Below are 124,908 nucleotides of genomic sequence, written 5' to 3' on the forward strand. Positions count from 1 at the left end.
TCCCATACGGCCCCCACGCTAACAGCCTGCAGGAAAAAGTGTGAGTCACGCTGGGGGCGGGGCCGCAGGAGGCCAATTCCGGGGGAGCAATTAACACGACAATTCCAGCGGGCCTGTTCCCCGGGGGCTGGGCCCACAAACAAAGTCCACAGCCTCTCCTCCCAGCCCAGGCGTCTCCTGGCCCCAGGAGCAGGAGGAGGAGGAGCTAAACAGGAGAAGGGGGAGGCGAGGGATTCTAGTTTCTAGTCGCTTCAGCCCTAAATTCTCCCTGAGACTGCCAGAGAAGATGCTAATGAAAGACCAATTGTGTGGCCTAAGTGTTTTCTTCGGACTTCTGCCCGGGAGAACTGGTTAGGAAGCGCAGAAGCAAGGTCACACCAGTCCCATCCTATGGCAACACCTTTTGCTCGGTACTGACCCCTCCTGGGGTGATGGGGCAGCTCGTGGAGGCTCCCCGGCTGCCGGCGGGAGAAGTAAGATTGACCTGGACGCACTACTGGGCTCTTAACCCCAACATCCGTTGGAGGATAGTCTTCCCTAAAGCTCAGGCCACAGACTCAGAGGCTCAAATTTTGGCAATTCCCTTCCCTCCAAGGGGCCCCAAAGCCGTTCATCCAGGACTTCTCTTTTGCCTGAGTCTCCCTAACATTTTGTCCTGGGGAAATGAAGGGGGGCATTGAGGGCCCTTAAGGGAATGAACTGAGCATAGGTGTTAGGAGTGTTACCCTAGCAGAGTAAAGGGTGGGTCTGGGGGCAAGGCTAAGGTCAGCCAGGGATCCTTAAAGGTTATTTACTAATGCCCTCGTAGGTGCTGACTCTAGCCTGGGGCTTTAGGAAATACCCCATGGAAAGATCTGCAGGAGGGCAAGTGCAGTAAACAGAGACAAGAGGGTCAGGCCCCCGGAAGGGCTGCATGGGGTAGCGGGAGTAGAAGGAGAGAGCACACTATCCCCACTTCCCCCTCCACACCCTTCTTTCCGGGGAGAATTGATTTTTGCTGACAAAGTAAATGCCATAGCCTTCTGGTAAAACAAGACTCTAAGCAGAAGGACAAGTGTGGGACATAGAAAAGAGAATGAATGTTGATCTGAGTACAGTGAGAGATGGGTTCAGGGCCTTGGCTGAGAAGGACGTCGGCATCCATCTGCTCAGAGCCCGGCTTGGGCTCTGCAGAGCTGTGATCTCACACAAGATGCTTTGTCTCTTCTGCCTTGGTTTCTTCACCTGTAGAGAGAAGGCAACACCTCTCCCATGAAATTTCAAAGTTTTTTTTTTTTTAAAGATTTTATTTATTTATTTGACAGACAGAGATTACAAGTGGACAGAGAGGCAGACAGAGAGATGGGGGGAAGCAGGCTCCCCGCTGAGCAGAGAGCCCAACTCGGGGCTCGATCTCAGGATCCCAGGATCATGACCCGAGCCGAAGGCAGAGGCTTTAACCCACTGAGCCACCCAGGTGCCCCCAAAGTTTTTGTTTTTAATGATTAAATGATTTCAATTGCTGAGTGTCTAGTGGTTCAGGAAATACAAGCTCAAAAAAAAAAAAAAAAGTAATAGACAACTGAATGCTGTAAAAATAACTGCATTGATTGTTATGTCAGCCAACATTGTGTTCAACAGTCTGCATAATCTCATTTAATCTTCTCAGCAGCCCCATGAGGTAAGTATATTATGATCTCTGGTTTCCTGTTGAGCAAACTGAAGCATAGAGAGCTTAAACTACCCGCCCAGAGTCACACAGCAAATAAGTGGTAGAGCCAGGACTCAAACCTGATTCCAAAATCATGGACCTTGGCAATCACATGGATGACTTCACAGCACACCCAGGTCAGGGCGTAGGGAAAAATATCTTGGCCTGAGCTACAGAGTTGCCAGATTTGATAATCACTGAAGCCATAGTTATAGATGGAATCATCCAGAAGAAGTGAATACAGTTGAGGAAAGAAGGAAATACCAACATTTACAGTGCAGAAGAAGAGAAGCCCTGAGCAGACTGAACAGGAACAGCCAGAGAGGTAGGAGGGGGTGAAATCAAGGGAGGAGGGCAGGCTTCCAGAAGGGGATGTCAGCAGGAGCACACTGAGTAGCCAGCTGTGGCTTGAGATGAGCCCAATGATGAGTCCTTCAATGGCAAGCGCAGGGGAGGGGCAGAGGCCAGGTGGAAGGGACAGTTAGAAACAGACCTCAGATGAGCCCTGGAAGGAGAAAGGGAGGGTGATGGTTACAGGTGGGTGCAGAGGAGAGGGGGCGTGGCCTCTGGATTTCTGAGGAATGCCTTGTGGAGAAAGCCTTCCTCCAGCAGCAGGAAAGGACATTTATTCTGAGTGCGAATGCAGGACTGTGAGAGGTTTTATGTTCAAGAGCCCCTCTTGGGGTGCCTGGGTGGCTCAGTGGGTTAAAGCCTCTGCCTTCGGCTCGGGTTGTGATCTCGGGGTCCTGGGATCGAGCCCCGAATCGGGCTCTCTGCTCAGCAGGGAGCCTGCTTCCTCCTCTCTCTCTGCCTGCCTCTCTGCCTACTTGTGATCTCTGTCTGTCAAATAAATAAATTAAAAAAAAAAAAAAAAAAAGAGCCCCTCTTTCCTCTGTGACATTGGAAGTCAGCTGCAAAGGGCATGCGGTGGGAGCTGGGTAGGCAGTTGGAGGGCAATGGTGAAGACCAGAAACCAGTACTGTGAGGAAGGGGGCAGAGTGTCAGGCTAGCCAGGCTAGATAATAGGACTGCCAAGCCAGGGTAAGCTCCAGCGGAGGTGAGAAACTGTGCATTAGGAATGGCCAGTGGTCTCATTTTGGGGGTGCTTTCCCAACAGCTTCAAGAGCCCCTGACAGGGTCACCCACCATCCCAGTTTCCCCAGGGTGGTTCCGGTTTTAGCGCTTCAAGTCTGGGATCCCAGGAGTTCTGTTAGAAAGAAGAGGGGTGGCCATGGAGCTCAAGGCCTACAATGTCCATCAGAGACGCAACAGAGGGCAAGTGGGGTACGAAGGCTATGATAAAAACGATCCGACTTTCGTTTTTCACCTCCTCAAATTATCACTCTCTCTTTTCTGCCTGAGATACATTATGTATGTACTCATGACCTCTAACCAAGATTAGAGTCGGTCGTATCTTCATAAAAATCCTCTATCCAAGCATAGACCCCCTGACCCACAGAACACAATTTGTACTCTCCTATTCCCAGTCCTTGAAATACAACACTTCCCCCCCAACCCGCCCACCTTCTAACAGGTAGCCAGACCCCCCCATCCATCAGACCCCGGCCCAAACCTAATCACTTAGTCTATAACCACATAATATTAGTCCCCCGAAGAACCTTTAAGTCCATCCAGCCCAGGATCATGTGTCTTCAGGGATTTCCCTGTGTAGACATCATTCCTGGAGAGTGGGTCCAATTTTACCCTTCTCGGGGGTCCTCTTAGCCCCCAGCTCGATGACTGATACACACAACAGATGCTCACTAAGTACTTATCGACTGACAGATTAATCAATAAATGCTCACAGACTGCGGAGTGAGCGTAACCCACCCTGCTTTTGAATCTGCAGACAAGCTCTCAGGAGAGACAGCCATGGAAGGTGGGGAGGAGAGGCTGGCTGGGAACCAGCGAGGCACTGCTGGGCCACCCTGGGTTGCTGGTGGTGGGGAATGAACCATGACAAAGCTGAAAGCCCCAGAGATTATCACCCCTGAACGGACATGTTAAATGACAAATTATAACCCTTGACTGGCTTCTGTCATACGCTTTGATATCATCTCTGCTAAAGGGACTGTGCCTTCTGCTACCCCCATCCCCGGCCGTTTTTATCCCAGCCCTTAAAGTCCGGATCTGTGGTGGGACGGAAATGAACAGGGATTCTTGGTACGGCCCACAGAGACCTTTCTCCCGAAGCTGCCCTTTGGGGCCCTGGGAGGGGTGGGAACACCGGCCAGGTCCTTTGCATTCTTGATGGCCCGCAATGCAGCAGGAGGAGGTCTGGATTTCCCCTGATCCCTTTGGATTTCCAAAGAGCCTAGAAAGATCGTAAGGATTCTGGATCCACTCTAAGCTTCGCAGTTAGGTCTCTTTTTAGTGATCAGCGGTCCTGGCCAGGCTTGTTGGTTCTGAGAGTTCATCGACCAGTGAGCAAACATTTACTGAGGGCCTGCTCATTGGGAGACAACAGAACGAGCACGGAGGAGAACCCCCGTGAGGAGTTCACAGAGCGGTGGAGGTCTCAACACTGCAACCGTTAGTGAATGATAGGACAGTCATGGTCTGTGCTGCTCAGACTGCCCTGGTCTTCCTCCCGCCAAAGGCTTCCAAATTCTCTTCAAAGTCTTGACAGCTCCAGCTACTGGGATAGATGCCACCGGGCAGCAGAGGAAGAGGGGGTCTTTCCTGGTTTTGAGGATGTAAGGTGAGGGACAGAGGGGCAAGGCCTTAGGGGGCCTTAAGAGGCAGCCAGCTTAAGACTAGGAAAGGAACATAAACAGATAAACATATAGGGAAGCACCAGGCAGGGATAGACAGACAGGTGGGGGTTAAGTCTCCAGCTGACCAGATCCCCCTTCCCTCACCCCTCAGGCCACAGGCTCTAGCCTGGAATTTTCCTCCAAGTGGTTATGATGAGGTTCAAGGATACACGACCCCCAAAATATGGCATCTTGATATCTTGAATATTTTAGGCTGAGGGCACTGGAGAATAAAGCAGAAGCCGGAAGGTCACTCCAAACCCCCCACCCTCTTTCCTGAAACAAATCATGAAACCCTCCTGTGAGAGGCGCCCTTCCTGTACCCAGAGAAAAGGAGCATCCTTATCTCTAAAGACAAAGGGACACCAAGAAGAACCCTACAAAGAGGCCTTCCTAAATCCCCCCCAGGTTGTGGCAATCACCTCATATTCCTTCACTTCACTCCTTTGTCTTACTCCTCCAGGACTATCCCCTCTAAGTCAAACCTAGCATAAAAGACTAGGGTTTCTTCAGGCCTTCATTTCCTTGTGAGGGCTCCTACGTCACAAAAAACTCAGAAGAAATACGTCGGTGTGCTTTTCTCCTGTTAACCTGTCTTTGTTGGTTTAATTTTCAGACATGGCTAGGGACCCTAAGAGGGCTGAGGAAAACATTTTTTAACCCCCTAAGGTTACTTGAGTCAATGCTTCCCCCTCCACCCCCCACCCCTGCTTCCACAGGCCTCCACCCTCACCGTCCAAGGAGCCCCAGGAATAGACATGGTACTTTTCAGTGTGGCCTGGAGTCATTCAGGAGGAGGACCTTGAGGGATGGCGAGGAGCGAGAGTGGCCCAGGTATGGAGAAGGATAGGAAAGATGGCTCTAGACAGACATGAGCAGGGATGGTGGCCGGACAGGCTGCAGGGTGGGTCCGGAAGGATGATGTGGAGGTTGGGGGCCTGCTGGGCAGAGTGCAGGAGGGAACCCTCCCTCGGTGGGGGGGGGGGCTCTGGGGAAGGGAGCTAGGTGGAGGCGGGGGTCCTGGCAGGCCGGCCTGGCCTCTGAGCACTGCAGGAGGCCGGCAGCTGTCCGACTGGCTGCACACTCCCTCCCTCCCTAGTAATCTCTTTCCACTTTATAAAGCAGATCTGGGGCTGCACACTCCGCTTACACTGTGACTCGCCAGCAGCCCATCCTGTAGCTGGCTTTATTTCATTTTCTGATTTTGTCCACATCTCCTCCAACCATTCTATCCTTTCGACTTGTTAGAAACCCTCAGCTTTTCTTACTTCCCATTTTAAAAAATGTCTGAAAGCTCGCTCACCACTGTGATTCTGGCTCTGGGGAGGACTGGCAGCTCAAGTCCCCCAAATCTCTACTTTTCAGAATTTGTATTAGACACCCCAGCCGGCAACTTTTGAATTTCAAACCAGACAAAGGCAAGGTTCTGGATGTTCTCATGGCAACCCTGCTTTTACAGCCCAGAAGGAGCCTTCTGGATCGCCAACTGGATGGGTGGGGGGAGGTTTTCACGGGGCAATGTTTGCATCAAAGGCCTGTTTGCTGGCCACCTCAGGGATCTGCTGGGGCCTGAGACAGCCTGCCTCCCCCTCCTTGCCCCACCCAACCTCTTACTCTGCCAACCTTGCTCCTTCCTGCTGCACCAAGGTAGGAGCCGCCCTCCCCGACTCAGTCCTCTGTGACTCAGTGGAAGCCAGTGGCCACTTCCCCCCCACCCCACCCACACTCACATTCCAATGGCCAGCTCACTGGCTTCCTGGCACTCACCCCACACCCACCAGGCCTCTGCCTAGAGTAAATAGTCATCTCTCTATGGGATGACTTACCAGGGTGAGGGCCAGCTCCCTATTGGAAGGTGTCACGTGTATCCAAGCCTCCGAGTGCATGCCTGTCTTTCCACAGCTAATAACTGACCTCTGCGAATCTTCCTTTTGACCCCTGACTGACCTGGGACATTTTGTTTAAGGGAATTAGAAACCTATGCCTCCCTGTTGTTCCTAGCATAGTGCTAGCTCAAAACATTTGAATTTTGAAAAGTTTTTTTAAAAGAAGGGATTAATGCAGAGTAATTTAGGGTGCCCCCCAGGCCTCCCCAGCACCTAAAAGAGCCAGCTCCCTCCCTAAGGGCTCACTGGGGCCAGGTTAAAGGTGGAGTTGGTGATCCCAGGGCCGAAGCCCCAGGTCTTCCACTCCAACGTCTCAAGTGCATTGTGCGACCCAGCTAGGCCTCCGTGCCTCACCTGTACACTGGGTGTGATCATTCTGTAGCCTCATTAGTTCCAGGATGTACAGGTTTTACCTTTAATAGCTAGGAAACTGGGATATGGTGGGATGTCTTCCAATTGGTGCAGAAGTAGGGGACTGTGTTAGTGTTTGCTGCAATGTCCCTCCCTACGAGAGCCTGCCTCCCATCTGTGGAGCTCAGGGGTGGCCATGTGACAGGCTGTGGCCAGTGCAGTGTGTAGGGAAGTGACAGGTATCATATCCTGGCAGAGGCTTTTAAAGGCAGCCAGCAAAGTTCCAGATAGAGGCTGTTCCATGGGCCTGGAGCCCATGGTAAAGACAATGAGGGGTCTATGGGCATTTAAGGGGAGAGGAAAGTAAACTTTTCTTTGTTGGCCATGGAACTTTGGGTTCTGTTTTGACAGCACAGTCTCCCGTATCCTGACTGGTATTGCCTCTTCCAGTTAATTGATAGGTTTTTTTTTTCTTTCTTTCTTAGTAGTGTGTAATGGTGCAACTCACAATCAATGGGGTCAGCGATTCAGAGAAACACGGTGGCGCCTGTCACAGACCAGGTGAGCTCATCCCTTAGCACAGTGCCTTGTGGGCAGTAAGTGTTTGAGTCACCTTTGCCACTGTTGTATTTCTAGCTCTCTGCTCATTGCCAGTGTTCATTATAAGTTTGGAGTCATGATCTGATGACACAGAAAGTCGACAGCCCCCTCAGACCCCTTATGGAGTGAGAAAGGGTGTAAACAAGTTAAAGCAAATTAAAATGTGGCTTTGGCACTCACTATGGTTGGTTCTTTGGAGGTGTAGTTGTTTCAGATGGCCTTCCTGAAAGCCCGCCATTAAAAAAGCCGCTTATTTAGGTAGGTAATAACTAAGAATGCTGATTTTTTTTTTTTCTTTCTTTCTTTCTTTATTTTTTTTTTTTAAGATTTTATTTATTTATGTATTTGACAGACAGAGATCACAAGTAGTCGGAGAGGCAGGCAGAGAGAGAGGAGGAAGCCGGCTCCCTGCCGAGCAGAGAGCCCAATGCAGGGCTCGGGTTCCAGGACTCAGGAACCATGTCCCAAGCCGAAGGCAGAGGCTTTAACCCACTGAGCCACCCTCAGGCACCTCTGATTTTTTTTTTCTTGTTAATCAACAGTTTGTCACCTGGTATAGGAGAAGGTGGGAGAAACTACGAAATCGAGGGATGGTAAATTTTTGGTGCCACAAAATAAAGAAACTCCACACTCTTTAAAATGGGGCAAAATGTAAAGTCTTCCATTTCTGCAGAGTTTGGTATGGGACACAGATCCAGTCTGAAGAGATCAGACTTCTAGCTAATTCTTTACCTTCTGTATTGTACTCCTATGTTTTGGAATAGCTCTCTCCAGGACCTGTAGACCTGAAGGCCATGAGAAAGTTCGCATGTGGGACTGAGCCAAAGCACAACTGTGAGGACAGCCAGGCTGACCTCTGCCCTTTCATGGGCACGGCCTACCCCTTGGACATCTGCTCCCCTGAAGCCACTGGTACCCACCCACCTCCTCCTTCACTTCTCCCTCTCAGGAATGACAAAAGTCATTTATCCTCAAGTGTTAGTGATGTATGCATTACTTCCTCAGGACATTTGTAATCTTAAAAGGGAATCTGGAAAAAGAAAAAGGAAATGACAGGACAGTTTGCAGAGTTGTGTTAGGAATCTATTAACTGCAAGAAACAGAAACTCGGGCTGATGTGGGTTTGAAAGAAAAGGCTTATTAATAGGAAACTGAGATTCACATGAAACTTGGTTGCAGATAGTACAGTATGGTTGTGGCCTCAAGGAAACAGAAAAGTTCTCAGTAGCTACCCTCTTCAACTCCCTCTTACTCTCCAGGGTTCCCTGGGCTCTCATCTCTCCTGCCTGTGCCCACCTCAGCCTTTTCTCTCGGCAGACCACTTCCTTCACTCACTTATCAGCACACGACCCCATCGTTACTGCCCTAAAATGGTGGCCCCAGAACCTCACGACCATGTGGCTTTCTAGGTCAAGCCTCAACACCAACTAACTAAAGTCTTTCTGACCTAATTCCTAATACCTGAGAGGGAGGACCTTGCTTCCTCCACCCAATAGGCAATTCCATGGGAATCAGTTGACCACATAGGGCTCAGTCATCATGGTGCTGTCACTATTGGAACAGTCAGTTTCTCTAAAAGACAGCATGGCTGATGCGTCATATAGAATTTGGTTCAGCTGCATGTGGCAGAATACCCAAAATAAGAGCAGCCTGAGAAATAGAAATATAGAAATATATATATATATATTTCTATATGTAGAAATTTCTATATGTAGAAATATATATATATAGAAATATAGAAATTTCTCATCCAAGAGTTGAGCAGTCTAGGACTGGTATTGTGTGAACTCTTTTTTAATATAATTTTTTAGAGAGAGAAAAAGAGAGAAAGAGCATGAGCAAGGGGAGGGGCAGAGGGAAAGGGAGAAAAAGAATCTCAAGCAGACTCTCTGTTGAGCACAGAGCCTGATGCAGGGCTCAATTTCTCAACCCCAAGATCATGACCTGAGCTGAAATCAAGAGTTGGACACTCAACTGACTGAGCCACCCAGGCATGCCTAGTGTGGCCTCTTGATCATTATCTTGTTATGCAACTTCTATCGTCAAATTTACCTCATGGTCCAAAATGGCTGCTGAAGCACCAGTCATCACAGCACATTGTGTTGCAGGCTGGAAAGAAGAAAAGAAAGACTAAAGCTCTCTCGAACTTCCTGCTGAGTCAGCTGCCTATAAGCAGCCTTATCAGGAGTCTCACAGAACACTCCTGCTTGCATCATTTCCAAAATCTAGTCACATAGTCATACCAAGATGCAAAAAAGTTTAGAAAATGGAAGCGGTTTTTTTTTTTTAGGAAGACACATTGCCACCCAGAATATAACCCAAGCTCTGCCACCAAAAAAAGAAACAAGGAGAGATATTAAGGAACACTCAGAATCTCAGCCATAGTTGGGAAGGAAATGTAGGACAACTTTAGTATGTGTTTAAGTTTTCTTTTTCTCTAAGAAAGCTGTGCCACTTTGGCCAGTTGAAAAAATAAGTAAAAGAACCACTTTGGAAAACAAAACAAAACAAAAAAACAAGAAAAACTCTGAAAAAGAAAGATCAGTGTTTAAGCCAGAAGTAGTTTCTGGAGGTAGAATTTCAGGCATCAGAGAGATAAAGGGTGGTGTTTTAGAAGTGGGAGTAGAGACCTTGCCAGAGAACCTTGCCATTCCACGTGGACATATGGAAGTCTTATCCAGTTTGTGTGAGAGTTTTGTAGCCATGGATGGCAGGCAATAATCAAAGAAGTTAATATATACCATATTTCACTGATTCTAGGATGACCCCCCATATTTATACTTCTGAAATCAGAGAGGATGTGTCTTATAATTAGTGGTGGTCTCAAGAACATTTTTTTTTTCATAGTGATACATAAAATAATGCTGCACTTTACAACTGTGGTATCTGAGATTTAATAAAACATAATAATATGTTTCATCTTGGGGCACCTGGGTGGTTCAGTGGGTTAAAGCCTCTGCCTTCAGCTCAATTCATGATCCCAGGGTCCTGGGATCGAGCCCCGTATCAGGTTCTCTGCTCAGCAGGGAGCCCGCTTCCTCCTCTCTCTCTGCCTGCCTCTCTTCTTACTTGTGATCTCTGTCTGTCAAATAAATAAACAAAATCTTAATAATAATAATAATAATATGTTTCATCCTAACCCTCCTTGATACCTATTTGTTTCCCTTCCAGGGAAGTTACAGTAGAAACTTGAGGCCTGACATGGACAGTGATCTCTCTGGCCATTGTATTCCTGGGTCTTCATTAGAAATCCTCAGCTCGGGGCACCTGGGTGGCTCAGTGGGTTAAGCCTCTACCTTCAGCTCAGGTCATGATCCCAGGGGCCTGGGATCGAGTCCCGCATTGGGCTCTCTGCTCAGCAGGGAGCCTGCTTCTCCTCATCTCTCTCTCTGTCTGTCTCTCTGCCTATTTGTGATCTCTCTCTCTGTCAAATAAATAAATAAAATCTTTAAAAAAAAAAAAAAAGAAATCCTCAGCTCTCTCAGTTATATTTCTGGGAATCTAGTCTCCTTTCAAACCAGTAAGGATCCTACCTGTATCAGTAAAGAATTTGTTTGGCTGCAAATAAGAAGAAAATCCAAACAGTGACTTACACTAACTTGCTTAACCCTAGGGCTGGTGCAGCTGCTCAAATATGTTATCAGATACCCAGGTGTCTTTTGCCATTTTGCTCTACCATCCTCAGCCCATGACTTTAGTCCTCATGGTCACAGTATGACTGCTGCAATTTCTGGCCTCACACCCTGATCCAGGCAGGAAGAAGGAAGAAGGGTAAAGGGCTCATCCGTCCTTTTGCTTTTGTCTTTTTTTTTTTTTTTTTTTTAAGTCAGGAAAACAAGCTTTTCCAGAAATCTCACTTGGCTGACTTTGCCTACATCTCATAGGTCACTGTGGTGTCCCATGCTGAGCTAGAAAGGTGATGAAAAAGACAAAATTGTGGATGAAGATGAGAAGCCACAGTATCTGCTTTGCTGAAGGAACAGAACAGTGCAGTTCTGTGAGCGCACTGTGCGAATGTGTTTAGCAGGGCTGGTGGTGGGACTCAGGAGGGAGAGGGGATACATTTCCCACTTAGAGAGATTTGTTTCTCCTGAGAATGTGACAGAAGCCGGTCGGTACACACTGAGACAAAGTCTAGGTTTCTTCACACTTGTTTCCAAATATCTAGCCAATACGAGAAACAGGAATGATCTCATGGACTCTGGTCATGTGTTACTACTACCTCTCAAATAAGAGGGAAATAAAATGCTTCAGGTCAGGGTGATGAACCTCTGAGTCACAGAGTAGAGACTCTGTTCTTCCCAGAGAGACTGAAATGACTCCAGAAAGACAGTAGGTAACAAGGAAACAGGATTGCTAGATAGGAAGCCAGAAGATGGAGAGAGACTCCTTAACCACACACTCGTGTCTCGAGGGCAGCCTCTAGCTGTGGGCAAGGCCCAGCCGGGTTCTCATAGCTAGGGGAAGGGCACGTGGGGCTGGATCAGAGGAGGGAGCCTGGGGGTGGGGGTTGTCACATTAACGAGGGGGTCACCCTCTATCTTCTTATCAGTCTGATGGTCTGGCTTTTTCAAACAGCTTTTCATCCTAGGCTTGCCAAACTGATGTGTCAATGTAATTCCTCTTGGAAATGGCAGAAAAGTTATACACTCTCCCAGAATTTACTGGTAGCTACAGTAGTAGATTGCAGAAATGGCCCCAATCGTTCGTCACTCCCTTTATAAACACGGCTTTGCCGGACGACTTTTCAGCCCCTCCCACCAATAGCAACAGGCTGTACTTCTCTTGGATTCAGGCTGCCCTAGTGACTTGCTTTGCCCAGTACAGCGCAGTGGGTACTGTTCATACAGTTCCCAGCTAGGCCTCAGGTGAATGAGCCCACTTCTCTCTCGGGACGTCATGTGACTGGGCCGGGCTAGCCTGCCACGTAATGCAGAGGGGCCACGTTATGCAGAGGACCTGCCCCAGCGGGGGGCCACTCTAGACCAGCCGGCCCCTAGGTGATCGGGCAGCTGACAGCAGAGAGTGAGTGAGCCGGCCTAAGTGTGCCAAACCTGCAGAATCACGAGCTAAATAATGGTTGTTGTTTTAGGCCACTGCGTTTTGGATGGTTAAACAGAAAGAGCTAACTGATACACTTACTACGTGCCAGCCACTGGCTATGTACTTTATGTAATTGTCCTATTTCTTTTAACTGTATTAGTACTTATCAGTGTGTAAAATGTTTTGGAGGAGGAGAAATAGTTCCCAGCCCATCCCTCAGTTTGCTTCTGCCTATTCTTTCATTCTGATTGAATTTCTGTACAGTTATTTGCTCCACAGAGCTTTCAGGCTCTGACAAAAGCACTGGAATGTTCTGTGATAACCTCCTCTCACTCCCCAGTCTCCTGTCACTTAAAGGTGTGTGTGGTTAGGGAAGTGGCACTCCAGTTGGAACCCATCCAACTTCTCATTCTACGAGGGAGCTTTCTTGCTGTGTTTAAGTACACGTAAGTTCCTAGAGGTGGGGGACCAAGAGATGACCCTTTCATGCACTTACCAGACAGTCCAGAGCACCAAGGGAAGAATGAAAGATACTCGACACTTTCGATGCAGAAAGAAGTGGCATAGAAGAAAGGCGGTAGTGGAAAGCCTTTGGGAGATGACAGTCACCAAAGCAAGTGACCATGATAAGTGCCAAGCCAGGGCAGCCCAATGCCCAAGAGCAGGACGTGGCCTCAGGCTGGAGGTGCTCCTGCTGGGACAGCCTCCCCCCAAGCCCCCCGCCCCCCACCCCTCGTGGATATCCTCACTCCAGATCTCACTGTGGGATGCAAAGCACAGTTTGCTGCAGCCCCTTGGGGTAACAGACACTTATTTAAAGTCAAGGTGTCTGCCAAAAGATAATAGCTTTAAATGTAAAATTACAAATCATTATGGGTAATGTGATGCAAATTGCAAGAGAAGCATTGGCAGTATTTTACTTTGATTTCATTTTTGCTTTTCTTCCATCGCCAGCCCTGTCTAAAGTCGCTGCTAGGTATGCCTTGCTCACGCACCATTTACCCTTCGGCCCTGGCACCGATACTGTCCACTCCGGGAGGACGTGAGTGGAGGCCAAGGAAGCTGTGAAGGAGCCCTCCTACTCACACCAACTGGGGTGAAACCCAGCCTTCACTTTTTCAATGTTGGTTCCTTCATTTACTCTATGTGCCTTGCCTGGATGTGTTCAATTCCTGTTGGGACTTGGAAGGCAATTTTAATGGTTATTCCAAAAGGCATCCTTCATCAAATGCTAAACGAAGGCTTTTAAATAACCAATGGACTGTATTTGTTTCCTTTACTGTCTCTAGGCCTCTGCTGATGGAAGAAAGACTCGTAAGTCCCTGGGTCCTTAAAAGGTTCAAACTTCAGTTCTGTGTTCCTTCTTCCTAAGGGCCAGGGGAGATTGAAAAGTGGTCATTTCTCAAAGGCTTCCCTTTACCGCCATGGGGAGCTTGATGTTGCTGCATTTAAGATCGGTCTCTAAGCAGCAAAACTAGAGGAGAAAGGAATAAGCAGCAAAACCCCCCAAAACTAAAGTGTTAAAACTCTCTTTGAAATGTTCTACATCGAAGTTCTTTTAAGGAACGAGGCTCAAGTTGGCTGACCACTCATTTATTCAGAGAAGCCGTAGGAATGTAACCCCAGATGAAGTCAACATCTCCGAGGGGCGGCAGCTGAGAGAAAACTTGACAAAGGTTTCTGGAGTTTTCAGGTTGAGAGCTGTCTCCTTGAGGGGCTGTATGGGTCTCACTTCATCTTCCTTTCTCTCAGCTCCCCTGCAGCCACCTGCTTCAGAGGAGCTCAATGCACCTAATAACAAGGAAACCCAGAGGCTGAAAAGAGAGGTGATTTCCCAGAATCTCAGGTACCGAGAGGGGAGAGGGTGGGGACTTCCAGGACATGAGCTCACGCGAGCTCGTCAAGTGTGGTTGTCCTGTGCCTCACAGCTATGTCCATGTCCCAGTGATAGGGAAGGAAACTAGTTTCACTGGGAAACCCTGCAGAGGTTTTCACTGTGTTTTCATGGTAGGGGTTGAGCTTCCATATACTGGAAACATGGGCTTGACGCAGGTCAGTCTGTGGCTGGGTTGACTTATTCTAATGAAAGTGATTGAGTCAATTCCTAATCTTGGGAACTGCATTAAGTCAACAGCCCCAGGAGTCTCGCTTGGCTGTTTGTCACCTATGCATTTGAGGTCATCTGTGGACGAGGTCTGTCAGCCCAAGGCATCTCCTTCCTGAGACCTTTGGCTTCGGAAGTACACCTCAGACTGGTGTGAAACTTATCATTTCAAAAGAAGCTCCGACACTTGTCCGGATGGTCCTTAGCCCATCATGTTGGCCAACACCTAGAAACAAGGTGTCCTCAGCCATTAATACTGTTCACAGCACACCTGCATCAGAACAGCTCCTTCCCCAGCTTCTTGGCTCAGAGCACTGACCCAAGAAAATAATAATAGCAAAATTATCTAGTAGTTCTTTAAGGCCCCGTGACAAATTATCTCAAAACTTCGCTGCTTCAAACAGCAATAACACTTATTATCTCACACAGTTCCTGTGGATCAGAAATTCTGGAGTAACTTAGCTTAATAGTTGTGGTTCAGGGTCTCCCATGAGGTTTTAGTCAAGATACTAGCTAGCTGGGGCTGCCATCATCTGAAGGCTTGACAGGGGTCACAGGGGCACTTCCAACATGGCTCCCTTACCTGGCTGGCAACTTGATGCTGGCTATTGGTTGGAGATCTCAGCTCCTAAATTATGTGAAGGTATTACTTTTATTAAATATAAATATTTACTAATTATTAACACAATTAAATAAACAATTATTTAAGTGAAATACCAAGTAAATAAACATTCACTAGGAGGGATCTAAAACCAAATTTCCCTACTCCTGTCATTTCGTCAGCACTCCTTTATGGGGCCACCATGTCTGTCTCCCTCCACTGAACTGCATGCTTGGCAGGGTCAGGAGCCTTGAGTTCCTGGGGTTTCCCGTGCCTTGCAATCCCCTGGCCCTACCCAGCCCTCTTTCCCCCATTGCCTGGGGGTTTTCTCAACATGACACACACAGGCAGATCAAAATTAAGAGAATTCGGTAGAATAACATTCAAGCTGTGGGACATCCCACAATGGGGATGGACTGACTCTGAAGAGAATCTCCACACATGTCCAGTGAGAGTAAGCAGAAACATGGATCCCACTTGACAAATAAGTCCCCATATGGACTGATAACATCAAGGGTGTGGAGAGTGGCAGTCAGTGGGAATGAAGGAACAGAAACAGAGACCCCAGTGATTTCTTTTCTTTTCTTTTTTTAAAGATTTTATTTATTTATTTGACAGAGAGTGAGAGAGATCACAAGTAGGCAGAGAGAGAGGGGGAAGCAGGCTCCCTGCCGAGGAGAGAGCCCAATGCGGGGCTCCATCTTGGGACCTGGAATCATGACCTGAGCTGAAGGCAGAGGCTCAACCCACTGAGCCACCCAGGTGCCCCCAGTGATTTCTTTTCTAAGCCAAGTCAGGGGCTTCACTCTTCCTGGAGTCGCAGGCAGAGTGGCCATGTCTGAAAGTGGCTGGCCGCCCTTCGATGTGGTCCTGAGGGCTGACCTGTGGCTTGTCACAGCAGAGAAATCAATCCCTGGCAGAGCTGTGGGGATGAATGAAACAATGAAACAAATGAAACAAATGAAACAAATGAAACAAATCCTTCTCCTTTAAAAGGAAAATGTGTTCTCTTCCACCCAGAATACCCACTGTGGGTTCATCCCTGCATGGGTGTTGGCAGGAAGGGGAAGAGGAACAAACAGAGGAAGGAGGGGGCATTTCCTCTCACAGGCTGGATTGCTGAAGCAGCTGCTTTAAGATTCCTCTTCTCGGGGGGTCTCCCAGGCAGTAGCTTGTCCAGAAACTACTTTCTCACATCACTCTCCCACTTGAGAATGTATTTCATCTCTCTTGTTTCTCATATCCCTTTTCCCTGCTTTGGCCATGCTGCTTGCCCAGGAAAGAAACCCGTTTCACATTAAACTAGAAAAGGAAATTATGAACATAGAATCACCATGAGGCCTGGCAATACCACTCATAATTATATACCCCCAAAGAATTGAAAACAGGTATTTAAACGAATACTTTTTTTTTTTTTAAAGATTTTATTTATTTATTTGTCAGAGAGAGAGCAAGCGAGAGAGCGAGCACAGGCAGACAGAGTGGAAGGCAGAGTCAGAGGAAGAAGCAGGCTCCCTGCGGAGCAAGGAGCCCGATGTGGGACTCGATCCCAGGACGCTGGGATCATGACCTGAGCCGAAGGCAGCTGCTTAACCAACTGAGCCACCCAGGTGTCCCTAAACGAATACTTATAAATGCATGTTCACAGCACCATTATTCATACTAGCCAAAATGTAGAAACAACTCAAATGTCCATAAGAATGAAAAAACAAAATCTGATAGGTATATTCATCTGGGGGAATATTATTCAGCCCTAAAAAGGAATGAAACACTTAAACATTCTAAAACGTGGATAAACCTTGAAAACATCATGCTGGGGCACCTGGGTGACTCAGTTGGTTAAGCCTCTGCCTTTGGCTCAGGTCATGTTCCTGGGGTCCTGGGATCAAGCCCTGCATTGGGCTCCATGTTCAGCAGGGAGCCTACTTTTCCCTTTCCCTCTACCTCCCCATGCTTGTGCTCTTTTTCTCTTTCTGTCAAATAATTAAAGAAAAAGAAAAAGAAAGAAAGAAAGAAAGAAAGAAAGAAAGAAAGAAAGAAAGAAAGGAAGGAAGGAAGGAAGGAAGAAAGGAAGGAAGGAAAAGAAACCCATCATGTTAAGTGAAAGAACCCAGACACAAAAAGGTCATCTATTATATGATTCCATTTATATGAAACTTCCAGAATAAGTAAAGCTATAGAGACAGAAAGCAAACTAGTAGATGCCAGGGGTTGAGAGGAAGGGAAGAATAGGAAGTGACTGCTTGATGGGCATGGTGTTTCCTTTTGGGGTGATAGTGATGAAAATGTCTTGGGACAGGACAGAAGCAATAGTACACAAAATTGTGGCTGTACTCGGTGCTGCTGAACCACACACTTTAAAATGGTTGATGGTTCCTTTTAAGTTATATGAAACTTATCTTTAAAAAAATAGTAAAGCCAATGCTTAGAAAATAAAATCTAATAACAATTTGGGGAGGAAAAGAAAAAAAAAGAAATGTTGAAAAGTCCAGGATGAGAAGTCCGGGAGGGACCCTCTTGGCTTCAGCCACAACTGGTACCTGGGACTGGGTGATGCCGTCAAGGTTTGGTCTCCATCTCTTAGCTCCATGAGCATCTTGGCAGCCCTTACCTGGTGGGAGGAGAGGGCGGAAGGATGCCCACTGAGCAAGAGGTAAGACTTCTTCCTACTTGGTCATGTGTCTGTCCTTGGACCAATCACCCTGATGAGAGTGTGGAGACCATTGACTGGTCTGGCTCCAGTCCAGGATGGGGTAGCAGGAGAAGGTGTCATGTCAGCACCACCAAATCTCAGGGGCTGAGGGGGTTACTGAGAATGGGGAAAGGGTGATTCCCTAAAGGAAGGGGTGCTGGGTAGCAAAAGCGATCCTTCACAAATCCTTCACTGGGTCCCCTTGCCATCTTCCCTGGGAGACGTCCCCATTTCCCCATTTACCATGTGCCAAGGCCCAGCTCCTTCCCCAAAAACATCTCTGCCCAAGGTGGGGGGGTGGCTAAGATCCTTCTTATGTTAATCATTTTATCTCTGGTAAAAACATACCAGAGTGCTTAGAAAATAGTAGGGGGAAAATATACAAAAATGATATCCAGGCTATCTATCATTGAGTGGTGGGATTATAGTTGATTTTCTGCTCCCTTTTTTACACCTTTTGTCTGAATTTCTTTTTATAGAGCATGTTCTACTTTTATATTCAGAAAGCAGCTTTTTTTTTTTTTTCTTAAACAAGAAGACTTCGTACTGTGGCATATTTCTTTTTCTTTTTTTTTTCTTCAAAATTTAGCCAAGGATGAAGAGAATTGAGACCCTGAATCCATCTTCTCTTTTTTCTTTAATTTTAGAACTTTTACCAAGTAAGCCCCCTCACACATTACAAGAAATGTGAATAAAAGAATTCCTTAGTGGGTTTACAGATTTTACCCATAAGATACTACCGTGCACATTTATTTAAAATAAAGCGGGCTGAAGGTGCCCTCCCCACCCCCAGCCGAGTTGGTTCTGAGGGCTGAGATCAGTCCCTCCATACATAGCCTGGGGCTGGGGGGTGCTGCCCGCCCTCAGCGGCTACCCCTACAAACTCCTTCTTCTTATAAAAGCTGACCCACGCAGCCCAGCTACTGTGTGTTGGCAGCTCCATGCTGCCACGTCGAAGTTTCTGAAGCCCCTCACGGGAACGTCCAGAGATTCTGAGTGACCTTGGCTTTGTGCAAAGCCAGGGGAACTTTCTGCTCTGCAGATTGGCTTGTGGGAGAGCTCTGAGCAGGGTAAAAATGACCCGCACCTCCTGCTTTCCTCTTCCTGCTGGGTCCCTCCCGACTCCTCCACCACTTCCCCTGGGTCCTCTCTGGCCAGCTCAGCTTTTGTGTTTGGGCCAGGCCGGGGCGGGGGGGGGGGGGGGGGGGGGGCGCGGCATTTGGCTCAGCTCATTGTTTGTCAAGAGTCCAACATTACCAGGGGTCTCGCCTGGTTTCAAGTATTTCCCGGTGCCTTTCCTTGCTCCGTAGTCAAGTTTCTAGCCAGGATTTCTTGGCTCTGGGAAAGATTGAGTGCCTGTCTGAGCCTTCTAGGCCTGGGTTTCATTTACAGCTGCCTGGCTCTGACTGGGTGACAGTCCCAGCCCTCCCTGGTCAGCCCATCCTCTTCTGCCAGCAGAGGAGGCCCTTTGTGTCGTGGAACTAGCGCTTGGAAGGGAAGAGTCTCCTAGTTTCCGTCCCCAGCGCTGTGTCCTGGGTTTCCTGCAGCCCCAAGCAAAGGCTCAGGGGGAGCACTGTTCTTCCAAGAGCCAGCAAGCAATTTCTGCCTGCCTGCTAAGACAAGAATGCCAACCCCAAACGGCCCCAGTTCCAGTCAGACTGAGACCTGTTCAGCACCTGGTGCTTTCCTGCTAGAAATTTCCAGCTGTTCTGATCTCTCACACAGGGCTTGGCAAGGCTGCAAGGGTCTGGAAGCAAATAGATTCAGGAAGCCTGTAGAACATCAGGCCTGGGCTGGTGGGCACCTCTCCCTTTCCCTGTTTGGGGATGCCCTCATGGAGTTCCCAGGCACTTCCTGCCTTTGGATTCAGCCAGAGCACCTGATGGGGCTGCCGGGCCCTTGGAGTCTAAGTCCCGGGGAAGAGAGAACAGCTTATCATTGTGACACTGTGCCCCAGACAAGGTATCCAAGGGTGGCCAGCCCAGTGCAGAGAAAGGGTGTGAGCCAAGGCTGCAGGTTCCAGGAGCCACCTGGGAGCCTGTTCAGGACATGGACACAGAAACGAAGAAATCAGGGGAGCCTCCCTACCGTGTGTCCTCATGCCCATCAGCAATGCCCTGCTACTTTAGGGGTTGGGGAGGCTGTGAATGTTAGAATAATGTATCCTTAACCAAGACTTCCTCTTTTCCTCTTCTTGCAGAGTATAATGTACTTCCTGAGCTCTTGGTTGCTTTTCTTTGGGATACTATGATCAAAGGTTTGCATAGACACGTCAGTTTTTGTGGCCTATGGGCAGTGATTGTCAGGAGTGTGCAGTTTTAATTATTCGAGGAGGAAAAAGCCATTGTTGGTGAGGGTTTCCTCTTTACACGTCTTACACTCCAGTAAGTATGTAGGAGATAAAATAGGTAGCTGGAAGGGTGCCCTGCCTGTGTTCCATCCTGCCAGCAGGGCGGATATTTCGAGCTCCCTTTCCCCCAGGGTTGCTAAACCCCACCAGCTGCCTTCTGCCTCAGAAGAGAGGAGCTGCAGGAAATGCATGTACTGCGGGTGTTCAGGAAAGCGTTGTTGGGCTCTTCCGTTGAACCCAGGGAATTCCCTGGATGGTGGGCGGAGCCGGAATGGTGGGTGGGCGGACCTGACTTCCCATCTGCTCGGGGGCAGGTGGGGACAGGTCACGATGCATTGGGTTTGGCCTGTCCTCCAGCTAATCTGGGAGGACTTTCCCGCCCTTCACTGATTGGGTCCTCTCACCGGCCCCCTGAGAGGTGAGTGAGAACTAGCCTCAACCACAGACAGGACACGGAGGCTCAGATCCCGTGACTGCCCAAGGTCTCTCAGCGTCAAAGCCCTGGGGTGGGGGTGGGGGGACGACAAGTCAAGTGTCCTGACTCCTGGGCCGAGGTGTGAGGGGGAGAGGGGCGACTTGGCCCTCTGGGTTCCACAGTCGGCCCTGACCGCCGGGTCGCTTGGGGCGGGGAGCAGGACCAGTCCGAGCTGGGACCTGGGAGGGAAGCGCCCAGCGCCTGTAGGTTGGGGAGCCCGGCGCGGGGCGTGAGCCGGGCCGCTCTGGGCGCAGGCGGGCAGCCGTTCGCCTCCGGGTGCCCCAGCTCCAGCCTGGCCCGCGCGGCGCCGCCAGGGCCCCGAGGCTCCCCGCGGAGGCTCTGGCCGCAGCCATTGGCCACCGGGAGCCGGGGCTGGGCGGGGGAGCGGGCCGGGCGTCGGGTTACTAGCCCTGCAGGCTGCGGCTGCGGGGGAGGGGGAGGGGCGGCCGTGTGGCAGCTGGCCGGTGGGGGCAGGGTGGGGACCCCAGGCAGAAGGAACCCCCCCCCAACCACTGCCTGACGACGGCCCCCACTCTGGGCCTTAAAGGGAACCATTACCTCATTTGTATCCAACTCAATCAACAAACATTTGAGAAGCACCCACTTCATGTCAGGCGCTGTGCTGGACTTGAGTGGTGCAAAGAGGCACATCTGGGGTTCCTGTCCAAACTTGCAACTCATTGAGGGAATAAGAAATCCACATTGAAGAACGCCGAAGACACCTGCAAGTGGGTGATAAGGCCTGAGAATCACGAGCAACCAAAGTTATGGGGGTTCCAGGAAAAGCAAGTCTGTTATTCCCAACTCCTGCTCCCCAGGGTAATCTGGGAAGCTTCCACAGAGTGGCCGGGTGCGGGTGCCCTGACACCTTCCTTGTTGGCCTCCAACAGCAGGGAGAGCAGACCCATCATGCTTTCTGCCCACTCATCCCAGCCTGAAGCCCTACCCCACTGCTGAACATCCCCCACGCAACCCCCCTCCCCTCCTTGCCCTCCCAAACTATACCCCGGCCTCTACTCTAAACCTCCAAGAGGAGGACCCTCACTTCCTTCTTCCTAGAGCCTGTCTGTCCCCTGAGGACCCAGCTCTTCCCATAGCTCTCTCCACTGGAGGTTCTTTTCTCCCTCAGGCCATGCGAAAGTGGTCCACACTGACCATGAAAACTTGGAATCTGTTTCTTCCCCCTTCAGAAACCCAGCTCTTTTGGAATACATACTACCTACCTCTTCTCCTAGTTAGTGTCACCTTATCATCCTCCTGGTCACTTTGCCTGTTCCCTGGTGAACTGGGCACCAGGCTCTTCTCCTACCCTGTCATCATTCTTGGTGACCTCAGCAAGGTGCTAATGATCCCAACGCTTTGACCGCTAATTCCCTTAACTGCCTTAGCCCTAGTGATGTATTTTCTCCTGCCCTGCCTTAGCTTCCTGGTTATACCTTGGACCTTGGAACCATGACTATCAACACCACCCCAAGATCTCAGATTCAAAGACACGCCCCCCCACCGGCCAGCCCTCCAATACACCCCATCCAGTCTTTCTTTAAAAAAAAAAAAAAGTACTGGGGTGCTTGGGTGGCTCAGTGGGTTAAAGCCTCTGCCTTTGGCTCAGGTCATGATCCCAGAGTCATAGGATCGAGCTCTGCATCAGGCTCTCCGCTCGGCAGGGAGCCTGCTTCCCCCTCTCTCTGCCTGTCTCTCTGCCTACTTGTGTTTTCTCTCTGTCAAATAAATAAATTAAATATTTTTTAAAATAAATAAATAAATAAACATTTAAAAAATGTGATCATTTGTTATTTTAGAGAGAGAAAGAGAGTGGGGGGAGGGGCAGAGCAAGAGAGAGAGGGAGAGAATCCACAAGCAGACTCCTCACAAAACACAGAGCCTGCCCTGGGGCTCAATCTCACAACCCCAAGATCATGAGCTGAGCTGAAATCAGGAGTTGGACCCACCTAGGCACCGCCCCCTCCAGTCTCTCCATTTCACCTGAGATCTCCAACCCATCCTGCTCCTGTTCCTGCACTCTGTGTCTCCCCTCTGGTCTTCCCTTCTTATCCGCCTGAGATTTCATGATCCAGCACACAAAATCTCCCTTGCAAACATTCTTAACTTCCTTCCACTGGTCTCTCTCCATCATATTCACCTGGCGAAAACCCAGCTGTGCTTAAATCAAACTGTTTACTTCACACCTGCAACCGAGCAGTTGCGCACCGCTGGAAGAAAATTCCCCAGCTGCTCTAGATGGACTCACTTCAAATTTACAGCCGTAAATTTCAAATAGGCATTTGAACTGCTTGACAATCCTACTACAGTTTCTTAGAAAATTTCTTTTCCCTCTCCACAGTGCAACAACTTCACACTTTCTCCTCTCTCTGCATATTTTCAAAACCCTTCCTCTTTCACTCTCCGTGTGACCTTAGGTATCCTTCATAGAGAAAATAGGTACAATCAGACCAACTGTGTGATCTTGCTGCCACCAAAGCCACCAGAATGTCTGCAGCTCTGCATTCTCTGCACCCGTCTGGTGCCAGCCCCTGCATCTGGGCCCTGGGCCCCTTCCCCTTTCACAGCATATGGATGCCCTCTGGTTCATGCATTGTTGACTTCTTCCTTTCTGCTAGATCCTTCCCATCAAAGTAAAACAGGAGTGAGTTATTTATTTATTTATTTAAATTTTTAAAAAAGATTTTATTTATTTATTTGACACACAGAGAGAGAGAGAAAGAGAGAGCACAAGCCGGGGGAGCTGTGGAGGGAGAGGGAGAAGCAGACTCCCTGCAGAGCAGAGAGCCCAACATGGGGCTCATTCCCAGGACTCCAGGATCATGACTTGAGCCAAAGGCAACCACTTAACAGACTGAGCCACCTAGGCACCCCAATAAAACAGGATTTAATTCCCCAAATTTAAAAACATATTAGCCTTTGCCTCATGTCTCCTGCCAGCTACTCCATTTTGCAGCTTCTCTGCAGAGCAAATGTTCCTGAGAGAGTTGTCTCTAGACTGACAGTCCTCTCTCTCACCTCCCATTCTCACCTCCACCCACCCCAACGGGGCTTTTATCCTTCCATTCTGTTGTAATAGCTCTTACTAAAAAGGCCAGTGACCCACATCTTGACTAAACTACTGGCCAGCTCATGGTCCTTGTCTCCTCTGGTCTCCCAGTGGCGCTGAACATGTTTAAACATGCTGTGGTGGACTGATTATTGGTCCTAGTTCTTGTCACTCTGCCCTGTGACCATATTTATCTCTGTATGATATTGCAGTCCGTCCTGCTAGAGGCAGAGTATACATTCTTGCCCCTTGACTTTGGGCGTGGTGGCATAACCTGTTTCAGCCAATGGATTACAGGAGGAAGTAACATGGCGCCAGTTCTAAGCCTTGGCCAAAGGAGGCATCCTGTGTTTCTACTTGCGTACTTTTGCCAATGTTATCCCCATGGGAAATAACGTACCCTAACCACCCTGCTGGTACAAGGATGATAAGGGACACGTACATAGAACAGACTCGGACCCAAATGAAGCTTAAAGCTGCCCAGCCAAGGTCAACCACATCTCACTGACCTCCAGATGACCCACAGATGTGTGAGTAAAAGAAATATTTACTGTTATACACCTCTGAGATTTTTGTCATTGTTTGTTACCCAGCAATAGCAGACCAATACATCCTCCACCTTGAAATACTTCCTTTACTCAGTTTCCTTATAATCCAATCTTGTGGTTTTTTTCCCCCAACTTCACAGGTTGTTCTTCTCAGTTCTCTCTGCTGGTTTCCTTCTACCAGATCCTTAAATGTTGACATGGCTTCTGTGTCAGCCCTTTCCCTTCTGTCTTTACTCTTTCCCTAAATGAAATTATCCAAGGCATAGCTTTGAATTCCATCTACACGGTTCTTCTCAAATTTAAGTCTGAGGACAAGACATCCCTGAATTCCAGACCCAAACCTGCCTCCACAGGTCCAGCTGATGTCTGATAGGTCTTGGCATGGCCACAATAGAACTATGGATTCACCTCTTCCCCCAAAATGGGCATCCCTTCCCCCCATCCAATTAGCCTAAAAAGGGAGGCATCATCCTTAACTCCTCTCTTCTGTCATAGGTCAGATCATCAATAAGTCCTATGGACTATACCTCCAGAATTGCTCCAGAAATCAGTACTGCATCTCACTATCTCTATAGCCACCACCCTGGTTTTATCTCTTCTTGCCACGACTTCCCCAACAGCATCTCAACTCCTCAGCTCTTAGTCTGTGCTCTGCAAAGCAGCCAGGGTGATTTTTCTAAAGAGTGAATGAAATCTGTTCACTCTCAGCTAAGGGGCTCCAAACACTTCCCACTGCAACCAAAATAAAACTCACACTCCTTACCTGGTCCCATAAGGACTGATGATCTAGCCCCTGCCTATGTCCCCAGAGCCCCTCAAATCTCCTTGTTCCCATTGTCCCAGCCATAGTGGTCTCCATGGTGTCTCCAGATCACTACCAGTGCATCCCCGCCTCAGGGCTTTTGCACTCACTATTCCTCCTGCTTGGAGCCCTCTTCCCCATATCTTCACCGGGCTGCCTCCTTCCCATCCATACGGTCACCTCCACAAAGAGACCCTCCCTGTCTAACTAAAGCAGCACTATCAGCCCCACTCCACCCCCAATACCCCTACTCTAGCACATTCGTTAGCTTCTTTATAGTCCTTATCAACAAGTGAAATTGTTTGGCTTTGTGTCTATTCTGTTCCCTTCCCTTTAAACATAAAATCCTCATGGCCCATATTTGTCTTGATCTCTGATGTAGTCCCCAGGCCCAGAACATGCCTTGCATGTAATGGGTTCTCAGTAAACGCCTGTTGACTGACCTGCTGATGCCAGAACTGGATGGAGCAGGGATGTGACCAGCTAGACGGTGAAGAGGGGGATGGGGTCAGTATCCCAGGAAGAGAGCGGCAGGGCTATACAGGGAGGCTGCAGAATTCAAGACCTGTCCAAGGGACCATGAGGGGCCAGGCTGGCTTGGGAGGAGGAGGGGAATGCCCGTGGGGAGCTGGGGAAGAAAAGTCTGCATGGTGAGAGAGCTTGAACAGAGTCCTCCAAGTCCCTTGAATTAGTGGGTGCTGCTAAGGATTACGAGACAAGGGCATGATAAATTCAAAGCAACAGTTTTCTGATGATGAATATGGTTGAAGAGTATGCATTTCTGAGTGTCCTTAACTAAGTGCTGTCCTGTGGGAGCAGGATTTTAGAAGACAAAGACATCTAGAAGAATCTGGGAGCCCAGGGGAGCCAGAGATCTTTTCCCTCGGATTTCAGATGCAAGAAAAACCCATTACCCAACCTTTTAGGGACCAGTATTGAGTTCCCAGTTTTGGAAGGTCTCCCTCAGTAATTAAGGGTTTGCTGAGTGCACACAGCAGGCACTCATACACGTGTTAACGAGCTGGTGCCCTATGCCTTGGACTCCCTTACACCCTCCCCCCCCAATACACACACACACACACACACACACACGACTAAATTGCTTCTTTTTCACACAGTGACTGCACACAGCTTTACCAGACCCCCACCCCATGGATACACCCGGACCCAGCTACTTGCCTTCCCAGCCCCCTCCACCCAATTCCATTGTCAGAGCTGAACAAAAGGCCCAAGGCATCCTGGGTTAAAGGATTTTAACTCTGCCAATCCCAGGAGGCTCCAACAAGAAGCAGCTTCCTGCAGGAGAAAAGTGACTGAGAAATCTCCCCAGGGGACAGGGGATTTTTTTTTTTTTTTCAGGTCTCAAAAACAGAACCCAGCCGCCAATCAAGACACTCCCCCACCAGAGCCTCACCCCAGCTCCCACCCCAGGGATTAGGAGCTTTATCTGCCTGAGACCTCCCATCAGTCAAAAAGCTCTTTGGGTCGTTTCGCCCATGCCTTCTATATGTGGCGGTCAGGCTTGTTAGCTTCCACCCAAGCCCCAGGAACCGAGGAACCCAACCCACCTCCCACATCAGACCGGACTCCCCCTCTGCTCGTCCCGGAGCTCCTGCCCTCTGCCTCCCCAAGTTCGCCCTGCGTCCGCAGTGCTCTCCCCCTTCCCCCGCGGAACCTCGCAGCCCCGGCCGCGCGCGCCCCGCTCCCCGAAGCGCCGCACACCGCCCGGGGACCCGCGGGAGCTCGGGGCGCGACGTGGCCCCTCCGGCGGGCCGCGGACACCAGCTCCAGAGCCCGACCCGAAACCCATCCTCCCCTTGGAGAGGCAAGACGGCGAGCTCGCCGGCGGTTAGCAACAGCATTTCCAGGGGCTGGGTTCGGTGTGCTCGTTCCTGAGTGTCTCTGTCCTCCCCCAGGGGAAGCGTCTGGGGAGCCCTTGCTGGCTGCTCGGCCCCAGTCTCCGAGGTTTCTGAAACAAAACTGCATTCGGTGTCAAACCCCTTTGCCCACCCTGGAACGAAAGTTAAGTATGAATTTTTTTTTTCTTCTCAAGTTTTTCACGTAGAAGAGATACCGGGTAAATTAGAAACATGTTTGGGAAAAGAGTGAGCAGTAAACGCTGGCATTTAAACAACACAAAAATGCCCACGCCAGGCCACACGCCCTGGCGGCCGCGACGCACCCGGCGGCTGCGCAGCGCCCTCTGGCGGCGGCGCGCGGGCGCGGCCGTTCCCTACTCCCACGCTCGGAACCGGGGACAGAGCTGCTGCCCCAAATCTGAGAAACATTGGGGCAACTTTGGAGGAAGGGGAGGGGGTCATGGAAAGCGTCCGACGCTGAGGCCCCCTTTTTGTGGTTCCGTGGCTGGCACTGAGGCCAAGAGCCCAGGGAAGGGGCCCACGTAAAAGAAAAACCTTTGTTGCTCTTTGAATGACCGCCTGAAATTCTACCAATGCAGCATCTCCCTTAACCTGCAGGCTTTGATTCTTTTTAAAATTCAGGTTCCTCGAGGAGGAGGGGTGACCCTTCAAAACAAGGGCAGATGACAGGCTCTGTCAAAAAATTACCAACGTGAACACCAAAAAGACATGATTGTACCATAATATGTACATTTTAGATGGTGAGGACATTTAGTAAGTATCATTTAATCTTCCCCTCTGTAGTGTTTGTTGCCCGGCATCCTTTGGTACTCTGAACAGCGGTGTTATTTTAGGCCGCGCCTCCCCCAGCGGCCATTCCCTCCAGATCAGCTGGCTCCCGCTTTCCTTGTCCCTGGTACATGCTAAACCTTTCTCCCTTCTGTCCACTTCTCACTCTCAGGGCAGCTGCTCGAGATTAGGCTCCTGCAGCTTACTGTCTGGATCCCTGCTACCAGGGAGGGAGTGGAACCGTGCCTCCCAGTGCAGGATCCCAGGGAGAGTGGAAGGAGCTCCCCTCTCTGCCCAGCTGCAACCCTACTGTCCCTCCAAAGAGACTGTCCCCTCTTACTGCTTAGGGATTGTCTTCCCAAAGGTAGCAGAGTACTCCTGCTTTCAGCTTCTTCACTGATGATCTGTAATTTCTCTCCAGAAAAGTACTGTCATTCCTCCACCTGGTGGAAGCGGGAAAAGGGCCCGTTCTCCCCCAGCATCTTCCTCTGAATCTCTTTTCCCTGCCTGAAGGATTTCTACTTACCCATCCTGCCTGGTGGGAATTCCTCCAACCTCATACCTTCCCTCTCTTAGAGGTATTTCTTGCTGTATTTATTGCTACCTAACAAGTTGCTCGGTGGCGGCTTAGAACAAGAAACAGGCATTTATTTATTTATGGCTCTGTGGATGGGCAGGTGGTTTCTAGACAGGCTCTGCGGGGCTCGCTCATGTGTCTGTGGTGAGGTGGCAGGTCACAGGATAGTTCAAGACAGCAGGGTGATGGGGAGGCTCTGCTGGAGTGAAAGGGTGACAGGGCCCTGCGTCTCTTATCCAGCAGGCTCGCCTGCTCGGGCTTCTTCCCATGGCAGCAGGGTTCCGAGGATGGGGATAGCCAAAACTACAAGGCTTCTCGAGGCCTAGGCTTGGAACTGATATAGCTTCGCTTCTGCGATATTCTCTTGCTCTTCAGAGCAAGTCACAAGGCCAAGCATGCGCTCAGAGTGGACTTCATCTCCTGAAAGAAGGCGCGACAGAGTCCTGTAGCCACGTTTGCAAACTGTCACGCTTCCCCTCTCCCTTCCTGGGGTGAGGGACCCATAGAAGAAGCACGCCTCAGGATATTACGTCCCTTATAGACTCGTTGGACAGGCAGCACAGTTCTGAAGCACACAAGCCCAGCAGTCCACACGCCCTGCCTCATGTCCTGACTCCATATTGATCAGACATGTGACCTCGGAAAGTTATCTTTCCTCTCTGGGACTCAGTTCCTAATTTGCAAAAATGGGAATTATAAATATTAAATTGAATTTCATCCATACTAAGTACTTAGGTGGTGTCTGGCACATGGTAAGTGTTATGCCATGAGGTGCCCACTGGCTGCCCACCAGGACAGCTGAGGCCACCAGCACCGTCTCCCACACCAGCTCCAAAACCCCCTCCCACCACTGCCGACACCAATAGCCCCCAGCTGGAAGCTCTGCTGGTGGCACCTGGTGTCTTTGGTGCCCCACGGAGATGCCAGTGAAATGGCCTTGTAGGTTTTCACGAGCTCCTTCACTGAAGCCCATCTTTCTAGAGCTGGCTTACCTTAGCTCTTATAGGGGTGTCTGGAGGGGCGCCAGAGTTGATCAGGCTCAGGTCCTGATACTGGCATTCTGGGATCAAGCCCCAACAGGGAGTCTGCTCCCCACCCCCCATGTGCTCTCACTGTCTACAAAATAAATAAATAACATCTTAAAAAAAAAAAAATCAGCTCTTACAGACCCAAGGTATGCTTCCAGCTCTTCTTCCTGAGGGATTTGGACAAGTGAATTCTTCTCTCTGCATTTCAGTTTCCTTGTCTGTAAGATGGGGGTACCAATGGCCCCCTACTTACGATGGTTCAACTTAGAAATTTTTGACTTTACGGTGGTGCAAAAGTGATATACATTCAGTTGAAACTGTACTTGAGGGGTGCCTGGGTGGCTCAGTCATTAGGTGTCTGCCTTTGGCTCAGGTCATGATCCCAGGATCCTGGGATTAAGCCCCAAGTTGGGCTCCCTGCTCTGCTGGGAAGCCTGCTTCTCCCTCTCCAGCTCCCTGCACTGCCTCTCTTTGTCATAAATAAATAACATCTTAAAAAAAAAAAATGAAACCATACTTGGAATCTTGAATCTGGATCTTTTCCTAGGCTGGTCATATTCAGCGCCACTCTCGGCTACAACTCCCCATGGGCCACGTGACCACAAGCGTCAACAGCCGACACACTTACCACCATTCGGCACCCATCCAACCATGCAGTTTTCCACTTTCAGTACAGTACTCGTGTGAGATACTCAACAGTTTATTATAAAGTTAGCTTTGTGTGAGATGATTTTGCCCAACCGTAGGCTTGTGTAAGTGTTCTGAGCACATTTAAGGCAGGCTGGGCTTAGTTGTGAAGTTCGATAGGTTGATGAATTATGTGCATTTTTGACTTAGGATGTTTTCAACTTATAATGGGTTTATCAGGGATTAATCCCATCTTATGTCGGGGAAGATCTGTAATAGCAGTGCCTTCCACAGAGCATATAAAGAATAATATGAAGAAATTAAGAGCCTGTACTTTAAAAATGTTGGCACCCACAGGACACAGAACCTGTGTTTTCTGTGAAATTGCCCTTCCCAGAGGTGCTGAGAAATGGTCATGCGCGAATACTTTTCTCCCAAAAAAGTCCTTTGTCACTCATAGAACCTTCCTTTCCTGAAGTCCACCAAGATGGACCAGGATACCGGGAAACCAGCCGAGCTCTTCCTACCAATGCAGGTCTAATGTCTGGTCCTTCCACGACACCTTCTAAGGGCCTGATCTTTATTTCATTTTCAGCCTAGTATCTCTAACCCTTGGCATTCGACTTGGCAAGGTAGGTGCTCAATATCTATCTGATGAGAGAAAGAAAGAATGAATGAGGATGTAGGAGAGGAAAGACTGTCTCTCTATCCCCCTAGATTCAACAGCTGGGTCTGTGAAATAAATCGGCAATGGACAATGAACAGGAGAAAAGTTATACATATTTATTAATTTTGACCATTACACGGACAAGGGCATCACAGAGGGGGGAAAAAAAGCGAACACCTGAAAAAGAGAGGACACTTGAAAGCTTATATACCATCTTCATAGGGAAGAGGAGGGAGATGCAGGTCACTTCGGGGAGAGCAAATGATTTGGGGAAAGAAGAGTGGGCCCTCAGAAGGACAGATGGGAGGTTATGAGGGTGTGACAGCGTCTGTCTAGGGGTGCTGTGGCCTTGTAGCCTGCTCTCCTGGGAGAGGAGTCAGTCTTCCCTGGTGGATGAAGCCCCCAGGTTGGGGATTTAGGACGATGGAATTCCTTTCGGAGGCTCTGTCTTTAGGCAGATTAGGGCAGTTCAGGGAGAACCTCTCCCCACATCTGCTGTTTTTCAAGTGCCTTCAGCTCAAAAGGATCAATACACCCAAGCAGCATATTTGGGCCGATATGTCCTGAACTCCTGCAAGGACTTCATTCTGATAGGTTTTTTCCCCCTTGGATGAAACCAACTTCTTCTGGATGACTTCCAAACCAAGTCGCCCTGTAACTGAACTAACATGAGTTCGCTCCTTGGTGAGTCACAGACAGAAATTACACCAGGTGGAGTTGTCGCACAAAGGAGACTCTATTTGCAGCAAATAAGGAGATCACAGGGAATAATTTCCAGAGCCTTGACTCCCCGAGCAAGAGTGAATGGGTTCCTTTTATTGAAGTTCGGGATGAATATTCAGAAAGAGGAGCCTTGTCATTTTCCGTAGAGGGGGACACAAGATGGTGCCGTGAACCTTCAGGAAACAGGCCTGTACCTGTCCTGTGGGTTATGTAAATGAGGCTTGTGCTCCTCCTTGGGTGAAGATTTTAGTATTATAATGAGGTTAAGGTAACCATCAGTCATTCTATGGTTCCCTCCAAGGTCCTTCTGCACAGCTGTGTGTGGGGAGTTAAGTTCAGCCTGGTCTGGGTGGTCTGGGCCAGCTGGGATTCTCTGTCTGGGCAGCTATTGATGCTTGAAGGGTAGTTTTTGTTTCCATGCCATCATGGGATGCCAGGCCTCTTGGGTTTTTTGCCTGAGCAATGAGATAAAGATGGAAAGAAGAGCTTAAGGAAAAATGTGGGACAAAGGTCAGTGGATACAAGCAGGTGAGCAGTAAAGGTCAGGTGTTAGGGTCCAGCTGGTGACGACCCATTAGTGCAGAAGGGAAGATGTTTCTAAGAGTTTGGAGGGAGTAGGGCAGTGCTCCTCAACCTGACCGCTAGTTATAGTCCCTGGGGAGGCACAGGCCCACCCCCCAGAAATTCAGCTGTAACGGGCCCAGGAGCAGCCAGGGAGTCCAGAATTGGGAGAAAGCCATGCTTTGTGTGCATTCGTCATTTTTGCCATGTCTCTCCCAGAATCCGAGTCTTCAAAGCTGACAGTGAAGCATTCCAGATTTTGTGGATGGTTCCCATAGAGTACAGACGACAGCAGAAAATGAATAATGCTGGGCAGGGATTACTAAGGACACCACAAAACAAGCTGCATAACTGTTGGTGCGTGTTTAGACACAACTGAGAAAAAAATCCTCCCATCACGACTTGATGCTTGACGCAATTCATTAAATGAGTTAATATTCATAAACGTGAGCCACGCAAAGTAAATGTGAATCCAGAGGCAAAGCAGGGGATGAGAATGGCTGGCGCCCAACAGATTCTGGGGACCCATGAACTATCCCTAGGGAGCCAGGGTCTAGGAGTCCTGCTAGGAAGTGAGCTAGATGACAGACAGCCATATAGCCATTCAGATGGTGGGGGGGACGCTGATGGGAATGCTGAGGAGGAGGAGGAGCAGCTCCTTCTTCTATGAGTGGGCGAGAAAATGCGGGGCTTCTGGTATAAAGAAAACTGAATGGGTTTTGTGTGTCTTTGTGTTTTTTGTTCCATTTTTGCCTGCTGCACTTTTAGCTGAACTCCTCTGAAAGCGAGATGTGTGTCCATCTGGAAACACATTGATTGACCCACACCCGCATGAGAAGTGTGGAGGTAGGTGTGCATGTTGGGGGATACGTAGGTATAGGTAGTGCTTGGGCAGCCTGGACAGAGTTTGAGAAGTTGGGGACCTTCGTGGCAGGTATAGTTCTGGCACTGGGGAGGAAGATGGTCACTGGCATCGAATGAGACTTGTAAACCCTGGAATTTAAATTTAGACCCCCAGGACAGGGTGCAATTGTTCAGAGGGTAAGGAAATATGGCTGTCAACGATCTGAGTTGGGCCCTAGAATCTCTCTGGGACACACAGACTGTAACACACAGGCTGGGACAACCTGAAGGCAAAGGGGTGACCCTCAGTCATTTGTATCAGAATGATCTGGGCTGCTGGTTCCCAAGGTGCTCTGGGGCCCACCCCAGATCTACCAAAGCTTGGGTGCCAGGCTTTCTAGGGGTTAGGCCTGGGGAGTTCAAAAATTTTAAAGACGTGCCCCAGGTGATTGCCAGGTAACTAAGGACAGAGGGTCTTTATAGAGTTAGTAGACAGGGCTAGAGGAGGGTTGAGAATGGGCCTCAAGCTTTAAAATCTAGCATCTAACCCTGACTGATCTGCTGTGAGACCAGGAATCCGTATCCTAAGCCATTCCACAGACGATTAGGATAATCATTCACGTTAGGTGTCCTTGGAGGGAATTAACTGGAAAGAAACTTACCCCATCTGTAACTTGACTCTGCAAGTCTCTGCACGTCTTGCCTCTTCATTCAAACTGGGGTATTCTGAACGGACTCCCAGAGCCAGCCTGGGGCTTTAGAGAGGCTGGGGCCATTGTGTTATTTCTTCCCCCAGCTTTACTGGGATATAACTGACATAAACATTAAGGTGTGTGATGTGTTGGTTTGATACACTGATACATATAATTCTACCACCGTGGCATTAACTAACACCTCCATTGCGTCTCATAATTATCATTTCTTTTTTGTGGTGAGTACATTTAAGATCTACTCTCAGCAACTTTCAAGTATACAATACAGTATTATTAACCATAATCACCATGCTTTTCATTAGGTCCCCAGAACGTACTCATCTTACCACTGAAGGTTTGTTCCCTTTGACCAACATCCCCTACCCCCCAGCCCCTGGTCACCACCATTCTACTCTGTTTCTCTGCATTTGGCTTTTTTATTTTTTATTTTTTTTTTAAGATTTTATTAATTTATTTGACAGAGAGAGATCACAAGTAGGCAGAGAGGCAATCAGAGAGAGAGAGAGAGGAGGAAGCAGGCTCCCTGCTGAGCAGAGAGCCCGATGCGGGACTCGATCCCAGGACCCTGAGATCATGACCTGAGCCGAAGGCAGCGGCTTAACCCACTGAGCCACCCAGGTGCCCTGCATTTGGCTTTTTTCGATCTCACAAATATAAGTGATATCATACAGTATTTGTCTTACTGTGCCCGGCTTGTTTCACTTAGCCTCATGCCCTCAAGGTCCATCCATCCCGGTTGCAGAGGGCAGGATTTCCTTTTCTTGTAACTGAGTAATATTCCATTGTCTATATATATCCGTTTATCTGTTGCTGAATACTTAGGTTGTTTCCAGATCTTGGCTATTGTGAATAATGCTGCGATGAACATGGGAAGGCACTTCTAGTTTGTTTGCTTGTTTTGTTTTGTTATTTTGAGGTCCTGCTTTCATTTCCTTTGGATATATCCCCAGAGGTGGGATGGCTGGATCACGTGGTGATTCTACTTTTAATTTTTTGAAGAACCTCCGTACTGTTTTCCACAGTGGCCACACCAGTTCACATCCCACCAACAGTGCATAAGTGTTCCTTTCTCTCTGCACATCTTCTGCCAACGCTTATTATCTCTTATCTTTTTTTTTTTTTTTAAAGATTTTATTTATTTATTTGACAGAGAGAAATCACAAGTAGATGGAGAGGCAGGCAGAGAGAGAGAGAGGGAAGCAGGCTCTCTGCCGAGCAGAGAGCCCGATGCGGGACCCGATCCCAGGACCCTGAGATCATGACCTGAGCCGAAGGCAGCGGCCTAAACCACTGAGCCACCCAGGCGCCCCCTCTTATCTTTTTTTTTAAAGTTTTTATTTAGATTCTGGTTAGTTAACATTCAGTGTAATATTAGTTTCAGGTGTACAATATAGTGATTCAGTATCTCTTATCTTTGTGATGACAGTGATTCTAACAGGTGTGAAGTGAGTGGGGCATTGTTTTGAAATCTTTTTGAATTGATAAGAAGCCACAAAATGCTTTTGGCCTCAACGGAGGGAGTCTGGTCACGGTTCTTCCAGCTCCACTCAGAACAGCAGGCAGCAGAAAGTCGGCTGTAATAGAGTTCTAACGTCCACAGATGCGAGTGGACGTTTAAACAGGCATGTGTCTACACCAGCTGAGGCCCTGTTTTCTGGTACCACTGGCCATGGAGGCCACATATTTGCCAGTGGGTGAATTTCAAGGCAGCCTGACTCTCAAGTCCTTAGCTCTCACCAAAGGCAACCTTTGTTTTACCAAAAGTCTTTGCATTCTTATCCAAAAATAACACTGTATGCAGTTAATAATATTCTATTTAATATCAAAATGGGCAGGGGGTCCACAAGGTCAAAACTATTTTCATAATAAAATGTTATTTGCCTTTTCGCTCACATCTTCTCATGACCGTATGAAGCTGTGAGCTTGGGGAAAACTCTGATATCACAACAGAGTGATTCCAAAAGCAGATAGGAGACTCCATCTGTTTTTTATTAAGCTAAACATTTTAAAAGTTTGCAGGAATGTAAAACGGTGCCACACTTCTCACTAACATTTTGTTTTGTTTTGTTTTTGAAAATACAGTTATCTTTTTTTTTTTTTTAATATTTTATTTATTTATTTGACAGATCACAAGTAGGCAGAGAGGTAGGCAGAGAGAGAGGGGGAGGCAGGCTCCCCGCTGAGCAGAGAACCCAATGCGGGGGCTTGATCCCAGGACTCTGGGATCATGACCCAAGCGAAAGGCAGAGGCCTTAACCCACTGAGCCACCCAGGTGCCCCGAAAATACAGTTATTTTTAAAATTGTGTTAATGCGGTAGGTTTAATATTGTAATTTTAAGTAAGTAAGTGTTTTTAAATACTACGTTTTAATTTCTAATATGGAAAATTTGGGGAGGTAGACCCCACATAAATAAAAGCCTCTTTCAATAATATTTACGAGTATAAAGGAGTCCAGAAATCAGGAAGTGGGAGAACCACGACCTATTTCTTCCCCAAATTATAGTGTCCTATAGGCTCCACCCCCAAAGTAAAGCTCCCTTTCCCCCGCCAGCGTTTGGGCTCCACCCTGCTGATAAGCTAACCTCTCTCACCCCTTTCCAGAACAGCTACCTCCAGGCTTCCCCGCGGCCCTTCCCATCCCTCCTCCTGGTCCTCCCTTCCCGCCCTCCAGAGTGAGAAAGCATCCTTTGCCTGTGCTCAGCAAACCTAGAGTGTGGACAAGGGACTCGTGCAGTTGAGGAAGTAAGGGACGAATCACAGACACTACCCTCAAGGAGCTTCTGATTTCGTAGGGACGTACGGACAGGTAAAGCAGCTCCAGGAGGTACCTGTCCTTGCCTTTCGCTAGCTAACACTCTCCTCCCCGGTCCCCCGCCCCCACTCCGCACCACCCCTTTCTCTTCCGCCACCCTGGATTCCCGAGATCCCGGGCCCGAGCGCCCCCTGGTGGCCGTCCCTCGTCGGTGCAGCCTTTTTCAGAGGAGTCCGAGGCGTAACTAGAGTTAAAGACCTCAGTCGAGTCTCTCGGGATCCCAGTTCTGGGAACCTGTCCCTGTGAGGATCTGTCTCGGTTTTCGGCGGCCTTCTGTCTGTCCCCGTGCTCATGTTTACCCCTGGATGAGTAATTCCAGCCTGCTTCTGCCTCTGTGCCTGCCGCTTATCTTGTATTCGTTTCCCCCACCAAGCCCATTAGTAGGTGGCAGTCTGTCACGGTAGAAATAGTATGTGCTGCGGCTTGGACCCAAGTCCAAGGAGCACGATGCCAAAGTTCCACTTCCTACTGGCATGCCCCACAGTAAATAATCTGATGGCTAAAGCAGCCCTGGACATTGGCGAACGATGGATATTCTACGTTGGGGTCAAGTTCCTTCCAAAGGGGAAAAGTGAATCCACAGCCCCTGAATCTCAAGGCTTAGGCTGGATTCCGGGCTCTCCAGGAGTGTATTTCCTGCATTCTGGGGTGGGGGTCAATATCCTAAGACCTCCACCCTCCACCTTCCGGGGCTTTCTTCCAGGGATGTAGCGTCTCCGCCCCCGCCCCCGCCCCCACCTCCACCCCCGCGCTATGGCTGTGAACAGGACTCCAGGTGGTCTGCTATCAAATCTCAGAACTCCTCAAAGTGAGTATGCAACTTCAACTCTGGCTTCCTCAACACAAAAAGCAAGCCCTAAAATCGAGGAAGGAAATGCCAAAGTGTCTCTTTTTTAATCGAACCCTAGAAATTCAGAATGAAAGTATCCTCAAAGTGAGGATACTGGGAACAGGATTGGGGAGTGGAAGGGAGTTCCAGATTCAGCAAGATATCCTCAGGGACCAGCCTGAAGATTTCTCCTACTGCTCTGACCCAGAGTCCATTAGCAGGAACCTCACTGCCCCATCAACAAACTCGACCTAGTGGTTTCCATGGTAACCATCAAAGAGCGACCCCCCTTTTTCTTTCCTACAGATGTTCCTCCTACCCCTCCCCTTGACAATCACTTTCAGACAGGGCCTAGAACTGGATTCTGTTCAACTCTATTTGCAAATCATTTCCCCCTTTTAATCCATGTTTTAAGAAAGTACAAACCAGGGGCACCTGGGTGGCTCAGTGGGTTAAAGCCTCTGCCTTTCGCTTAGGTCATGATTCCAGGGTTCTGGGCTCTCTGCTCAGCGGGGAGCCTGATTCCCCCCTCTCTCTCTGCCTAATTGTGATCTCTGTCTCTCAAGTAAATAAATAAAATCTTAAAAAAAAAAAAAAAAAAAAGAAAGTACAAACCATTTCTTTAATTTACATGGAAATACCCTTTAAAAATGAACCAATAATGTCAGGTATGTGGAAGCATGGGAGTTCATTTTATTATTCTTTTTAAGTATGCTTAAATTTTCCTATAATGAACACAAAATTTTAAAGTAAACTAAAAAATTTTTAAAATAATATCTATACGGGTGCCTGGGTGGCTCAGTGGGTTAAAGCCTCTGCCTTCGGCTCAGGGGGTCCTGGGATCAAGCCCAGCTCGGGAGATCTGCTCAGCAGGGAGCCTGCTTTCCTCTCTCTCTCTGCCTCCCTCTCTGCCTACTTGTGATCTCTCTCTCTGTCAAATAAATAAATAAAACCTTTGAAAAATAAAATAAAATAAAATAATGTCTATGCCCATCGTGGGGCTTGAACTCACAATGCTGAAATCAAGAGTTGCATGCTCCACCACCTGAGCCAGCCAGGTGCCCCTGGAGTTAAAAAAAATTTTAGGCAAAAAAGAAAAAAAACATTCAAAACCCTCTTCCCACATATCTGAAGAAAATCTGGTCTTTGTGAAGAATGATGAGAGGTTGCAAAATAAATAACCATTTTCTATAAAAGGAACTAATAGATTATAAGCCTCAGTCCTTATTTGGGATATGGTAAAGATGTCAGAGTCTTAAGATTTTCATTTTGAAGCACAAAAAGACTATAGATAAACCTTTAAAGTATAATAAAAACATAGGTATTTGGGGGAAATTTTTAAAAATGGTTGAATCACATTGTCCTTCCATAACTCCCTTCCCGTCTTTTACTCAGGTCGCCCCTGTACCATTCCAAATCTTTCAAACTTCCATAATGAGAAACCCAGCAAGTGTGAGCACCTCCTGTCCCTGTCCTACAACAGGGGTTGGGTAAACTACAGTCCTTGGGGGGCCTTTTCTTCTGGGGTGCCTGTTTTCGTGTGGCCGGTCAGCTAACAATGGTTTTTGCATTGCTAACAGGCTATAAAACAGGCAAACACTCAAAGAAGGATCTGTGACCTACACTCGATGTCCAGCCTCTGGCCACATCTGGTCCATGAAGCATCTTGCTGTAGGCTGGCTGGAGCCCTGGTGAAAGGTGGCTTTTCTTCCATCCAGGCAGCTATGACGAAAGGTACAGCCAGGAAGTTGCCATGCCGACGGGGAATTCAGTTCTTAAAATAGTCCACTGTGCTGAGGCATTTTCGGGGTGGGTGGGTTTGGAGGGAGGGGGTTCGGGAGAGGGGTGGGGAGAGATGATAAACTAATGAGTCAGACCCAATTGGTGACAGCTGTTCTGTCATCCCTCTGGCAATGTGAGGTGGGAAAGGGACAGCTCTCTAAAATGAGGTGGCAAAGAGACATTTTCCATTCAAAGAGCAGGAGAGCTCTGTTTCCTCACACTATTTTCCTGACAGAAGGAAATTCCCCTCTTTGTGGGTCCACCCTGCGGAGAATAGATGAAGGCACGCCTCACTCACACAACGCCTGCAGGACTGGGGGACCTGTAGGAGTGGGAGGGGCAGGCTCTCTCACACGGCTGCCTCATGGCTCTGTCCACAGCAGGCCCAAGTCTCCTCATCGTCACAGGTAGCATCATCATGGGACAGTAGGGAACAAAATTCACCACCCCAAAATGTGTCTCTTTGGTACGTAGATTATTGTAGGCTGATTATTTTTAAGAAACAGAAGGCTCAGGAAGAACCTTCAACCTTCCCCTCATGGCTTACAACAAGTTAGATAGACAACTTCCTCCAGCAAGGGAGCTATCACCGTAGGTAACCACAGCATAATATGGACTACGGGTGGCTGAATTGTCTTTCTTCCCTTTATAGTCCCAGATCCCTCCCCACTTCTCCTTAACTCTGGGTGTCCTATAATCCTCAATTGCCTGACTTCTTGTGGGCCTCATTTTCCTATGGAGACCCTTAGTATGTACTTAAATTTGATTTTCTTCTGCTAATCTATCTCATGTCAATTTAATTCATAGCCCAGCTGCCCCCCCCCAAAAAAATCCCTTGAAAGATAGAGAAAATTTTTTCTTCCGCAACAGGACCAAAATGAAAATATATCACTAAAAATGTCTTCTATCCAGGCAATTAACCATCGATCAACCATCAATTGATTAACCAATCAATCAACTATCATTATTTGAGCATTTCCTGTCACTTCTCTGTTGTGCCCTCAATGCCTGGAAGATGAGCTGAGTACTTATTTTTTATTGCGGTAAAATATATATAACATAAAACTTACTATTTTGACCATTTTTTAACTGTACAATCCAGTGGCATGAAGTACATTCACACTGTTGTACAACTAGCCCCACTATCCATCTTTGGAACCTCTTTATCATCCCATATACTGAAAGTCTACACATAAGTCTCCATTCTGTACCCACCCCCAGGCCCTGTCAACCACTATTCTATGTTCCATCTATACAAACCGCCTATTCTAGGAGTCTTGTATAAATGGAATCATATGGTATTTGTTCTTTTGTATCTGGCTTATTTCACTTAGAATATCTTTAAGGCTCATCCCTGTGGATATGCATCAGAATGTCATTCTCTTTCAAGGTCAAATAATATTCCATTGTGTGTATAGACCATGCTTTGTTTAGCCCATGAATGGACATTTGGGTTGTTGTCACCTTTTGGCTATTATGAATAATGCTACTATGAACATGGACGTACAAATAGTTGTTGAGTCCCTACTTTCAGTTCCTTTGGTGGCAAAGTCCATTTTCAGAAAGAGAACAAGGAGAAGATTGAGAATGCAATCTCGGGGCACAGAAGACACTACAGCAGCGTTTTCTTACCTTTTCCATTCCACCATCCAAAGTCCATCTTTGAGAAAGCCAGCAAGCCCTTGTCTCCTGTCTTCCTCCCTCAGCCATCTGCTCGTACTGCCTATTGTCATGAGGTCATTCCCAGGGGCACCTCTAGTCCCAGATCCATCATCAAGGACAATGGGCAGCCTTAAGGTTGATGGTTAGTTCTCATATCTTTCAGAGTTGAGCATTATTAAAATAAAACCAATGGTATCTTTTTTTTTTTCTTTTTAAAGATTTATTTATTTATTTGACAGAGAGAGAGATCACAAGTAGGCAGAGAGGCAGGCAGAGAGAGAGAGGAGGAAGCAGGCTCCCTGCTGAGCAGAGAGCCCGATACGGGACTCGATCCCAGGACCCTGAGATCATGACCTGAGCCGAAGGCAGCGGCTTAACCCACTGAGCCACCCAGGCGCCCACCAATGGTATCTTTTAGCATGGTTTCAATGTGTGTTTGTAGTAAAGGACTCATTTCCCACCAGGAGCAGAGAATGGAAAGACATGGTGTGTGGCATATCACTAGCAGTTTTTTGGTTGGGAATGGGTACACGGTCTCAGTTAGCTCAGGCTGAAGGGAATGAATTTTACTTCATGGCTGGGCATGGTTCTATTTTTGCTTCGGTTTTTTGTTCTCTAGAAGTGTCCCACTTGAGGCCAATTGAAAGGAAGCTGGGCTATGGATGCAGCTGACATCTAGGAAAGAAGGCAGAACTGAGAGAATAGCAGAATATGGTTCTAGCACCCTGATCATGCAATGCCTGAAGCCTGAACTACCCCAGTTACCTCTGAAGAAGCTAATAAATCACCTTGTATTTCAAGCCAATTTTGGCAGGGCTTTCTAACGTTGGGGCCAAAAACATTCTAACAGATGCAGTCTGCATGGTGTTAGGATTTTGGTTTTAACCCGAAAAAGAGTGAAATATGTTTTGAGGTTTCTGCACAGAGAACCCAGGGAGAGGGCTCAGTCAGATCTGCACTTCAAAGCATCTCTTTGGCTGCAGGGTGGAAACGGTTAGTAGGAGTTGGAGTGGTTACAGTTAGGGGCCTTATTGTGCTGGTCCAGTCCTAGTAAAAGGTTATAGAGGAGAGAAGAAGAGATCTGGGAGATTTTTAAAAAAAAATATTTTATATATTTATTTGAGAGAGAGAAAATGAGTGTGAGAGAGAGAGAGCATGAGAGGGAGGAGGGTCAGAGGGAGAAGCAGACTCCCAGCTGATCAGCGAGCCCGATGCAGGGCTCCATCCTGGGTTTCCAGGATCATGACCCGAGATGAAGGCAGTTGCCAAGCGACAGCCACCCAGGTGCCTGAGATCTGGGAGATTTTAAGGAAGTTGGGTGACTTTGGCAGAAGTCAGTAAGGTAGTAAGGTTGACAAGACTTGGTGATGGTTTGAGGGGAGAGGATGGCGGTGTCAGGGGTGACCTCTCTGTGACTTGCTCAGCTGGATGGATAGGGCTGCGACCCTCATGACAGAATTGTCGTTGAGGAAAAAAGATTGAACACTGACAGGGTCAGGTTGCTGGAGAAACTGGACTTCAGCGGGAGAAGCAAGAGCCAACGTTAGCTTAGCGCTAGCCGTGAACGGAGTATGCTTTACCTGTATAAACTCATGAGTACAATAGCCTCGTTGCCACTTTACAGATGAGGAAATTGAGGCATGGGGAGATTTAGTAACTTCTCTCAGGCCTATACAATCAGCTAGGAAATGAGATTTGAACTCAAGCAGTTTGTCCCCATGAATTTCCCAAGGAATATATGCGCCAAGAAGGTTCAGATGAGAAACAGCAGATACTACAGTACTGTTTTCTGGGGCCTGAGACCCCACCTCCAATGCAGAGCACTCTAGGAAGCTGGATTTTAATTCCTGGCCCAGCTCCCCTTTCCTAAATCAGTTAACGCCTTGATGGCTTCTGACTAAGCTGTCTGTATCCATATCCCAGCCCCAGACCCCTTCACAGAGCCACCTCGAGAGGCTGCTTGCTTCCTCCGTGCCTGGAGCTGATCTGTCCCTGCTGCCCAGGGACCACATCTTCAGCCTGCTGCTGTCAGCAGGGAGGAAGGGTGCCAGGCAGAAGGAAGGCATGGGTGAGCCCTCAGAGGGCCAGCCTACACTGCGGTCACCCAGAAAGGCAGAAAAGAGAGAGCCATCCTGGGTGCTCCAGGTCCTTGGAAAGCACCGCCTTTCGAAGTTTGTGCGCTGGAGTCGATCCGTTCTCAGCACCTATAGGGATGTACGTCTTCATCGTGGCTTCTCTTATTAACACTCAGTGCCTGGCAATGTCCTCAACAGCAGCCTTCCGGTAACACAGAGTGGTTTCCTGAGCCCTGTCCTAGGGCATCCCTCGGTGGAGAGGACTGCTGGGCACTGAGACTACTGAATGCGGGGGAGCTGGACACAGCTCTGCACAGGACCATTTCATCGTCTTCTTCATCACCGTCATCATAGTGTTTCAATTTATTAAGTGAATCTACTGAACTTACCATTTAATATCGTAACCCCAAATGTCAGATCGGGGCTCCCTTTCCCTTGAGATCTATATGATAGGTACACTGATAGCCCGCCAAACACATAGACACTAAATTCCCAAGTCAATGGCTATCTAAAAGACACATCCTCCATCCCATTTCTACTAAATTGGTAGCAAGGAAGAGGTTTTTGTTTCTCATAGACTTTTCTGCCCCATGGGCAGCACCTCCTTCTCCTCTTCCTTCTTCTTCTTCTCCTCCTCCCCCTTCTTTTTCTTTTACGATATGCTTCCATTATATGTATTTTTTTCTATTAGTTTCAGAGCAGAATTTAGTGATTCATCAAAATGCATAGAACACCCAGTGCTCATTACATCAAGTGTCCTCCTTAATGCCCATCACCCTGTTACCCCATCCCCGACACACCTCCCCTCCTGCAATCCTCAGTTTGTTTCCTAGAGTTCAGGGTCTCTTATAGTTTGCCCCCTTGTCCAATTTCACTTTGTCTTTCTCTGACTGGTTTATTTCGATTAGCATAATACCCTCTCGTTCCATCCGTGTTATTGCAAATGGCAAGATTTCATTCTCTTTTTCTTAAGATTTTATTTATTCATTTGCAAGAAAGAGAGAGAGAGTGAACGAGAGAGGGGAGGAGCATGAGTGGAAGGGAGGGACAGATGGAGAGAGAGAAGCAGACTCCCTGCTGAGCGGGGAGCCTGATACAGGGGTTTATCCCAGGACCTTGGGATCATGACCTGAGCTGAAGACAGATGCTTAACTGATTGAGCCACGAAGGAGCCCCAATATTTCATTCTTTTGGATGGCTGAGTAGTATTCCATTCTGTGTGTGTGTGTGTGTGTGTGTGTGTGTGTGTGTGTGTACCACATCTTCTTTATGCATTTATCTGTTGATAGACATCCGTGTTCTTTTTTTTTTTTTAAGATTTTATTTATTTGACTGACAGAGATCACAAGTAGGCAGAGAGGCAGGCAGAGAGAGAGAGGAGGAAGCAGGCTCCCCGCTGAGCAGAGAGCCCCATGTGGGGCTTGATCCCAGGACCCTGAGATCATGACCTGAGCTGAAAACAGAAGCTTTAACCCACTGAGCCACCCAGGCGCCCCGACATCCATGTTCTTTCCGTAGTTTGGCTATTGTGGACGTTGCCGCTATAAGCATTGGGGTACAGGTGCCCCTTCAAATCACTATGTTTGCATCCTTTGGATAAATCCCTAGTAGCGCAATTGCTGAGTCATAGGGTAGTTCTATTTTTAACTTTTTGAGGAAGCTCTTACTGTTTTCCAGAGTGGCTGCACCAGTTTGCATTCCCAACAACAGTGTAAAGGGGTTCCCCTTTCTCTACATCCTCACCAACCCCTGTTGTTTCCTGAGTTGTTAATTTTCCCATGGGCCCCCACTTCTAAGAGTGGTTTCATTTGTTCTGTCAAGTCATGGCTGATATAGAACTCAGTGCTGCATTGGTTTCCACAGAAGAGCCCCTCACACAGACAGCCCTGGGGAGGTAGACTCTGCTCTGACCACACTGCCTTGTTCTCCCCTCTGCAGTCCTCACTGCTGGGGACCTTGTGAAACTGATCAGAGTCCCTGCTTGTTCTGCAGCAGACCAGCCACAAGCCACAAGCAAGAAAAATCCACAGTGTCTTCAGGGAGGACACTAGGCTTAAGAGACACTGATTCATTGATGACTCTTCTGCATAAGAGAGAAAATTTGGAAATTATGTCATTAGCAAATAGTCCAGTTGAGCATTTCCTAGGTGCTGGGGCCCACAAAGCTGGTGTCATCCCTCTGCCCTGAGGGCTCACCACAGAGGGGAGAACAGCACACACTGCTAATGGCCAAGCAGTAGACAAAGGCAGGTATTGCTGAATATGCACAAAGGGATCCCAAAAGGAAGAGTCTCTTTTGGGGTGGCAAGGTGGGTCGGGAAGGCTTCACAGAGGACGTGACACTTGAGTGGGTAAAACCAGAGAGTTGTGGAAGTGCCTGGCCCCCTCTGAGAGTAGGGAGTGGTCAGCATAGGACATGTGCCAAGCCCTGGGACTGGATGGGGGGAGGGTCCAGGCTGTGCTGAATGTGTCATGCGTCACCCAGAGGCTGTAGGGAATGGCTGGGTACCCAGCAAGGATTTAGCTTGACTCCTTGTGTCCATTCCTCCTTCTTCCACACCAGGGAGCAGCAGGGAGTGGGGCTGGTGAACATGCTCAAGATGTTTCCTTCCTTTAATCAGCCCTCCTGCACGACGCTGACATTCTGGCTCCCTGGAGTCTAAGAGGAAAGAAAAGAGTGGATTGAAAATGAGAAAATAGTCGTATGGAGGAGTAAAAAGCAGCTAGAAGTACAACACTCATTTGGAAATGGAATGACACATGAGATAAAAATCCTAAATAAATATCTTGCATGGTACTAATTGCATTTTAAAAGCTGCCACCAGAGAACAGATAAAACGATGTTGTATTTCATTAGTGGCTCCTTTAATTCTATGGTATTTGCCAGCAAGCCCTATTAAAGCACTCTGTAATTAAAGACCAGTTCTGGGTCCTGTAATTTAGAACATTATCAAAATATGGCAAGTGGCTGGAGGTGAAGAGATGGAAACAAACACACTTTCATGAGGTCCTTGTAGATCACACAGCATGTGAATTTTAAAAGCTCAGCTATTGTACCACCCCTGCCAGAAGGGTCAGTTTACATCACTGTTTTTCATTTGATGGGCGATCAGTTATATTTTTATGATCCTACAGGAATGTGGATGGAGAAGTAAATGGGTTCTTTTTTTAAATGATTTTTTTATTGAGATATTCTTATAATATGAAATTACCACTTTAAAGTGTACAATTCATGGGTCACCTGGGTGGCTCAGTCAGTAAGCATCTGCCTTCGGCTCAGGTCATGATTCCGGGGTCCCGGGATTGAGCCTCAAATTGGGCTCTCTGCTCAGTGGGGAGCCGCTTCTCCCTCTCCCTATACCCCTCCCCCTGACTGTGTTCTCTCTCTGTCTCTCTCTTTCAAATATACAAAATTAAAAAAATAATAATAAAATAAAGTTTAGGGGTGCCAGGGTGGCTCAGTGGGTTAAAGCCTCTGCCTTTAGCTTGGGTCATAATCCCAGGATCCTGGGATCAAGCCCCGCATCAGGCTCTCTGCTCAGCAGGGAACCTGCTTCCCCTCCTCTCTCTGCCTGCCTTTCTGCCTACTTGTGATCTCTGTCTGTCAAATAGATAAATAAAACTTAACCAAAAAAAGCCTACAATTCAGGGGTTTTAGTGTATTCAAAATGTTGTACAGACATTACCACTATCTAATTCCAAAATATTTTCACCACCCCTACAAGAAACCTAATACCTGTTAGCAACTGCTCCCCATTTCCACCCACCCAGCCCCTGGGCAAGCATGAATCTAGTTCCCTAGAAGGAACTTCTATCAGTTCTTTGTGCATCAGTCCAGAAATACTGCATCACAGAGGTTCTCAAACTTCCCTATAGATAAGAATCAGCTAGAGGGCTTGTTAAATCAAAGAATGCTAACCAACCCCTGGAGATTCTTCTCTGATTCAGAAGTTCTGGATTTGACATTTCTAATGAGTCCCCAGGTAATGCAGATTCTGCATTCAGGGGCCGTACTCTGAGAATGACTGTTCCACAGTATTCATAGGAACTCTTTCCATATGTAGCCCCCCTTTCTGAAGTCACTTAGTATCTGTTGCTGACAATGGAAATGTCCCTAAGACACCATTGATATGGCACAATCCCTGCCCCAGTGCTTTCTCTATGCTGCTTTCTTTGCCTAAGATACCTTTATACCTGACCTCCACACATCCGAGGCCCAGCTCAAAGGCCATCTCCTCCAGGCAGTCTTCCATGGTTCTTTCCCTATATGGAAGAAATTGTCTACTCCTTTAAACTCCCATAGGAATGTTTCTCTGTATCCTTCTAAGGGCACCTATTATTTACTAGAACAGAATGCTAAATGGGGCTCTTTCTGCTTTGTTTTTCACAATTTTTGTTGAAGAGAGATTCTAAAGTGGGTTTAAGATATCTTCAAATGCAGAATATAGGTTTCAAGACCTTTGGAGTTCCCCTGAAAGGTTTCCTGGGACAAAGCAGTCCTCTAAGCTTAGAGTGGGGGAAGGTGAGATCATATGGGGGGTTGTCACCTCCTTCCCCTGAGCTCAGAGAGACTGGACTTCAGTGGCTGCTTGAGAGCTCTAGGTGTGCTCTCAACAGTTGGGAGCCTCTGTGGCCTGGAGCCAGACTCAGGCCTGTCTGAGAGAGCGGAGGTGGCCTGGGCTGAGCAAGGAGGGTCAGTGTTTCTTGTAGACCAGGGAAAAAGTCTCCAGGGCAGCCAATGCGGCAACATCTGAAATCCTACCCAGTGTGGCTGGGGTAGTAGGGGGCTGCGAGGGAGGTGAACCAGATTCCAGGCCTACACTGTGACAGACTCCTGGGAACTACAGAGACGCCCCCAGTTTGGGGGATCGCTGAGTAACACAGGTGAGCCCGAGAGTCACCTTTAGGAAACTTCCACCCAGAGGAAGCCGATGTTTGCCGATGAGGGCACCACCTCGGATTTTGCTCTTTCTCCCGGCGGCCAGGGACCTCATCAGCCGGATCGTGGGAAGAGTGGGTGGGGAGAGCGAAAAGCTTCCCCCTGCCCCCACCACCCGTCTCTGGCAGTCAGGGAGCTGGAAGAAAATGTAAGCCAAAGTTTGGGTTATTATATAGGACTGGACATGCCACAGACAGGAAACTGTGGTTGCGCCTGAAAGGGGCCATTTCCTGAGAGCAGCCAGTCTGTAGCCCCGCTGGGGTTTTCGTTCCTCCGACGGTTTACTCATGCTGGTTAAAAAGGCAAGGCACGGGCACCTGGGTGGCTCAGTGGGTTAAAGCCTCTGCCTTCAGCTCAGGTCATGATCTCAGAGTCCTGGGATCGAGTCCCGCATTGGGCTCGCTGCTCAGCAGGGAGCCTGCTTCCTCCTCTCTCTCTCTCTCTCTCTCTGCCTGCCTCCCTGCCTACTTGAGATCTGTCAAGTCAATAAATAAATAAAAATCTTAAAAAAAAAAAAAAGGCAAGGCGCACCTGCGCACACGGACGCGCGAGTGCACGCACACGCTCTCACGCACGCTCACGCAGACGTGCGCGCGCGCCTTGTGCAATTTCTCTCCCTCGCTCCCTGTGTTACCACTACGTTGCAGCTCCTTGGTGTCCCGCCCCACGCCTGGCGCACACTAGGTATGTCCTCATTTCTTCCGTTATTCTTTTTTTTTTTTTTTTAAGATTTTATTTATTTATTTGACAGAGAGAGATCACAAGTAGGCAGAGAGAGAGAGAGAGAGGAGGAAGCAGGCTCCCTGCTGAGCAGAGAGCCCGACGTGGGACTCGATCCCAGGACCCTGAGATCATGACCTGAGCCGAAGGCAGCGGCTTAACCCACTGAGCCACCCAGGCGCCCCTCTTCCATTATTCTTGCGGTCAGTGTTTACTGGGAACCCACGCTCCATGCCGGCACCGGGAGGGAAACGAAATGGATGTGCCTCTTGTCTCTCAGGATCCTGGCTGTCTGCGGGGGGTGGGGTGGGGGGGTGGGGGGGTGGGGGGGGTGAGAGAAGCTTCTGGAGAAGGGAAGCGCTAATTCAGATCGGGGCCAAGCGGGGAATACGAATGGGGGCAGTGGGCCCGGATGCGACAACAGGGACGCGGGCGACTGTGGCAGAACAAGACACGCACCGGGACCCTCAGAAGCCAGCAGCTGCTCTGAGAATCCACGCCCACCGCTGCCATATAGTGCTTTTGTTCCGAAGGAGTAAGAAATCTAGATTTTCGTGTGAAAGGCCCCCAGCAAAACACATCTGTGGACTGGTTCAGTCCAAGGTCGCTGCTTGGGGCCCTTGTGCTGGTGTTGGCTCTCTCGCCGCTAGTCTCCTGTACAAAGAGGGCCTGCCAGTAATTAAGAGACGCGTGCTCCTTCTTCAGGAATTAATTAGGGTTTGAAGAAGTTTTATACAAAGAACTTAGCTTTATTAAGATACTCCTTTGGCCCAAAGAATAAATATTTTAAAAATCCCAACCCAAAGTGCTTAATCTGCTAAAATGGGCAACAAATAGAATGAAGGCTGAAAAGAACTGGCTTCCCGTTTCAGAAGAGCCCCTGTGACCTCTGCAATCTGATTACAGAGAAGTGGACTTTCTTGCCGGGAAAGTGACAAGAAGCCCCAGAAAAACCAAGCCCCATTTGGAGGGGAGCTAGGAGGTTACTTTAACTGCAATTTCATGACCTTGAAAATGACTCCATCCGTTGGAGACCTAGTGACAGCTTCTGGAGCTGATTCATTTTTTCTTCTGGAGCTGTCCTTTGCTCCCCACACTGACACTGCCGGGATCACAGGGCCCACGAGCCAGGCTGTAAGTGGAGCTGGAGAAGTTCTGGGAGACAACAGAGGATATGGCAGGCAGCCCAGCACAAACCGCTACCTGGTATGCCTTCTCTCCAAGTTCTGTATCCTGTTCTGGGGACAGACCCAGGGGTGGCCCTCTATACAAGTAGGACAGATAACTCCCTCAGGTGTTTTTCTTTCTTTTTTTTTTTTCCCCCCACCCCTCTACCTCCCTTCTAGCTACCACCAACTTGTTCTCCGTCTCTAAAAGTCTTTTCCTGGAGTGCCTGGCTGGCTCAGTTGGAAGAACATGGGACTCTTGAGCTCGTGGCCATGCGTTGGAGCCCCACCCACGTTGGGTGTGGAGATATTGAAATAAATAAATAAAATTTTTAAAAGAGTTTGGTTTTTTTTTTTTTTTTTGGTCTTCTTTTTCCTTCATGTGTTTTGTTCCTAAAATTGCACAGTGTATGGTATTTGTCTTTCTCTGTCAGACATTTCAGTTAGCATTATACCGTCGAGGTGCATCCATGTTGTTGCAAATCACAAGAACTCATTTTTTTTTTAAAGATAGATTTATTTATTTACTTACTTGACAGAAAGACAGGGGGAGAGGGAACACAAGCAGGAGGCGTGGGAGAGGGGGAACTTCCCACTGAGCGGGGAGCCTGACATGGGGTTCAATCCCAGGACCCCAGGATCACAACCTGAGCCGAAGGCAGATGCTTAACTGAGCCACCCAGGCGCTGGAGGAGTATTCATATATATGTGTCTGTAATATTCACTTGTATGTGTATATATCTCCAACACTTGCGTTGTTTCTATACTTAGCTATTTTAAGTAATGCTGCAGTAAACACAGGGGTATATAGATCCTTTCCGAATTAGTGATTTTGTTTTATCTGGATAAATACCCGGTACTAGAATTACTGGTTCATTTGGTAACTCTATTTTTAATTTTTTGAGGAACCTCCTACTGTTTTCCGCAGTGGCTTCACCAATTCACATCCTCATCAACAGAGCACAAGGGCTCCATTCTCTCCACATCCTCACCAAAAGATTTATTTTTACCATTAGTAGTGTTCCTCTACCTTTATTAGCAGGAAATCATCTGCCTCTTGAGAAGTACCCTTAAACTTTCTAAGAATCCTACATTCTCTGCAAAGAGGCCAGTAGTGTTATCAACACGGTTGTTTTCAGCTGCTGCCACAAGGTGTCGCTGTTGAAATACCGGTTTTGCACAGGCCAGCACACACTACCCATACTTCGGTGATGCCCTTGCGGGTACAGGTCCTTGCTAACCCACAATGCCATGACTGAAAGTAGCAATGCTTTTAACTAATATGCATATGTATTCCCAAAGCCTGACACTTTGCCAAGATGGCTGCTTCTGGATTGCCTTTATGCAACTTGTATGGAGGTCACCATCCCAGATTCCCCATAACCTCCTGAAAACTTCCCCCTTTGTGGCCCTGGGTGTCCTTTCCTGGTATCAGACTGGGTCAGTGACATCCCGGCATTTTTTTGCATGTTTAAATCTCAGAAGGCTTAAGGGGACTTAATTCCTTTTCTCTTTTAAATTTCTGAAATGGTTCTGCAAATGTATCACTCCTTCAGAACTCAGCATATCAAGGGATCTTAGTGGGAGATCACCTTGCTAAGCCAAGCAAAAAGTCCTCTTGCACCTTTTAATTGTCAAAGATAAAGATCCTGTGCCTAGACCACGCGTGGGAAGGGGAGGTCAAAGGGACCAGGCCAAACTACAAGAGGTACAGTTGTCCAGATATGCTGAGCCAACAAACAGATTCAAAAGCCCGCTGAGAGAGATGGAAAGGAATGAGATGAGGATATCAGTGGTGTCAATGATAAAAAGGCAATGAAGTTGGCAGCCAAGAGTGGGTGGGAGGAGGGCTGAGCGGACCAGATGGGACACAGAGAGGGTACCCCTTTCAAATTCTGATCTGACCTTCCAATTCCTAAACTTCCAATTCTTCAGGTATGTGGGTGATTGGGGGGTGCTTTCCCAGAATGGGGTAGCTTTTTAAAGGAGTCATATAGTAGGACAAAAGAGTAAGAAAAAAGTCTTACATACAGTAATTCCTTTCTGCTTATGTCTGTTCGTACTTAGAGTGTTTACAAGGTAACACGTGCTTGGGGAGCCAGATAAAATTTGTGAAAACAGAACATTTGATATCAATGCAAAGCACATGTTAAGATTAATCTGGACTGTGACTTATGCAAGCGACTTACCCTCTGTTCCTAATTTATAAAGTGGGAATAATAATGCTACATTTAGTTTCAGTAAGGTTGTTGAAAGTAGCAGAAAACCCTATCCAAACTGGCTTTGACAGTAAAAGGGAATTTATAGGCTTATGTAATTAACAACAACAAAAAAATCTAGTCGTAAGGCTCAGGTGTGGTTGATCAAGGCTCTGGCTCAGTTTTTCTGAGATTTCCTTTGGCTTTGATCATGGTGGCAAATTATGTAGGAATTCAGAGTCACTTTTGTACACTATGCCTTCCAGGGAAGAGTGTTTGCACCCCTTAATTTCTGGCAAACGTTCTAAGACTGACTCCAGCTGGATTGGGTTGGTGATGATCGGGGTGATCATCACTGTGGCCAGGACAGATGGGCATAGGGCAGCCTGGATTAGGTAAGGGACAGGCTTCCCTGGAATCTGCTGGACTTCTCTGAATCGGAGGCCGAGGGGAAAAATATAAGCATGGGGAGGATGCTGAAGGCATCCTCTGTATCCATGTGCATTGCTTTGATCCAGCTCCCTTCCCTCTAGCAGTTACGGCTTTCTGGGGTCCTGATGGGAACTTCAAGAGGCAAAGACAGAGCCAGTTCATTGTAACTAGGGAAATTTGAACACACTCATTAAGGAAAAGGATATTTATAAGTGGTGGCCATGCCATGTCCATACTCATCTCCAAGAAGTGTGTGGTCCCCTGGATTGATGTCAGTTATGAAATCCTTTCTCCCGGGCTGTAGTGTATGATTATTTGTGGGTCCCAAGCACTTTCGCCTTTGTGATCCCCTTCATCCACAAAAACTAAGTGCTAAAAATTTTATTTTATTACTGAGTTGGTATAAAGATGACCATTATATATCTATATTTTTTAAAGATTTTACTTATCTATTTATTTATTTATATAGGAAAGAGAATGAGAGCATGAGCAATGGGGAGGAGCAGGGGGAGAGAGATAAGCAGACTCTTCACTGAGCACGGAGCCCGATGTGGGACTTGATCCCATGATCTGAGATCACAATCTGAGCTGAAATCAAGAGTCGGACCCTCAACCCACTGAGCCACCCAGGCACCCTAAAGGTGACTATCTTAATATTATATGCTAAAACATTCTGTCCAACTTGAAATTTCCATTTTTTCTCCTAATTTAGAAAAGAAATTAAAGTATTTTCATGGGCCCCTAAGCATGTCACGAGTCCTGGGCACATATCCATTAGGCACTGTACTTATGTGCCTAATGAATAAGTAGGCCCTGACTTTATCCCCAGCACACAAGAGAAAAACTTTTGATGTCTACTTTTCCAAGAATTCTGTCTTCTTTATGTTGCTCATCTCAGCCTTTCTGGAACTCAGTCTGCCTTCTTGCTTTGAAAATTTCAAGTTGTCTGATGTTTCCATGGCAGGATAGGGAATCCAGATCTTCAGCAGGGCCATAAAATTTTACAGGTAAGATGGAGGCCTGGCAGAAGTGATAATATGGCTCTTAGTGTGGAGGTTATAAAATGCTAGTTTCCATCCTGGGCTCTCTGTCTTGCTTTCTCATCATTTACTCTTGGGGAAAACTGTCATTGAAGGACTTCAACTACCTCCATTTTGACCTCAAACTTTGTAATTAAGTTCTTCTTGCCAGTTTATCTCAACTACATGGGCAAAGCATTCCCTGATGGAAACTGAAACTACCCCTCAGGCAATAAGGACTAGCCTGAGCCAGCAAGACCCCACCCAAGAAAAATGATCAACTTGACCTTCACTGCCTTCCTACAGTAGCCACTAACCTTTGTCCTGCATTTTGCTTATGTAAACCTAGAAGTGTTTTTGGCATTTTAGAGACAGCCCTTGAGACACTAGTCAGCTGCCTTGCTATCTTAATAGATCAAAATATCAGCATGCTATAGCTAAAAATCAGTTTATTTCCTTGGGAAGTTGAATTACTTTTAAACTTGGTTAGCGGATTCATATATTGTATAAACTAATGAGTAACATTTGATTCCAGTCTATTAACTGTGCTGTTGTACTCACAGAGGAGCTCCTAAATGTGGGGACATATATTTTTCCTTTGGAGGCCAGTGGGCCTAGAGGAAAGTCTGAGTGGTGATGTAAGGACCTATTTTATATTTTTATTTTAGCCAGAGGCCTCCATTGAGGTTAAACAATAACTTTGTTGTTTAACCCTTAAACTGTCCCTGCTCCCCTTCCCCCAGGAGCTTCAAAACAAGTCCCGGAAACCAGCTCCAGGTGTGGAGGCCAAGAAAAATAAGGCTGTACCCACCTCGAGTCTAGCCCTGACATAAGTACAGCCATCTTGGCAAAGCAAAAGCTGGCACTTTGCACTGTAAGAGTGGGTTAGCATAAGAATGGCCATCCTGAAGGCCGGGAAGCCATTTTACTGAGTGTCCCTAACAGGCCGACACTGCACAGGAGACTTGAGATAAGAGGAACTAACTAAAACCTGAAAAAACAATCATATACCACCAGGAAGGTTAGGTGGTGGCACCCCAGGGACCAAATGTTAAAGAAAAACAAATAGTTAACTTGCAGAGATCACAATCCTGCAAGACAGGAGTCTCCCTTGGTTTGCAAATGTCTTGGTGATTTACAACAAAAAGGCCATCTTCTCAATGGCCCAATTTCCAGAGACAAATGGCTCAGTACCTCGAGGCCTCGAGGTGGCCCTCCTCACCATAAAACTGAAGGAGGCTGAGGCAGAAGGAAATGTAAATAAAGTAAAATTTCTTCTAAACCTAAATCTCACTTAATTGCCAGGATGGCGCCAGGGTGACGCCGGGGTGGCAAAAGGTTAAACAAAGTTAAACTGTCAAAGTGGGGCGCAAGATATGTATATAGCTATGAAAAAGTGCCTTGAAAATGCTATATAAACCCTTGGCTTTGAGTGCTCGGGGTCCTTGTTGAAACCCGCTGCGCCAGGCAGATACTTGGGCCCCAGCTAGCTGGAAATAAACCTCGCTGTGTGACTTGCATTATCGAGAGTGTTCTTTGTCTAATTGAGGGGTGGTCGACTCCGTATCCTAACAGTGAAAAGCATGCTGTATTAGCTCTGTGGCTCTGGAACAAGTCACTTTGCCTCTCTGAGACTCAGTTCGTATATAAAATGGCAAAGTTGTGGTATATTAATTTCTCTAAAAATCTGGTAATTGATGGTCCTGCTTTAACCTGCCATGGAATTTGGCTCTTCCATGACAAGCCATCTCAAAGTCAGCCTGAGCCCCCCCTAATGAGGGACACTTCTCTGTCCAGTATGATAGGTGTTAGCCACAGGGGCCTTCATATATTAAAATTAATTGAAATTAACTAAAATTGAAATCTAGTTTCATGGTTGCAAGTAGCCACATTTCAAGTGATCAATAGCCACACGTGGCTAGTGGCCACAACACGGAGTTAGAATGCTTCCATCATCACAGAAAGTTCTCTCTGACAGCACTCACTGCTCGAGGTCTTAGCTTTCAGTGTGGTCCACGAGACAGGATTGGTGTCACCTGGGAGCCCTTAGAAATGTAGGATCTTGGATTCCAACCCAGATCTGCTGAATCAGAATGTGAATTTTAACAAGAATCCCACGTGCTGCCTGAACGTGTGAGCTTCAAAAGCATGACCTTATATAAGGAGCATTCCCCACCAAGTAGCAGGTTACAAGGACAGAGCAGGCTCAAGGCGCTCCTGCAGCCTCTGCAGACTCCAGGCTCTTATTAGTTGTGTGGATCTTATCTACTGCATAGGAAAAGCAGAGGTTATTACAAGAAAAAGCAATGATCAGGATGCCTATTAACATAGGAAATGCTCTTTAAATGGCTGTTACATTTGGATTTGATGAGGTTTAATGTTAGTGTAGACTGTGAGGCCAAGAGTGGCTCTTCTCCTAGCCGCCACAGGGTGGCGCTGTGTCACCAACGTCTTTTCCTCTTTGACAGGCTTCCAGCTGAAACTGCCCTGGGACTTCCAGGTCTCTGTTTCGAATTACCAAGCACGACCGGGCAGCTGGGACACCAATCCAACCATTCATCTGACGGATAATGGGAAAACAGGCCTCAGCTTTGTGCCCAGCTGGAATGCAAAAGTAAGATCTGCATGAAGAATTGAATAAGGACTGTGTGAAAGTCTTACTGGAAGCAAGAGGCTTCCGTTGGAAAGGTAGGGGGAGGGAAGATTTAGGATTTTCTAAGTTTCTCAACGATCTGATCTGCGCTTCTCATCACAGACTCCAGCTATGGCTCTTTGCCAGTCAGGCATGCGTATGTGTGTGTGTGTGGGGGGAGGGTGGGATTGGGTGGTGATCAGGGGTGGAATGGTGGGGGATTTTTTTTTTTTTAACTGCTGGGCTTCATCTGAAGTTTACAATTTGGTGGGAGGGCTAGGGTGGCCAGATAATTTGCATTTCAAACCAGTTCCCAGGTGCCCAGGTGATGCTGGGTCTGCTGTTTCAGGCAGTGCTTTTTGAGAACCACTACTCTAAACTTCTGAGAAGCTCAGGTGGAATAAATTATAGAATCATGGTTCAAAAGAAGGATGTCGGGGCGCCTGGGTGGCTCAGTGGGTTAAAGCCTCTGCCTTCGGCTCAGGTCATGATCCCAGGGTCCTGGGATCGAGCCCCGCATCGGGCTGTCTGCTCCGTGGAGAGCCTGCTTCCTCCTCTCTCTCTCTCTGCCTGCCTCTCTGCCTACTTGTGATCTCTGTCTGTCAAATAAATAAATAAAATCTTTAAAAAAAAAAAAAGTCTTTAAAAAAAAAAAAGAAGGATGTGACGGGGTGCCTGGGTGGCTCAGTTGGTTAAACAACTGCCTTTGGCCGGGGTCCTGACCCCAGAGTTCTGGGATCCAGTCTTGCATCTAGCTCCCTGCTCAGCAGGGAGTCTGCTTCTCCCTTTTCCATTACCCCTGCTTGTGCTGGCGCTCTCTCTCTCCCTCAAAAATAAATAAATAAATAAATAAATAAAAAGGATGTGACCCCAAAGGAATTACTCAGAACCATTCTCCCCCATCCCATTGCCTTCCTCCTTGCCGCACTCCATGATGTCCTCTGCTCTCTCAGAAGAACAATCAGAAAGCTAGTGTGGGGATGCCTGGGTGGCTCAGTTGGTTGGACGACTGCCTTCGGCTCGGGTCATGATCCCGGAGTCCCGGGATCGAGTCCCACATCGGGCTCCCAGCTCCATGGGGAGTCTGCTTCTCCCTCTGACCTTCTCCTCGCTCATGCTCTCTCTCACTGTCTCTCTCTCTCAAATAAATAAATAAAATCTTTAAAAAAAAAAGAAAGCTAGTGTGGACCGGTCTGAGGGCTGGGGAGCTATGAGTGAGAGTTCATGTCCCAGTAATAGTGCCCATCCTTTCTCCGCAAGGTTCCCCACTCATAGTCTTTGATCTGTTCCAAGGAGGGGATTAAGACTCTCAAAGCTCACTGAGCCCCACTTTGGACACAAAACCTATAGAGACCACTCTCTGTGCCTGGTGCCATATCCAAGGCTGGGTCACTTCCCCCCGAAATAGGTGGAAATGGCAAGAACCTGGATTTTAATGGGAGTGGAATCTCAGGGAGTGCAGACAAATCAGATGGGCCCCCAGTGGTTGGAGGAGGAGTTACAGAAAAACAGTTGGAGCGCTTGTCACTATAGGGGGGTTATAGGAAAAGAACCCGAGTTCCTCAGGTGCCAGTTTCCATTGGTAAAGGGGTCTCCTCTTCCATACCAGGAAGAGGAAGACCACTTGTAATTACCAGAGAGAAGACTTACGAATGGAGAAGGCCCCAGCTTCAGTCTCTACAACGATAACCCTTATCTTCCATTAATTTCCCATATATATTTACCTTCTCACAATGTATATACCTAGAAGCCAATTTCTCCACCTTTGTCTTGTGACTTTCTACAGTATTTCACCCTTAGTGAAAATGGTATACCTCCGCTGCCTAGAGCGTGGAGCCTGCTTAAGATTGTCTCTCCCTCTGCCCCTCCCTTCTTCATGCCTGTGAGTGCGCGCGCGCGCGCGCGCGCACACACACGCCCGTGTGAGTGCTCGCGCATGCACTATCTCTCAAAAGATACAAATTAGAAAGTGGAGTGGTATATAAATCCCCCCAGTCTCACCACTTCTTTGGAGTTTTTCACTTTTTTTCTGTAAGACTTCCTCATGTGTATGCAGAATAATCCTCTCTCCTGTTAATCTCCCTTTTATTGTTGTGCTTTGTGTGCCCTGGGTATTAAACCTAAGAGGTAGAGGGAAGGGTTTTTTCACTTCTCCTACACTTTAAGAAAGAATCCCAAAGTATAAGGTGAGTTCTACTGTGGCCCATGAGATGAGTGAGGGTTTGGCAGCTACTGTGTTTCATTTAGATAGCTCTTAAGATCGAAGAGGGCGGGCACCTGGGTTGCTCAGTCGTTAGGCAGCTGCCTTCAGCTCGGGTCATGATCCCAGGGTACTGAGATTGAGGCCCACATCAGGCTCCCTGCTTGGCGGGAAGCCTGCTTCTCCCTCTCCTGCTCCCCCTGTTCCCTCTCTCTGTGTGTGTCTCTCTCTGTCAAATAAATAAATAAAATCTTAAAAAAAAAAAAAAGATTGAAGAGGGGTCTTTACATAGCACAGCCTTGCCCCACATGCCCATAAAATCCCGCAGGAGAGGGGTGCCTGAGTGGCTTAGTGGGTTAAACCTCTGCCTTTGGCTCAGGTCATGATCCCAGGGTCCTGGGATGGAGCCCGGCATCTGGTTCTCTGCTCAGTGGGGAGCCTGCTCCTGCCATCCTTTCTCTGCCTGCCTCTCTGCCTACTTGTGATCTCTGTCTGTTAAAAAAATCTTAAAAAAAAAATCCCAAAGGAGACATTTATGTTCTTCCTAACTCCATTAAAGGCATACAGTCACCGGGTCTTTTAATGTTCTCTTTCTGCCACGAGTGACAGACGAGATTCCTGGCTCCATGTAGGGGCTCTCCCCCATACTACCCTTCATTCTTTCCTTTATTATGAAGAAAAACTTAGCTGTCTTCCCCACTCTTAACCCCAAAATCTGTGACTCAGGAGTGCTTGTATAGTTTACGTGTAGGGATCAATAAATATGGGTAAAAACATTTTTTTTTTTTTAAGGTTTTATTTGTTTATTTGACAGGCAGAGATCACAAGTAGGCAGGGAGGCAGGCAGAGAGAGAGAGGGAAGCAGGCTCCCTGCCGAGCAGAGAGCCTGGTGCGGAGCTCAGTCCCAGGACCCTGGGATCATGACTTGAGCCGAAGGCAGAGGCTTAACCCACTGAGCCACCCAGGTGCCCCTAAAACCATTTTTTAAAGATTACTTTCATTTAGTTTAGATAACAACGTGAAGTGGTACAACTAGCTGGAAACAGTTTAGCAGTTTCTTAAAATGTTAAACATACACCTACTGTATATCGCAACCAAATACCTACTCCTAGTTAGTTACTGTATTTACCCCAGGTAAATGAAAAAATATGCCCAGACAAGAATTGTGCATGAATATTCATAGCAGCTTTATTTGTAATGGCTAAAAACTGAAAACAACCCAAATGTCCACCTACAGGTTAATTAATAAAAAATTAAGGTGTATCGATTCCATGAAATATTCCCAGCAATAAAAAGGAATGAAGTATTGATACACGCAAGAACATGGTGACTCTCAGAACAGTTAGGCAGAGGAAAAGAAGTCCAACGAAAAGAGTCCACAATACATTGATTCCATTTCTATAAAATTCTATGAAATGCAAACTAATCTCTGATGACAGGTCACTGGGGATGGAGTGGTGGCGGGAAGGGTAATTTATAAAGGGGTATGAAATTCCTGTGGATAATGGATAAACTCATCTTGATTGTGGCAATGGTTTCACGGATATATGTTTATGTCAAATTTAACAACTGTACGTTTTAAATACATGCAGTTTATTTTTAGGTCAGTTATACATTATTTCAATACAATAAGTTCTTAAAAAGATTAAGATAACTCAACAATAACAAAACAATAGAACAACAATGTGTGAAAGATTTATATAGACACTATACCCAAAAAGATGGCTAATGAATGAAGCATATAAAACAGTGTTGAACGGGATCAGTCGATGGGGAAATGCAAATTAAAACCACAGTGATGTATTACCACACACTTAATGAGAATGGCTACAGTCAAAAACACTTATCGTATCTAGTTCAAGTTCCAGAGAGGATGCAGAGCTGCTGGAACTCTCGTATATTATTTGGTTTTGGAAAGCAGTGGACAATTTCCTATAAATTTTTTTTTGAGATTTTATTTATTTATCTGACAGGGAGAGATATCACAAAAAGAGAGGCAGGCAGAGAGGGAGAGGGGGAAGCAGGCTCCCCGCTGAGCATAGAACCCAATGCGGGGCTCAGTCCTGGGACCCTGAGATCATGACCCAGGCCAAAGGCAGAGGCTTTAACCCACTGAGCCACCCAGGCACTCCTTGTCGTTCCTCCTATAGAGTAAAATATACGCTGAGCATATGACCCAGCAATCCTATTCCTATTTACGCCAAATAAGCTGTGTTCATTTAGAAACCTGTACATGAATGTGTATAGCAGCTTTCTTCATAACTGCCCAAAACCACTAATAACCCAAATGTTTTCCAAGGGGTGAGTGCATCATCAAAACGCAGACATCACGCAATGCAGTACTGCTCAGCAATAAAGGAATGAACTCCTGAAGCAGGCAACAACACAGATGAATCTCAGATTAATGATGTCAAGTGAAAGAAGCCAGACTCAAAAGGCAACATGCTATAAGATTCCATTTCTGTGACATTCTGGAAAAGGCAATCTAGAGTGACTGAGAACAGCTCACTAGTTCCAAGGATTCAGATAGAGGGATTATTTTTTTTTTCTGGGTAATAAGAACTAAGTGATTGTGGTGATAGTTACACAATTCTATACACTTATCATACCTTGCGGAAGTCTACACCAAAAAGTGAATTTTACTATGTGAAAATTTAAGAATAAATTATTTTTAAATAATAATTCATAGTGTCGTAGAAGTCTGAAACAATTAAGCAGTGTGGGAAGGGAAAAGTGTTCTAAGGACTCTTGACACAAACAAGGCACAGAGCCTTGAGCCTCACCATTGTTAGCTGTTTAGCAAGCATCCTCTCAGATTACTTCCTACAAACACGAATGAATTTATATAAAGCAGTCAGTTTCACAGAAACAGATAATACTGTATGTACAGTTCTGCAGCTGCTTTTTTGTATAAAGTTGTGAGGGTCTTCGAGCAGTAAGTCTTTTTTTAAAAGACTTTATTTATTTATTTGACAGAGATCACAAGCAGGCAAAGAGGTAGGCAGAGAGAAAGGGGGGGGAAGCAGGCTCCCCGCTGAGCAGAGAGCCTGATGCGGGGATCGATCCCACGACCCTGGGATCATGACCTGAGCCGAAGGCAGAGGCTTCAACCCACTGAGCCACCCAGGCGCCCCTTAGAGCAGTGAGTCTTAAATCCAATGTACAGTTCGGTGTAACTTAAAACCACTGTACCATTTTCTAGTTTACATAAGTTATGTTGCTATTCCTGTTCCACCAGTCTGGGGAGAAATTAGGCCAAATCAGGAAATCCTTAAGGAAAATTTAGAATTAAATACCCATCTCCCTGCTTTGTTAGATTCTCCATAGGGATGATAGTTGATGTGCCGCCATAGGGAAGGAGGCACAAACTTCTCTCCAGACTTGGGGATGGGACGGGAGTATCTTTAAAGAAGCCTGACAAGCATGGCAGGGCCGACCGTGTTTAGGGTAGGTAGAGCCAATGCCAATTTTCTAAAGTGAGAATGAAAAAACAATTTTTTAAAAGATTTTTATTTATTTATTTGATAGATAGAGATAGATCACAAGTAGGCAGAGAAGCAGGCAGAGAGAGAGAGGAGGAAGCAGGCTCCCTGCTGAGCAGAGAGCCCGATGCGGGGCTCGATCCCAGGACCCTGGGATCATGACCCAGGCCAAAGGCAGAGGCTTTAACCCACTGAGCCACCCTGGCACCCCGAGAAAGCAAATTCTTAAAAAAAAAAAAAAAAATTTTTTTTTTAAATTTATTTAGGAGAGAGAGAGAAAGAGAGTGTGTGTGTACGTGCGCACACGCACACACAAACACACACACACGGGTGCATGCACACTGGGGGAAAGGTGGAGGGAGAGAGTCTCAAGCCTATTCCCTGCTGAGCAAGAGCCTGAGGCAGGGCTCAATGCCATGACCCCTGAGATCATGACCTGAGCCAAAACCAAGACTCAGATGCACAACCAGCTGAGCCACACAGGTGCCCTAAGAAAGAAAATTCTTATTAACACAGCAGAATGTTTTAAATCTGTTCTTTGAGAACTTAAGAATATGCTCCCTTTCCTTATTCAGCGCCTAAACCACGTTGTTGTCCTCTTTGGGAGTTGGCACTGTGGAAGGAACCAGGTGCTGTTCTGGGCTAGATGGGCTGGAATCCTAGCTCTCAACTATACCAGCTGGGTAACCTTGGGTAAGTCATATGACCTTCCTATGGTGGATTCACCAGCTTGTTGAGAAGATAAATAGGCAAATGCCTGGTAATCAGTAGCCATTCCATAGGATCAGTGATTTTACTACTGTTCTGTTTGAATCCTGTCCCTTACTTCCTGTGGAGGCCATTAACCTCAGATGTAAGAAAGATTAGATTTCTGCCTTGTGGGGACTTCCGTGAGTGGCTACTAAATGGGTTTTGCCAGTAGCCTGCCCCTCCTTGCAAGGCAGCTGGGGCCCCTCTCAACTTTCCAGTTCAGCACCCACAAACAGCTGAAAGCTATGAACTCTTGGCTTGCAGGCCCTGTATTGATTTTGTTCTCAAAGCCTTTCAAGTGGCCGCTGCCTCTAATCTTCCTGTCAGGCCTGGTTACAAAATGTGGCGGCTTCCCTCCACAGCTGCCAGAAACTCGTATCTTTCTGGAAAGAAGGCCCCTAGGCTTTCTGACCCCTAGGGTCAGCCTTGTGTTTGTCCTCAAACCACAAGGTCTAGAGCTCAGCACCTTCTACCAGGTTATTGAACAGCCACACAGATAAGGGCTAAGGGGTGTTGTCAAGGACTCGTGCCTCATCTCTACCTTCCTTTCTCCATCAGTTAGCAAATATTGATCTTGCCCTGCTGTGTGCAAGTGGGGAACAAAACCCTACCCTATATAGTGCTCTCAGGACCTTTTATGGTCCGGTGCTGCTTGCTCATTGGCCAGGTCAGTGAGAAACCAAGGGCAGACAGCCTCCGCTGAGCCCCCCACACCATTTCCTGCCAATATTTAAACCAGGTCAATTCTTCCGGCCTACCGCACCATTTAACTCTTGTGGCTGCACTGTTTGCTAGTCCTGCCAGCTAAGTAAGGGCTTGGGAGGGCAGGAGATTCTGGAAAGAAACTCAGACCTAGGGTTAGCCTTGTGTTCGTCTTGAAACCACAAGGTCTCAGAGCTCAGCTACACCCTCCCCCCAGTGCTAACCAGGTGTGTGGCCTTGAAGTCACATCCCTCTCCAAGCTGGTTTCCTCTTGTCCTTTTTCTAGTTTTTATAGAAACAAGGCAGTAGTCTCAGAAAATTTTCAAATGTGACTTTTCCAGTTTACTAAAACTTTTGCAGGGAGGAATGAGGACAATAGCCACCAACCCAAAGTGGTAACTACTTTTTTTAACCTAGCATTTTATGGGTCCTCATTTGCAAGGGGTGCCTGGGTGGCTCAGTTAGTTGGGCATCTGCCTTCAGCTCAGGTTACAATCCCAGGGTCCTAGGATTGAGCCTCTCATCAGGCTGTCTGCTCACTGGGGGGCCTGCTTCAAACTTATTTGTGTACTTTGTGTACTTAGTGTATTATTTGAATTATTTGAAAAATAATTTAAGTAGCTATTTTGGAAGCAGATAGAGTCATAGTAAACAAAATATACTCTTGAAAAGAGATTCTATATGAAAAAGATTTTCTATACAAAACAAAAAGAATCTCAGAAAAAGTAAAGCAAACATCTGGAATAATTCAGAGTTATACTATAAATTTAATTTTATAACGGGGTCATGATCATTAAAGACTTGCAAATTAAAACAACAGCAGGATACCACGACATACCTATTAGAATGGCTAAAATCTGAAACACTGACAATACCGATTGCTGGCAAGGATGTGGAGCAACAGAAGCTCTCATTCATTGCTGGTGGGAATGCAAAATGATACAGCTACCTCGGAAGACAGTTTGGAGGTTTCTTACAAAGCTAAGAATACGCTTACCATCTGATCCAGAGATCACCTCCTTAGTATTTACCCAAATGAGTTGAAAACATACATCCACACAAAAACGGCACATGCATATTTATAGCAGTTTTATTTATAACTGCCCAAACTTGGAAGCAACCAAGATGTCCTTCAGGAGATGAATGGATAAACCATAGGACATTCAGACAGTGGACTTTTACTCAGTTCTAAAAAGCTGTAAAAAGTTTCACATCAAGGGACGCCTGGGTGGCTCAGTTGGTTGGACGACTGCCTTCGGCTCAGGTCATGATCCCGGAGTCCCGGGATCGAGTCCCGCATCGGGCTCCCAGCTCCGTGGGGAGTCTGCTTCTCCCTCTGACCTTCTCCTCGCTCATGCTCTCTCTCACTGTCTCTCTCTCAAATAAATAAATAAAATCTTTAAAAAAAAAAAAAAGTTTCACATCAAGCCGTGAAAAGCCATGGAGGAAACTTAGATGTGCATTACTATGGGAAAGGAGCCAATCCGAAAACGCTGCATGACTGGCTGGACCGCAGCAGCCTGGAATTCTGCTGTAGACTTCAAATAGGGTTGGATTTTTCTTTTTCTACACTGTGGCCAAAGTAATCCTTTTGACATCCAAGTGAGTACAATGACTCCCCCTGCATGAAACCATACTGCGGCACTGGCGGCCTCTAAGGTAAAGCCCAGCTCTGTCGATCTTCACGATGCAGTAGCTGCTCGGCTCTCCAGACTCATGTGTCCCCGCTTCCTCCCTCACCCTCTCAGTTGGTTGAGTGGTCATGGAACTGTGCCGCTGAGATCTGCTGCTGCAGGGGACAGAGTGGACTGAAGGACTTCCATCCTTCTGGAAGCTTCAGTGTGTTCACACCAAGGCCACACGTCCCTTCAGCTACTCCCAGTCAGGGGCCAAGCACAGCAGGCCTCTGGGTCAGACCCATTGCACATCTCATCTCTTCTTGGCTTCTGCTTCTCAGCACACCCAGGCTAACACACACTTGCCATATTGAATTATTTGCCGCAATGTTCTGCTCGCCTTCCACCAGCCTTTGCCATGCTGCTCCCTCCATCTGGAAGATCTTTTCCCTCCCTGATCCTTTCCTTAACCAACCCTTGTCCGTCCTTCAGGATCCAGCGTGGAGGTCACTTCATTCAGAGACATTTACTGATGGCTCCCTGTGATCCAGGCATTTTCCTGGCACCAGGGATACGTAAGGGCTAAAGAATAGGCAGTCCCTGCTCTCATCAAGCTCACTTTATAGAAGGTAAATCAGGACCCTGGGGGGCTCAGTTGGTTAAGCGTCTGCCTTCGGCTCAGGTCATGATCCCAGGCTTCTGGGATGGAGCCCCACATCGGGGCTCCTTGCTTAGTAGGCAGCCTGCTTCTCCCTCTCCCACTCCCCCTGCTTGTGTTCCCTCTCTCTCTCTGACAAATAAATGAAGGGGATGGGGTGGGTGGGAGTTACCTTAGGCAGAAAGATCAGGGAAGGCTCCTTGGAAGGAGGTGACATTTTTTTTTTTTTTTTTTTTTAAAGATTTTATTTATTTATTTGACAGAGAGAGATCACAAGTAGGCAGAGAGGCAGGCAGAGAGAGAGAGGAGAAAGCAGGCTCCCCGCTGAGCGGAGAGCCCGATGCGGGACGCGATCCCAGGACCCTGAGATCATGACCTGAGCCGAAGGCAGCGGCTTAACCCACTGAGCCACCCAGGCGCCCCAGGAGGTGACATTTGATCAAAGTCTTGAATGATATGATGGAAGTCATGCAGATTTCTGGGGGAAGATATTTCCAGGCAAAGAGAGAACACTCCAGACCACAAGAGGGAGGCTGCTAAGGCTGGGAACCCCAACTCTGGGGAAAGTGCCCTCAATATGTGCTCCTACCGTACCTCCTGTGTCCCTAGTGGAGTGCATGTGTACTAGTTAATGTGTTATGGTTAACTTGTCTGCCTCCTCTCCAGACAGTAAGTCTGAGGACAGGGACCCTGCTTGCCAGACTCATAGGTAAGCACTGTATCCCCAAGCCTGGAGTAGGGTGGGTACTCAGTACTGATAGCAAATGCTTAATTATGGTGACAGCCATCAGTTAATTGAGAGCTTACAGTGTGCCTGGCTCTACAGTGTGCCTGGCTAAATGTCTTATGGGTCTTTCTCACTTAACATTCCTAAGAGCGAAGTAGGTAGCATTATCATCCCCACTAAACAGAGCCACAGTGGGGCCCACCATGCTTCCTCTGCAGGCACGAGGAAACTGAGGCACAGAGAGTCCAAGTCACTTACCATGGCAATATAACTGAAAGTGCATAGAAATGCATTGAAAGGGGTCAGGCTTTGAACCCCACCAGGCTGAGGACTTAGCCAAAGTGCTCAAGAACCTGTCCTAATTCTAACACAAGGCAGGGCCTAAAAAACTTAGCAGGTGTTCAGCTCCAAGGCAGGAAGCCCCCCAGGTCAGTGTGGGGTTTCCAAGGCAGGGTTCTAGCCAGAGGCTGCCAGTAAGACAAGGTCAAGGGGATCTTTAGGAGGTCCACGCCAGCCCTTGCCTCCAAGGAGACTGAACTAGAAGACCAGAGTGATTTCGAAGCCAACTTAGTGTTCACCCTTTCCTGCTCCCTAGTCCAAGCTTAAACCTGACGGTGAGAATTGCAAAATCCATTTGATCAGAGGCCAGACAGTGCCTGCCCGGGAAAACATGTTGCTATGAAGAGAGGACGCGGTTCATGCCAGCACTGGCGGCCCCCACCGGAGCTCTGCATTAGAGACATGGGTGTCCCGGCCACACCCGAGAGCCTTGGCCGTGCTTGCTCACTCCTGGCCTTAGCTTCGTCCTTTTGCTTGCTGTGAGGCCCAGTGGCCCCGGGTGTCCACCCCTCCAGCCACTTTGGCTGCTTCTCTGGCACTCCTGGTGGTGTCAGCTCTACGCCAAGGTACAGAAGGCCTCGGGAGTCATCCCAATGGGAGAGACTGTGCCCAGTGCCACGGTCTCACAGAAGCAGAAACCGAGTCCCAGAGAGATGATGTGGCTTACCCAAGATCCCAGGGCTGGTTGGGGGCAGAGCCTGAGCACGACGCCATCCACCATCTATAGTTTCTTCTTCCTGCCTGACTGCTGCCTCCTCTCTGGATCTCTTCCCCAGTGATGCTCTCCAGACCTGAGAGTCAGCCTCCCTGTTTTTGATCCGGGCCCAGCACGAGTCCCACCCACTGGTACTGTCAGGCCCGACTGCAGCCAGGACCTGCCCAATGCCTCCCAGCATGCATTCCTGCCCCCTCCACTCCATTCTCACCTGCGGCCAAATTTACCGCTCCAGAAGCCAAGTCAGGTCATGCTGCAGTCCTGTGAAAAGCCCCTGATCTCTCCCATCACCGTGGATGGATCCTTGGTGCAGCATCTGGTCCTCCCCAGCCGGGTCCCACGCCCCTCTCAGCAGGTTCATTCCCAGCGCATCCCATCCCGTAGGCACAGCTGACATCCCAGCCACACAGCTCACCTAACTCAAAGCTGCTGCAGGAGTTAAACACTATTGGACTGTGCACAGCACCTAGAGCATAGTAAGAGCTCAGCAAATATTAGCTTCCCTGGGGGCCTGGGCACTTCCCCACCAGGCTGCCTTCTAACATCCACCTGTGCCAGCTGATGGATGAGCTTGGCTCTGCTCTCCAAGGCAGGAGACATGCCCTTAGCTGGGACCCCAGCCAGGCCCTCTACTCCCCAAATCCAGGTTACACACTCCAAGAAAAAGGGTAAAATGAAGAACACCTGCCTTGCCCACTATTTCTTGGGGATTTTTTTTTTTGAAGATTTTATTTATTTACTTATTTGGGAGGGAGAGAATGCACACACACCAAGGGGGAGAGGGAAAGGGAGAGGGGCAGGCAGACTCTTCACTGGGCTCCATCCCATGACCCTGAGATCATGACCAAGGGGAAATCAGGAGTCAGAGGCTCGACCAAATGAGGCACCCAGGCAGCCCTCAAGGATTTTATTTATTTATTTTTAAAGAAAACACCGAGGTGTACCTGGGTGGCTTAGTCCATTAAGCATCTGCCTTCGGCTCAGGTCATGATCCCAGAGTCCTGGGATTGAGCCTAATGTTGTCTCCCTCCTCCCAGCAAGGAGCCTGCTCCTCTCTCTCCCTCTGCAGCTCCCCTTGCTTGTGTTCTTATACACTCTCTTTCTCTCTGTCAAATGCATAAATAAAATCCTTTAAAAAAGAAGAAAAAGATTGAGGTAGTGCTTCTGGAATGGGCACACATGTTATTCCCACCGCCTGGAAAGCAGGCGAGCCACTGTCCCCTTGAACTCCCATGCCTGCTCCTGCAGGTCTCAACTTGGGACTGGGGAAGGATGCCAGGGATATTTCACCCCTGGCACAAGGGGGATAATCGGCAGTAGGTACTCTATGTTCTAACTGCTTAGTATAACGTGCAGGTACTTGTGGTTTGACAGGCAAAAGCACAAGGGCCTTGTTTCATGAATGCTGTGTATCACATTCGGAAGTGAGCAGAGAGCAATCCCATAGCTGCAGGGGATGGCCTCTGTGAGCCTTCATGATGGATGCAGATACTTTTTTTTTCTTAAGATTTTTTCTTAAGATTTTATGTATTTGTCAGAGAGAGCACAGATGAGGGAGAGGCAAGGACCCCGATGCGGGACTTGATCCCAGGACCATGAAATTGTGACCTGAGCGGAAGGCAGATGCCCAACCCACTGAGCCATCCAGGCGTCCTGATGCAGGCAGATTCTAAGCTGCACCAAGAACCCGGAAGCCATCTGTTCATTAGGATGTCTACTCACCCATCCATCCATCCATCCTTGCATCCATCCATTTATCCAGAGTACATTAATTTTGCCTCTTTCTTGTTTATTGCCAAATAGACGTTGTGGAAGAATACTATAGTTTGCATGTTTGTGTTCCTCAAAAGTCATATGTTGAAGTCCCAACCCCCAATGTGGTGGTGTCTAGAGTTGAGGCTTTTGGGAGGTGATTACACTTAAATGGTGTCATGAGGGTAGGACCCTGATGGTGGGATTAGTGCCCTTATAAGAAGAGGGTGCAGGGCACCTTTGTGCCTCAGTCAGTTGAGCATGCAGCTTTTGATTTGGGCTCAGGTCATGATCTCAGGGTTGTGGGATCAAGCCACCTGCCGGGCTCTGTGCTGAGTGAAGAGTCTGCTTCAGATTCTCTCTCCCTTTCCCTCTGCTTTCCCCCCCTCTCGCTCCCACTCTCGCTTGCTCTCTCTAAAATAAATAAAAATAAAATCTTACAAAAAAAGAGAAGAGGATGCAAAGGATAGTGGCTGTCTGTAAATCAGGAGGAGGACCCTCACCACATATGGATTCTTCTAGCACCTTGATTTTGAGCTCACTGGCCTCTAGAACTCGGAGGAAGAAATGTTTGTTGTTTAAGCCACCCAGCCTATGGTATTTAATTATAGTAGCTCCAAGTGACTGAGACAAAGATTAAGGAAAATCAGAAAAGCAGACTAGCTCACCCAAACTCATTGCAATCCTTCCTCTCTCCTTCTTTCCTTCCCCAATTTCTCCTATCCTGGCAATGGACAGGGAGTTGCTAAGATGATAAGTTACAAATAAGGTAAACTCCGTCCTTTTCTCCCTTTATTGCAGCTAATCTTTGAGCTTATGAAGTATTTCAAATGTTTGGAAAATTGTAGAGAATAATGTTAACAATCACCCAGCTACCCATCACCCACTCTAATGAACATTAACCTTCTGCTATATTTGCTTTGAGGTTTTGGGTTGTTGGTTTTTTTTTTTTAAGGAAACAAAATGTCATGGCTCAAAGTGGCCTCCCTCACCCCCACTGCACCTCCCTTCCATAACAGCTCTCTGCAGCTAGTATGTAGTGTCTGGGCAGGTTTGTTGCTTTTACTATGTAGGTTTAGCCCCGTACACAATGCACAGTATTGTTTTTGTAGTTTGGGATTTTATATAAATGATATCATACGGTATGCATCCTTTTACAACTAACTTTTTTAGTTTTATTGCATTTTTTTAAAATGGCATGTGTTGTAGATGGTGGTTGTAACATGTTGGGCAACACAAAGGTGAGTACAGGAGAAGTTAATTGTCTCCATCTGCACCCTTCCATCCCACCACTCAAGGGAACCACTGTTTACAGGTGACACAAGCCTTTCTGTGCCTTTTCTCTGCCCTGCACTAACACACAGAGGGGCTCCGATGCCGAGAGGAAGAGCTGGGGAAGGTTCAGGACAGGCTGGAGCAGGCAGGGGTGGCCACACACACAGATGTTGCCTCTCTGGTGCTGCAGCCAAGAGAGGAAGGGCAGTCAGGCTGGGGGGGTGGGGGGAAGTGTGCAACTTCCCTGCTGGCCGTTAAGCCACAGCCTGCAGGTTTCACCACCCGTACCCTCTCCCCACGGGCCCTGCTGTCTGAAGGCTGTCCAGGTCAGCTGATGAGCAGTGTCCTTTCTATAAAGTGCCATTGGGCTGGGACGTGAACAGGGTCTGTCTCTGGACAGCTGGATGACCGTAGCAAGCCATGTAACCTCTACAGTGAAGAGACCACAAGACTTCTCCAGTCCTTTCCCACTGATGACTGTCCGCCAGAGCGTCCTGGCTGGAAGCTCACCTGCCAGTGGGTCAGAGATGTTGGAGAAGCTCTGGGAGGCCAAGCTGACTTCAGCTGTGACTGAGAAAGGGTTCACAGATAACGTGTGTTTTGACTCCTTCAGGAACCTGGAATGAGAACACAGAATGCCAAGAAAGTTCCCAGGTTTTGGGTTTTTGTTTTGTTTTGTTTCACTTTTTACAAGTGAATAGCACCAGACACATTATGCTTAGAGCTGGACTGGAACGTTTTTTCTTCCTTGACAAAAAAAAGAGCCAATAATTAGAGCTTAAGTTATTTGTCTTCAAAATGCAAAGCAGTGAGAGAACGTGAACGGGATAACTGAGTTGCTCCATGGAGGATGCCTGCCTGGTGTTGGACTCCTGAGCCCATCTAGTGTGAGGAAAAATATAAACCTTGCCAGGGCTTACAAATCAGGCTCTGACCTTGACCCTGGGACCTCTCTTGTTGTTAAGTTCCATAGTTCTATGTTTTCCTTTTTTCCCATTCATTCATTCAACGATTTTTTTTTAAAGATTTTATTTATTTATTTGACAGAGAGAAATCACAAGTAGTCGGAGAGGCAGGCAGAGAGAGAGAGAGGAGGAAGCAGGCTCCCTGCTGAGCAGAGAGCCCCATGCGGGACTCAATCCCAGGACCCTGAGATCATGACCGGAGCCGAAGGCAGCAGCTTAACCAGGCGCCCAATGATTTTTTTTTTTTTTTTGATGTGTCAGTCATTGTACTAAGAACTGGGGATATAAGTGAAAAATCAGACAAACCCTCACCCTTATGGAATTCAGAACTTCTTACAAATAATCTTAAAACACAAAGACTTCCACTTTCTATCAATATTCCAATCATTCATTCATACATCTTTCAGATGAAATGATTTCCACAGTACCCTCATGCCAATTGGATACAGGTATTCCTGGCCCCATTTCACCATTGGTCAGACAGAGAACTAATAAATATGAGAGAGATCAGCATGGACATTGCAACTTTGAAGGAAACACACACAGAAGTGGAAAGACCCAGATCTCACTTCTCTAACAAGCTCCTCTCATGGGCTGGAAGAAACTTGAATGTACAGATCTCCTGATTTAATACCAAGAAGAAAGTTGAGTTTTCAGACCTGACTGAAGAAGCACGTGGCAAGTTTGGAGAAATGATACTGGGGTAAAACAGCTAAGCCTTCCTGACTCCTTGGGCAAATAAACACTCCCTAGCCTGATCCATTTCTCCAAAATGTTGAAATCCCCAGCTGGCATCCCAAACTACACTGTCCTGAGGCTCCCTCCAGGCTGGGATAATGACACCTCCTCAGGTCCCACTGAGAGCCTGGTGGCCATCCGGTTCCTTCCATTGACACCATTCAGTAGCCAAGCCTGGGCTCCCTAACTTGCTCTGTGGGGCTTTTACAGGACACTTAGTAACTTGTCCGTGGCTTTGGTTCCCTCAGCTCCAGGCTCCCAGCCAAGTTCTCCAAATTGTGTTCATTAGCAATGAAAGGGCTTTTTAGCCTTGCAGCAGAATTTTGGTGGGGGGGGGCAGCTTTTGTCTCTTTTCTTCACAGGGCTATGAAATCTCTTTCAGGCTGCTCTTCTCTCCCAGCACGGCCCACCCATCAGAAGGCGTCCAGTCCTGAATGTGGGCCTGCTGGGCCAGAAGGTGGCTTCCAACAAACTCCCCAGGTGGTCTCAAGTTGGCAGCACAGGCATAACAAATTATGTGAATCTAATCTGTTCCTAAAAATTTGCTGGTGATTTTAGGATATCCAATGTCTATACTGCATTAGTTATAATGCAGGGGGGAAAAATAATGCATTCCCAACCAAACAAAAAACCACAACCAACATCCTCTTAATCACTAAAAACACTCCAACACTTAAAAACAACCCATCAGGGAGCTCTAAATAAAATGAATCAGTGGTTCCTGGAAGTGTGGTTGTAGACCAGCAAGCATCAGCATCACATGGGAACTTAAAAATGCAAATTCAGACCCGAAACTAAACCTACGAAGTCAGAAACTCTTGAGTAGGGTCCAGCAATTTTGAGTTTTAGCAAGACCCCCGGAGAGTTAGATGGATGCTAAGGTCTGGAACCACTCATAGAAAGCATTTAACAATTACCTAGTTAGTTAACACTTAAAGAACTCCTTAGTGGGTACATTAGGGGTGTTTTTGTTTTTAAAATTTTATTATTTTATTTATTTTATTTTTACTTTTTTATTGAGGTGTAAATTATATTCAAGTGTACAATATTGTGATTCAACATTTATAACCATTGCAAAACAATCAGGGTAATAAGTTTAGTTACCATCGGCACCTTACAAAGCTGACACAATGTTACTGACTATATTCCCTATTCTATAGATTACATCACCAGGACTTACTTATTTCATGACTGCAACTTTGCATTCTTGATCCCCTTCACCCACTTTGCCCCCAATGCCCCTCCCCTCTGATAATCACTAATCTCTGTATATATGTATCTGGGTTTTGTTTTATTTGTTTTGTTTTTTGAGATTTCATACTTAAGTGAAATCATGTGACACTGTCTTTCTTTGTTGGGCTTATTTCAGTTATCCTAATACTCTCAAGACTTATCCATATTGTCATGAGAGGCAAAATTTCATTCTTTTTTATGGCTGAGTAGTATTCCACCCCCATATGTGTGTGTGTGTGTGTGTACCACATCTTTACTCATGCTTCCATCAAAGGGCACTTGGGTTGTTTATGTTGCTTCCATATCTTGGCTATTGTAAATAATGCCACAGTGAACAAAGGTGTGTATGTATCTTCTTGGATTAGTATTTTCATTTTCTTTGGATAGATATCCAGTAGTGAACCTATTGGATCATATGGTATTTCTATTTTTTTTAATTTTTTATTTTTTATAAACATATAATATATATTTTTATCCCCAGGGGTACAGGTCTGTGAATTGCCAGGTTTACACACTTCACAGCACTCACCATAGCACATACCCTCCCCAATGTCCATAACCCCACCCCCCTTCTTCCAACCCCCCTTCCCCCAGCAACCCTCTGTTTTGTGAGATTAGGAGTCACTTATGGTTTGTCTCCCTCCCAAGGTACTTCTATTTTTAATTTTTTTTAAAGATTTTATTTATTTATTTGACAGACAGATCACAAGTAGGCAGAGAAGCAGTCAGAGAGAGAGGAGGAAGCAGGCTCCCTGCTGAGCAGAGAGCCCAATGCGAGGCTCGATCCCAGGACCCTGGAATCATGACCTGAGCCGAAGGCAGAGGCTTTAACCCACTGAGCCACCCAGGCACTCCCTATTTTTAATTTTTTAAGGAAACTCTTTACTGTTTTCCATAATGGCTGCGCCAATTTACATTCCCATCAATAGGACATGAGGGTTCCCTTTTTTCCACATTCTCACCAATATTTGTTATTTCTTGTCTTATTTTTTTAAAGCTTTTATTTATTTATTTGACAGTGGGAGAGAGATAGTGAGAAAGGGAACACAAGTAGGGGGAATGGGAGAAGCAGGCTCCCCACCAAGCGGGGAGCCCGACACAGGGCTCTATCTCAGGAACCTGGGATCATGACCTGGGCCGAAGGCAGATGCCCAACGTCCGAGCCACCCAGATGCCCCTGTTTCTTGTCTTACTGATGCTAGCCATTCTGACAGGTATAAGGGGATATCTCATTGTGATTTTTACTTGCATTTCCCTGATGATTACGGATGTTGAGCATCTTTTCATGTGCCTGTTGGCATATGTATTCAAATCTTCTGCCCATTTTTAAATCAGATTGTTTTTTGTTATTGAATTGTATGAGTTCTTTATATATTTTGGATATTAACCTCTTATCAGATATATCATTTGCAAATCTTCATTCAGTAGGTTGCCTTTTTGTTTTGTTGACTGTTACCTTCATTGTGCAGAAGCTTTTTAGATTGATGTAGTCCCACTTGTTTATTTTTGCTTTTGTTTTCCTTGCTTTTGGAGTCAGATTCAGAAAATCATCGCCAAGATCAATGTCTAGAAGTTTATTGCATATGTTCTATTCTAGCAGTTTTACATGCCTGAGCTTTAGAAAACAAAGGCCTATTAATTGCCCCATGAGGCAAGAGAAGTTGCTAGTTCCAGGACACAGCCATGGAGGTGGGGAGGCAGGTAGAAACATGGATACCATTTATCCCTCAGTGATCCTTTATTTTTTTTTTTTAAGATTTTATTTATTTATTTGACAGAGATCACAAGTAGGCACAGAGGCAGGCAGAGAGAGAGGAGGAAGCAGGCTCTCCACGGGGCAGAGAGCCCGACGTGGGGATGGATCCCAGGACTGGGATTGTGACCTGAGCCAAAGGCAGAAGCTTTAATCCACTGAGCCACCCAAGCACCCCTCAATGATCCTTGAAAAATAGACACCATTGATTTCTTCATCAGGAGAAGCTGCCAAAGCCATCCATTTGCTCAGCATCTCAGAGTTTTCCCATCCCAGAAAGGAGAGGAAGGCATTCACCCAGATCACAGACTATAGACTTGGAATGGGACCATCCCCGCAACTTCCCCAAGCACATACACACAGAGTCCCTTACCCCCAGGGACCGAAGCTGCAGCGTTAAGGTAAGGAATCCCTTGCTGTGCAACTTCTTATGGGAAGCAGTGAGCCCAAGAATTTCTGTTTTGTTTTTACAAAGAAGGCAATGCATTCTTTATAATGATTATTTATAGCGATTATGCATTAAATCATAGTTATTATTTAACACATAATGAATGAGTGGTATTATGTGGTGAGCATAGCCTTTCCAGGAGACAAAAGCCTTGAGTTTTCAGAATTTCTCTTAAGACTCCTCTAAACTGCAAGCCTCAGAGGTTGGTGTTCCAAGTCTTAATTATCTCCGGCCTCCCACACTCAAGACACTACTGGCCTCTTTAATGATTTAGTGAATTAACTCCTTTCTGTTCCCGGTTCTTCATGGAAGCACCCAAGAGAAGATAAAAGATAAAGCCCTTACGGACATTTCCCTGTGTGCCTGTGGGAGGAAGCCCTTGTGATGTTTGCATCTGAAACGAGACCAGTGTGGCCTAACTGGCAGAATGCTGTGAACAAAGGGGTTGGGAGTGTCCATAATCCTTCCGGGGAGTAAGAGTTAGCTCCTGAAAAGAGCCCACTGTACATGGCAGCTCCAGAACTGAGGCCAGCGGCTCCCCACCCAGCGGAGGGGGTTTTCTCAAAGAGGGAGACCATCATTTGTCTTCATCATTAGATCCCCAGCGCCAACTGAACGCGCTCTCTCCCAATGTTTGCTATAAAAACTTAGCAACATTTCTACTTAAAATTCACTATGTGAATAAAAAATCATTCCATTAGAGAACTGTTGTTGCTTCATTAACAATGTGGAGGTTTCGGGAATTCCCCGCAGAGGCTGTGCCATAGACATGTCCCTTCTCTTCTCCTAGCAGCAGAAGGACCTCTCACGCCTCTCTTGTTCATACTTACTGTGAACCTATCTTGTAAAAAAGTTGAGAAGCCTGTGAGTTAAGTAGATAACCTAAGAGGCCTAAAAATCCCGTAACTTAGAGGAAGAAAAGTTGGGAAATGATAAAATATATTGCAAGAGGGGAAAACATGAGAGGCACAAATGTGGCCAAGCACACATCCCATCTAACGTGTGTCATGTATTTCTGTGCCTTCTATGCATTAATTTTGGATCTTTAACAAGTAATTTCAGGGGCGCCTGGGTGGCTCAGTGGGTTAAGCCTCTGCCTTCGGCTGAGGTCATGATCCCAGGGTCCTGTGATTGAGCCCCGCATCGGGCTCTCTGCTCGGCAGGGATCCTGCTTCCCCCTCTCTCTCTGCCTGCCTCTCTGCCTACTTGTGATCTCTGTCTGTCAAATAAATAAATAAAATCTTAAAAAAAAAAAACAAGTAATTTCATTATTTATTTATAGTATTTTAAGGGACTGTCTATAAACTTCTTGAGTGAAGGTGTGATGTAAAATGGGGATCATATGAACGTGGGTCTAGATGTAAAGCTATTTGTGATGTTTAGCCAAAGGATATGAAATCGAAGCAACGGTCAGTGGATTTTATTGAACAGCCAGAGTTTTTATAATGAGCACTAGAACTAGAACCCTTCAGTAATGGTATTTTTTTTTAAACTCTAAAATTATGAAGAAGAAACAAGTCCCCTGACAATAAATTCAAATTAGGAATATAACTAAAATGAATGAGCCCCAAAACCATCTCAAGGTGCTGGAATGCAGCATCACCTTAGTTCATGCTCAGAAACCACAATCAAGTGTCTTACATCACAGAGGATCCAGATTAAGAAAATGTCAAGAAGAACTGGAGATGGATGATAGTTGTAGAACAAGGTGAATGTACTTAATGCCATGGAACTGGACACTTAAAAACAGGCCAAAATGGTAACTTTTATGTTATGTACATTTTACCATAATGAAAAAAGAATATGGTGAGTCACTGACTTTCTTGGTTTTGTATGTATTATCACAGGTGTTTAGATAAGACTCTTTGGTAGTGAGACGTTGTGATCGCAAAAAAGGGAAAATTATAAGTATGCAAGGGGATATCCCAGAACCCCAGGGCAAGAATGCTAAGAGATCTCAGGGAGGAGTAGAATATGGAACAGGAGAGCCATTGGGACCCTTCTTTGTTTCTACCTTTCTCTGTGATTCTGTTTTATCCTCATTCTCTCTACAGCTTGGTGTCTCTGTTTCTTAGGCCCACAAAATGGAATATGCTCACCGCCTTCCTCTCTCCAGTGGCTCCCAAGTTCACTTAGCATGCAGTACTCCCAAGTTGAGAGACTCTCGCAGTCTCTGACTCCCAGCTCCATATTCAGAAAAAAGGGAAGCTGATTGGCCCATCCTGAGTCAGGTGACCTCCTTGGTCCACTCAATCCTAGTTACAGGGTGATACAATCATGGCCAATTTCTCTGGAGAACCCAGAATAATACACCATGTTATACTTTTTTTTTCTCATTTTGATCCTTACAAAAGTCAGGCACCATATACAAAACAAATATCCAAATCGAGGTCAATTGTTCCTGGCATTCAACATGCTTAACGATTTCCATCTTTGCCTTAACTGAATTGATCACCAGGATGAGATCTCTCGTTTTCCACTTTAAATTTGTTTTATAAAAGAACCACTGCAAATATAATAAAATATTTAAGTAATTATCCCCAAACTGTCACAGTGACAAAAATGATAAAGCAGCAGAGCAGTTGGCTAGCAAGCAACTTCCTGCGTGATAGCTGGAAATGTTCGTTTTTCTCAGCCGAATCTTGAGAGTCTGAATCTGGCATATAACCCTCCATTTAGGAGTGTCAGAACGTAAAAAGGAAGTTTAGGTAATCTTAAAGCCCAGCCATTAAAGTTGAGAACAACCTATGCTGTGTAGCACTGAGGTGTGTAAGTACACAGCTCACTCTCTCGCCAAATTTGGCAAGTGACCAAAAGTGAGGAAAGGAAGGACATTGAAGAGACTGGAGCAAGGGCAGGTTGTGTCCACTTTCAGGAGGAGGGGTAGTAAGGATGGCATTTGGCCTGGGCCATGAAAGATGGGGAACATTCTGATACATAGATAAAGATTATTAGGGTTTTAGGAAGTCCAAGAAATAATATCCCACCCTCTTCCCTCCTGAGTTTTGAACTATTTGAGATGCAGACACAGGAGTCTGGCTGGTGGAAATGAAAATATCCCTCTTATTGTCTGTAGAGCTATTAAGATAACATGTCTAAAGTCTGTGGCCAGTGGGTTTAGGAAGGCTTAACCTCTGAATTAGACACACTCCCCAGTCTGGGGCCCAGCTGGGTGAATGCTTTATACTGCACAGAAGAGATGTTAGAACATAGGTCTGTCCCAAAAAAGGAAGGGGCTGGAGCCAGCATACCCAGATCTTTCTCTTAGAGCCACCTACCAGATACAACTTCTGAGATGAAGATTAAGGGATTGGGGTGGGAAGAGAGTTAACAGTTATCTATGAAAGGGATAGGGCTCGTGAAGACATAAATGTGTTTTGTTGTTTTTTTTTACAATGAGCATGCATTATTTTCATAACACCATTATTTTTATACTTAAAAATAAAGTCATTGAGAATTGAGTGTGAGAAAGGAGGATCAATTTCACTCAGGACAGAGACTATGTCAGTAAAAAGAATAAAAGAAGACTTGTAGCTGTAGCCAGAAGAATGTCAAAACCATGAAGCAGAGACTAAAAATGATTCAGATTAACAAGCACACATTACTGTTTTTAAAAGAGTTACCCAGGATGTGAACCATGTATTACTACTTATCCATTTGGAATTTGGAAATGAAAACTTGTAGTCCTAAGGAGGATACAACAGGTTTGGTGCTGAGATACAGAAATCCATTGTTAAATTGTAAATTAAGTTGAAATTTTAATCTAAGGGAGGATATACTTTAAAGAAATCTTGAGACAGGTTTTCAGTTTTCTTTTTTTTTTTTAAAGATTTTATTTATTCATTTGACAGATAGAGATCACAAGTAGGCAGAGAGGCAGGCAGAGAGAGAGAAAGAGAGAGAGGAGGAAGCAGGCTCCCTGCCGAGCAGAGAGCCCGATATGGGGCTCGATCCCAGGACCCTGGGATCATGACCCGAGCCAAAGGCAGAGGCTTTAACCCACTAAGCCACCCACTTGCCCTGGTTTTCAGTTTTCTTAATGTAAACTCTGTCATATGGAGTAAGTTACTTCTATGACTTAGGCCAGAATTTTCCTGAACTGTGCTCTGAAGAAATTGAATGATGTTCCCTAAAAATAATTGATATTGATGCTGTTTTTCTACCCAAATTTATTCTAGAAAAACAGATATGTAAAAAATCAACTAAACAAATATCATTATTTAATGGTCTGCCTTTAGCACACCCCTCTGAAGCCATCCCTGGAGGACACATCCTCTGGGCTGTGAGGGAGGAGTAGCATTTACCAACTCACGTGTAAGCTCATGCTTGCATTCCCAGAAATTGCCTCCACAACACACACCTTACCAGTGGAACCCTTGTGTTGTTCAGGACACCCCAGGGTATAAGACTTGATTTTTCTGAGCTCTTTCACAGTGAGTAGCAGCCCTGTAACAGACTTTGGCAGGTGCAGTGAAATGTAAGAGTATGTCTACTAAATGGGTTTCTGGAAAGATGTTTTCCTGATGAAAGGGAAAGACTCACCTGCTTGGCAACTTTGACCTTTTGTCCTTGCCCTTTCTCGTGTTTGAGATACAGACTTCACATCTGGAGTTGCAGCAGCCAACTTGTGACCCTGAGAAACAAAAGTCACATGCTAAGGATGGTGAACCAAGGAACAAGACAGAGTTGGGGTCCTTTAGGACATCATACAGTCACTGTACCAGTTCTGGTATGTTCATGTCCAAATTTCTTCTTATGGGGGAAAAATGATTTTAGTTAAACCACTGTCAGATTCTTGTTAAGTGCAGGCAAACCCAACCCTATTGTATGCAGATGTACATCATTTCTTGATCGATTACCATAAATGTCACACCCTGGCCACATGATTTCAGCATATATTCATGTTATTAAGTACTGCTTATTCAATAGCAAACAATTATATGGTATTAACATGTTTAACATTAAACTATGGTCAAAATAAGAAGGCTTTAAATACAAAGAAGGGCCTTGGGGTTCTAAATGGCATCTGAAATGACACAAATTTAAAATACTTTAAAGTGAAGAGAAACAAACTGAGCTTCAACTTCCTAAGAGGAAAAAAAAAAAAATCTGAGTGTGTGTTGCCCGAGCTGAAACAAGGAACACGATCTGGAGTAGCGTAGTTTAAGAGGACACAAATATCACACAGCATATAGCTGACATCCTTTCTGCCTTTGTGCCAGTGTATCTGGCCAAGGTGGGACTTTTCACAGCACCCTGGCCTGAAACCAGAGGCCAGAGGCGCACCAGATAGACTTCTCAGCCACACCAAGGCTGTTCCCAATAGAAAGACAGGTGATTTTTAAAAGACATACAATAGGGGTGCCTGGGTGGTTCAGTGGGTTAAGCCTCTGCCTTCAACTCAGGTCATGATTCCAGGGTCCTGGGATTGAGCCCCGCATCAGGCTCTCTGCTCAGCAGAGAGCTTGCTTCCTCCTCTCTCTTTGCCTGCCTCTCTGTCTACTTGTCATCTCTGTCAAATAAATAAATAAAATCTTAAAAAAAATAAAAGACATGCAATATTTAAAACAATATAAAAGACACAAAACATACAAAAAGTTAAAACACAGATAGGACACAACCTATATTAAATTATTTTATGAGTTTTATAAGAACATGAAAAATAGAAAGACGTTGTGCTTGAATGTTTTTCCTTAAGGAAATTCTTCTCTGAGACCCTTCCCCCTGTGTTCTCTAGGACCAGATGACATTATAGCAGATCCATGTCTGTTGCTATTCCGACAATACCTCGTCATTTTTAGTGTATTCCATGGTTAAGGTTAAAGAGTTTGGGAAACTATCCTAAACTGATAAGATTTCCAGTTTAACCTTTAAAAAATGTTTAAAAATCGTAGTCCAAGGGGACCTGGCTGGTTCAGTTGGAAGAGGGTGGGAGTCTTGATCTCGGGGTCATGGGTTCAAGCCCCACGTTGGGTATAGAGATTACTAGAGAAAAATAAATAAACTTAAAGAAAAAAAACCAAAACCTGTAGTCCAAGAATAAGAGTCAGTGTGGCCTGGAAAATTCAGGTTACCATCCATAAGGAGAACGTGCTAGTTGTTACTTTTATTCTGCTTCCTCTTGCATTTTTTTATTCATAAAAAATCAGATTATGAAAGTGGGTCATATTGATTAAGAGAAATTCCAGCAATGCCAAAGTATACAAACCCTTCCCTGCCAGACTGTACACTCTGCTAGGGCAGGCCATGCCCGTCTTATCTACTCCAATCTCTCCAATCCCTAACCCTGCACATAGTAGAGCTTCGAAGTGGTAGCACCCCTTTTTCCATGGTTAACGAGCTAAGGTGTTGCATTGCAGACCTCTCCTATGCAGGATTTAAAAAATAAACTTTTAATTTTAGAGTAGTCTTAGGTTTACAGAAAAGACTGTGACAGTAATACCGAGTTCCCATATACCCATATCCACTTTCCCCTATTTTTACCATCTTACTTTAGAATGGTACATTTGTCGCAATTAATGAACCAATACTGGCACTGTATTGAGATTTCCTTAGTTTTTACCTAATATCCTTTTCTGCTCATGATCCCATCCAGGACACCACACTACATTTGGTCCTCATGTCTCTTTAAGCTCCTCTTGGCTGTGGTAATTTCTCAGACTGTCATTGTTTTTGATGACTCTAGCAGTTTTGAGTGCTGGTCATGTATTTTGTAGGATGCCTCTCTTCGGGGATTTGTCTGATCGTCTTCTCATGATTAGATAGGGGTTATGGATTTCAAGAAGGAAAACCATAGAAGTAAAGTACATTAAAGGTGTATATTATTGGGCACTTGGGTGGCTCAGTCGGTTAAGCATCTGCCTTGGTCTCAGGTCCTGATCTCAGGGTTCCAGGATCAACCCCCCAGTGAGTTTTCTGCTCTGTGGGGGGTCTGCTTCTCCCTCTCCTCCCTGCTCATGCTCTCTCCATCTCTGTCGCTATCTCTGTCTCTCTCTCTCTCTCTCTCAAATAAATAAATAAAATATTTTTTATTTATTTTTATTTTTTTTTAAAGATTTATTTATTTATTTATCAGACAGAGAGGGAGAGAGAGTGAGCACAGGCAGACAGAATGGCAGGCAGAGGCAGAGGGAGAAGCAGGCTCCCTGCTGAGCAAGGAGCCCAATGCGGGACTGTATCCCAGGACGCTGGGATCATGACCTGAGCTGAAGGCAGCCGCTTAACCAACTGAGCCACCCAGGCGTCCCAATAAAATATTTTTTAAAAGGTGTATATTATGGGGGCGCCTGGGTGGCTCAGTGGGTTAAAGCCTCTGCCTTCAGGTCAGGTCATGATCCCAGGGTCCTGGGATCGAGCCCTGCATTGGGCTCTCGGCCTAACAGGGAGCCTGCTTCCTTTCCTCTCTCTCTGCCTGCCTCTCTGCCTACTTGTGATCTCCGTCTGTCAAATAAATAAATAAAATCTTTAAAAAAAAAAAGTGTATATTATGAATATGGCTTGCCACTGTTGATGTTGACCTTGACTCCTGTACAGATTAACATTCCTCATATACTACTAAATGGAACCTTCTATCTTTCACATCAAAATGAACGTCTGGTTCCAGTTTAGAACAGTGAGTGTTCCCAGTTAGTTTGGACTTGAGTACCTAAACACATAGATGATTCAAAAGAAAGATCTGTGACCTTCACGCCAGCTGTGGGTGTGGGAGGAGGTACAGGGTGGAGAGGAGTGAGGATGACCTGCCCATTTCTACAGTATGCCAACCCATGAGGGAGGTTTGCCAAGGGCCAAGGTCAGCTGCCAAACAGGGCCAAATGCCCAGTCTTCTTCCTATTCACTGGTGATGACCTTTCATGGTATGGCTTGAATTTTCAATCCTCTCTCCTCTCCAACTGCCTTCCTGTTGGTGGTGACTCACCCCCCAGCACTCTCAGAAGAAATAGGAGTCCAAGGAAGCTAGGCCAGAATACAAGGGAAAGAAAAAAGAAAACAAGGGTTTACATTTGACAAGTTCCAGATGATGTCTACCTGCCTTTCTGTTACACTGCAAAGTTTTGGTGGATTCTTTCTTGCAATAACCAGACAGGAATTCAAACTCATTTTCTTTGGATGGAATTAGGATTCTGAGTGTTGCTTTTCTTTTCTGTTTATTCTGATAAATTAACTCATTCAAATAACTGAACTGGACCACACAAAATAGTAATAAACATGTATTATACAATTATTACTTTAGGCAACATTTATTAAACATTTTACGATGTACCAGGAGCTATGCTAATTATTTTATGTATATAGCTCATGCAATTCTCAGCAACATGCTGTGGTTGTTAGCTCTGTCTTCTAGGTGATTATACGTAGCACAGGAAGGTTAAATAACTTGCCCAAGATCACATAGCTAATAAGTAGCTAGGAAAGCCAGAAACACAGTCTGACTCCTCATGCCCTATGCTATACCATTTAACAAACCAGAGCTCCATACTTCTACACAGCTCAGCAAACCACCAGACCACTACTCTATGCTCCTACACAGCTCAACAAGTCCCCATACTGTTATCGTAATATCTGCAATGTTCTCAGCAGCCTGCAAGGTGCTGGGAATAGGTGGATAAATAAAACAGAATCCTGGCCCAAAAGATCTCACTGTTGCTTCACTTTTTCCCAGAAGTGCAAGGGATCCAAAAGTCCCCACAGACCCAGGAGCAGATTCAGGGCTGCTGGGGGAGTTGACTGTCCAAAGGAGACCTCAGATCAGGATAAAGAACTTCAGGCTGTGGTGATCTTGAGACCAAGAGAAATGGCCATGGAATTTGACCATGATCCAAAATAACTAACAATATTCAAAATGTTGAGTAGTCAGTCCCAACCCATTAGAAAAGACATACAACCATCAAGATGGAGGACATGGCCTACGGCCGATCCAAACAGCAGCAGCTAAGAACAGGTAGGAGGGACTGAACATTAGGCCTGAGACAACCCTCAGAGATGGAGCAGTATGTGTCCAGGAGACCCCTGAAAATCCTGCTGCTTTCAACCTTCCCCATCTCAGGTGGATGTCAGTTCCAGTTTTCTAATTTTTAGGCCCAAAACTCAGAGCTGTCCCTGTCTCTTCCCCTTCTCTCACATCCTGTCCAATCCATTGGCAAAAACCTTTGGCACTACCTTCATAATACGTTCAGATTTGAACCATTTCTCACCACCTGCTGTGGCGCTACCCTGACCTAACCCACCATCACCTCAGCTTGGGTAATTACAACAGCCTCCCAGCAAGGCTCGCTGCTTCTATTTTAGATCCCCTGACAGTTTTATTCTTAACACAGCAGGTCATTTCAAACCAGCTGAATCACGCCCCCAGAGCTCTGCGGCAGCTTTCCATCTCACAATAAAAGCCAAAGTCACCATAGTGCCCCACGAGGCCCCACCGGGCCGACTCTCACAACACCTTTCTGACCACAGCTCCTGTCCCTCTTCCCTTAATCATTTTCCTCCAGCCACATCCATCTCCTTAGTGTTCTCAAACATGCCAGGTACATTCCTAAGTTAGGGGAAACAGGATCAAAGTTCTCCTTCCAGGGTGATCTTGTCCCAAGCAAGTATTTTTGAGGGCTAAGCTGAATTGCTACTTCCTGGATTTTCCTGGCAGTGCTTAGCTGCTAACCAAATCTGATGCTGAGGTATGTGGTTTGCATTAGCACAAAGCATTTTCTGCAAACACTATTTGAGACTTATAATTGCCTTCTCTTTTGAATGTAGTATATTTTGGTTGTTTGAGTATCATTATGTACTCTTGTTTTGCACAGAATTTTTTTTTTCTTTTCAGTGCTCAAGTTGTTAGAGTCTGGCCAACGCGAGTCCCCGAAATCTCTGCAAGCATTTATGCTTTTTCACAGCAATGAGATTTTCTAACCCATTTCTACTTTCTGCTCCAAACAGAGAGTCCGAAAGCCAGCCACTCTCCAAGGAGCCCTGATTCCTTTTAGTAGAAAATAATATTAGAGGGGTACTTGGGTGGCTCAGTCGGTTAAGCATCACACTCCTGGTTTCAGCTCAGGTCATGATCTCAGGGTAGTGAGATAGAGACCCATGTCAGGCTCTTCCCTGAGTGTGGAGCCTGATTGGGATTCTCTCTCCTTCTCCCCTGCCGCTCCCCACTCACACTCACTCTCTTTCTCTCGAAACAAACAAATGGAAAACTTTAAAGATAGTATTAAAGTATTTGAAAATCTTGCTGCTATAGGGATCCATAGCAGGCTGCTCCCTATGAACACAGGTGGAGGCAGCATCACTAACAGATGACTTTGCTGACAGAAGTGGTACATCTTTCAGAGATTCCATCAGTCAGGATCCAGGCAGGAAAACAGCAATCACACCAGGAATTTCCACTAGATGAAAGATAATATAAGCAGTTGATTACAAAGGTGTCAGCTAAGGGGGGTGGTGGGGAGGTGTAGTGAAAAAGGGATGCTGAGGTAAATCAGAGATTAATAACCTAGCAGCTACTGCTGGGCTGGGGAGCAAATGGGAAGAGGTGGTATTTCTAGAAACGAAGTCTTCGAGGAGGGCTTGGCAGGGCTGGCACCCAAAGTTCTCTCAGCAGGTGCGTGCTCCATCCTCCTTGAGGGGCGCAGACCCGAGGGAGCTCCCGCTGCTGAGAAAGATACAGCTGGCTGGTGTTGGCACCTGTGAGGGCTGTGCAGGGCTGGGGACTTCGGTGGGGACTGTGGAGAGAAGCTAGAAGCTGGAGCTAGGGCTGTCTGCTGCTGCCAGTCATCTTCCAGCAGGAGGGAGGAGCAGGAAAGAAGTCCTCCTCCCCTCCCTTCAGCTCACCCATTTCCCACCACTGCCTCCCAGAACCACAAGGAGCAGGCTGGCAAGAGAATGCGGGAAATGTGGGAAATGTGGCTCAGCCCCAACACGCCCAGAAGCGGAGAAGGGTGGGCCTGGTGTGGGCAACAATAGCTGGATAAATAGCACAGAGGTCATGGTCACTGGGACTTTCCAGTTAAACTCTTAACTTCTTTCAGTCATATTTAAAAAAAAGTCTTTCACGCTTTTAACTTCTTTCAGTCATATTTTAAAAAAAAACTTTTGCGCTTTCCCCCGAAACAATTAATAAATAAATAATTTTAAAAATCTTGTTCTGGTTTGAAGTATTTCCTGAGTTACCAGTTCTCCATATATCATATTTCTTATCAATTTTAGTGTCATTGAATATATGTGTGTGTGTATATACACAGACACATTTACATGAAACTGTGTATTTAAATATCAGGATAACGTTAATGGACACTATCACGTGCTGGTATCCGTTTAGAGTTTACTCAGGGTCTGACCTGGGGACTGGAAGTGCACTCCCTTTCTTTCTCTTCCTTTTATTGTGGTAAAATATACATAATACACATTTATCATCTTCAAGTTTAGTAGTATTAAGTATATTCATATTGTGCAGCTCTTCTCCAGAACTCTTCTGATGCAAAACTGAAATTCTGTTTTCTCTATGAAACAATAACTCACAATCTCCCTGTCCCCAGCCAATGGCAACCACCATTCTACTTCCTGTCTCTATGAATTTGCCTACTCTAGGTAACTGGTTTTAGCAGAATCATACAATATTTGCCCTTTTGTGACTGGCTTATTTCACTTGGCATAATCTTCAAGGTTCATCTATGTTGTAGCATATGTCAGAATTTCCTTCTCTCTTTTTTATTAAAAGATTTTACTTTAAAGTAATCTCTATACCCAAAATGGGGTTCAAATTCACAACCCAAAGATCAAGAGCCAGGCACCCCTTAAGGTTTTTTTAATATTCTGTTAGGTACACACATATATACACCACATTTTATTTATCCATCCATCAATAAATACTTGGGTTGCTTCTACCTTTTTGGCTATTGTGAATAATGCCGCTATGAACATGGGTACATTTCCCTTCTCTTTGATAATCCTTATATAGCATTTTGATCCTCATTCTACAGGTATGGTTCTTAACCATGTCAGGCCTAGCACTTCCTTTCATCCAAAAATGAAGTTTGAAAATAGGGGTGCTTGGGTGGCTCAGTTGGCTAAGCGTCTGACTCTTGATTTCAGCTTAGGTCATGACCTCAGGGTCGTGCGATCGGGGCCCACGTGGGGCTCCACACTGGGCATTGAACCCGCTTAAGATTCTTTCTCCTCCCTCTGCCCTTCCTGCACCCCTCCAAATAAATAAATAAATAAATAAGGTTTACCTACTGCATAGTTTGAGGAAAATCAGTATAATGAAATAATATATATATATATATATATATTTTAAGATTTTATTTATTTATTTGACAGAGATCAAAGGTAGGCGGAGAGGCATGCAGAGAGAGAGGAGGAAGCAGGCTCCCCACTGAGCAGAGATCCCGATGTGGGGCTCGATCCCAGGACCCTGGGATCACGACCTGAGCCGAAGGCAGAGGCTTTAACCCACTGAGCCACCCAGGCGCCCCGTAAAATAATATATGTTTTTATTGTGAGTAAACACCTGGGAATGATCACACAGGGAATATAATGAAATAATCCAATGTTTGCAGGCTGCACATGGTGGCCACCATAGCTGAGGCTGAATTTCCCTTAGACTGCATGGCAGACTCGTCTACCCAACTTTCCTTCTCTCCTTCCTTCATCTGGGTCAGACTTGCGTTGTCTTCTGACAGCTGTCCTGGGGCGCAGTTCCCTCCACACTTTTTTCTCTCACATTGCTACTCCTGCATAAAATCCTTGTATGTTTTCTTCCATCTCAGCATCTGCTGCTTAGTAGATTTGGACTAACACTGTAACAAAGAACCACAAAACTTTCATGGCACACAACAGTGGTTTTTATTGCTCGTATTTCTCGGAGTGGTGGTAGGGAGCGGCTAGACAGCTCAACTGACTGGCTGGTTCCGCTTCCACGTTTGGGGTAGTCTGGCTGGTAGTTGATCGAGGATGAACTCTGCTATGATGACTGAGGACTCAGCTGTGCTCCGTGTGTCTCTCTTCCCCCCAGGCATGTTCTGATGACAATGGCACAAGAGAAAAGCCTAATGTGTAAGCCTATTTCAAACTTTGCTTGCCTTGGGTCAGGTATACCCATTGGCTAAAGAAAATCATATGGTTGAGTCCAGACTGAGTTGGAGGACCCTGAAAAGTAACATCACAAAAAGTCAGGATACAGGGAGAGATGAAGAATGAGGCTATTTTCAGAATCTACCACAATGTCTGTGCCTTTTCCCAATTGGTGAAGCACCAGTGCTGTGACTGCCCAAAACAAAGATTAGATCAGCTACAGATAGCAAGTAATCTATATTTTCTTTGTATATTACAGTGATCGGTTGGATTTTCAAAACCCTTCCACACAAAAATAGAGAAGTTTGGGCATGATTGTTTTAAAAATAAATTTGAATGAATTCAAAGTTATCCATATGATAGCATCACTTACTTGCAGGCCAAGATTCTTTCTTAAGTAGGAGGAAAATCTGCTGTGGTTCAGGTCAGTAGCCAGGAAGTACATCTAAGCCTAGGTTCACTGTAGTTGTGGACACTGAGTATAAGCATCATTGGTCATGTGTATCCTATAAGAAAATGCATGGAGAACCTCAGTTGTAGCCCACAGTGACCTCTCTCTCACTGTTCAAGCTTCTGTAACTCATACTTCCTGGTAATGTTACCCAAATCTCCTGTACAACAAAATCAAGAACGGAGCCTTCTTACCCCACGCACCACCACCCCTTGCCGTCATTTATTCTCTCTTGTAAAAATAATTAATGTTTTAAATTTTGAAAATTTTTTAGCCTGCAGAAAATCTCAAGAACAAAACAGTTATCATCCATATACTTCTCCCCTAGCTTGAACAGCCAGTAACATCTTGCCTCCTCCATCACATTGGTCTCTGTATAGGTACAAACATTTCCCCTTTGCCAAGCCACCCACGAGTGGCGTGCAGACACCATGACACTATCCCTAAATACTTCTCGGCACTATCCTAAGAATGGGGACATTGTCCTATTATCCAGAACACTACTGTCACATCTAAGAAACTCAACATTAGGTTTAACATACATGAACTTTCCCTAATGGTCTCAAAATGTGACTTTGCTTTTCTTTTAATTCAGATTCCATTGGATTGGGTTGTTCTATCTGGTTAATTTGTTAACTGGAAACATAAATAATATATGACCGAGTCCTACCCTAAAGCTACAAAAATAAAATTTCCAGGACGTAAGCCCTGGAATCTATTCTTTCTAAACTCTTTCTAGATGACTCTAATGAGAGTGAAGTTTGATGACCACTGAGTTCTACTTGTAAGGTTAATTATCTTTTCACAAGTCTGCCACTCTTTCCCAAACAGACCTCAGAGAATTCTAGGGCAAGGTTTAAATTAAATTAAACTAAATTTTGGGGGGAACCATAACCCATTCTGGCTGATGTCCATTTCTCTTCTACCCTATCCAACATCCGTCTCCTCTAATTCCACCTGCTTCTTCCTCTTCGCATCGTCCGGGTGGTATGGTTTATGATTTTTTACTTTACCATGATGTGAAATTGATGTGCGTTCAGTAGAAACAGTACTTTGAATTTTAAATTTGGGTATTTTTCCCAGGCTAGTGATATGCAGTAAGATCCTCTCTCATGACGCTGGGCAGTGGCAGCCCCGGCTCCCAGTCAGCCACACAGTCAGCAGGGTTGATGACTGATACACTTACAACCAATCTGCACCCACACAATCATTCCAATTTTTTTCACCAGTACAATATTCAATAATGACAATGGATATTCAATGCTTTATTATAAAATAGGCTTTGTGTTAGAGGATTGTGCCCAGCTGTAGGTTAATGCAAATGTTCTGAGTGCACTTAGGGTAGGCTAAGCTAAGCTCTGATGGGCCATAGTTTAGATATATTAAATGCATTTTCAACTTATGATATTTTCAATTTGGGGACATAACCCTATAAGCTGAGGAAGACCCTCCTCAGGAAGAAGGATTTAATCGATAGGCTTCGGACAGCTAACCCTAGACCTTTTCTTTAATTCTAAACTCTGTTAACTCAATGCCCTTGTATATACTTTTTGATTGAAACGCGGGGTGGGGTAATGCAGGGGAGGAGGATTTGCTTGTTGAAATGCAGGTTCCTAGGCCATCCTCCAGGCTCAGGGATATGCACTTTGATCAGCTCCCCAAGTAATCCATACTCCTTTTTTTTTGTATTTCACTCAATGGACCTTGCAGAATGATTTATGCTCATTAAGCAACTCAGTAAGAATCTGTGTCAATGAATCAAAGCCCTCCCTGTAGAACCCTTGTCCACAAAACACAGATACCAGACTAACCTATATTCCCATCTTGTACGCATTTCTTCTGATGCTCCGGTTCACTGTTCTCTCTAAAAAGCACATGTCAGCTAACATAGCTTTAGCTACTCTCTAAAACCAAAGAAACAGACTTATTTCTGTTTCATTCTGCCTTTTACTCCCACTCTGACCAAATTCCCTTTTAGTGTTGACTCACAGTGTTTATCTGAGTCTGCACCTGACCTTTTGATTCTAGGGGCATCTTTATGGCCCCCTTTTCCCTTTTCCTTCTTTTTGGTAGCTAGAGATGATACTAAGGGGAAGCTTGAGAAAGGATCACCAATTACAAAGTCACCAGTGCTTTGACGCCACAATGCCTCTGTTCATGAAGTTGTCCACCATACAAGAAAAATACCTTATTTATTATTTTGGATTTTCACCTCACTTGCTTTGGTTTGCCAAGTAATCTGATCTATGTGAAAGGCAAATAATCTTTTTAAAAAATCACACTGTATCTTCTACAAAGCTGTGTTTTGCTGACACAGAAAGAATGAGACTGAAGTTTAACTTTTTAAGTATAGTTGTTATAATTGTTAAACTATCTGGTATCTCTCAGTAAAGGTAAAGACGTATTCTGGAATACAAATTGGCCTGAGTGGGATACCATTTTCCTTTTTTAGTCCATTCATGGCAGAAGATAATTCCTACTATGTGATTCTAGTGATGCCATTATCATTCTAGTGAAATAATGAGGAAAATACTGAACTGGCATCAGATGTGAAAACAGAACTGATAATATCTCTTGACTAGCAGAAGCCTGCAAGTGTGTACAATACCAAGTATTGGCCAATACATAAGTATATTTGGAGTGATAAACAGTCACTGTTGACAATGTAGGAAAAACACCATATCTATGACTTCTTATATTAAAAAAAATCCACTAAAAAAGCATCGCTTTAGTGAGGGAAATGAATTCTTCTTCATGACAGGTGATGCAGCCATGGCTTTACGAACATGACTAAATAATCCCACAGGGACTTTCTAACAGAGTCGTCCAAAGAGACCTCAGAGCGAGGGCACTTCTAGAAGCAGCTGACGTATGTGTGTGGATCTAGAATGCATGCATGTTTAAGCTTTATGTGGATCAAAGATGGCAGCAAATTCTTTGCTACTCCCTTTTTTAGAGGTGGAGTCTAATTCTCCTCCTTTGAGTCAGGGCTGGTCTTAGTGACTTGCTTGACCACCACAAGGTGGTCAATGGAGGGAAGGAGGAAAGTCAACCACTCTAGGAAGTTTGACTACACTCAGATCAATCACCATGCTGTGAGGAAGCCCACACTAGCCACACTAAGAGACAGACAGACAAACAGAAGAGAGAGAGAGATGCCCTCCCAGCCCCAGCTATTCCAGCCACACTAGCCCAGGCACCCGTGGTGGGAATGAAGAGCCTTCTTAGACATTCCAGCCTTGGCACACGTAATGTGGAAAGGCACCGAGGATCCCAGCAGCTCTCCAGGCATGTGGCTTGGGTCGAGCTGGAGCAGTCACATCCAGTCATGAAGCCTCCCCCGCTAAGGCTCCCATCTGAATTTCTGGCCTACAGATTCATGAGCATCAGAAAATGGCTGTACCTTTATGCCGCTATGTTTTGGAGTGGTTTGTTCTATAAAAACATAATTGGAACAGATGTTGAAGGGAGGATTTATATGACTCAGCTATTGCCACAATGAGACAGCATAACACATGACTCCAAAACTCAGTAAGTTTCAACAACAGCATTTTATTTTTCTTACTTAGGGGTCCGTGGGCTGCCTGGGATGTCTTTAGGCAGCAAGGTGGTTGGATTTGCAGGGGCAGGCTGGATTCAGACATGTTTCTCACCTTTGTCCTAATGCCAAGCTAAAGAGGCAACATCTACCTGGGACGTGCCGACTCGCACATCAGCAGGAGTCTAAGTGCAACTCCACAAAACATATCGATGCCTTTGCTTGCTTTATGTCCACTTATTTCATTGGCCAAGTAGGTCATATGGTCAAGCTCAAAATCAAAAGGGTGAGTAAATATACTCCCATCCAAGTGGGAGAAACAAGAGAGGAAATACTTACCGAGCAGTCCTCCAGCCTATTGAGAGTTTCAAGCACCAAATGATGGTGGTGGTGGTGATGGCGAGTGGTATCAGACTGCACCACTTGGAACGTATTTTGTAATGTGGTACTTACACATCTAAAATCCAGAGAAAACACATGTAAGTGTTGTAGGGGGACGTGTCTAAATATAAGAATCAATGATTTTTTTGTACTAAATACTGACAGGGAGGAGACATGTAAAGTTATGAAAAGACGAAAGAAATGTAATGGAAGCGCAGAAGGGGAGGAATTAAGGGAAAAAAGGGAAAGAAAAAGAAAGCAGAAAGTTAAACCCTTTAGCAACTGTTGGGGAGGCTAGGAGTTGATAACCTGTTTCTTGGTTTGCCTCCCATGGAGGCAGAGCAGCTCCAGGGCATCCATTCCCCAAAAGAAGCCAGACACCAGCTCCTACTTAAAGGGAGGGGTTTCTAGTTCAAACATGAGGCACGGCATAAGGTACTCCCAACACTGCTCTCCCACTGGGCACCACACTTATGTCCAGGGAAAGTGCCAGCAAGGCAGGGCGTTCCTTAAGGCAGGGCTTTCCTCACTCCCAATGGAGGGTTAACTGTTAACACAGCTCTGGGGTGCACAAAAGTGTGGGCAGCACAGTGGGAGCAAGGGGGCTGCAGAAAGGCTTTGGGAGAGAAGTGAACTGGGGCTATGTGCAGAGGCGAGAAAAATGTAGAAGCAGCACACAACCCTGTGTTTGTAGCATGCCTACAAGGTACAAGCCTGGCAGAGAGAGCCAATGTCAGATCCTGTAGGTCTTCAATGCCAGGATGAAGAGCACATTCTTAATTTAGTGGGAGCCACTGAAAGCTTTTGAACAAGAAGTGGAATGGAGGAGTTGCCCTAGAATCCATCCCTTCCTGCTTCTTTAGTAACCGAAGCACCAGTCTTTTAAAAAAATTTTTTAAATTAATTTATTTATTGAAGTACAGTAGACACACAGTGTCACATTAGTTTCAAGTGTACAACATAGTGATTCAGCAAGTCTATATGTCAAGCTGTGCTCACCCCAAGTGTAGCTGCCATCTGTCACCATACAATGCTATTACAATAACATTGACTATATTCTCTACACTGTCCCTTTTATTCCCACAACTTACTCATCAGAAGCACCAATTTTTAACTCCCCAGTTAAAAATGCCTGTGCAAAATAAAGACGACATTTCTTAACTTCTCTTGCAGCTAGGTAAAGTCATGTTGTAAATTCTGGTTAATGAAATACAAAGCACATAGCATGAACAACTTCTAGGAAATGTTCTTAAAGGGAGAAGACATTGCTCCTTCCTTTTTTCCTACTGGAAAAGTGGAACTTAATCCTAACATGTATATTATTCATTAGGAAGACTGGCCTGGGGCAAGGCAAAATATAGGATGGCTGGAACAAGGAGAGCATTGGAGATAGGAAGACTAATTAGGAGAACATTTTGGCAGCTGAGATAACAAGTGAGGAAATAAGACCTGAGCCAGGGTGGTAGCAGTGGGAATGGATGGGAGGCATAGATATGATAAATATTGCGAAAGGACTGTCTGTGGGACTTGCCAATTGATCAGATGAGAAGAGACACTAGAGAAGGAAGAACCAAAGGTCATCTGAAGCTTCATACAGTAATGACTAGGTGGTCAGTAATGCTAGTAACCGAAATAGGGGGTCCAGAATGATGAGCAGCCTTGAGGAATGCCACCATGAGTTTGGTTTTGGACATGTTGTGTTGGTATGCCTGCAGGATATTCAGGTGGATATATAAAGCAGGTAATTGAAAATTCATTTCCGGAACATGATCTGAGAGTCCTTTGGGTAAAAGTGGTCATCAAAACAAAGAGAGGGGCTCGTTGGCAAAATATAAAGTGTATTGTAGAAAATCCTTTCTTCAGTGCACACACAGAAATAAACTGTGTTCTGAAAACATAAAAATATGTTCACATGCTCCCCTCCCTCTATCAAAAACAAACAAACAAAAAACCCCCTGCAAACTCCAGCTGGTGGCTGGCTGGCTGGCTGGCTGGCTGGCTGTCTTCAAGCAAGGAAATCCTCCCTGATCTCAAAATTTGGACAGCTCCTTAAAGTTCCTTAGGAAGGCATTTTGATTTGCAAGAATATCTGTCAAGACATGTTCTAAGATGACTCCTTTTCAGCAAGAGATCTAGAATAATTGCCTTCCTCCTTAACTCAGTTTAGCCATATGTAATACAGAAGACTTCTTTTTCACAGAAGCCTTAAAAGACCAATTCCTTTCAAGCGCAGCATGAGAAAATATGAAAAAACTAATACATGTAACAGAGGTAGTAAACGACTCTGCAGAGGTCTCTCATATATCTGCCATGACCGGAATAGATACTACATAAAAGTTGAAATAAAAAGGAAATGAATCGGGGTGCCTGGGTGGCTCAGTGGGTTAAAGCCTCTGCCTTCGGCTCAGGTCATGGAGCCAGGGTCCTGGGATCGAGCCGAGCCTCGGGCTCTCTGCCCCGCAGGGAACCTGCTTCCTCCCCTCTCTCTCTCAGCCTACTTGTGATTTCTCTGTCAAATAAATAAAATCTTAAAAAAAAAAAGGAAATTAATCGAATGTTAACATTAAGAAACCATCTTTGCAGGCTGGCTAACCACTGTATGTACAGTTTTCCTGCCACGGCTGGGGGCCGGGAGATGGAAGAGGTTAAAATCCTGTGGCTTGTCTACTACCCAGTAGAAATGCAACTGGATGTGGTGGTGAGAGAGCCGTTGATTCTGTAGGAGTTTTGCGTCTTCGGTCTACGTACAGCCCAGACACACAGCCCGCACACAGCTGTGGGGCAACCTAAGGCCAAAGGCCTATCGGGGAGGCTTTAAGCCCCTCTGCCTAGCAGAGCGCGAGCGCGCGCAGTGGTGAGCCCGGGAGCTGGGTTTGGTGCCACCGGGGACCCCGTTTCACTTACAGCTGAGGCTTTGTCAGAGCCCTTACCGAACGTGGGATGAGGTTTTTCTAATTCATCCATCCATCACCCATCTTCCGTCTCAGGGCCAGGCCCGCGCTGGGCACCCCGGCGTGCTTTCTCGTACAGGACTCCTGGAGGAGAGGTTTTAGGCTGGAGGAGGACACGACCGGAGGACCGTCCGGGGTGGGGGCCTACCCGCACTCGGCCCTTTAGCAAGAGAATCCGGTGCGTTCTTTGACAGACCGCGGGGGCGGAGACACCCACCCACGAGGGAACCCTTCCCCTCCCCCAATCCTCAGGACCAAGAACGTAGCTGGGTTCCACATTCTCCCGGGCCTTCTGACTCCGAGGGCCCAGATCCTGGCCAGCCCGAGAGGCCCTGGCAGGTGCCAACGAGCCCGGGCCGTCCCTCAGGCCGTGCCCAGCCGCGGTCACCCGGAGCCCGCCCCAGTTAGCTGGACAGGGAGGTGGCTACGGGCGCCGGGATTGGCCGGCCCCCCAGCTGCCCCGGCAGCGCCCCTAACCCTGCCGCCCCTCCCCCCGCGCCCGCAGCCTTGGCGAGGGGCGCGCGGCGGCGGTTCCCGGCGCTGATTGGCCGAAGCCGCGGGGGGCGGGGCGCCGGGTGTGAAGGGGGCAGGCTTGGGCTGCTCCCGGCTCCCTCCCCTCTTCCCATCTGCGTCCTCTCTCGCGGCTCCCGCGTTGCATCATCTCCAGCTCGCGGCTGCTGTGGGAAGGTTGGGCGCGGCGCGAACCACTCAGACCGGGGCTCCAGCCTGCTCTCTCTCCCTCGCCTCTCCTGGCCCTTTCCCCACCTGCTTCTGCACCCGCTCCGGGAGCTCCCCGCGGGCCGGCTTAACCCGCGAGGTACAGCCGGCGGACGCTCTGCCAGATCCGTTCATTGAGATTCCCAGCTTATCCCCGAGCCAAGTCCCCCGCCTCCTTCAGCTTGGGGCCGCCGGCAGCGCCATGGAGAAGAGTAGCGAAACCAACGGCTACCTGGACGGCTCCCAGGCGGGGCCTGCAGCAGGGCCTGGCGCGCCGGGATCCGCGGCAGGACGCGCGCGGCGCTGCGCGGGTTTCCTACAGCGGCACGCGCTGGTGCTGCTCACGGTGTCGGGAGTGGTGGCGGGCGCCGGACTGGGCGCAGCGCTGCGCGGGCTTGGCCTCACCCGCACGCAAGTCGCCTACCTGTCCTTCCCCGGCGAGATGCTGCTCCGCATGCTGCGCATGATCATCCTGCCGCTGGTTGTCTGCAGCCTGGTGTCGGGCGCCGCCTCCCTCGACGCCAGCTCTCTCGGGCGCCTGGGCGGCATCGCCATCGCCTACTTCGGCCTCACCACGCTTGGCGCCTCGGCGCTCGCCGTCGCTTTGGCGTTCATCATCAAGCCCGGCTCTGGCGCACAGACCCTCCAGTCCAGCGACCTGGGGCTGGAGGAGTCGGGGTCCCCTCCGGTCCCCAAAGAGACAGTGGACTCTTTCCTCGACCTGGCCAGGTAACGCCCTCTCCCCACCCCCCACCTCGCCAAGTGCACAGTGAGCTCTCTAATGCACTCCAGTGCGCGCGGGCACGCACGCGCATACACACACACACACACACACACACACAGACGCACACACCACCCTCATAAATTTGCTAAGAGTTCATTCTTAATGTGCTGCGGGTGATGAACCAGCCTACCGTTAGGTGGAGTGTGTGTTAGGGAAACGACAGTGTCTCACCTATGCTGTGCTTCTTATACCATCTGGCTGCCCTTACCAGTAAAAACGTCCCAACCACACCCCAATAGCTTCACCCTGTTTTTTTCCCCACGATGCCTGAAAGCTTCTGGGAGCATTAGTTAGATTTTGCCTGTATCATCCTCAGCTGTAATCTCTGGCCTTCCCTCTTTCAGCCCTTTGGCTGAGAGGAAGGTGGCAATTTTTGAAGATTTGTCAGTGGACCCAAGGATAAGGAGGCTGGGGTTAGTGGTATGAGGCCCACTGCCCAGAAACATGGCTCTCTCAGGGCTTGGGACAGGTTGCTGGCCACCCCATAGTCAGGACCATTGTAGAATACTGTGAGTTTCAAGGAGCTTTATTTTTGGAAGGGTGAGTTCTAGAGGGAGTTTGCTTGCTTTTTGTGACTCCTAGAAGTTGCATTTTATCCCTTGAGATGCAGTGTTGTTTCTGGATTTTCCGAAGCCTCAGCCTCTCTCGGTTTCTCCGTTAGCCCAGAGTTCACAGATGGGAAAATTGCAGACTGGAGGAATTTACTGTCCTGGCCAAGTTCAGCTGAGTGAGGAGCTCAGTTGGCTCCTTCTCCAGGTTTCCGAAAATTCTGGATTCGGAGCCTTGGAGGTATGTTTTGTCTGGAGTCACTGAGGCAGAGTTCCTCATGGCTAAGGCTGTGAAAAACAGCAAACCCTGGGCAAAGTTACTTGGCTTCCTGCTATTTCCTTTTCTCCCTCTGGAAAATGTGATCACTGTCTGCCACTTGAGAGTGTGTTCATTTGAAACTACAACAACAATAAAAAGTCCAAGGCTTTTGTATTAAACACACACACAAACACCCCCTCCATTGAGGGGGATCAAAATTCTTACCAAAAAGGCAGATGGAGGTGGCCTATTAGGACTTTTATATGATCACAGTCTTTGGTATCTAGCAGCTTGATATTTGGAGTCTTTCGAAACCCTTATAGTTTGGGGGGCTTTTAGGTGGGTGCTGAAAACAAAGTCTACTAAGGTTGAGAAAGCCTTTGGCTTATTACATTCACCTATTAGTCAGCTTTCTCCAGGAGGAAAGGTGGTTATGGGGTTAAAGGATTCTTTTTTGCAGGGGTCAGTGGCCCTGGAAAGGAAGTATGGATGCCCAGCTCTGACCTGCTGGTGGTACCCCAGAGAGAAGCTCAGTAGCATTCTTTTATCTCCAAAAGAGGGACAGTAGCCTCCAAAGGGAGCAAGATAGGGTGAGGGGTTATTTTATTACCACCTGTCTCAGGAAGGACATCTTAATTCCTGATTGTGGTTTTCTAGGTTTAGAACCAAGCCCTACAGCTATTGCTTCTGAAGTGTATGGTAAGTTGGCTCTGTAGGTTAAGCATCTGCCTTTGGTTCTAGTCATGATCCCAGAGTCCTGGGATCCGTCCGCATCGGGCTCCCTGCTCAGTGGAGAGCCTGCTTCTCCCTTTCCCACTCTCCCTGCTTGTGCTCACTCTCTCTATCAAATAAATGGATGGGGTCTTTGAAAAAAAAAAAAAAAAGAAGAAGTGAATGGTAACCCAGCATCATGGCTTAGTGGTCTGTCTGGGTACAGACTTTTCAGTGACTTGGGCTGCAGGTGCTGGAAAGGACTAAGAGAACCTTTGTTGTGGCTTATTGGGAATAGGCAGCCTTTCATAAGACTTCTTACAACCAACCTCCAGCAGCTCACGGATAAAGATAGGGCAGGTGGTATGATCCTATTTTACAACTGAGGAAACTGAGAGAGATTAAGTGATTTGCTCAGGGTCACAGAGTGGTTTATCAAAAGAGGGATTAGCGAAAATATGGGTCTTGTGCCCCAGTATTCAGGGCTCTGTTTCTCCCACTCTTCCCTCCCCCAAGTCAGTTTGCTATAGTAATGTGTCATGGTGCTGATTTAGTCCAAACATCTCAGAAATGTTTACTCTGGGCCAAAAGGGCATCAGGTAGGAATGTGATTTGGGTCAGGGCAGATGCCCACTTGCTCTAAACAGAGGACCTGAGCCCCGGCAGTGAAGGAAGTTCTGTGTACTGCTGCTCTGATTGGCCTTCACCTTGAGCAGCTGGTGAGAGGGAACTGAGTTTTGAGCCATAACCTCAGTGCTTCCTGGGTCCCTGAGTCAAAGTTTTAAATTTGCTTCCTTCAAAGAAACCCCGTAGATGCTGATTTTGTGGGACTCTGGGCATGTTCCTTGGCAAAGGCAGGGCACAGTCCTTTCTGCCTGTGGCCACTGAATGAAGTGAGCCGGCTGGCAACCACCTCAGTTATCCTGCAGTCCGTCACTGGGTAACTGCCCAGAACTCAAACAGGCAGAAGGAGTGGGAGAAGTCTCTGACTTCTCATCAGAGAGACTCTGATGGACCAGGCTTTGCTGGTGGGGGTGCTCCTCAGAGTCTCTCTGCTACGATTTCTGATTTTTCTCAAGATGGAACTACAAGTCAGAAAGGAATGAAGCTCATAGACATTCTTTATAACTTTTAGACGATTTTCAGAATGCCATTGCTGAGTAGTTTGATTTCCCAACACACAATGGATTAGAAATAACAAAGGCCACAGAGTGTCTGTGAGGCTCAGGTGCTAGAAGCAGGCCCTCTGAGAACTGAGAAGGGGTGATGGAGAGCAACTGGCAGGTGGGAAAGTCCCAGTCTCCTCCTGAGCAGCCCAGAGCTTTATGCCTGGGGACCCAGAACAGCAAAGGACTCTCAGAACTGGGTGGGACCCAAGTGCTCAAGCTGTGACTGTTCATCCAAAATGAAACAGATGCAACACCAAAGAGACCGGGAAACAGGTTATGAAGAACTCATTATGGAACTTCTTGGTCCCTAACAAGGCTTACTGATTGTGATTCCTAGAGCATGTCCCTAACCCCTGTGTCTTAGCTTCCTCATCTCTGTAACCGGCATCCTCAAAGTATCTACCTTGAAGTTTCCTCTGAGGGTTACCTGAGTTAACATTTGTAAAGCTGTTAGACCAGGGCTGGCCCACTCTGCTTGCTCTGGTTATACGCGGAGTGGTATTACAGAGCTATCAGGACGTTGTCTTTGTTTCACATGAACTTATGGGGATGGCCCTCTTTTCATAGTGGGAAAGAAAAGAGAATGAATGTTGTGGGGAGGGAATGTTTGGGGGCGCTCAGGATGACTTGAAGCTTATGTTTTTAGGTTTTTGGGAACTACATGGAGCTTGGAGAAAAAGAAGTGAACAGTTACTATGTTTTGAACTAAGAGAATCAACACTGGGGGGAAAAGTTGGGGGGGCACCTGGGGGACTCAGTAGGTTAAGCATCTGCCTTCGGCTCAGGTCATGATCTCAGGGTCCTGGGATCGAGCCCTGCGCCCTGCATCAAGCTCTCCTCTCTGCTCAGCAGGGAGTCTGCTTTTCTCCTTCTCACTCTCCCTCTATGTTCTCTCTCAAATAAATAAATAAAAATCTTAAAAAAAAAAAAAAAAAAAAAGAGGGGTGCGTGGGTGGCTCAGTGGGTTAAGCCTCTGCCTTCGGCTCAGGTCATGATCCCGGGATCCTGGAACTGAGCCTCGCATCCAGCTCTCTGCTCAGTGGGGAGTCTTCTTCCCTTCCTCTCTCTCTGCCTGCTTGTGATCTCTCTCTGTCAAATAAATAAATAAAAATCTTTAAAAAAAAAAAAAAAGAATCAACACGTGGGAAATTTGGAAAATGTACAAAAGTCAAAACTGAACCTAGAAGAGCCTTCCATTCTAAAAGGGAGCAGAAACCCTCATGTATCCTCTCTGACATTGCAGTTTCGGCATTCCCCCCCACCATCCCCCACCCACCCCCCACCCCGGCCCCTGTATTACATATTTGTGGTCTCTAAAGTTGACCAGTCCACCTCAATTTTCTTCAGCTATAAGTGGAAAGAACTGGCTTCTAACATTCCCTTGGGTATTAAAATTTGTAGTCTTCAGTTGGAAAACCAGAGGCTTATCTGCAAAGGTGGCAGGTAGGGACAGCTCCTTGGCCCAGAGCTCTGTCTGCACTGGCATCTGGAAGAATGGCCCAAGGCCACTGTCTTTTTTTTTTTTTTTTTAATTAACATATAATGTATTATTTGCTTCTTGGGTACAGGTCTGTGATTCATCAGTGTTACACAATTCACAGCACTAACCGTAGCACATCCCCTCCCCAAAGTCCATAACCCAGCCACCCCATCTCTCCCCCTCGACCCCCCAGCAACCCTCAGTTTATTTATTGAAATTAAGAGACTCTTATGGTTTGTCTCCCTCCCAGAGGCCACTGCCTTTTGCAAAAGTGTAGCAGGGCACAGCCTTGTGCCTGGTAGACATAAGTGAGATTTTGCCCGTTGCCCAGTTTTCTAGGCTTTATTGTTTAATTCTTGTGCTCATTTTTTCAACACTGAACAGTGCTCTGAGCCTTTCCCTTCACAGAGGGAGGCGTGAGGGACTGACTTTCCTGGTCAAGGACTGGTGTGAATATGATGCCTCTCAACTTGCAAAGAACACATTTCTTTAATAGCTTCAAAGAAACCTATCAGAGACTGAGCTCTAATCTTAGCCCCTAGGTTGCAGTCAAGAGAGTGAATAGTGAATAATTTCTTTTAACTGTTGGCCATGGGAGGCTGTTTGGCCTATGCCTATGTCTCTCTTCTATAGGCAAGAGGAAGATTCTTAGCAAATCTAACACGGATCCAAATTAATGGAGATTTCTCAGCCTAATTAGTCACCAAAGGGAAAAAGTGGCAGCGTGTTATTTTAAAAAAATAATAAAAGGTTTTACCTTGACACCTTTCCTTCCACCACCCAGGAGACTACCTGAATAGTTCTGAGACTGAAAAGAGCATACACCCAGTGAGGGGGCGTGTGGGCGTTGGGGGGTGTGTGTGATTAAAAGCAGACATTGGGATCAATTACCTGATTTTGAATCCAGCTCTATCACTTACCAGCTGTGTGGACAAGTCTTTAAGCCTCTCTTTTCCTCAATTTTCTTATCTGTAAAATGAGACTAATAATAGTATCTACTACCTGCATTTGTTACAAAGATTAAGTGAATTAATATTGGAGTGTCCTGCTGATACTGTCAAGTGTTCCTGCCCCTCAGGGATAGCCCCAGGCCACTTGTTAAAAGAATTAAAACTGTTTTCAATCTTACTTCCCGAAAAGGCCCCCACGCCAGGGGCCTGGCATTAACCTTTCCAGCTGGAATCTAAAACTGGAGATGGGCCTCAAAAAGAGGATAGATCACTCTCCTGCCCCCCCCACTGTCACCAGAGTGTGAGCCCACTCCCCCCAGCCCTTCCTCTGCTCCCAGCCTTGTGGGGGGTACCAAGATCTGAAGGGGCATGTCCCTGTTAACCGACTCTGTAACAATAAACACTAAGGATAATAAATGTTTAGCAGGTGTACATACCGTGCTATATCCTGTTCTGAACAGTCTTTGAAATTTTCATAAATTCAGTAAAGAATTTTTGAACTTAAATAAAAGGAAATATTTCTGGAACAAAAAAATATACCTAAGCAACAGTAAATTGTTTTCCATTCTTCTCCTATAGGACAGGGAAATGCATACCACTCTTGACAAATAGGATCAGAAGAGCAAACAGTACCAGATGTATAAAGAAGGAACATTTTTGAAGTTTTTCATTGTGTGAGCTGCGTGCACATTCACCACCACTAACAGGAGTTCAGCCTCCTCTCCTACCAGGTTTTCGGTTTAAGTAATGTACCCAAAGGTTCTTCTAGCACTGGAAAGGCTTGTCCATTCATTCTTTCCTAATTTGTTCTGACGTGGACTCTGGATTTAGTGTGGACTTGATATTTTTGCAGATGTTTTTGACTTAGACCTACTCTAAGAAATGTACTTTAAATTTATGGCTTCAGTACACATCTACCCCCTCCCGAGCCTTCCCCCATACGCAACATGAAGCAAGTGCCAAAACAGCATTTTAAATGTGATACATGCAGGTTTTTTCAATTCTGTCTAATGTATTACATATTTTATAAAATAATGGCTTTAACTAGTAAATTGCTTTCACAGCCCACTGATGTTAGAGAAACTGGTCCAGTGTAGATCTGGTATTATGTAACTTAGGAAAATTTCTAGGGATCCAATAAGAAAAAGGAAATATTTGAGAATTTGAGTAAGTTGAAGAGCTCAGCGATTTGAAGCCCTCTAACACCCAGTGAAATCGGGTACTGTGTAAATGTGAAGCATGGAAAGACCATTTGGTCCTTCCTCCCAGACTCTGGATCTCAAAACTCTAGATCTGCACTGTCCAGTAGGATAGACACAGCCACAAGTGTTTACTCGTTTACATGTAAATAAAATAAAATAATTCAGATCCTCCACAGCACCAGCCATATTTCAAGTGTCCAACAACCAATGACTACCATACTGGATGATGTTAGTCTAGGTATGGAGCATGAATGGGAGATGTAAGCCAGCTTAATGTCTCCGGGTTCTTGGTGTCTCCGTGTGTTAAATGAGGGTGTCGATCTTGACCACCTCTGAAATCTCCAGCTCAAATGTTTCTTATTTTGAAAGCACACAGAGTTATTCTGTGAATGTGAGCCTAAAGACAGAGCTGTGAGGGGCAAACCTACCTGCATGACAAACCCCTGATCCCTGAATGCAGGAGAGCTCGGGAGTAAGGAAGCTAGAGTTCCTTCATAGCAGTATCTGTGTTTAAGAGCCAAAGGAAAGAGGGGTAAGAAGCTTGCAGAGAGGAGATCAAAACCAGACGGCTGACACTACCCGACTATATAAGACTTACCATAAAACAATAGTAATCAAGACAGTGTGGTGTTGGGGAACGAACAGTCAAATAGATCAATGGAACGGAACAGAGAGCCTGTGTAAATACAGTCAGCTGATCTTTAACAAAGAAGTAGAGGCAATACAATGGCACGAAGATAATCTTCTCAACAAATTGGGCTGGAATAGCTGGAATCTGACCCCTAGACACAGACCTTACACCTTTCACAAAAATTGACTCAAAATGGGTCACAGACGTATATGTAAAACGCAAAACTCTAAAACTCCTGGAAGAAAACATAGAAAACCTAAATGACCTTCAGTACGGTAATGACTTTTTAGATACAACACCAAGGACGTTATTTGTGAAGAGTGCAGAGAAATGTTTTTGCTTTACTCTATAGCCTCAGCTCCTTGCCCTTAGTATGGGCAGGAGGGACTGCGCCTGCTCTGTGACAACCAGAGGGACCGGGGGAAAGGAGGATGATTTTATGGTTGCTACATATCTCATGGCCCCCAGGTCGTGCCTTCCCAGGGACTAATACCTGAGAGCTGAGCTATAGAAAGTGCAGTCATCCCTTTGAAAGTATGTGTTTTTTTGGTTGTAAACTCTTTGCGGTTAGCACTGTATCTCACTTTTTAGCCTTTTAAGCAGATATGAGATCCGATTTAAATATTGTAAAACGCACCCATTTTAGATGTACAGGTCAATGAGTTTTAATAAAGAATGAGTTGCGGGTGCCTGGGTGGCTCAGTGGGTTAAAGCCTCTGCCTTCCACTCAGGTCATGATCCCAGGGTCCTGGGATCGAGCCCCACATCGGGCTCTCTGCTGGACAGGGAGCCTGCTTCTCCCTCTCTCTCTCTGCCTGTCTCTCTGTCTACTTGTGATTTCTGTCTGTCAAATAAACAAATAAAAAAATCTTAAAAAAAATACTGAGTTGCAATAAAGAAAGTCTAACAGCAAAAAATAAACCCCAATTTTATGTAACCTAATCATGAAAATGACATCCCATCCGCATGCTGTATTCTGTTGGCTAGATGAAAGTCATAGGCCCCACCCACTCTCAAGGGGAGGGTATTGTACAAAGTGTGACTACCAGGAGTCATTTTAGATTGCTTGCCAACCTGGGTTGCAGTCAGACCTGCCTACCTCCGAAACCAAAGACACTGCAAATGGTTGCCTGGAGATTCCAGTGCTAGGTAAACAACTCAGCCAGAGAAATAAGTATTAATGGGTGTGTTTGGCACAAATTGTAAATGATTCAGTGTTTTACAAATGGGTCGTCACTGGGATTTTGTTATGTATCAAGACCGGCATCCTGCATAGAGCCTGCAAAGGAGGTCCTCAGCAGACTGTTCACATGAAAAGATTTTGGCTTCAAAATCTAGCTTAAGTTGACTCGTCCTATTGCCCGCCTTTTACAACAAATATTTTATAAAATCCTTCATCCTGAAATGAAATCCATAAATAGAATTTCAGGGCATTTCAATTTCAGAGCATCAATGTGACTCAACAGAAGGATAAAAAGAGAGTTAACTTATAATAAAAATAACGTGTTTCCATATGTAGAGATCCTAAAATGAAGTGGTTAGGCACTTGCTTCTGAATTTAAAGTCACCATTAATGAGACAGCTGTAAATGCAGGCTGTTGCTTGATACTGGTGTGTGTAATTAATTAAGGTACCCAGATCCTACAGTTAGCCATTGGTGATGTGATTTTCCAGGAGGATGAGCAATTTTTAGAAACATTCTGAATAATACAAAGTAAAAACTCATTCTATGTTTTACACAGTAATTACATTCCTAGAAAATTAAGTGTGTGTTCAAATTGTACCAAAAAAACAAACAAAACCTCATTTTGAAATGAGTTTAGGCCGAGGTCTTTATTTTTTTTAAAGATTTTTATTTATTTATTTATTTGACAGAGAGAAATCACAAGTAGTCGGAGAGGCAGGCAGAGAGAGAGAGAGGGAAGCAGGCTCCCCGCTGAGCAGAGAGCCCGATGCGGGACTCGATCCCAGGACCCTGAGATCATGACCTGAGCCGAAGGCAGCGGCTTAACCCACTGAGCCACCCAGGCGCCCCAAGGCCGAGGTCTTTATAAATAAGGTTTTCATCTACAAGTATGTCATATGGGACATTTGGGATGTGTGAAGGCCACACTCAGTAGAATGAGTGGCTGGGACCTGGCACCACCCCCTATAACTCTCCCCCAATGGCAGGAATGCCCCCCAATTATTTCAACAATGAAAGCACTCCCTTGGATTCCACCAGTGGGCAGTACCACTCCCGTTGAAAACCACTGCAGTAGGGCTTAACTTCTAGGGGATAGGAAAGTGATGCAGTTTTCCTAGAGAACCACAGTGGAGATAAGGGTAAAAATTGGTGCGCTCTGAGTATTGTGACCCAGCAGCCAAGGCATGACTGGGTTCTTGGATCAAGCGGAGACCACAGTAACTGCTGGAGGGAGAGGGAGAGGAAACACTGTGTGTTGGGCTGTCGGGAATGGGTATCTGAAAGTGGACACTTTGAACACTGAATTTTAAGAACACTGACAAAGTGCTTTTTTTTCTAACAGAAACCTGTTTCCCTCAAACCTTGTGGTTGCCGCTTTCCGTACGGTAAGGCTTGATGCTTTGCAAAAAAATAGGAAACTTATAGGGGTGGTGTATAAATGATACTATGGGGTTATTTAAGGTGGGTCAGAGAGGGGTAGTATTGTTAACAAAACTTGGTAACCTGGGGCACCTGGGTGGCTCAGTGGGTTAAGGTCTCTGGGATAGAGTCCCGCATCAGGCTCTCTGCTCCTCGGAGAGCCTGCTTCCTCCTCTCTCTCTGCCTCTCTGCCTACTTGTAGTCTCTGTCAAATAAATAAATAAAATCTTAAAAAAACAAAACAAAACAAAAAAACCCTTGGTAACCTGGGCCTAAATTTTTATAGCGTGGACCCTGGAGTAAAAAACAAAGTGAAATAACAACAAAAACAAACAAGAAAGTTTTCTAAAATATCCCACTGGTTCCACCATTTTTCATATCACCTGAGAAATACTCTTAAATCACATTTTGGGGTCTCTTAAATATTTTATAATGTTTGAAAAATACACTTTTATCTTTTTTCTGATTATAGAGGTAATATATGCATATGTAAAAAATAAAAAATAAGGGTGCTTGGGTGGCTCAGTGGGTTAAAGCCTCTGCCTTTGGCTCAGGTTATGATCCCAGGTCAGACTCTTTGCTCAGCAGGGAGCCGGCTTCCCTTCCTCTCTGACTGCCTCTCTGCCTACTTGTGATCTCTGTCTGTCAAAGAAATAAATAATCTTTTAAAAAATTAATAAATAAAAAATAAAGTGCAAAAACATGGAAAAATTAAAAAATCACTCATAATCACAGCCTAGAGATACCCATTAACATTTTGGTACACATCCTTCAGATACATTTTTTCTCTACATGTGCACACACACACGTGTTAAAAATAACAACAACTGTATTACATATCTGTTGGTATGTACACATACTACACATTGTTTTTCACCTCTTTTTTAAGGCAGCATATTATAAACATTTTTTCATGTTGGTAAATACCCTTCTGCATAATGTTAATGGCCCTGTTCCACTGTGTGAGCATATCATAATTTTATTCTGTCTGTCCCTTATTGATAGACATTCAAGTTGTTTCTAGTTTTACTTAATTTTGGCAAGACTGCGAGTAACGTGCCCTAGCCATGCTTTATAAGCAGAAGGAGAATAAAGGTCTAGATTAGGTGGACTAATCTCATTGCCTTTTCCAAGCAGACTCCTCTGTTTCTGTTTACAGCCTCTCCCTCAATCTCTCTCTTTAAAAAAAAAAAAAGGGGGCACCTGGGTGGCTCAGTGGGTTAAAGCCTCTGCCCTCGGCTCAGGTCATGATCCCAGGGTCCTGGGATCAAGCCCCGCATGGGGCTCTCTGCTCAGCAGGGAGACTGCTTCCTCCTCTCTCTCTCTCTGCCTGCCTACTTGTGATCTCTCTCTCTGTGAAATAAATAAAATCTTTAAAAATAAATAAATAAAAAATAATAAAAAAAAAATTCTGCTGGGTGTGTGGGAGGCTCAGTTGGTTGAGTGGCTGCCTTCTGCTCATGTCATGATCCTGGAGACCTGGGATAGAGCCCAGCATCAGGCTCCCTGCACAGCAGAGAGTTTGCTTCACTCTCTCCCTCTGCCCCCTCCCCACCGCTTGGGCTCGCTCTCTCTCAAATAAATAAATAAATAATCAATTTTTTAAAAATCTGCATATATGCACAGTTGTGGCTTATATATATAATGTAAGGTAGGAAAAAAAAAATAAAAGGTTTATGAGGTTTTCAGTGCCTGTCACAGAAGGCATGGGGTGCGTTTTGTTTCCCGTCACTGGTAATCACAGGACAGCTGAACACCTCTGCTTGTCTGAAAGCCTGATAAATCAAAGGTGAGAGAGATCAGACCGCATCAAAGGCAGGCACAAAGCAGTACCCCGTAATGGGCTCCTCTTAACAGTCCGGAACCAGGTGTCCTTAGAACAGGTCAGGAAAGGCACTTTCTTTTTTTTTTTTTTTTAATTTTTTTTGTTAAGATTTTATTTATTTATTTGACAGAGAGAAATTACAAGTACACTGAGAGGCAGGCAGAGAGAGAGAGAAGGAAGCAGGCTCCCTGCTGAGCAGAGAGCCCGATGCGGGACTCGATCCCAGGACCCCGAGATCATGACCTGAGCCGAAGGCAGCGGCTTAACCCACTGAGCCACCCAGGCGCCCCGGAAAGGCACTTTCTAAGAGACTCCATTCAGTTGTGTATTCTGCCATAGGTAGACCCCTGAGTGCCTTGTGCAAAAGTATGTGAGGGGGCGTCTAGGTGGCTCAGTGGGTTAAAGCCTCTGCCTTCGGCTCAGGTCATGGTCTCAGGGTCCTGGGATTGAGCCCCGCATCGGGCTCTCTGCTCAGCGGGGAGCCTGCTTCCTCCTCTCTCTCTCTCTGCCTGCCTCTCTGACTACTTCTGATCTGTCAAATAAACAAATAAAAATCTTAAAAAAAAAAAAAGTATGTGAGGTCGATTGTAGGACCCAAGTTTGGAAAGTCATTTCACTTCTGATAAGTGAGTCTTCCACAAGACTTAACCAGAAGACACCATCTTGTCTCATATCCTTTGCTTTGGAGAGTGGGAACCAAGCAGATTAGAAAGATCAGAAGTAGATGCTGAGGGGAACCTGGGTGGCTCAGTAGGTTAAGTGTCTGTGTTTGACTTAGATCATGATAATGGGGTCCTGGGATCACCCTGCATTAGGCTCCCTGTTCAGAGGGGAGTCTGCTTCTCCCTCTCCCTTGGCCCCTACCCCTACCCTAGCTCATACTCTTACTCTCTGTCTCTCAAATAGATATATCTTAAAAAAAAAAAAAAAAAAGTAGGTGCTGAAAAGCATTCAGGCTCAAATAAGTTCTGGAACAGAGTGGAACATTATGAAATTAATACCAAAAGTCAAATAGTAGAAATCTCAAACTATCAGCATGAAATTGTGCAGACCTTCTCCTCCAAACCATTGTCCCTAATGGTATGAGTCCCTAGATAACTCAGAGGCCTCTTGGGGTGTATGCTGCCTTAGTCTTAAGTAACTTTTGTGTAGTTCTTAGAGGCCCTTGTCAGGCCAACCAAGTGAGGAATTCCTAGAACACTCAGAGTGAATAAGAATAGCAAGAGGTCCAACAGTCCTTTCTCAGTTTCTCTGGTCGGCCTTTACCTATGAACTGACAATGTCTTCTTCTTCCTCTTGTTCCCAGTATGCAACTGATTATAGAGAGGTGACCCACAATACCAGCTCTGGAAATATAACCCGTGAGAAGGTAAAGCTCTTTATAAGATCACTTGTGGCAAATAACTTACAAAGCAAATAATGCTTTTTAATTGAGGGAGCATACATGATGCATCTTCTTCTCAGCAGGGCTGAAAACTCTGGGGTTTGAAGGAACTATCTGGAAAACATAGATTAGGTTTGCTCCTTAGGTTACTTAGCAATGTGGCCAAAGGCCAACATCGGCAGCATTGGAATCTTCAGCAGATCCATTTCGTCAAATTGGAACTGATGTCCCTTTCTTCAAAAAATATTTTATAACACCCCTTCTGCTGTCCTGAAATGTAACAAATAGGTGATTTAACCCATCTCTACACATGGAACTTGTCTCAGAGGCTTAACTCACTATAGCCATCATTCACTCACACATATTTTTTGAGTAGCTATTAATGGCTGGACACTGGGTGAGATCCCAGCCTTCACGATAGAGCTGGAAGGGACAAGGGACCTCAAGGATTATTTGGTCCTGCTACAGAGCTGTCATGGGAAGAAGAAAGTACTTTGCCCCTTCCCCACCCCACACAGCTTCTCAGGGCTGAGGGGCTCTGCGCTTTACCAGCCTTTCTTTGAGGAGAAGTTGTACTTTAAAAAAAAAAAAAAAAAAAAAGTCGAAAGCTACTAATTAGTCCAATTCGCTTCATCTTGCAAGGTCAGAGAAGTTATCTAGTCCCAGAGCTGGGACTAGAACTCAGATCTATGGTAAAAAATGCTCTTTCTCTTTTTACCATGCTGATGTATGTTTCCTGTTCAGAATTTCATGTACTTTGATGGAATAAAATGTTTCCAATACATGCTTATAGTAGTGAGATTGAGCATTGTGGAAAAAAAGTAAGGAATATAGTATATCTATATATTTTATTTTAAGTCAGTGACTCAGGAAAGAATATCCTGAGAACCTTTTGTGAAATTTTTCAGGTAGGAGACCACCGTAACAGTCTAGCCACAAAAGATTTATTGACATTTGGGAGGCACAGTTACAATCTCGATGTGAAAGAACTTTTCACCAACCAGCTCTTTAATTCTTTTTAATTTATTTTTTTATAGTTATTACTGCAGTGTAGTTGACATACAACATTATATTAGCCAGCTTTTCTTTTAAAAGCAACCCTTTGGGGGCGTCTGGGTGGCTCAGCCGGTGAAGCATCCAACTCTTGGCCTCAGCTCAAGTCTTGATCTCAGGGTCTTGAATTCAAGTCCTGCCTTTAAAATGCTACCTGATAAAATAAAAGTTACCGTTTGAAGTTACTGTCTAACCTCTACTTGAATTCTCACTCATCCGCTGTAAACTTAGACCCTCTGTCCCCTGCGATCCTATAGATCCCCATTGGCACCGAGATCGAAGGGATGAACATTTTAGGATTGGTCCTCTTTGCACTGGTGTTAGGAGTGGCCCTAAAGAAACTTGGCTCTGAAGGAGAAGAGCTCATCCGTTTCTTTAATGCCTTCAACGAGGCGACGATGGTGCTGGTGTCATGGATTATGTGGTAAGTTTGGCCTGCCTGCTACTCTCCCTCTCCTCTCTCTTGCCATCCAGAAAAGAGCCCAAGTCTGTTATCTTAGGTCAGCCCTGTGGGGCCACCCAGCCTGTGGTTGATGCATCATGGGCCGGACTTGATACAGGGGGTGGTAGAGGTGGAGACAGTTCTTCCTCTTGTCCAGGCCCTCAGAGAATCAGGAATGTGCCATCATTACCAGTCCCTTCTTCAGCACCTACAGTGACCCGTTATGGTTCTATCCCTGGTAATCGATTTAGTTATGAGGTTCCACCATTATCCATATCATATAGGATGCCCAGATCATCTTGTAGGGCAATGAACTCAGTAAGTATGCTACCTGCTGCATAAAATAAGGTTTATTTATCTTAAAACAGTCAACTTCAAGCTTCAAAGGGGCCCCTTCCTATAATATTTCACAGCATGGAAGACAAATTCATTTTCACTCCATGCATACATAAACTTGGAATGGTCTCCTTTTACATAAATATTTCTTTATGGAACATCAATAAAAGCACAGTTGTTTAATAAAAACCAATGGATTGATTTCTGGCTAACAAGTAAAAATTTGACCAGAGGTCTCAAAGAGACTAATCAAAAAGCCTACCAATTCCAGTGCCCATCCCTTAAAAGTTTTACCTTGCTGTTTTACTTGGGCCAAACTGCTGTGCATTTTAGCTCCTTCTTGTATATTGTCCAGAAACGTAGAGTATCCTTTCGTACATGAAACATTTTCCTTATTGGCAACCCTTAACTATCTCAGGAGAGAAGCCTGGAATTTGGTAGTAAAGTTTGGAATTGAGTGGGAGGCCAAGTCCAGAGCCCCCACTGGTGGTGGTGTTTATCTTCCTCAACCAAAAATTCCAGAGTCTGACTCCATCATTTGCAAACATGACTGTTCATATAACTGTTGTTGTTCTGAACAGAAAAATATTTTTCAGAAAGGAAAAAGTGTTTTCATCACATGTCAGGTTCTTTTCCTGTCTTATTTTTTTTTTTTAGTCTAAAATCCTCCCAACGTTTGGATTAAGGGAAATTATGCAAGAAAATGATGTTCCTATGTTAAGACATTTGTTTTCAATCTGAAAACCAATTTATAGTCATTCCTTCAAATTGATATACTAGTTACATAACCATGTGTTTGGTCAGACAGACCCTGCTGTGTGTCTGACTCCCCTTGGAGATCTGTTGCCCAGCCAAGTATATGTCACACAGAATTGGGGTGTAAAATGACTTACCTGGTTAAAGGATCTCAACCAGGTTTGAGAGGGATCTCCAATAGCAGCTCTTTCTGCTTTCTTTCCTTTGCTCATTACCCACTAAAATGTCAAAGCACCTGCCTGTCTTGCTCACAGGACAGGAATAATGCCTCAGAAATAATGCCTCAATGGCTTAAATACAGGCTCAGCAAACTTGACAGACCATGTGGTCTCTGACACAACTACTAACCCTGCCATTATAGGATGAAAGCAACTATAGACTATTTATAAATGAATGAACATGGTTGTACCAATAAAACTCAGGGTGCCAACTCACACATTAAACTATCCAAGGAGGAAGGAAGAAGGGAAGAGGGGAGTGTCCTAAATTATTAGAAGAAAACATAGGGGTATGGAAACTCTTCCTAAATGAATGCAAAAAGTAAAAGCCATAAAAAGCTGCTAAATCTGACTACATCAGAATACAAAATGTTTGCCTACAAAAGATACATTGAACAAAAGAGGACAATTACTGAAAAAAAATTATATATATTTACATATAATGTATATATGTACACACACATATCTGAAAGCATCAATTCCTGGAGGACTGCTACCAGTTCACAAACTATTTATCTGTCTGCAATGAGATTTATAGGGAAATTAAGAGTAAGCATTTACAAGCTTCTGTAGCAATTTCATATTGCTGCAACATCTAAGCACCTGACCACTTTTCTAATATTTTATTTCTGTTGTCTTTTATAAGAATATTGACCCATGATCAGCTGGATAAAAATACACCAAAGATCATCTGAGAAGCACTAATGCAAGGAGTTCTGGTTGTTGAAAAAGGAAAAAGACTGAATATACTATTAGACAAAGTATGTGAGCAGGCAATTCATAGAAGAGGAAACCAATAAACATTTTAAGAGATGCCCAACTTACTAGGATTAGGAAAATGAGAAGTTTGGTCTTATCAGGCATTAATAAGAGTGAGGATAGTTTTGAGCAAAGGTTGGGATGTCTAGAAGCATCCCTGGTCTCCATCCACTAAATGCTAGTGACCCCTTCCCCAAAGCTGTGACAACCAAAAATATCTCCAGATACTGCCAAATGTCCCATGGGCAAAGTCATCCCTGAATCAGAAGCAGTGGTGCAGGGAAAAGATTATTCTCTTGGACAGCTGGTGGGACTATGAATTCGAAGAGCTACTTTAGAGAACAATTTGTTGAAATCTACTAAAATTTAAAATATACACACACCATAACTCACCAATTCACTTCTTGGTATCTCTACCTAGAGAACACAGCAAGGTAGGCACAAAGAGACTGCTTGCAACATTGTTTGTAATGCAAACCTGGGAACAGTCTAGAGGTTCATCAGCAGAACAATGGCAAGATGATGTACAGTATTTCAGTTTTGAGGCTAATATTTAAAAAGAAAAAGGTAAAGGTGGAAACAACCCAGATGTCCATCGATAAAGGGTCAGAAAAACGTGATATATACATACAATGAAATATGATTCGGCCTTAAGAAAGAATGGAATTCTGACATGAATGAACCTTGAAGACATGATGCTATGTGAAATAAGCTAGTCACAAAAGGGCAAATATTGTATGATTCCATTTACAAGAGGTACCTGGAATAGTCAAATTCATGGACACAGAAAATAGAACAGTGGTTCCCAGGAACCACTGGGACGCAAGTGGGGTTATTGTGGAACCACTGGGGGTTATCCCAGGAACCACTTGGGGACACAAGAGGTTATTGTTTAGTGAATACGTAGTTTCAGTATAGGACATGGAAGCATACAGGACATGGATAGATGGATATTGGTGATGGCTCTACAGCCATATGAATGTACTTGAAACCACTAAAGTGCACACTTAAAAAAGGTTAAAATGATAAATTTTATGTTATGCATGTTTTGCCACAACTTAAAGACAAAATGAGGTAGATTTCCATGTATTGACATAAAAAGATCTCAGAGATATAATGTGAGGTTCAAAATAAATATATAGATTTATATACATACGGGGATGCCTGGGTGGCTCAGTTGGTTAAGCGGCTGCCTTCGGCTTGGGTCATGATCCCGGCGTCCTGGGATCGAGTCCCACATTGGGCTCCTTGCTCGGCAGGGAGCCTGCTTCTCCCTCTGCCTCTAGCCTGCCACTCTGTCTGCCTGTGCTTGCGCACGCTCTCAATCTCTCTCTCTCTCTAACAAACAAATAAAAAAAAAAAAGATTTATATACATACAGATGTACCTAAATGCATAGCAGGTGGGAGTAGTTATCTAAGGAGTGGTCTGACATGAGTGCCAAAAGAGGATTTGGGCCTAACCTGTATTTTAATTTTTTGAAAGGAGAATGCATTTATGGGCTCTATGAAATTTAACATTATAACACTGCTTAGAATATCTCTGTAAAGAAAATTCAGGAAACCAGTGACAGTGGCTATCTCTAGGGAAGGAAACTAAGTACTTGGGAGGCAAATGTGGAAGGGACACTTGACTCGTCCTTTTGAACTCTCTCAAATTTGTGATATTATTATCTATGTGATTGAAACTTACAAATAAAGTCAATGGTTATAAAATTTTTTCCTAAATTTATATTAAATTCAAAACAGCTGACTTACGGGGTTTTGTAGCTCGCATAGTTCATTCCTTCCCTTTCTTCTTCCTGTCTCACCATTAAAAAAATCTTCACATTCGAGGAGTGTTCCCTGAAGGTCATTGTTAATGACTTTTTCCCACGGAATCATGTTTTCCAAACCACAAAGAACTGAAAACTTAACAAAAGTCCCAGCTTTGGCTCAATTCTGTATCACAGCAATTCTGCAAAATAGGTGTTAGTCTTTTGTGTTTCTAAGTTCTCAGAACAAGACTGACCAAGGCTGAAAGTCAAATTCTCAGTCCCAGAGGCTTTGATCTTGAGTTTCTCGGCTTTCCACTTGGCAGCCCATGTGGTTGGTAGCATTCCTCTCTTAAGAACATAATATTTCTAGTCGTTTAAGCATCTGCCTTCGGCTCAGGTTATGATCCTGGGGTCCTGGGATCGAGCCTCACATCAGGCTCAGCAAGGAGTCTGCTTCTCCCCCTGCCTCTTCCCCTGCTTGTGGTCTCTCCCTCTCTCTTTGTCAAATAGATAAATAAAATCTTTAAAAAAAAATTTTTTTTTTTTAAAGAGCATAACATATCCAAGGGGAAAGAAATCTGGGTTCTGGACCTGATGCTATGACCCATGGTGATTTATCATGTTAATTTTACTCAGTTTCACAGCCTATAAAATGGGCCCATCCTTTTCAGTTCCTCAGGATCATTCTAGAGAGATCTTCCTTTTTTTTTTTTTTTTTTTTTTTTAGGTAGGCTCCATGCCCCATTTGGGTCTCAAACTCCCCGCCGTGAGAATAGGAGTTGTGTGCGCTCCTGACTGAACCAGCCAGGCACCCTGAGAATCATCCTAGGGAAAACGAAGACCACTTAGTTGAAAGGCCCCGTGCTGGGTATCAGGAAGGGCCTGGATCTCCTGGGCCCATCATCACATCACTCTTACTGACAGGTACCTGTGCTCATGCCCTAGGTATGTACCTGTGGGCATCATGTTCCTGGTTGGAAGCAAGATTTTGGAAATGAAGGACATCATCGTGCTGGTGACCAGTCTTGGAAAATATATCTTCACGTCTATATTGGGCCATTTTATTCATGGAGGAATTGTTCTTCCACTTATTTATTTTGTTTTCACACGAAAAAACCCATTCAGGTTCCTCCTGGGCCTCCTCACACCATTTGCAACAGCGTTTGCCACCTGCTCCAGGTGAGTCGGGTGCTCTCAGCTGCTCTGAGCCATAGTGATGTGAAACCAGGTGAGTCCAGCCGCATATTTCTATGGAAGTGGGTTTCTGGGATTGCCAGAATGCGGGATCGTCTCATTCCCTTTTCCTTCTTGCTCCTTAGAGGTCAGATCATTGTTTAACCCAATTGTGGGTCCTCACCCTAATTACTAAGACCTTTGTCTGAGTGGAAGAAGGCAATCGCTTACCTCAGAACTCCTTACAGGGAAGTTTCTAGAATGATGCCTGCCCAGTTCTCCCTCTAAATGCATGAATCACAAAATAAGACCAAGGTATCATGGTGAGGAACAGGTGCTTAGCTCTCTGGGAGTCCACAGTATTGTGGGATTATCTAATTTAGTACAAAAGATGCACTTTGTCATTACTGGAAATACTTCCAAAAAATTGGGCTTTCCAGGTGTGTTAAAGAAAACTTTCAAAAGGGTGCCTGGGTGGCTTAACTGGTTAAGCATCTGCCTTCATCGAGGGTCACGATGCCAGGGTCCTGGGATGGAGCCGTGCATCAGGCTCCTTGCTCGGCAGGGAGCCTGCGTCTCCCTCTGCCTGCCGCTCTCCCTACTTGTCCTCTCTCTCTGTGTGTCTCAAATAATAAATAAAATCTGAAAGAAAGAAACGAAGGAGGGAAAAAAGGAAGGAAGGGAGGAAGAAAGGAAGAAAGAAGGAAAACTATTAAAGGATGGCAGCACATTGCATTCACAGATTTGGTTTTTGTTTCTCTACTGCATGTTCCCTCCCATCCTCAGTGGCTATTTCTGTGATGCTGTGCTGGGGTGGTAAAAAGAATTAGAGAGGTAAGTTTCTGTGGCTTAGAGACAAATCTGCTTCTCAGCTGTGGCAGCCTCCCACGGGGCTGGCTGGAGAGTGTAGGACTTATTCTTGCAGTTATCCAGGAACACAGTCCCTCTCCAGCCTCTCACAGCCATTGCCACTTCTTGGCCAAAAAGGAAAAAAAGTCATAGTTTGCCTTTTACTTCCAGTGGGGAGGGAGGCGGGGAGAGGAACAACTCAAGAGAGGAGGTGCACATATGGAATAAACAGTTCTTTGTTGTCTTGAGAACATTTTGCACCATGAGGCAATGTGGTGTTTCTTGAAATACTTGGAACAGGTGTATCTAAGTAAATAACGTAACAGGTAAATCTAGAGGGTCCCATTTTGAACACTTCAGGAATTGACATTACTGCACATTGTGACTGAAAACTTTTTTCAAAAAAGATTTTATTTATTCATGAGAGAGAGAAAGGGAGGCAGAAGGAGAAGCAGCGTCCCCGCTGAGTAGGGAGCCCAATGCGGGACTCAATACCAGGACCCTGGGATCATGACCTGAGCTGAAGGCAGATGCTTAACCATCTGAGCCACCCAGGTGTCTATGACAGAAGCTTTGAAACAATTCCAATTTTTCTTTTTTTTCAAGGGAAAAAAAACAGACATTAGGATGATGCTAACTGCTCTGTTCCTGGGTCTGTGCTGAGTACTCTCTTAGCAGGGCTGGAAAGGACTGTTGTCACGGTTGGCCATTTCTCCCTTTCCAGCTCAGCAACCCTCCCCTCCATGATGAAGTGCATTGAGGAAAACAACGGTGTGGACAAGAGGATCAGCAGGTTCATCCTCCCCATTGGGGCCACTGTGAACATGGACGGGGCAGCCATCTTCCAGTGTGTGGCTGCGGTGTTTATTGCCCAGCTCAACAACATCGAGCTGAAGGCAGGACAGATTTTCACGATTCTGTAAGTTCATTATTCTTCATCCTTAGGTCTGGGTCAAAACTTGAGGGGTTTCTCATTGTGTGTGCGATTTCCTTTGAAACAAGTCATCAATACCAATCTCACCATGACTTGGGGAGGTCCCATTTGGAAACTGACAGCATGAATTCATTACTTGAAGAGAGTGAATCATCTCTGAAGGGCTCAGCTGGCAGCATCTAGGGTTGTGTGATTTTTGGTTTCGAAGCCATAGCCGCCATATTTTGCATTTCTCTTGGCCCACACCATGCTCTGTGTTAATGGCTAGTCTTCTGTGCCATCCCGTAGAGTGACAGCCACAGCATCCAGTGTCGGGGCAGCAGGCGTACCAGCTGGAGGGGTCCTCACCATCGCCATTATCCTGGAGGCCATCGGCCTGCCCACTCATGACCTTTCTCTGATCCTGGCTGTGGACTGGATTGTGTAAGTAGCAAGTCCTAAGGTCAGTGAATAAAAGAAAGTCTGTGGTACCTTCCCCAGGAGCTTGGCATCCCGCTGTGTCTGGGAGAAGAGACACTTCAGACATGCCTTCTGAAGGAGTTGAGCTGGCAAGACATAATTTTATAATTTTGTTTATTTATTTGTCAGAGAGAGAAAAGAGAGAGCACACACACAAGCAGAGGGAGCAGTAGGCAGAGGGAGAAGCAGCCTCTCCACTGAGCAGGGAGCCGGATACAGGCTCGGTCCCAGGACTGGGATCATGACCTGAGCCAAAGGCAGACCCTTAACCAACTGAGCCACACAGGTGTCCCAAGCAAGACAAAATTTAGGAAAAATTAAACAGTATAAGGGTCAACGGCCCATAAATGACCACAAAATGTCATTACTGAGAACTTTGTTGGAGCATCCAGGAAAATGGGAGTCCAAGACCCAGGCTGGGCCCCCAGTGCAGGCCCAAGGCGGGGACCAGGGTCTAATGGAGATTGTTGGCTGCATAAGAGTCATAGCCATTGGAGGAGTGAGCCTTTGGGAATGATTGTCCTTGGCCTGAAACATGCAAGGAGTGATTTCATCAAGGGAAGTGGAGATGAACCCAGTTGATGTGAGTGGATTGGGCTCAGGGGAGGAGGAGTTACAAAGGAGATGTGATTCAGGCCACCATCACCAGGGCTCCTGTAGAGGCATAGAACAGTGAGTGTTGATTCTGAGTGTGGACTCCTTGAGTCATTTGATACCCTCTTTAGGTATGAATAATACTTTTCACCTGAGGTGCTAATGTTGGACAGTAGAGCATATGAGTAAGAAAATGAGCCCTGGAGTCCAGGTACCTGGGTTCAAATCCCAGCTTTACCATTTACTAGTTGTGTGATAGGAACTGTTCTGGACTTTGATTGGTTCACCTGTCAAATGGGAATAATAATAGAACCTACACCAGAGCTGGGTTGGAGATGAAATAAGATAGCATATCCACAGTGCATGGAAGAGTTCCAGGCTTGTGGTAGAGCATACAGTAAACATTAGTGAAAAAAGACTTCTCAGAATCCTTCAGAACAAGGAGGGTGAAATGGAGACCTGCATTGTCTATACAGCTCATTAGAGGGAACTCGGTCCCTGAGCTGGTGTGTTGGACAGGACTGGAGCAGAGTGTTAGAGTCAGCTGCTTCTGTCTGAGGAAGGCAGGCCTCTAAGAGACTGTTAGTCAAAAACAGGGACAACAGGGCACCAGGCAGATGGCCTAGTAGAGACCTGAAGTCACGTGAACCATCCACCACCCCACAGCCTCTGCTTACACAGCCTTTAGCTTCTCTGGTGCTGGCAGGCAAGTTCACACTTTTCTCCCTTTCTGCCAAATGGGCACGGTACTTGCTCTGAGTCTCAGGAGAGAGGGTGGTTATTGGACTAACCTGTGGGAAGACAAGCTTCTGGAAAGGACAATGCTATGAGATGGTGTTTGCCAACTGCCATAGAATACAGGCAAAGTTGAACATTCAGCAGAGACGCAGTGATGAGAGAAGAAGAAGGGGTGTTCCCACAGTATACTGCTAAGCGGGAGAGAAGTTGGGTCTGAAACCCAGTCTACACTGTCTGTCCCAGCTGTGCGTGACCCTCATAGATGGTGTCTCCTCCGCATAGAAGACATCCATAGAAAGGAGTTACTGGACTCACTGCGAGTTGTGAAGTGTGGGTGGGTGACTGCGCCAGGTTTTCCACAATCAGGGTCTGTTACTTTCCTGAGAGTGAGAAATACTGACCGAAACAGTTTAAAGTGAGCCCCAGGCTGCTGTGCAGCAGCGGCGGCAAGGCCTGCCTTTTCTTCCCCCGCAGGGACCGCACCACCACCGTGGTGAACGTGGAAGGGGACGCGCTGGGCGCCGGCATTCTCCACCACCTCAATCAGAAGGCCGGGAAGCCAGGCGAGCAGGAGCTGAGCGAAGTGAAGGTGGAGGCTGTCCCCAACTGCAAATCGGAGGAGGAGACGTCGCCTCTGGTGACGCACCAGAACCCCGCCGGCCCCGCAGCCAGCGCCCCCGAGCTGGAATCCAAGGAGTCGGTTCTGTGAGGGGGCTGGCCCCGGGCGTGGCCGCCGGCGGTGGCGCCCCGCCGTGTGAGGGCGGCCAGGGGGCGCGGGCCTCCTGCTCACCAACTTTTAGGCCCGTGCAATGCTTTGGCCCGGTCAAGGGTTCGAGGATTATGTTTCCGTGCAGGCATCGCGCTTCCCAGCGGGAACTGGTTACCGGAGACCAGGGCGCTCTGCCATATGGCTTGATCCGTGTACAGGTGCAACTGTGTGTGCTTTGGAAACCCGTCCTGGAGCTGCAGGCTGGGGGCAGATTGGGCTCCCCGGGACGGGGTAGTTACGGCCTGGAAGAACGCACAGATGCCCTTCACTGCGCGCAGGCAGCTCTGCCCTGGCGGTCTTTCGGGGCAAACTAGGGGTTTTACAGTCCTCTGTCATGCAGCCTCGAGAGCCAGAGTGATTGGAAAAATTCCCAAATTCTTACCTGTGGCTGGAATTCACTGAGCTGGTACCTGAGGTATTGAGAGATTTCTAACTTGGAGGTGTGGCTGATTCTGAGTCACTGGTGGGCTTGGAGGTTCAGCACATTGTTCAGCTGGAAATACTACAGACCCCATTAGCACTGTGGGGGTCTCTGGTCAGTAGCATTAAGTAAACAGTTTAAATGCTGAGGTCAGAGAAAGGAGGGGGGATGCAGCCAGCAAGGGTAAGGGAAGCACTCTGTCAGGACAGATACACACACACACACACACACACACAGATACACGCAGTCATCCTCAATCTCATTCCAGCCCCAGGGAAGTTTTCTGCTTCCAGGACCTGGCCTCTGACAACACTGTAGCTTTATCCCCCAACCAGGCCCAAGAGGGGACTTTTCCTCCATGATCTTCATATTCAGGACCTGCTGGCTCATTAATCCATTCTTAGAATTCAGCTAGCCCCCTAAAATGCTGCACTTTGCAAAACAAAAACAAAAATGAAAACACATAAACCCACTTACTAACTGGGGTGGGGTGCCCCATTGCCAGGTCCCCAGGTCTCCTGGCTTTGGCTAATTTGCTGTGGGCTGGGTTTCTTTTCCTGCCAGTAGATCAAAAGTTTAAGACTGGAAACCAAATGTCCCCATTCCTGCAGATACCTGCCGACTTGGTCTGAAACTAGGCGAGGGGGCTTTATCCAGAAGACCAGTGTTGCCAGGGACGGGGAGACTGAAAAGCACAAGAATGTTCGTTCACTGTGGCTGTTGATGGTTCTCCGTAGTGTGACCTGCCGCGAGTCCTGGGCCTCACTTTACCCCATTTGTAAAATGGGGCTAATGTCATCTGCCTCTTACCTACCTCAGAGGGATTTGGTGAGGCAAACTGAGTGAATCCGTGAAAACAACCCATTCATTTCTTGGATGGCAAGCGCTAACGACCTACGTTCTTCTTATGTTTTACCCAAGTGAGACCTTTCTTCCTAGAGGCCTTGTGCTCCTGGTAAAGATAGCTTCTCTGAGCAGAACTTTGGTCTCTGCATGTAGTCGCAACTCTGCCATGCAGCTTGTTCTCTTCATAGGTATTTGCCAGTATCGAGTGCAACCTCTTCCTGGTTGTTCACCTCCTCCTGAGTGAACCATCCCATCTGCAGCACGTTTCTGGGCCCCTGGCTTCCCCGTGACTCCCAGGTCCCTGACTTGGGCCATCCACCTCACAGCAGGCCGTTAACAGTTCCCGGACGTCCCACCTCATGCGTTTTCTTGTTTTCCCTATTGCTGTGACATGGCTGTCACCCAGGCCCTGCAGAAAAGGAACACGCTGTGGAGATGTGTTTCTGGTGCTGTTGAGAATGGGAGGGCAGGGACAGAGGCAGTCAAGCCCCTCCTTTTGGGGTGTGTGCCAGAGTGGAAGGAGTGGGGAAGAGCCCTGGGCTTAGAGCTGGCCTGGCCAGTGGGAAGGCCCAGCTCCCTCCAAATCTCTTTAAACCAGCCAACCCGCTCCCATCCCCTGTGAGGCCAAGAGGGACCAGGAACTGAGCCGAGAGCTGCCTGGAAACCTTGACACTCTGGCTCCTTGCTGATCCCCCTTCTATTTTGAAAGGGGAAACAATCACATTGTTTGATCCCAAATTGCAAGTGAACATTCTGCCTTTGCCTCTGCTGTCTTTCCTTCTCCCACATATCTATGGCTCTATTTGCACACAAATGCATATATGTATGCGTGTCTCCATGTTGTTTTAGCTCTCATCCAAGCAAGTTTTGGATTTGGATAGAAGTGACCTAACCACAGTGTTATGGCTTCTGCAAACTGATTTTCCTATGTCTAAAAGTAAGTTTCACAAAACGTTAAAATTAGAGCTGCCCATCTCATGAGCACGCCTCCTCTGTCCCAAACCTGGCAAGGCAGTAGGCAGAGTGCTGGGCCCAAGAGGGGCGCTTCTATATGAAATCCCATACGATAGCTCCCCTTCCTCTGGGAGGAAGGAGGTGCTGTGTGCCTCCTTGTTTTTCAGACCAGGCTGGGGAAAATCCTACTTTCTCACTGTCTGAAGCTATCTCCCCCACTCTTCTAACATGTTGTTGTAAATACTGTTCATCTCTGACTGTTTTGTGTGTGTGTGTGTGTGACATTTGCCTTAAAACATAGCAGTCCTCAAAATGAATACAGTATTTCTGCTAGGATCTGCATGTTCCTTTCTTCCTCTCTTGTGTTCTGCAGTGGTGGTTACAGGTAGTTCCAGGTTACAGAGCTTTTCTACGGGATCACCTGAAGGGGATCTGAATGGATTTTGTTCTAGCAGCTTTTAGCCAGCCTGATCTCCTGAGGCAGGGTAGGCCCGCTCTGGTGGGCCAAGCTTCTGCAGGGCAGTCACTGAGGTCCTGCTGTTTCTGGATGCTTCCTATTCAACACTAGGAAGGCTCAGGAAAAAGTGGGTAGTTTTGCTATATACCTCCATAAAATTAAGTCTTCTTAGAACAACTAGATCAACAGGCCTTAACGGAGCATCTATAAACCAAGACCCATGCTGGAAGAATGCCCTAGTCCATAGAATTACTGAGAAAGTCCCTGTGTGGGGCACTTGCCCAGGCCTTGACCATCATCCACCCTTTCTTTTATATAATTTCATTTTCAGTGACACCACATTCCAGCACAATTAGGGAATTCAGAAGCCTCTTATGAAAGATTATCCGACAAGCTCATACTGGAAGCCTTAGTTTCCAGGTTCTGGGGCCTCTGAAGAAACACGTCCCGTTCTGACCTGGACATTTCCAGCTTTTCGTATCGTACAGACACCGGTTGTAGTTTCTGGCCAAGGCTTAAGGGGATGAAGTCAGAGTTTACACAGACCCAAGGCCAGATGGGGCCTGTTACTAAATGACCAGATTCTCACCTTGGAGGACAGCTGTCTTGCTTTTTGGTTTTGAAGAGCGTCTGAAGGTTGCGATTGGTACTTGGTGCTTCAGCTTTTTAATAAAGCTGCAAATTAAGAGGAGCAATTCCATAAGCTGCCTCTTCCCAGGTGAGCAGAAAGTGTGCTGTTCTTTGGGCTCACCTGAGCCTCCTGAGGGGAACTTACCACAGCATCTGTGAAGGACATGAGTGATGCAGCAAGCAGTGTGCACTGTCTGGGTTCCGTCCTAGCTCTGCTGCTTGCTTTCTCTGTGACCCCAGGCGCAACAACCCCTCTGAGCCTCAGCCTCCTTACCTCCTCTTCTTTTTTTTAAATAAGATTTTATTTATTTGACAGAGCATGCAAGCAGGGGGAGCAGCAGGCAGAGGGAGAAGCAGACTCCCCACTGAGCAAGGAGCCAGGCAAGGACTCAATCCCAGGACCCTGGGATCAGAGCCTGAGCCAAAGGCAGATGCTTAACCAACTGAGCCACCCAGGTGCCCCAGCTTCCTTATCTTTAAAATGGGGACAATAATTTACCAGGGGCATAAGCTATTGTAAAGAGTAAAGGAGTTAATACATGTAAAGTGGCTCCGAAAGGTGCCTAGCACATGCCACGTGCTCTGGAGTGTTGGCTCTTAAGTCAGACATGCAATGGCAGAAGAAGTTGCTGACCAGTCCATGTTTCTTTCTGTATGGGCCCATCGAGTAGCATGCTGGCGTTTGATCCCTTGCTCTCTTGAGGAGATAGGAAGATCTCTTTCAGCTCTGTGATTTTAGAGTAGAGGAGTGTGCCCATTTAACAGAAACCCTCTACTCATGCTCTCTCTCTTTAGCTGTGTCCTTATAAGTTGCCACTCAGAATGATGGCAATACCCTGTCATCTAGATAGAAATTTGCTCTCCTGGTCAAGCTCAACCCCTCCTCCTCATGCTTCTGGGAGGCACAGGCAGGCTTTGGTGTTGAGGGCGGTTCTGGTCCACCTCCCAGTCTCAGGGCCTTTGACATGCAGTCCCCTTTACTTGGGACTGCCAGTAAGTGAGAACATAGCAAGAGGGAGAATACTAAGTCATTTGAAGGATGGACAGAGATTTAATCCATCATGCCTATGTAAGGAAGCCTGCATAAAAACCCAGAAGGGCAAGATTCAGAGAGCTCAGAGCTTTCAGGCTGGTGAGCACGGGGAGGTGCTTGGTGGTGT

General features: G+C 46.3%; 1 protein-coding gene and 4 long non-coding RNA genes across 11 annotated transcripts; 4 read left to right on the plus strand and 1 right to left on the minus strand.

Annotated features, from left to right (window-relative positions):
* The first annotated feature begins 20,254 nt into the window (after nt 1–20,254).
* Nucleotides 20,255–40,621, plus strand: LOC116595659. Of its 5 annotated transcripts, XR_004287802.1 has the most exons (8): nt 20,255–20,491; nt 26,864–27,580; nt 30,423–32,135; nt 32,547–32,624; nt 35,937–36,141; nt 36,851–36,955; nt 38,557–38,710; nt 39,671–40,621. It is a non-coding gene; the product is annotated as an uncharacterized LOC116595659 (long non-coding RNA). The 5 variants fall into 5 exon arrangements; XR_004287799.1 differs by having other exon boundaries at nt 38,557–40,621; XR_004287803.1 differs by having other exon boundaries at nt 35,942–36,141; nt 38,557–40,621.
* A 14,830-nt stretch (nt 40,622–55,451) lies between these two features.
* On the plus strand, nt 55,452–79,677 carry LOC116595660. The gene is made up of 5 exons (XR_004287804.1): nt 55,452–55,583; nt 61,859–61,976; nt 71,190–71,485; nt 76,603–76,713; nt 79,545–79,677. It is a non-coding gene; the product is annotated as an uncharacterized LOC116595660 (long non-coding RNA).
* Nucleotides 79,678–87,462: 7,785 nt separating this feature from the next.
* On the minus strand, nt 87,463–96,590 carry LOC116595662. 3 transcript variants are annotated; one of them, XR_004287806.1, is made up of 4 exons: nt 96,482–96,566; nt 95,294–95,424; nt 88,393–88,525; nt 87,463–88,094 (listed from the first exon to the last, which is right to left on the minus strand). It is a non-coding gene; the product is annotated as an uncharacterized LOC116595662 (long non-coding RNA). The 3 variants fall into 3 exon arrangements; XR_004287805.1 differs by lacking the exon at nt 95,294–95,424 and having other exon boundaries at nt 96,482–96,590; XR_004287807.1 differs by lacking the exons at nt 95,294–95,424; nt 96,482–96,566 and adding an exon at nt 92,348–94,186.
* Nucleotides 95,902–121,315, plus strand: SLC1A4 (solute carrier family 1 member 4). Its single transcript, XM_032352278.1, has 8 exons — nt 95,902–96,786; nt 106,320–106,362; nt 109,528–109,590; nt 110,916–111,082; nt 115,870–116,103; nt 117,671–117,865; nt 118,169–118,303; nt 120,146–121,315. The coding sequence occupies exons 1-8, from the start codon at nt 96,260–96,262 to the stop codon at nt 120,378–120,380; spliced, it is 1,599 nt and encodes a 532-aa protein (XP_032208169.1). The 5' UTR covers nt 95,902–96,259; the 3' UTR covers nt 120,381–121,315.
* On the plus strand, nt 104,618–105,985 carry LOC116595663. Its single transcript, XR_004287808.1, has 2 exons — nt 104,618–105,620; nt 105,836–105,985. It is a non-coding gene; the product is annotated as an uncharacterized LOC116595663 (long non-coding RNA).
* Nucleotides 121,316–124,908: the final 3,593 nt, after the last annotated feature.

Source organism: Mustela erminea, chromosome 7 (assembly GCF_009829155.1).
Source record: "Mustela erminea isolate mMusErm1 chromosome 7, mMusErm1.Pri, whole genome shotgun sequence".
Classification (NCBI taxonomy): Eukaryota; Metazoa; Chordata; class Mammalia; order Carnivora; family Mustelidae; genus Mustela; species Mustela erminea.

Coding starts and splice junctions, on each gene's coding strand:
- SLC1A4 (XM_032352278.1), top strand. CDS start 96,260: ATGGAGAAGAGTAGCGAAACCAACGGCTACCTGGACGGCTCCCAGGCG. Junction 116,104..117,670: donor GCGTTTGCCACCTGCTCCAG/GTGAGTCGGGTG, acceptor CTCCCTTTCCAG/CTCAGCAACCCTCCCCTCCA. Junction 118,304..120,145: donor CTGGCTGTGGACTGGATTGT/GTAAGTAGCAAG, acceptor CTTCCCCCGCAG/GGACCGCACCACCACCGTGG.